The 144,179-nt window shown below is 36.4% G+C and overlaps 7 protein-coding genes across 8 annotated transcripts; 5 read left to right on the top strand and 2 right to left on the bottom strand.

Moving 5' to 3' along the window:
- Positions 1 to 3,460: 3,460 nt before the first annotated feature.
- On the bottom strand, positions 3,461 to 7,954 carry LOC141398420 (uncharacterized). Its single transcript, XM_073975705.1, has 3 exons — positions 7,629 to 7,954; positions 7,065 to 7,566; positions 3,461 to 4,453 (listed from the first exon to the last, which is right to left on the bottom strand). Exons 1-3 carry the CDS (start codon positions 7,952 to 7,954, stop codon positions 3,461 to 3,463), a joined length of 1,821 nt encoding a protein of 606 aa, XP_073831806.1.
- Positions 7,955 to 15,255: 7,301 nt separating this feature from the next.
- On the bottom strand, positions 15,256 to 17,549 carry LOC141397071 (probable glutamate receptor). The gene is made up of 3 exons (XM_073972932.1): positions 17,211 to 17,549; positions 16,632 to 17,148; positions 15,256 to 16,251 (listed from the first exon to the last, which is right to left on the bottom strand). The coding sequence occupies exons 1-3, from the start codon at positions 17,516 to 17,518 to the stop codon at positions 15,259 to 15,261; spliced, it is 1,818 nt and encodes a 605-aa protein (XP_073829033.1). The 5' UTR covers positions 17,519 to 17,549; the 3' UTR covers positions 15,256 to 15,258.
- A 23,814-nt stretch (positions 17,550 to 41,363) lies between these two features.
- LOC141398419 (uncharacterized) lies at positions 41,364 to 42,858 on the top strand. Its single transcript, XM_073975704.1, has 3 exons — positions 41,364 to 41,756; positions 41,795 to 42,707; positions 42,854 to 42,858. Exons 1-3 carry the CDS (start codon positions 41,364 to 41,366, stop codon positions 42,856 to 42,858), a joined length of 1,311 nt encoding a protein of 436 aa, XP_073831805.1.
- Positions 42,859 to 44,828: 1,970 nt separating this feature from the next.
- On the top strand, positions 44,829 to 54,848 carry LOC141397069 (uncharacterized). Its single transcript, XM_073972930.1, has 3 exons — positions 44,829 to 45,266; positions 53,044 to 53,566; positions 53,622 to 54,848. The coding sequence occupies exons 1-3, from the start codon at positions 44,896 to 44,898 to the stop codon at positions 54,678 to 54,680; spliced, it is 1,953 nt and encodes a 650-aa protein (XP_073829031.1). The 5' UTR covers positions 44,829 to 44,895; the 3' UTR covers positions 54,681 to 54,848.
- A 17,337-nt stretch (positions 54,849 to 72,185) lies between these two features.
- On the top strand, positions 72,186 to 84,107 carry LOC141398418 (uncharacterized). Its single transcript, XM_073975703.1, has 3 exons — positions 72,186 to 72,478; positions 82,449 to 82,968; positions 83,043 to 84,107. Exons 1-3 carry the CDS (start codon positions 72,186 to 72,188, stop codon positions 84,105 to 84,107), a joined length of 1,878 nt encoding a protein of 625 aa, XP_073831804.1.
- A 7,916-nt stretch (positions 84,108 to 92,023) lies between these two features.
- LOC141397066 (uncharacterized) lies at positions 92,024 to 101,047 on the top strand. Of its 2 annotated transcripts, none has more exons than XM_073972916.1 (3): positions 92,024 to 92,067; positions 99,225 to 99,744; positions 99,812 to 101,047. In XM_073972916.1, exons 1-3 carry the CDS (start codon positions 92,060 to 92,062, stop codon positions 100,865 to 100,867), a joined length of 1,584 nt encoding a protein of 527 aa, XP_073829017.1. In that variant the 5' UTR covers positions 92,024 to 92,059; the 3' UTR covers positions 100,868 to 101,047. The 2 variants fall into 2 exon arrangements, with proteins under 2 accessions (XP_073829017.1, XP_073829016.1); XM_073972915.1 differs by lacking the exon at positions 92,024 to 92,067 and adding an exon at positions 98,783 to 99,062.
- Positions 101,048 to 115,367: 14,320 nt separating this feature from the next.
- On the top strand, positions 115,368 to 127,222 carry LOC141397065 (uncharacterized). Its single transcript, XM_073972914.1, has 3 exons — positions 115,368 to 115,878; positions 125,557 to 126,097; positions 126,176 to 127,222. Exons 1-3 carry the CDS (start codon positions 115,517 to 115,519, stop codon positions 127,193 to 127,195), a joined length of 1,923 nt encoding a protein of 640 aa, XP_073829015.1. The 5' UTR covers positions 115,368 to 115,516; the 3' UTR covers positions 127,196 to 127,222.
- The last annotated feature ends 16,957 nt before the right edge of the window (positions 127,223 to 144,179 follow it).

Genomic DNA, 144,179 nt, shown 5'->3' with positions numbered 1-144,179 from the left:
ACCTTAATAATTATTTTCACACTATTTGTCCTATAGCCGTAGATTTTTTAACAATATTTTTTCAACGCTCATTGGGCCCATAGGCTTGGATTTTTTAACAATATTTTTTCAACGCTCATTGGGCCCATAGGCGTGGATTTTTTAACAATACTTTTTCAACGCTCATTAGGCCCATAGGCGTGGATTTTTTAACAATATTTTTTCAACGCTCATTAGGCCCATAAGCGTGGATTTTTTAACAATATTTTTTCAACGCTCATTAGGCCCATAAGCGTGGATTTTTTAACAATATTTTTTCAACCGTCCTTATTCCCATAGGCGTGGATTTTTTAACAATATTTTTTCAACCGTCCTTATTCCCATAGGCGTGGATTTTTTAACAATATTTTTTCAACCGTCCTTATTCCCATAGGCGTGGATTTTTTAACAATATTTTTTCAACCGTCCTTATTCCCATAGGCGTGGATTTTTTAACAATATTTTTTCAACCGTCCTTATTCCCATAGGCGTGGATTTTTTAACAATATTTTTTCAACCGTCCTTATTCCCATAGGCGTGGATTTTTTAACAATATTTTTTCAACCGTCCTTATTCCCATAGGCGTGGATTTTTTAACAATATTTTTTCAACCGTCCTTATTCCCATAGGCGTGGATTTTTTAACAATATTTTTTCAACCGTCCTTATTCCCATAGGCGTGGATTTTTTAACAATATTTTTTCAACCGTCCTTATTCCCATAGGCGTGGATTTTTTAACAATATTTTTTCAACCGTCCTTATTCCCATAGGCGTGGATTTTTTAACAATATTTTTTCAACCGTCCTTATTCCCATAGGCGTGGATTTTTTAACAATATTTTTTCAACCGTCCTTATTCCCATAGGCGTGGATTTTTTAACAATATTTTTTCAACCGTCCTTATTCCCATAGGCGTGGATTTTTTAACAATATTTTTTCAACCGTCCTTATTCCCATAGGCGTGGATTTTTTAACAATATTTTTTCAACCGTCCTTATTCCCATAGGCGTGGATTTTTTAACAATATTTTTTCAACCGTCCTTATTCCCATAGGCGTGGATTTTTTAACAATATTTTTTCAACCGTCCTTATTCCCATAGGCGTGGATTTTTTAACAATATTTTTTCAACCGTCCTTATTCCCATAGGCGTGGATTTTTTAACAATATTTTTTCAACCGTCCTTATTCCCATAGGCGTGGATTTTTTAACAATATTTTTTCAACCGTCCTTATTCCCATAGGCGTGGATTTTTTAACAATATTTTTTCAACCGTCCTTATTCCCATAGGCGTGGATTTTTTAACAATATTTTTTCAACCGTCCTTATTCCCATAGGCGTGGATTTTTTAACAATATTTTTTCAACCGTCCTTATTCCCATAGGCGTGGATTTTTTAACAATATTTTTTCAACCGTCCTTATTCCCATAGGCGTGGATTTTTTAACAATATTTTTTCAACCGTCCTTATTCCCATAGGCGTGGATTTTTTAACAATATTTTTTCAACCGTCCTTATTCCCATAGGCGTGGATTTTTTAACAATATTTTTTCAACCGTCCTTATTCCCATAGGCGTGGATTTTTTAACAATATTTTTTCAACCGTCCTTATTCCCATAGGCGTGGATTTTTTAACAATATTTTTTCAACCGTCCTTATTCCCATAGGCGTGGATTTTTTAACAATATTTTTTCAACCGTCCTTATTCCCATAGGCGTGGATTTTTTAACAATATTTTTTCAACCGTCCTTATTCCCATAGGCGTGGATTTTTTAACAATATTTTTTCAACCGTCCTTATTCCCATAGGCGTGGATTTTTTAACAATATTTTTTCAACCGTCCTTATTCCCATAGGCGTGGATTTTTTAACAATATTTTTTCAACCGTCCTTATTCCCATAGGCGTGGATTTTTTAACAATATTTTTTCAACCGTCCTTATTCCCATAGGCGTGGATTTTTTAACAATATTTTTTCAACCGTCCTTATTCCCATAGGCGTGGATTTTTTAACAATATTTTTTCAACCGTCCTTATTCCCATAGGCGTGGATTTTTTAACAATATTTTTTCAACCGTCCTTATTCCCATAGGCGTGGATTTTTTAACAATATTTTTTCAACCGTCCTTATTCCCATAGGCGTGGATTTTTTAACAATATTTTTTCAACCGTCCTTATTCCCATAGGCGTGGATTTTTTAACAATATTTTTTCAACCGTCCTTATTCCCATAGGCGTGGATTTTTTAACAATATTTTTTCAACCCTCCTTATTCCCATAGGCGTGGATTTTTTAACAATATTTTTTCAACCCTCCTTATTCCCATAGGCGTGGATTTTTTAACAATATTTTTTCAACCGTCCTTATTCCCATAGGCGTGGATTTTTTAACAATATTTTTTCAACCGTCCTTATTCCCATAGGCGTGGATTTTTTAACAATATTTTTTCAACCGTCCTTATTCCCATAGGCGTGGATTTTTTAACAATATTTTTTCAACCGTCCTTATTCCCATAGGCGTGGATTTTTTAACAATATTTTTTCAACCGTCCTTATTCCCATAGGCGTGGATTTTTTAACAATATTTATTCAACCGTCCTTATTCCCATAGGCGTGGATTTTTTAACAATATTTTTTCAACCGTCCTTATTCCCATAGGCGTGGATTTTTTAACAATATTTTTTCAACCGTCCTTATTCCCATAGGCGTGGATTTTTTAACAATATTTTTTCAACCGTCCTTATTCCCATAGGCGTGGATTTTTTAACAATATTTTTTCAACCGTCCTTATTCCCATAGGCGTGGATTTTTTAACAATATTTTTTCAACCGTCCTTATTCCCATAGGCGTGGATTTTTTAACAATATTTTTTCAACCGTCCTTATTCCCATAGGCGTGGATTTTTTAACAATATTTTTTCAACCGTCCTTATTCCCATAGGCGTGGATTTTTTAACAATATTTTTTCAACCGTCCTTATTCCAATAGGCGTGGATTTTTTAACAATATTTTTTCAACCGTCCTTATTCCCATAGGCGTGGATTTTTTAACAATATTTTTTCAACCGTCCTTATTCCCATAGGCGTGGATTTTTTAACAATATTTTTTCAACCGTCCTTATTCCCATAGGCGTGGATTTTTTAACAATATTTTTTCAACCGTCCTTATTCCCATAGGCGTGGATTTTTTAACAATATTTTTTCAACCGTCCTTATTCCCATAGGCGTGGATTTTTTAACAATATTTTTTCAACCGTCCTTATTCCCATAGGCGTGGATTTTTTAACAATATTTTTTCAACCGTCCTTATTCCCATAGGCGTGGATTTTTTAACAATATTTTTTCAACCGTCCTTATTCCCATAGGCGTGGATTTTTTAACAATATTTTATTAGTTTTTATTTAAAAACATATATGTTTTATTAATTAAATATTTACATATTGTATAGAGCTTTAATCAAATAATTTTCTTAGCTTTTTCAGTTTCATTGACAACAACTCCAGCAGAAATATAAATATGGCCAGCACATGTAGAGCTCCACAAATCACATAAATTCCCAGCAGATCGTTTTGTTTGATCATCTTATCTTCGTCCTTGTAGGAATTAAAACCAGTGCCCGTGTCAAAGAACTGTTGCATGTAATATCTCAAAAGACCACTGGCTTTCAAGTCCATCATCGTTTTGTCAAACTGTTCAGCAAGTATGGTGTGCTTGGTGAAATAGATTACCAATTGCTGCTTCATTATGGTCTCCGGAATCATATAATACATTCCGACTTTTTCGCTTTCCTGGGCATAATGCAGTAGAAAATCCTTTGAGATAACAGCGTACGTCTTTCGACTTAAATTCTCCTCCAAATATTTTATGGCTATTAACTCATCACTAGAATTCAAAATAATCGGTTGTAAATGTTGGCGATGGTGATTCCTATAGAAAGGAATATCCATAACATCATTAAAGGTGAAATGATTCATTACGGAGACATAACTACGGTTGGTGGCATCTTCCAAACTTGTCGGTAATTTCTGATAGATATCGTTGCTGAACAAATAATACAACATGCCCGAATACATGGAACGCAGTAGGAATGTAGCCCATATCCAGGGACCAAATAAAAAATACGTATGATGATGTTGGATTTTCTCACGCACTGGCAAACCAAAGGCACACGTTAGCATAGAAAAGGTACGCATAGATTTGGGTAGGAGTAATCGCATCAAACGGGTTAAAATCAAAATGCCAGCGGCACATGCCACTATGGCAGCCCAGGAATAAGAACGGAAGGGATATGAGAGAACTTCAGCGGTGTTGAAAATATGTGCACGCAAATATATGGCGCCTATTACTGAACTTTGATAATGTGGTGCGGTGTTGGTGAAATCGTTCGTTGTCATTGGCCGCTTGCGATAATAACCAAAGACAAAGTCCACTGAACGATTCGCTAGCTGGAAGAGAATAAGACGGTAGATATAAGTTGTCCTATGGCCCTATATGGATCTTATATGTTTGGAAGACTTTCTATAGCACCTTCCCTAGGTCTTCTATGGAAAAAAGACCTTCACAAGTCTTCTATGGATAGAAGACCTTCACAAGTCTTCTATGGATAGAAGACCTTCACAAGTCTTCTATGGATAGAAGACCTTCGGAGGTATTCCATGGATAGAAGACCTACAGAGGTCATCTATGGATAGAAGACCTTCAGAGGTCTTCTATGGGTAGAAGACCTTCAGAGGTCTTCTATGGGTAGAAGACCTTAAGAGGTCTTCTATGGGTAGAAGACCTTCAGAGGACTTCTATGAATAGAATACCTTCAGAGGTCTTCTATGAATAGAATACCTTCAGAGGTCTTCTATGGATAGAAGACCTTCAGAGGTTTTCTATAGATAGAAGAAATTCAGAGGTGATCTATGGTTAGAAGGCCTACAGAGGTCTTCTATAGACAGAAGACCTTTACCGGGTTTTCTATTGTAAGAAGACCTTCTGAGGTCTTCTAGGGATAGGAGACCTTTAGAGGAGAGAAGACCTTCGGAGGTCTTCTACGGACAGAGGTCGTCTATGGATAGAAAACCTTTAGAGGTCGTCTATGGATAGAAGACCTTCACAGGTCTTCTATAGATAGAAGACCTTCACAGGTCTTCTATAGATAGAAGACCTTCACAGGTCTTCTATGGACAGAAGACCTTCAGAGGCCTTCTATGGATAGAAGACCTTCAGAGGTCTTCTATGGATAGAAGACCTTCAGAGGTCTTCTATGGATAGAAGACCTTCAGAGGTCTTCTATGGATAGAAGACCTTCAGAGGTCTTCTATGGATAGAAGACCTTCAGAGTCTTCCATGGATAGAAGACCTTCCGAGGTCTTCTATGGATAGAAGACCTTCAGAGGTTGTCTATGGATAGAAGACCTTCAGAGGAATTCTATGGATAGAAGACCTTCAGAGGTCTTCTATGGACAGAAGACATTCAGAGGTCTCCTATGGATAGAAGACCTTCAGAGGTCTTCTATGGACAGAAGACCTTCTAGAGGTCTTCTATACACAGAAGACCTTCAGAGGTCTTCCATGGACAGAAGACCTTCTAGGAGTCTTCTATGGATAGAAGACCTTCAGAGGTCTTCTATGGATAGAAGACCTTCAGAGGTCTTCTATGGATAGAAGACCTTCAGAGGTCTTTTATGGACAGAAGACCTTAAGAGGTCTTCTATGGACAGAAGACCTTCTATGGATAGAAGACCTTCATAGGTCTTCTATGGATAGAAGACCTTCAGAGGTCTTCTATGGACATAAGACCTTCAGAGGTCTTCTATGGACAGACCCTTAGAAGTCTTCTATAGATAGAAGACCTTCTATGGATAGAATACCTTCACAGGTCTTCTATGGATAGAAGACTTTCTAGAGGTCTTCTATGGATAAAAGACCGTCAGAGGTCTTCTATGGATAGAAGACCTTCAGAGGTCGTCTATGGATAGAAGACCTTCACAGGTCGTCTATGGATAGAAGACCTTCATAGGTCTTCTATGGATAGAAGACCTTCATAGGTGTTCTATGGATAGAAGACATTCAGTGGTATTCTATTGATAGAAGACCTTCTATGGATAGAAGACCTTCATAGGTCTTCTATGGATAGAAGACCTTCATAGGTCTTCTATGGATAGAAGACCTTCAGAGGTCTTCTATGGATAGAAGACCGTCAGAGGTCTTCTATGGATAGAAGACCTTCATAGGTGTTCTATGGATAGAAGACATTCAGAGGTATTCTATTGATAGAAGACCTTCAGAGGTTTTCTATGGATAGAATACCTTCATAGGTCTTCTATGGATAGAAGACCTTCAGAGGTCGTCTATGGATAGAAGACCTTCATAGGTCTTCTATGGATAGAAGACCTTCATAGGTGTTCTATGGATAGAAGACATTCAGTGGTATTCTATTGATAGAAGACCTTCAGAGGTTTTCTATGGATAGAATATCTTCATAGGTCTTCTATGGATAGAAGACCTTCGCAGGTCTTCTATGGATAGAAGACCTTCAGAGGTCTTCTATGGATAGAAGACCTTCTAGAGGTCTTCTATGGATAGAAGACCTTCTAGAGGTCTTCTATGGATAGAAGACCTAGAGGTCTTCTATGGATAGAAGACCTTCTAGAGGTCTTCTATGGATAGAAGACCTAGAGGTCTTCTATGGATAGAAGACCTAGAGGTCTTCTATGTATAGAAGACCTTCAGAGGTCTTCTATAGACAGAAGACCTTCAGAGTCTTCCATGGATAGAAGACCTTCCGAGGTCTTCTATGGATAGAAGACCTTCAGAGGTTGTCTATGGATAGAAGACCTTCAGAGTTCTTCTATGGATAGAAGACCTTCAGAGGTCTTTTATGGACAGAAGACCTTCAGAGGTCTTCTATGTATAGAAGACCTTAAGAGGTGTTCTATTCATAGGTTTTTTATGGTTAGAAGACCTTCCATAGGCTTTCTACAGGTAAAAGACCTGCCATAGTTTTTTCTTGAATAGAAGATCTACTATTGGTCCAGATTCAATGTCTCCCTAAAACTTTTAACTTACCATTATCAATCCGCCATTTAAAGCTGGATAATTACGATCATCTTCCATGGCTTCCTGTAGTATCAATGTAAAATTTAATACTCTTGCCAATTCCTTCATCAATGCAACTTCGAAGCCAGTAAACTCCCCCTCAACATTATCATCACTTCGATAGACATAAGGACTGGTGCAACGTACCACACCTCTCAAGGGGCAACCATAAAAATTCATGGTTTTTGGTAAAAAATATGGCTGTCGCAACCAATTACCGTTTACGAACTGATTTATATGCCGTGGTTCCGTATTGTTACACGAACCTGCACCATATGGAAAATAACTATACAGATGTAATTCACTGTGGCGATTTTGTAATTGGATATTACAATTGACAATTTGATTCGCCCAACAATAGTTGAAAATTTGCTGCATATCATCCATGATGAGGTGATCATGTTGCAATAGGAATATGTGATAATATTCACTCGTATCATAGTGTTCCGTATATGTTATGGGATCAATATCTCTGAAATTAGAAAAGGATATTAATTTCACTTTGAAATTCCAAAATAAATTCCTTGTACTTACAAAAATGCCTGATACGAATCAATGAGCAGGAGATTATAAAATCTTGGTCCATCTATGCACTGAGGATTCTGGTGGTCAATAAATACCAGCTGGACATTTAAATCGGGTATCATATTGAAAACATATTCCAAAACATTGAGATACATATAAAATGTCTTCTTGCGGCGTGTGGAAACTACAATAATAAATGATTTTGCCATTGCTATGAAGAAATCCAAAATAATGCGACACAGCGATTGAGCAATAATTGCATTCATATAGTATAGATTTATTTGAGTATCCTCCAGTTGAGATATTCCGTAATTCAAAAGATTTGTTATATTCATGTTTGTCGTTAATTTCCTAATGAAGTTTTTACTTGAACTGTTATTGCCAATAATCTATTGATGAATGTTAAAAAGTTAGTGGAATCCTCGTCCAAGTTAACTAACTTATTTATGACGTCCAAACAATGAACGTCATAGTTGTTGTCAAAAACTTTTGCCATTATTTTCTAATTATCAAGAACATGGTCTTGACCTTTATTATCTCAGGCGAGTAGGGGGTATCAAGTGTTTTTTGTGAAATTTTAGCTCAACTTTATTTTAAGAAATGTTAATAAGAAATATAAAAAAGGATGATGTAGGGGATGAGAGATATCAAGCAACGGCCCTGACTGGCTTTAACATGGCAAAGCCCAGGACTCATTTTGATCTCTCATCTCAAGTGGACAATGACCTCCCCGTGGTGTCACCTGGAGAGTTACCACTAACACCCGTTAAAGGTAGTGAGCTAACATGTGCTGCACGTTTACCCATAAGAACGTTAAAAACTTGGGTTGGGCGGTAGGATAGTAACCCATCCTAAACATACCAAAAAGCAACATACTATGAAAAACAAACATCTCTAAACTTGACGACCCCCGCAAACGTTTTAAGGGCCATGATTTGCGAATCTGGGAAGCATTACTGTCAAAATGTCAGCGGCAACCAAATGAATATGAAAGCACTTCAGCGGTGTTGAAAATATTTTTGTTTTTTGAATTCTTCAAAGCGACTCTCCAGGTATAGAGACGACAGCCCACAAACTTGGCGATCATCAGGATTCAATAAGCCAGGGTATATTCAAATATTGAAAATATGTGCACGCAAATATATGGCCCCGATCACAGAATGCGGTGTTGGTGAAATCGTCCACTGAACGATTCGCCAGCTGAAAGAAATAAGACAGTGGAAATTAGACGTTTTAATCATCCTACATGGGTCTTCTATAGATAGAGGACCATTATATATATTTTATGGATAAAAGACCTATGGATAGAAGACCTTTAAAATCTTTTTCTATGGATATAATACCTTTTATAGGCCTTGATAGGACCATGATCTGTGAATCTGAACCTTTAATATTCGGACTCTTTATAGATAGAGATGGTTTTTACCGGGTATTTATTTGGGTATTTACTATATTGAATGGCAAATACAACATTTTACACCCTATTTCTGGGTTTAGGTTGTAAATTCGTTTCAAATGGATAGTATTACAATACTTTAGACTAGTGGGTAAATACTTGGGTAAATACCCGAGTATTTACCCAAGTGTTGGGTAAAAACTCATTAACTGCCGAACCACTTGACGTAGGCTGACAAAATTTGGCTTACATCTTTTTTATGTCAACAGAACTTCTGGTACTGGACATGGGGTCTCTGGGTCCATGTTTTGATATAGCCCCCATATAGCCGTACCTCCCGATTTAAGGTATTTTTCATCTATTAGCCACATTTTACAACCAAATTGGCTGTAATTTGGCACAGTGAGTCCTCAAGGAGCAGAAAATATCCTTGCAAACATTTTTCAATATAGGTCCACGTTTTCTAATAGCCCCCATATAAGGGTATCCCGATTTCGAGTATTTACCCAAATTTTGGGTAAAAACTCCTTAACTGCCGAACCACTTGACGTAGGCTGACGAAATTTAGCTCAAATCTTACTTATGTCAAGAGAATATCTAGCATTGAAAATGGGGTCTCTGGGCCCATGTTTTGATATAGCCCCCATATAACCATACCTCCCGATTTAAGGTATTTTTTGTATATTTGCCTCATTGTACAATCATAGTGGCTGAAATTTGGCATAGTGAGTTCTCAATATGTAGAAAATACCCTTGCAAAAACTAGTCAATATAGGTCCACGTTTTCTAATAGCCCCCATATAAGGGTACCCCGATTTCGAGTATTTACCCAAATTTTGGGTAAAAACTCTTTAACTGCCGAACCACTTGACGTAGGCTGACAAAACGTGGCATAAATATTTCTTATGTCAAAGGAACTTCACGTACTGAACATGGGGTCTCCAGGTCCATGTTTTAATATAGCCCCCATATAGCCATACCTCCCGATTTAAGGTATTTTTCATCTATTAGCCACATTTTACAACCAAATTGGCTGTAATTTGGCACAGTGAGTCCTCAAGGAGCAGAAAATATACTTGCAAAAATTTTTCAATATAGGTCCACGTTTTCTAATAGCCCCCATATAAGGGTACCCCGATTTCGAGTATTTACCCAAAATTGGGTAAAAACTCATTAACTGTCGAACCAGTTGACGTTGGCTGACAAAATTTGGCTCAAAGCTTTCTTATATCAATAAGGGTATTGAAAATGGAGTCCCTGGGTCCATGTTTTGATATAGCCCCCATATAGCCGTACCTCCCGATTTAAGGTATTTTTAACTATTAGCCACATTTTACAATCATACTGACTGTAATTTGGTACAGTGGGTTCCCAATATGTATAAAATATCCTTGCAAAAAATTGTCGACGTAGGTCCACGTTTTCTTGTGGGCCCAATATGGGTTTCTGAAATTGGGAGGTACGGCTATATCAAAAAGTGGACCCAGGGACTCCATTTTCAATACCATTATTGATATAAGAAACTTTTGAGCCAAATTTTGTCAGCCAACGTCAACTGGTTCGACAGTTAATGAGTTTTTACCCAATTTTGGGTAAATACTCGAAATCGGGGTACCCTTATATGGGGGCTATTAGAAAACGTGGACCTATATTGACAAATTTTTGCAAGGATATTTTCTACTCCTTGAGGACTCACTGTGCCAAATTACAGCCAATTTGGTTGTAAAATGTGGCTAACAGATGAAAAATACCTTAAATCGGGAGGTACGGCTATATGGGGGCTATAATAAAACCTGGACCTAGACACCCCATTTTCAATACTAGATATTCTCTTGACATAAGAAAGATTTGAGCCAAATTTCGACAGCCTACGTCAAGTGGTTCGGCAGTTAAAGAGTTTTTACCCAAAATTTGGGTAAATACTCGAAATCTGGGTATACTTATATGGGGGCTATTAGAAAACGTGGACCTATATTGACAAATTTTTGCAAGGATATTTTCTACTCCTTGAGGACTCACTGTGCCAATTTACAGCCAATTTGGTTGTAAAATGTGGCTAATAGATGAAAAATAACTTAAATCGGGAGGTACGGCTATATGGGGGCTATATTAAAACATGGACCCAGAGACCCCATGTTCAGTACCAGAAGTTCTTTTGACATAAGAAAGATTTATGCCAAGTTTTGTCAGCCTACGTTAAGTGGTTCGGCAGTTAAAGAGTTTTTACCCAAATTTTGGGTAAATACTCGAAATCGGGGTACACTTATATGGGGGCTATTAGAAAACGTGGACCTATGTTGACAAGTTTTTGCAAGGGTATTTTCTACATATTGAGAACTCACTATGCCAAATTTCAGCCACTATAATTGTACAATGAGGCAAATAGACAAAAAATACCTTAAATCGGGAGGTACGGTTATATGGGGGCTATATCAAAACATGGACCCAGAGACCCCATTTTCAATGTTAGATATTATCTTGATATAAATAAGATTTGAGCCAAATTTTGTCAGCCTACGTCAAGTGGTTCGGCAGTTAATGAGTTTTTACCCAACACTTGGGTAAATACTCGGGTATTTACCCAAGTATTTACCCACTTGTTTAAAGTATTGTAAAACTATCCATTTTGAATCGATTTCATAGCCTAAACCCAGAAATAGGGTCTAAGATGTTGTATTAGCGATTCAATATAGTAAATACCCAAATAAATACCCACAAATGGGTATTTACCCGGTATTTACCCAATTTACCGGGTATTTACCCATTGGGTATTTACCCACTGTCCATCTCTATTTATAGAGAAGGTGCAGTTTACACATTGGCAGATGTACTTGAAGAGTATGAGGCCGATATTACTGCCATACAGCAAATACGAAGGATTGGGAAAGGCGTCACAACAACACCTAAAGGTGTTGTTGCGTCGTATTATTGCTGCCATGACAGCAAAGCATGAGTTTGGTTGCGGATTTATAGTTTGTCAGAGGTTAAAACATCTGGTCTCCAGCTTCACCCCGATGAATGAAGGAATTGCTGCAATACGGATAAAAGCAAAATTCTTCAATATCAGCTTTAGTTGCTCTCCTACTCCCGCTGAAGAAGTGGACGAACAGGCCAAAGATATATTTTACGAGCGCTTTTTAGAAGAAACATGTGACCGGTGTCCTGTTCATGGCATTAAAATTATTCTAAGCTATTTTAATGACAAAATTGGAAAGGAAAATATCTTTGTCCCAACAGTCGGAAAATTCAGTCTCCACAGTGAAACATCTGACAATGGTATGAGGCTGATAGACTTTGTAGCTACAAAAAACATGGTAGTTAGCAGTGCCAGATTTGAGCACCTCGATATTCATAAGGGCCCCTGGCTGTCTCTAGATCAAAGAACAAGAAATGAAATTGATCACGTTGTGATAGATGGAAGACATGCATCAAGCGTGTTGGATGTACGATCATTCCGAGGTGCAAACATAGACTCGGACCACTACCTTGTTGCAGCAAATGTACCTACCAGATTGAACGTAGCAAACAAAGTGCGAATAGACACAATACGGAAGTTGGACATGGGTAAGCTGCAATCACAAAAGATAGCCACAGCGTATTCCACTCAACTGGCCCAACTGCTTAATCAAAGCACTCCTCGTCCCGATAACATATCAGGACAATGGCAAAACATTGCCCACTCCATGCAAACAGCCGCAAAATCAGTACTTGGATACCAGAGACCTCCACTAAGGAATCCATGGTATGACCAGGAGTACCGTGGTACTACTGAAGAGAAAAATGCGACATACAGGGCTACTTTACAATAAGTAGCAACGCGTAGCGCAGGAGAGAGATAACTGGAGAAAAGGAGAGAGATGAAACGTCTTTTCCTCAGGAAAAAAAGTAGATGGAAAAGCGGCAGTGTGAAAAAATCGAGATATAGAGGAACCAGAATGAAGTCCGAAAATTCTACCAAAGAGTCAAGCATCAAATTGATGGCTTTGGTACAGGCACATCCTCCTGTAGAGACCAGCAAGGTAATTTGCTAACTGATACAGATAGTGTGCTCAGGATATGGAAAGAACATTTTTCAAAACTGTTGGTATCCAATAGCAGCGAAGACGACGAAGATACCACAGATCCAATTCCAGAAGATGGTATTGAATGTATACCACCCGGCCATGATGAGGTAAAGACAGCAATAAACCGGCTGAAGAATAATAAGGCAGCAGGAGCTGATGGTCTACTTGCCGAGCTGTTTAAAACCGGAGGAGACACACTGATGAGGTGTATGCATCAGCTAGTTAGCTCCATCTGGCAGGAAGAACGCGTACCCGACGATTCGAACCTGAGCATCCATAAGAAAGAGATAAAATTTTATGCTCCAACCATGGGGAGTCTTCTCCCTATTGCCTACAAGATAGTGTCAGGGATATTGTGCGAACGACTAAAGCCCATGGTCAACGAAATAATTGGACAGTACCAATGCGTCTTTAGACCTGGCAAGTCCACCATTGACCAGATATTTAACCTGCGGCAATTCCTGGAGAAGACGCAAGGGATGCAGATTGACACCTACCAAGTTTTTGTCGATTATAAAGCAGCCTTCGACAGCCCGCCATGTCTGAATTTGGTATCCCCGCAAAGTTCATTCGGCTTTGTAAAATGACTCTAACTGACACAAGATCTTCAGTTAAAATAGGAAAGATCTTCTCCGGAGAGTTTTGTATCAAGTGAGGTTTCAGGCAAGGAGACAGCCTTTCGTGTGATCTTTTCAACATCCTGCTAGGCAAGCTTCAAAAGAAGTGGAACAATGTACACCAATAGTCACATGTTACTTGCTTATGCTGATGATATAGACATAATGGGACGATCAGTAAAAGAAGTAACCGATACCTTTATGAAGGCCGAAGGAGAATCTGCTAAAGTGGGTCTGGCGGTAAACGGTGAGACGACCAAGTTGATGGTTTCGACGCGCAATGCGTCCATTGAGCTCGGACCAACTGTGGAAGTTGGTTCCTATAATTTTGAGGTGGTAAAAGACTTCGTCTACTTCGGCACCTAGGCGTATAAATTCGGGCCGCATGGTGGTGCACGCAGAATTGAAAGGCCAAAGAATAGATGGCGAAAACAAGTGGATGAAGAGATGGCAAGGCGCGGTATTCCAGAAAACGAAGCACTATACAGAGAGAATTGGAGATCTTTTCTTAGTTCGGTCTATGGAACAAATGTTCTGTAATGGGTCAGCTAAATAAGTAAGTAAGTAAGATCTTCTTCATATAAAGGACCATTATGAGATCTTATTTCCATGGTTTTATCTTTAAAGAAGAACACCCAAGGGAGTTTTAAAAATATAAGCCTTTAAAAGTATATTTCTAATGTTGTATTTTATTCTTAGAGACTTAAAAATTATATGTCAAATATTGTTTTCAGTTAGGTATTCGTACGGTGAATTTTGTCATTATAGCATACGTCCAATTGCAGCGGAACATTTCACCAACAGCGCTCTGCAACATCAAAGATCAGTGATAGGGACCATATATTTGCGTGCACACATTTTCAACACCACTGAAGTGCTTTGATATCCGTTTCGCCTATATTCCTGAAGTGCCATAACTGAATGTTCCGCTGTCATTTCGATTGTAACGCATTTTGTTCTATTACTGCGTCCCAAAGTTATACATACCTCTTCAATGCTGACATGAGCCTTTAGTTTGCCAGCCCAAAAGTATCTTACAAAGCGTAGATGGTGCCAGAAAATATAAACAGGCCATTACCATGACCAACATTTACTTCAAGCGCTCCAGCCTTCGTTACAGCTTGGAACTGCAAATCTCCATCCTCGTCAAAACCTCAACTAGACTCCAAACAGCTGCGTAGCCATATTAACATCATGTTTAAAATGGTCTATATTAGACAACCGCTTCGGGTACCTTCCTCACAAAAGTTTAATATTTCCACTTAAATGCAGTTATAGGGTTCGATGATAGTTTTGATGTTTACCGAATGTGATCCTTGTGTTGGTTTCATTGAAAGACTCACCATAACCGCATAATTTGAATAAAAACATTAAATTCTATAGAAGAAGTCATGCTTCACTTTATTATTTTGGTAAAATCAAAAAATTAAATCGAAATAAAAGTTCAAAGAGCCTTGTTATGCTCGTTGGCGTATACGTGTTGACAGTGATTATACGCACGGATGCGCCATTTATGTGATTACAACATATTGTTCTCTTTTTGGATCATTTGTTTTCACAACTTAAAATCCAACCTTCCTACGATTTACAACTCTGTGATAAAACAATTCCACAAGAAAAATAAATATTGCCAGGGAATAGCCAACAATGACTAACATAAATGCCGTATGCAGTTCAGCCATGCCAAACAATTGATCCTCTGGCTGCCATTCGTCATTTACATAACCTGTATCCAAAAACATTCCCTTCCAGTATTCCAATAAGCCTGAATCACGTATCCATATAAGTATCTCATTAAATTGATCGGAAAGCCAAGAATGTTTGGGTAAATAAATGCAGATCTTAAAGCCAATTAAATCGTACGGTATTATCTGGAAAATATTTCGCTGGCGTTGAATTAGAATGTAATATTGTAGAAATTCCAGAGCCGATATGCCCACAGCACGTTTGGCTGCACTTGGTGATAAATTCAGCAGATAAGCCAAAGTTTCACTTTCCGGTCTATCGTATATTACGGTATAGTTTAAATTGCGCAGTTCGGCAGTGTAAGTCACAACGGAATTCATACGTTTACTAATGGCAACGGTATAGTTTTTCTCAATTAATGCTTGCAAACTGGTCGGCGGTTGCGCAAGGAAATGGGAACGTATCATGTGGAAAAGAACACCAAAATATAGACTTCGAATAACCAGTGTAAAGTACATCCATGAAATGGAAAATATACGTTGTTCCCTATGGTCTGTCATATGTAAAATTGGCATGCCCAATATACTGAGAAAAACATCTGTGAAAGGTTGCACTGCAGGTGTGTGACGTACGTAACGGAAAATGTATACTCCGACAATGACTGTTGCACAGGTTGCCAATAAAACATACCATGTCATTGGTCGAAAGGGATAAATCAATGCTTGTGCTTCATTAAGACGCAGGGCACTTCTCCGTATCACCACAGACATTGTCGATTGATAATAACTGATTGTTGGTGTGACCACTTTGTTGCGAATGTAATTCTGGTGATATGAACCCAGAGCAAAATCCAATTTACGACTATTCAACTGTAATGGGAATTAAATTTAAATAATTATAACAATTATATTTTTTTGTACATTTGACCCATAGTGCAATTACTAGTTAGTAAATAAATTACATTAAAATTAAATTTTAATTAAATTATAATTGAATTTAAAATTAAAATTAAATTAAAATTAAAAATTTCAATTAAATTAAAATTAATTTTAAATTAAAATAAAATTAAAATTGTAATCAAAATGAAAATTATAATAATTATTATAAAAATAAGTATTATAAAAATTATAATTAAATTAAAATTAATATAAAAATTTTAATTAAAATTAAAAATTTAGCCATTTTGTAGGCCAGTCCTAGTTGTTCCGCAACTTAACGAATAAAATAGCAGATTGAAACCAATACTCACCATATTTAGTACTCCTGTCGTCGATCCATTATCAAACACCATACCACGACTGGTATCGTCGGCTTCGCGAATGTCTAAGGTAAAATTCAATCTACTTGCTAAGAGTCGCAATAATATACCCTCGAAACCATCATATTGTAAATTCCCCTTAGAATCCCGTTTCAGTGATAAATACGGTGGTATATCCCAAAGTGCAGCTCGCAACGAACAACCATGGAAATTTGTTAATTTTTTGGGGAATAACGGTTCGGTGCTCATTGCGGTACCATTGAATTCATTTATGCGAACAATTTCCAGAGTAGAACAACTCCAAGCCGTAAAAGGATAATAGGAATACAACTGCAATGCTCCCTTGCCCGTCTGGGTTTGAATAATACAATTGATTAATTGCTGTTCCCAACAATATTCGAAAATTTTTTGCATATTAAGAGTAAGCAGCGTATCCGAGCTTTTAAGGAATATATAATAATATTCATTGTGGTCATTTTGGGTGTGATGGACTGCTACATTTGCAGCGCTATAAAACAAATCCAATTTTAAGTTAGAGGTTGGGTATTGTTATGTGTAGATTATTCTTACAGGAAACTTTCATATGAGTCCACCAGTACCATATGGTAAACGGCAATATCTGGAACTTTTCGCCTTTGTCCTCTTTGCAAATTCACTATTTCCAGAGAAAATTGATTCCAACCGGCCAATGTTCGATCCAAGACATCACCGTAGAAATATAAACTACTTTCACGTTGACATGCAACGACCAGGATAAAACTTGTTGCAAAATAGTAGTCCATAACATGGAGTATACATGATCCGACCATATTCACCATTTCTTCATATTCGCCTCCCACTTTTGCGTGGTAGTTCTGGTAGAGAGCACTAACGTTCATGTCTGAACACCAACTGAACGATTTGAAGGCATTGAATAGCTACGTTGCTCTCCTCGTTGGAGTTTCCGGATTTTGATTAATGTCAGTTTGGTAACAAAAAAGTTTGTTGTTTAAATATAAAAGTTTTGAAGTAAGTTTAATCAAGACACATTTGAATAATTCCAAGAAAAAATTAATTACTTTTCTTCAGTTAAAATATTTTCAGATATATGCTATAAATAACCCAAGCTCATGACCTTAACAGTACCTTGAAAAATATTCTTTAAATAAGCCACATTTATTGCGTAGTTTCAATATTTTTGACTAACTTAGGGGGTTTTAAAGAATGTTTATTTGTACTCGTTAACATTTTTTTCTCTCTTTTCACTTGAAAATATGATGTTCATTGAAACGAGAAGGTTTTGCCAAATGAACAGTAAACCACCAAGCGTACCTCTCTCGTTGTTGCAATCATAAAAAGCCATCATGTGTTTGCCTAATTGGGAACTCTTCCATTTCCTTATAGAACTCACGTACAGATACACCATCTCTTGTTTCTACTCTTAACGATATTCACTAATCGGATTCGATGCAATAAAAAAATCCTGCAACTACGTACATAGTGGAAAATCTACTTGGCATTCTACATAGATTTTTAATTTGTATATCATTGATTTACATGGAAATGTATCACAATCATTGGATAAAACGTATTCACATTAATTATATTAATGAGGCTATGCAAGGCTAGGAAAGATGCAACACAGTAAAACACAAGACCATATCTAAATCAAAAATTCTGCAGAATGCCAAGTAGATGTTGAACTGTTGTAGTGGTAACACAAAATAATATTTCTAAGATTTGCAAATTTTTTATAGCATTTTTATTATGAGGAAAACGGTTAATGAATGTCGTTATCCACGCTTTCGGGTCGAAGGAAAAATTCCAAACTTCCAAAAAAGGCCATAGAATAGAAATCAAATTTCGTGTTAAGATTGAAAGAAATTGGAGATTTATAAGCGGCTATTGACACAAAATAAGGCAGGCTAGCAACAAATTATAAATGTGATTTTGAAAATAGGATATGTAGTTAGTGAAGGCGCTAGATTGAGGAAGTAAAAACAAAACTAATATAAAAAGAATCAGGCCTCAGCAAACCAAAAAACAATAGGTCCATTCCTTCGGTTAACTCCTGGTGGCTGCCAAAAATCTTAAAAAAATGTTTATTGTGGCCTATGGTGGCTACCAAAAATCTTTAGAAACCATGTTTATTGTGACCTATGGTGGCTGCTAAAAATCTTTAAAAAATCCACGTTTATTGTGGCCTATGGTGGCTGCTAAAAATCCACGTTAATTGTGGCCTATGGTGGATGCTAAAAATCTTTAGAAAATCCATATTTATTGTGGCTAAAATCTTTAAAAAATCCTTGTTTATTGTGGCCTATGGTGGCTGCTAAAAATCCACGCTCTCGGATCGAAGCGTGACCTGAAAAATATTTGTTTTTAATTCCTAATTTTTTTTTTAATTTTATGTTGTATAAATTATGTGGCATGGTACAATAACCTATAAGCGTGGGTTTTATATAATATATTAATGAGAGAAGAATTAATTTTCTATTGATTTATTTTGTGATGGTACACGTGTCAGAATTACACAAATTTGTCCTAGTTTGGCTTATTACAAAACTTGTATCTAAACACAAATAATTAATGAAAAGTTATGGTTTTACCATAGCATAAAACTTTTTATAAGCAACTAACATTAATCAAAATGCGGATACTCCAAAGTCGAAAGCAACTCAATGCCTTCAAATCGTTCAGTTGGTTTTCAGACATGAACGTAAGTGATCTTTACCATAACTACCACGAGAATGAGGGAAACTGCGAAAATGGACAAAATTATGAATATGGTCGGATAATGTTTACTCCACACCATTGCCTAACAATTTGTGAGATGGTTCAAAAGTTTTATTCTGATAGATTTATCTGAACCTGAAACTGGTTCAATCTTTTAAAATGATACAAATTTGCAAAGCGGTCAACGGGGAAAAGTGGTGGACTCATATGAAAGCAAAAAAAATATCTCGAAGCTATTTTTCTTGTGAAGAAAAAACATTCACCAAATGTTCGAAAATAATATCGTTTTCGAACTTTTGTTGAACAAAAGAAAAACATTTGCCAAATGTTCGAAAATGATATCCCTTTTAAAACTTGTTGCGAACATTCGACAAATACTATCTGCAACTGGTAAGGTGGGTATTTCCTGTAAAACCTTCACATAGCAATATCTACCTCTAACTTAAAATTGGATTTTTTTATAATCAGCAAATTTGCGTGCGCTGCTCACGCAAATTTAACAAAATGAATATTAGTATATGGGTGACGTAGGGGATAAAAGATACCAAGGAACGGTCCTGACCGGCTTTAAGATGGCAAAGTCCAGGATTTATCTTGGTCCCTCTTTCATCTCAAGTGGACTTTGACCTCCCCGTTGTGTCACCTGGGGTAGCTGCTTTTAACACCCGTTAAAGGTAGTGAGCTAAAATGTGCCGCGCGTTCACCCATAAGAACCTTACAAGTTTGGGTTTGGGCGCAGGGTTAGTAACCCTGCCCTAGAAAAAGCAGCCTACTATGAAAAAACGAAAAAAAAGAAAAACAAATTCCTCAAAATTTGACGACCTTCTCTATAAAGGTGCAGTTTACGCATTGGCAGATGTACTTGAAAAGTACAAGGCCGACATTACTGCCATAGAGGAAATACGATAGAATGGGAAAGGCGTCACAACAACACCTAAAGGTGACGCACTGTATTATTTTTGCCATGACACAAAGCATGAGTTTGGTTGCGGATTTGTAGTTGGACGGAGGTTAAAACATCTGGTCTCCAGCTTCACCCCAGTGAATGAAAGACTCGCTACAATTCGATTAAAAGCAAAATTCTTCAACATCAGCTTTATTTGCGCTCATGCTCCCACTGAAGACAAGGACGAATAGACCAAAGATATATTTTACGAGCGCTTAGAAGAAACTTATGATCGTTGTCCTGCCCATGACATTAAAATTATACTAGGCGATTTTAATGTCAAAATTGGAAAGGAAAATATCTTTGGCCCAACAGTCGGGAAATTCAGTCTCCACAGCGAAACATCTGACAATGGTATGAGGCTGATAGACTTTGCAGCTGCAAAAAACATGGTGGTTAGCAGTACCAGATTTAGACATCTCGATATTCATAAGGGCACCTGCCTGTCGCCAGATCAAAGAACAAGAAATCAAATTGATCACGTTGTGATAGATGGAAGACATGCATCAAGCGTGTTGGATGTACGATCGTTTCGAGGTGCAAACATAGACTCGAACCACTACAAAGGTACATACCAGATTAAACGTAGCAAATAAAGAGCGAACAGAAGCAGCACGTTAGTTGGACATCGGTAAGCTGCAATCACAACAGATAACCACAGCATATTCCACTCAACAGGCCCAATTGCTTAATCAAAGCACTCCTCTTCCCCATAACATATCAGGACAATGACAAAACATTGCCCACTCCATGCAAACAGCCGCAAAATCAGTACTCAGATACTAGAGACCTCCACCAAGGTATGATCAGGAGTGTCGTGCTGCTACCGAAGAGAAAAATGCGGCATATAGGGCTACTTTACAATCAGTAGCAAAGCGTAGAGCACGAGAGAGATATCGGGAGAAAAGGGGAGAGGAGAAACGTCCTATCCGCAGGAAAAAGAGAGATATGGAAGAGCGGGAGTGTGAAAAAATCGAGATGTACAGGAGCCAAAAAGAAGTCCGAAAATTCGACCAAAGAGTGAAACATCAAACTGATGGCTTTGGCACTGGCACATCCTCCTGTAAAGACCTGCAAGGTAATTCGGTAACTGATACAGATAGTGTGCTTAGGATATGGAAAGAGCATTTTTCCAAACTGTTGGTATCCAATAGTAGCGAAGTCGACGAAGATTCCACAGATGCAATCCCAGAAGATGGTATTGAATGCATACCACCCGGCCAAGATAAGATGAGGACAGCAATAAACCGGCTGAAGAATAATAAGGCAGCCTTCCAGCTTGTTTAAAACCGGAGGCGACACGCTGATAAGGTGCATGCATCAGCTAGTCAGCTTCATCTGGCAGGAAGAACACGTACCCAACGATTGGAACCTAAACATCCTGTGTCCCGTCCATATGAAAGGAGATAAGACTTTATGCTCCAACTATACGGGCATAAGTCTTCTACCTATCGCCTACAAGATAGTGTCAGGGATATTGTGCGAACGACTAAAGCCCATGGTTAACGAAATAATTGGACCATATCAACGCGGCTTTAGACCTGGCAAGTCCACCATTGACCAGATATTTACCCTGCGGAAATCCTGGAGAAGACCCAAGAGATGCAGATTGACACATACCACCTTTTTGTCGATTATAAAGCAGCCTTCGACAGCCCGATACGTTCAAAGGTATTCCAAGCAATGTCTGAATTTGGTATCCCCGCAAAGGTCATTCGGCTTTGTAAAATGACTCTAACTGTCACAAGATCTTCAGTTAAAATAGGAAAGAACCTCTCCGAAGAGTTTTGTGCCAAAAGAGGTTTCAGGCAAGGAGACAGCCTTTCGTGTGATATTTTCAACATCCTACTAGAAAAGGTTATACGAGAGGCAAACGTCAAAATAAGTGGCACAATCTACACCAATAGCCACATGTTACTTGCTTATGCTGAAGATATAGACATCATGAGACGATCAGTAAAATAAGTAACCAATACATTTATGAAGATCGAAGGAGAATCTGCTAAAGTGGTTCTGGCGTTATACGGCGAGAAGACCATGTTGAAAAAAGGTGTATACATTCAGAGCAGATTTGGCAGCCCAAAGAATAGATGGCGCAAACAAGTGGATGAAGAGATGACAAGGCGCGGTATTCCAGAAAGCGATGCACTAAACAGAGAGAATTGGAGATCTTTTCTTAGTTCGGTCTATGGAACAAATGTTCTGTAATTGGCCAGCTAAGTAAGTAAGTAACCCATATCACCAGAATTATATTCGCAACAAAGTGGTCACATAAACAATCAGTTATTATCAATCCATGATGTCTGTGGTGATAGTGAGAAGTGTCATGGGTCTTAGCCAATAACATACATTGATTTATCCCTTTTTACAAATGGCATGGTATATTTTTTCTTAGCAACCAGTGCATCAGTCGCTGAGGGAGTATATATTTTTGGTTGTATACGTCACACACCTGTCGTGGAACCCTTTACAGATGTTTTTCTCAGTTTAGTGGGCATGGCAGTTTTACACATGCCAGACCATAGATCACATTGTCTCTTTGCCATTTCATGGGTCTACCTTACTCTGGTTATTCGAAGTCTATATTTTGGTTTTCTTTTTCACATGATACGCTCCCATTTCCTTCCGGCACCACCGACATCAATCAACGTATGAATGCCGTTGTGACATACACTGCTGAGCTGCACAATTTAAACTACATCGTAATATATGATAGGCCGGAAAGTCAAACTTTGGCTAATCTGTTGAATTTATCACCAGTTAAAAATACACAGGCCATATCGGCTTTGGAATTTTTACAATATAATATTAGAGTGTAATAACAGGGAGATATTTTCCACATTATATCGTACGATTTAATTGGCCTTAAAATTTACATTTATTTACCTAAACATGGATACTTATATGGATACGTGATTCAGGTCTATTGGAATCAGGGTTCCAGAGTCGGAGTCGAGCAATTTTGTTGAAGTCGGAGGCTGAGTCGAAAAAATAACTCGACTCCGACTCCAGCCAACATTTTTCCTACATTTATTAATGCACTGTCTATTTTATACTTATCTGAACAATATTCGAACAAAAAAAAAATAGTTTGCTCGTTTATTCATGTTGTAGGAAAACTATGAAAACATGTAGGTAAGAACTATATTATACACAGTTAGACAATGAGGCAGAGGATATTTGCTATCATTTGAGCTGCATCATAATCAATTTATAAGTCTATTTTGCCATGCAAGTATATCTGTTGAATTCAGTACAGAGTTTTAAGCAGGGTTTCGGAGTCGGAGTCGAGCAATTTTGCTGGAGTCGGAGTCGGAGTCTGAGTCGAAAAAATAACTCGACTCCGACTCTGGGCAAAATTTTTTGCACGTTATAGAAATATAACATTAAATTTGGAACAAGAACATTTTTTTAATAATCATTATTTATTTTAAGGGAAAGGTATAAGAAAACAATTCACAGGATATTAACTATCCTCTGAAGTGCAGTCTATTCATCCCTATTTTGTTGATCCAATTGATTCGTTACATTTTTGCAAACAAAAGTAAAGTTCTATGACAATCAAATTAAGATTGGACCTTTAACCTCTTTCGTCAGGAGTCTTACTGGTCTTCTCACAAAGGTCTATTGGTATTCTTATATAGTTTTTTTTATGAAACGTCATCCTTCTCTTCTATTAAAGACATTGTGGTATCTGTGGGAAATCGTACTGAATACCCTGTGACACAAAATAGAAGTTGAGAACCCCATAGAACCCCATTGCTGAAATTTCTGAGTTATGACATCATGAATTTGTTTGGAGATATGGTTTCATAATTTTTATCAGTTTAAAGGGGTGACCCCCAGTTTTAATGCCCAATTAAAGCCATTATTCATGATTTTTTTCCAAGAAAACTATGAAACTTTTTTAGTAGATGATTTTTTATCTGATAGAGCGCATTTTAATCTACTTTCTGAATTTTTCTTGTTGAAAAATATTACGTAGTTTTGTGGCAATGGACCGTCTACCAAACCCTGTTTTTATTAAAGCGTTGTGCGGTGCCAACTCTAGCACGAAAACTAATGAACCGATTATTTAGAACAAAAAGATCTAGTCCTGTATCGATCGATTTTTTTTCCAAACATTGGGTTTTGCGGAAATTGTGGACCCAAAAATCAAAATTTAAATTTTTTGGCTTAAATGAATGGGAACAAATCTAGTTTAGTAAAAACTCTCCGATTTTTTTGAAATTTTTTCCAGAGGTAGGTATTTTTACGCTGATTACGGGAATATAAAATTGTCTTGGGGGACGGACCCGGTTACCCGGTTATTCGACCCGAAAGTCCGGGTACCCGGTACCCGATAGACCCGGTTCTACTGAACCGATTCTTACAAAATGGGTATCGTTGGCTTATGAAACTACCTATCCAACAAGTGGTCATTTGATGGGGTTATCTCCAGGGGTTCAGAAGTTATAACCAAAATACCTCTTTTTGGACCCGGGTTTTTCCATAAAACCCTCAAAAAGTCGAAAAAGGGCCCATTATGGGTGCTCAATTAATTCACGTAATTTTATAGCTCATACTTCAACCTTTCCAAAATGGTGCCATTTGTTATAATACCTTCACTGGGTCCACTTGTTGGATAGGTATTTTCATAAGCTTTCCAACGATACCCATTTTGTAAGAATCAGTTCAGTAGAACCGGGTCTATCGGGTACCGGGTACCCGGACTTTCGGGTCGAATAACCGGGTAACCGGGTCCGTCCCCCAAGAAAATTTTACATTCCCGTAATCAGCGTAAAAATATCTACCTATGGAATAAATTTCGAAAAAATCGGAGAGTTTTTACTAAACTAGATTTAAGCCAATGAATGAATATGAATATGTAAGGAAATGAATGAATATGTAGAAAAAACTAACACATTAGCCTATATAGGAAAAACTTAAAAATTTGTGCACATTTTATTCATTTTGAGTGTTTTAGGAATTCACTCTCGGAGTCGACCCGGAGTCGGTCGAATTTTCTCTCAAGGAATAGCTTATGAAAAAGCCAACATATAGAAAAAAATTGAAATTTATACATATTTTATTCATTTTGAGTGGTATTGAAAATTATCCCTGGAGTCGATTCCGGAGTCTGGAGTTGTGAAAAAGATCGACTGCAGAAACCCTGATTGGAATACTGGAAAATAATGTATTTGGATACTGGTTATGTAAATGACGAATGACAGCCAGAGGATCAACTGTTTGGCATAGCAGAACTGCATACAGCATTTATGTTAGTCACAGTTGCAATGGTGCATGTGTGCGTATAATCCCCTTTCAAAACGTATACGCTATCCAGCAACCCAAGGACATTTTATTAACCTTAAATTCTTAGATTATCGGAAATAAAAAAAAATAAAAAGAAGGATTTTTTGCTGTTGGGCAGCATAACTTAAAATCTTAATTAAAATTATGCAACATTGAACTCTAATCGATCTCATTTACAGGGCACATAATTAAATAAGCACAGTTGATTCAACATGACCACGGGTTGACGGGTATCGTGGTAAAATTACATTCATTAACTAATGTTAATATAAGTCAACGGTGCCACCATCACAGTTACGACGCCAACATATTCATTACATAAAGGAAGGACAAATATAATCTGATAATTGTAAAGATTTTACTTCATTTTTATTTCTTACACAAATGTACGCCAAACCACCAAGGGCTTTTATATTAACCGAATTGTCAAAGTAATAAGAGCTCTAATAGTAGGTAGTGGTGCGTGTGTAAATATCTTCGATGGATATAGGCTTGTGGTGGAAGGAGCTAATAACAAAATACGTACCCGATCAAAAAGAGCTGAAAAAAAGTAAAATGTAATCTTTATTACTCCATATTTAGAGGAAACGTACGTGCTTACTTTTTTAAGTACGCCAGGTTCATTGTAAATAACTCGCTCAGTACCTTTTTCCATCATCCAACACATCATGTTATGATCATCATGTTCAGAAGAGGTCCTCTACAGACCTCTACAGTATTCATTCGTTGTAAAATCAAATAAGTAAGAACGGCGTTATGTTCGGCCGTGCCGAACTTGTTATACCCTCCACAGCGAACTGTATTTAAAGAGTAGTATATAGATAATACTTCCTTCAAAAGAGCTCATACGGGGCGTCATCGTAATTCTTTTCAAAATATTGATCAATATTTACAATTTTCCGAATAGAGCTTTTGAACTCCTGGCAACAAACAATATTAAATTATAGCAATCTGGGTTCGAAACTTTGACAAAAAAACCCTCGAAATACTTAAAATTGGACAATAGACTTAAAGTTGGATATATATGGACAGTTTTTGTGCGGAAAGTTTTGTGGGAACAAAAAATCCAATTAATAAATCATGGTGCGCCTTAACTAACTTTAAATGAAAGGTACTTACACCTGGAAAGTTTTTGCGGATTCTGAAACTACAATGTTCATAGAAGAGAAAAATCAAAAAACTAAAAAAATCTCCGGAGGGATTTTCAAATAAATCGCGGTCAAAGTTCACATTTTTAGGGTTTTTTAGGTGTTCACGTTTTGCTTGGAAACAGCAAGTCCTATCGTAGTGGGACTAAAGAAAATGTTGTAGCAGTGAAAATTCTCTACAAGATCGGTCTTTATGACTTTTTCCTAGGTTCTATAATTTTTGAGATATAGAAGAAATGTGAATTTTGACCGCGATTTATTTAAAAATCCCTCCAGCGATTTTTTCTGGTTTTTGGATTTTTCTCATCTATGAACATTGCTGTTTCAGAATCCGCAAAAGTTTCACAGGTGTAAGCAGTTTTCATTTACAGTTAGTTAAGGTGCACCGTGCATGACATTGTTTTATAAGGAGGCGATACAGTCAGTGCATTGCCTCAATTTGAACTTCTATATCACAAAAACTGTAAAACCTACGAAAATACCATAAAGATCCCATTTTTGTTTATTTTTTTTGATTTTTTTCATCTATGTAGATTGTAGTTTCAGAATCCGCAAAAACTTCCCAGGTGTAAGTACCTTTCATTTAAAGTTTGTTAATGTGCACCGTCAATTGTGACTAAAAGCTTCAAAAAACGTGAACCTATACTGCTGATTTTTTGGAAAGGATGTTTTGTACCTTTAGCGAAGACTAAATACCAAATTTCAGTAATTCCGTTTGATTAATGTGGCTAAAACTTGCAATACACAAAAAATCGGAGGGTACCGTTCTATGGAGGACTATATAAAGTCCTGCCCCTATACTGACAAAGTTGTGGTGGAAAGTTTTATGACCCTAGCGAAGACTAAATACCAAATTTAAAACATTTCGGTGGTATATTGGATCCAAAATCTTCAAAATATTGAAAATTTGGAGGGACATTTCTAAGGGGACTACATGAAGACGTGGAGCAATACCGAAAAATTTCATTTGTAAACTTGTATATCCCCAACGAAGAATAAATACTAAATTTCAGCCGTATTGAAGCAACAATCTTCAAAATACATACAGAAAAACGGTATTACCGAAATTTCAGGTGGAAAGTTGTATATCCCCAACGAAGATTAAGTACCAAATTTCAGCCACTTGGTGGATGTTCTATGGAGGCTATATGAAGGCGTGGACCTATACTTACTAATTTGAGGTGGAAGACCAAATTTCAGCCATTTCGGTGTTATAGCCTCATTATATATATATATATATATATATAGATATATAATGATATATATTATATATATATATATATATATATATATATATATATATATATATATATATATATATATAACCTTAACTTCTATACCAAATTACAAAGCTCTATCTTCAAAATTGCGAGCTGTATCTTGATTTTATCAGGCGGACGGACAGACGGCGGAAAGGATATAAAAAGAATTAAACAATATTTAATATGGGAATGGCGAACACTGAAAATTTTGTTGTACTTATACCAATTTTAGTAGTATAAATTAAAAAATAATAGTAGGTATTTCCAATACCATTTCAGCCATCAGCGACCCTCATACTAAATTTCAGAATTTGTACGCATTTCAAAAAAAAAAAAAATCTTATATTATCGTTCATGCAATAACAAAATGGTACCAAATTTGGTAGTTTTCGTACACCTGGGTATAACCTTAAAAAAATTACCTTCTTATATCAACCATATATCCCAACCGCGATTTTCATTTCCAGCTCTATCAGTTACCCCAAACCCAATTATAGTATTTTACATAAAAATACATAAGTACGAATTTCCGAAACCTCCTCCTAAAATTTCCTCCCCTTTAAAGAATAACAAATTATACCAAATTCTGTACCGTTTAGTACTATTACATAGTATGCATTATGCATATTACTTAAAACACGTTACACACTAATACTCACCCTTACTCCAAAAAATAAAAATTCCAGCTAACAGCAAATTGAGTACCCACATATCTCAACCTTACACGGATATTAATACAAAATAATAACAGTCATCATAAATTCAAATCTCAGGATTTCAGCTGTATGCGTTCATCCAATACCAAATTGTACCAAACTTAGAACAATTAAGTACTCTTTTTACCCATAAGTACGATTTTCCAAAAAAACATCAATCCTTCACTTTAACAGTAATCTTAATTCCAAATTTCATGATTCCAGCTCTACCGGTGGCTCAGATCCAAATTGTATCAAATATAGTACTTTCCGTATCCATAAGTAAGAATTTCCAAAACTATGGTAACCTTCATTCCAAATTTCAGAATTTCAGCTCTATCCGTTCACCCAAATCCAAATTGTACCAAATTCAGTACCATTTTGCACTTTTCGCACTCATAAGTACGAATTTCAAAACCTTCCTCAATCCTACACTCCCCAACTGTAATCTTAATACCAATTTTCAGGATTCCAGCGTTATCCATTAACCAAAATCCAAATTGTACCATATTTAGTACAATTATTAAGATATTTCAAAACATTCTGAATCCTACAGGGCAATACTAATCACAATTTCAAATTTCAGGTTTCCAGTGTTTTCCGTTCACCCAAATTCATATTGTACCAAATTTAGTACTTTTCGTACCCATACCTACGAATTTCCAAAACTTTCTCAATCCTACAGTCCAACAGTAATATTAATTCAAAATTTCAGGACCCCAGCTCTATTGATTTACCCAAATCCAAATTGTACCATATTTAGTACCATTTTCTACTTTTCGTACCCATAAGTACGAATTTTCAAAACTCCGTCAGTGCTACACTCCAACAGTAATCTTAATTCCAAATTTCAGGATTGCAGCTCTATCAGTTCACCCAAATCTATATTGTACCAAATTTAGTTCCATTTAGTACTTTTCGTACCCATATCCTACACTCCAACAGTAATATCCGTTTAACCAAATCGAAATTGTACCATATTTAGAACCATTTAGTACCCTTCGTACACATAAGAGCGAATTTTCAAAACTTCCTCAATCCTATACTCCAAAAGTAATCTTAATTCCAAATTTCGAGATTCCAGCTCTATCCGTTCACCCAAATTTTACCCATAAGAATGAATTTATAAAACTTCCTCAATTCTACACTCCTAACAGTAACTTTCCTCATTCCAAATTGAGGTAAATTTAGTACGCTTCGTACTCGTAAGTACGAATTTCCAAAATATCCTTAATCCTACACCCCACAGTAATCTTAATTCCAAATTTCACGATTCGAGCTCTGTCCGTTCGCCCAAATACAAAATGTAAAAAATTTAGTAGCATTTAGTACTTTCCGTACTCATAAGCACGAATTTTCAAAATTACCTCAATCCCAATAGGAATCTTAATTCCAAATTTTAGGGTTCCAGCTCTATCCGTTCACCCAAATTCAAATTGTAAAACATTAATTAGTAATGGTACTATATATATGTAGTACCATTTAGTACTTTTCGTACACATAAGCACGACTTTCCAAAACTACCTCCATCAGGGTTTAAAATGCTAACAACGCCATATTAGCAAAAACATATTTGCAGCTTTGCCTGCTAAAATTTCTTCAAAATATGTTTAGCAACAAGGAATAACGGCAACATGTAGCAACAAATTTCACAAAAATATCAGCAATGCTGATGCTATTGATATTGTTGCTATAATAAAATAGCATCGGACACGCATACTCATATTTTGCAGCTCACATGATCAACACATATCAGAAAAGAGAATAAGCAACAAAGTTTCAACGGCTTAGTCAGGTTTTCAGCAAACATTTTTTTTGAGATAAGGGTTACCAGTGTACTGCATTAAAAATCACGATATAATTAATTCCACTTTTTCGTTCAAAGGACATGTGAATTTTTGGTGAAGCCGTTCAATATATATATTTTTTATTTTTAAACAATAATAATTAGTATTCATTAGATATTATCTAAGATGGATGCATTCTGACATTAAATGACACCTTTTTTATTACTGCATTGGCAACTCTAATCACAAAACCACACTCAGTTGCTAATTCCCTGCGAAAAATGGTCAGCCGACTGCTAAATATGTAGCGTCGATTATGCCTAACGAAAAAAAATTAGGCGTAAAAAACGAAATAAGCAAAAATTTACCAAAATAATTATGCGTTCGGTTGCTTATTTAGCCGTGTGTGTCAATATTGTGTAGCAAATGAAGTGCACAGCTAATGCTAATGTTTTTATATGCTGGCTTTTAAACTCTGACCTCCATATATGAATCCTATACTCCAACAGTAATCTGAATTCCAAATTTTAGGTTTCCAGCTCTATCCAACTTGTACGATATGTAGCAACATTTAGTACTTTTCGTACACATACATATGTACGAATTTCCAGAACCATTTCCTTATATCAGCATTAATTCCCAAACTTTATTCCCATAGCAAATTTCAAGTTTCTAGCTATATCCTTTCAAAATATACAATTGGTACTAAGTAACTTTTAGTACTTTTCGTACACTTATAGGTCGATGATACAGCTTTGTAACTCTCCATCAGTGACCCTCGTTCCAAATTTCAGAATTCTACTTCTTCCCGTTTGCTAATACAATGGGTACCATATTTAGTACTTTTCGTACCCTTCCAGACTTACCTCACCTCTACACGTCAACAGCAACCTACAGTCAAAATCTGGGCAATGATATGCCAGTCAGTCATATTTTCACAGCTACAACATTTTCTTTAGACTCATTTAGATACGAGTTGCGGTTCCCAATCAAAATCGTAAAATCTAAACAAACCCTAAAATTGTGAATTTTGATCGCGATTTATTTAAAAATCCCTCCGGCGATTATTTCTGTTTTCTTTATTTTTCTTATCTATGAACAATGCTGTTTCAGAATCCGCGAAATCTTCCCATGTGTAAGCGGTTTTCATCAAAAGTTAGTTAAGTCGCACTGAGCATGATATTGTTTTATAAGGATGCGATACAGTCAGTGAATTGTCTCAATTTGAACTTCTATATCTCAAAAACCGTAAAACCTACAAAAATATCATAAAGGGCAATCTTGTGGCGAATTTTCACAGCTATAACATTTTCGTTAGGCGCATTTACATAGGACTCGCGGTTTCCAAACAAAATCGTGAAAACCTAAAGAACCCCTAAAAATGTGAACTTAAATCGCGATTTATTTGAAAATCCCTCCGGCGATTTTTTTGTTTCTTGATATTTCTCATCTATGAGCATTGTAGTTTCAGCATCTGCAAAAACTTCCCAAGTGTAAGCAACTTCCATTTAAATTTGGTTAAGGCACACCGTGCACTATTTCACCCTGATTACATTCCCAGTTGACAACCTCCTAGCTACTACCGAATAAAAACAAGTGTATAACTTTATAGGTACTAAAACAAATTAAAATATACAAATCAGGAAAAACAACTACTAACGACTAACAAAAACAAAGTGGGTAACATAGTAAGACAACATAATGACAGGGTAACACCTTATTGACCAGTCTAATTCTCGCATGTAAACAACGCTAGTTAGCATATAACCTTGAATATTTGCCAAACCATTTGTCAATGTACGATTAAATCAAAAAACAGACAAAACAACCTTTTCATCATGATATCAGTTTTTTGATATCCTTCTCCCCTCTATGGGAGGGAGGGAAGTTCAAAGAAAGCGTAGAAAGTAATTAACATTTATTGTGCTTAAGTTGTTAAAATTTTCACAAAGACACATTCGCATTGTCTTCGGTTGTGTTAACAGTGATGTTTTGCATATCAATTGTAGCAGTTTTAAATTCATTTTTTATTAAACAAATATTTGGAGAAATCTGGCCAACAAACCCTCAACTAATCAGCACCTCTGCGACCACCAATAATGCCAGCGAAATGGTCCGTTGTATTCAACACTTTAACGATGAAGTCTTTCGCAAAGAAACGTCACAATTATCGGTCGTAACGAGTGCGGAAACCAAAGTGACCCATAATTATTTTAATCAGCTGCTAAGTGAAGTAATGAAAACGTCAAATAATCTCAAATTTCGTTTGAATGATGTTAATCTCGCCGATAATGGATATCAACATGAATATAATTATTTCAATATTCTACTAATCTAGATATATAAAAGAGTAGTGAGGTGAGTGACTGACTGACTGACTGATTCATCAACGCCCAGACGAAACGGCTGAAGCTAGAAACTTGAAATTTTGGGTGTAGGTTGCTGTTGGTGTGTAGGGGTGAGATAAGGCTGGGTTTTTGGAAATTCGACCTAGAAGTGTACGAAAAGTACTAAAAGGTACTAAATATGGTACCCTTGGTATTAGGCAAACGGGAAGAGCTAGAATTCTGAAATTCGGAATGAGGGTAACTGATGGAGAGTTAGAAAGATGTACCAAAGGGTTTTTGGAAATTCGAACTACAAGGGTACGAAAAGTACTAAATGGTACTAAATTTAGTACAATTTGGATTTGAGTGAACGGATAGAGCTGGAATACAAACATTTGGAATGATGGTCACTGATGAAGAGTAACAAAGAAAGGTTTTTGGAAATTCGAACTATAAGGGTACGAAAAGTACTAAATGGTACTAAATTTAGTACAATTTTGATTTGGATGAACAGATTGAGCTGGAATACAGACATTTGGAATGAGGGTCACTGATGAAGAGTTACAATAAAAGGTTTTTGTAAATTCGAACTATAGGGGTACGAAAAGTACTAAATGGTACTAAATTTAGTACAATTTGGATTTGGGTGAACGGATTGAGCTGGAATCCTGAAATTTGTAATGAGGGTCACTGATGGAGAGTAACAAATAAAAGTTTTTAGAAATTCGAACTATAAGTGCACGAAAAGTACTAAATGGTACTAAATTTAGTACAATTTGGATTTGGGTGAACGGATAGAGCTGGAATCCTGAAATTTGGAATGAGGATCACTGATGAAGAGTAAAAATGAAAGTTTTTTGGAATTCGAACTATAAGTGTACGAAAAGTACTAAATGGTACTAAATTTAGTACAATTTGGATTTGGGTGAACGGATAGAGCTAGAATCCTGAAATTTGAAATTATGGTCAGTGGTGGAGAATAACAAAGAAAATTTTTTGGAAATCCGAACTATAAGTGCACGAAAAGTTCTAAATGGTACCAAATTTAGTACAATTTGGATTTGGGTGAACGGATTGAGCTGGAATCCTGAAATTTGTAATGAGGGTCACTGATGGAGAGTAACAAATAAAAGTTTTTAGAAATTCGAACTATAAGTGCACGAAAAGTACTAAATGGTACTAAATTTAGTACAATTTGGATTTGGGTGAACGGATAGAGCTGGAATCCTGAAATTTGGAATGAGGATCACTGATGAAGAGTAAAAATGAAAGTTTTTGGAATTCGAACTATAAGTGTACGAAAAGTACTAAATGGTACTAAATTTAGTACAATTTGGATTTGGGTGAACGGATAGAGCTAGAATCCTGAAATTTGAAATTATGGTCAGTGGTGGAGAATAACAAAGAAAATTTTTTGGAAATCCGAACTATAAGTGCACGAAAAGTTCTAAATGGTACCAAATTTAGTACAATTTGGATTTCGGTGAACGGATTGAGCTGGAATCCTGAAATTTCTAATGAGGGTCACTGATGGAGAGTAACAAAGAAAAGTTTTTAGAAATGCGAACTATAAGTGCATGAAAAGTACTAAATGGTACTAAATTTAGTACAATTTGGATTTGGGTGAACGGATAGAGCTGGAATCGTGAAATTTAGAATGAGGATCACTGATGAAGAGTTAAAATGAAAGGTTTTTGGAATTCGGACTATAAGTGTACGAAAAGTAATAAATTGTACTAAATTTAGTACAATTTGGGTTTGGGTGAACGAATTGAGCTGGAATCCTGAAATTTGGAATTAAGGTCACTGATGGAGAGTAAAAAAGAAAGGTTTTTGGAAATTCGAACTATAAGTGCATGAATAGTACTAAATGGTACTAAATTTAGTACAATTTGGATTTGGGTGAACGGATAGAGCTGGAATACAAACATTTGGAATGAGGGTCACTGATGAAGAGTAACAATGATAGGTTTTTGGAAATTTGAACTATAAGGGTACGAAAAGTACTAAATGGTAATAAATTTAGTACAATTTTGATTTGGGTGAGCAGATTGAGCTGGAATACAGACATTTGGAATGAGGGTCACTGATGAAGAGTAACAATGATAGGTTTTTTGAATTTCGAACTTAAAGGTACGAAAAGTACTAAATGGTACTAAATTTAGTACAATTTTGATTTGGGTGAACAGATTGAGCTGGAATACAGACATTTGGAATGAGGGTCACTGATGAAGAGTAACAATGAAAGGTTTTTGTAAATTCGAAATATAGGGGTACGAAAAGTACTAAATGGTACTAAATTTAGTACAATTTGGATTTGGGTGAACGGATAGAGCTGGAATCCTGGAATTTGGAATTAGGGTCACTGGTGGAGAGTAACAAAGAAAGGTTTTTAGAAATTCGAACTATAAATGCACGAAAAGTACTAAATGGTACTAAATTTAGTACAATTTAGATTTGGGTGAACGGATAGAGCCGGATTCCTGGAATTTGGAATGAGGATCACTGATGAAGAGTAAAAATTAAAGGTTTTTGGGAATTCGAACTATAAGTGTACGAAAAGTAATAAACTGTACTAAATTTTGTACAATTTGAGTTTGGGTGAAATAATAGAGCTGGAATAAAAACATTTGGAATGAGTTTCACTGATGAAGAGTAACAAAGAAAGGTTTTTGGAAATTCGAACTATAAGCGTACGAAAAGTACTAAATGGTACTAAATTTAGTACAATTTTGATTTGGGTGAACAGATTGAGCTGGAATACAGACATTTGGAATGAGGGTCACTGATGAAGAGTAACAATGAAAGGTTTTTGTAAATTCGAACTATAGGGGTACGAAAAGTACTAAATGGTACTAAATTTAGTACAATTTGGATTTGGGTGAACGGATTGAGCTGGAATCCTGAAATTTGTAATGAGGGTCACTGATGGAGAGTAACAAAGAAAAGTTTTTAGAAATTCGAACTATAAGTGCACGAAAAGTACTAAATGGTACTAAATTTAGTACAATTTGGATTTGGGTGAACGGATAGAGCTGGAATCCTAAAATTTGGAATGAGGATCACTGATGGAGAGTAAAAAAGAAAGGTTTTTGAAATTCGAATTAAAAGTATACAAAAAGTACTAAATGGTACTAAATATAGTACAATTTGGATTTGGGTGAACGGATAGAGCTGGAATACAAACATTTGCAATGAGGGTCACTGATGAAGAGTAACATCGAAAGTTTTTGTAAATTCGAACTATAAGGGTACGAAAAGTACTAAATGATACTAAATTTAGTACAATTTGGATTTGGGTGAACGGATAGAGCTGGAATCCTGAAATTTGAAATTAGGGTAACTGGTGGATAGTAACAAGAAAAGGTTTTTGGAAATTCGAACTATACATCAGTGCACGAAAAGTTCTTAATGGTACTAAATTTAGTACAATTTGGATTTGGGTGAACGGATAGAGTTGGAATCCTGAAATTTGGAATTGGGGTGACTGATGAAGAGTAAGAAAGATGTACCAAAGATCGAAAAGTCCTAAATGGTAGTGAGCTTAGTATGATTTGGATTTGAAGAGCTGGAATCCTGAAATATGGAATTAAGATTACTGTTGGAATATAGAATTGAGATATAGAGGTAGCTTTGGAAAATCGTACTAACGTGCACGAAGCAGTACTAAATGGTACAGAATTCGCTACTATTTCTATTTGCGTGAACAGATTACTGTTGGAATGTAGGATTGAGGTCGTTTTGGAAATTCGTACTTATGGAAAAGTGCTAAATGGAACTACATTGGCTATAAATTGGGTTTAGGTGAACGGATAGATATGAAAGTACATTTTGGAAAATCGTGTACGAAAAGTGCTAAATGGTACAAAATTTGGTACCTTTTGGTATTTGCTATATGGTATAGAATTTTGTACAATTTGTGATTTTGTAAGGGGTAGAACTGGAATTTTGAAATTTGGCATTAGATTAGCAATTGGTGTTTAGAGTGGAGGTAGGGAGGAGGCTTTTCAAATTCGTACTTATTTATACAAAAAGTACTAAATAGTGAATTGGGGTTAGAATATATGTTGGAAGGGTTAGAACCAGGAGTCAAATCTGAAATTTGCAATATGATACGTAGTTTTGAAAATTCGAAATAAAAAATATGGTAGTTGTGTAGGGATGCGATACGGCAGATTTTTTTTTGTAAATTCTGGCTACAATCGAAAAAAAATATTGGTAATAAAAATAGGTCTTAGTACAACAGAATCTCCAGCATTCACCATTCCCGCATTAAATATTGATTATATATTCCGCATACGAAGTAGCGGGCATTTGCTAGTCGATTCATATCGAAGCTTTGAGTAAGTACTTGGTCATTTTGTTTTTGTTTTGCCAAAGTGATAATTCTAGTGGGTGATATTTAGTGGAAGTGTGTCCTATATCGATAGTATGACTAACGTTTTGATTGCTGTCGAAAAACAAAGTTTACATGGCTTATTTGTGGCGAGTTAGTTGAAAAACCAGTAAGGAAAGGATCAAAGGTGGGCGGGGCCCACTATATGATACCCTACACCACTGTGAATATGTAAAATATAAATCGGAGCTATATCCAGATCTTAACCGATTTCGATATAATTTGGCACATTTATTTCCAGACCGAATTCAGTCACACATTCCAAATATCATTGAAATCGGACTTATATAGCGTATTTGGTGCAGCAAATACGCGAAATCGGCCGAAAATATATATGGGAGCTATATCCAAATCTGAAACGATTTCGATATAATTTGGGACACTTATTTCTAGACCAAGTGCAGTCACAAAATCCAAATTTCATCAAAATCGGGCGTAAATGGCGTGTTTGGTGCAGAAAATACGTGAAATCGGCCGAAAACATATATGTGGGTGTATCTAAGGGGTTGCTCTGGACTTGTCCACGTGAGGGACTACGACAGGGACTATGTTGCTGCATGCTGCGTGAACACAGTCCCCAGTGAGTCGTCGTCGGATTACGAAACTCCCTAGTCGTGTGACTACGAAACTCCACCGCAGTCCCCTCGACAACAACCGCACACGCAGCCAATCCCAGAGAATGCATCCTTTTTGCAATTTAATTGTAATGGACTCCGAGGTAAGATCGAGGAAATAGTAGATTTCATGAGTCGGAAGAACATCAAGGTCGCGGTGGTGCAAGAAACCAAGCTGAACGACAACCACTGCTTAGAGCTTTATGATGGTTACAATGTGCTAAGGAAAGATCGCACCAGAAGTGGAGGTGGGGGATTAGCTTTCCTATTGCATCAGTCTGTCCAATACAGAACTATCTCGCTTGAGCCTGGCTCTAATGACCCGTACATGGAATGTATGGGGGTAGCAGTCAGGTGTGGAACTACCAAAATAGAGTTGCTGAACGTATACATCCCACCGAGAAATAGCTGTATCTCAGATTATAGGTCTGACATTAGCCCGCTCTTGGAAGGTCATAATCGTCTGATCCTGGGGGACTTTAATGCGGCCCTCGGAAACGACCAGAGAGGTACAGCGCTGGCTGAGCAGATTGATAGCTCTACGTTTTGCACGGTCAATGAGGACGGCCCTACCAGAATTAGAGGAGAGTGTCACAGTTCGCCAGACATAACCATCGTATCACCTGGTCTGACAAATGACGTTACCGTCTTTTCCCTTGGATCAGACCATCTCCCCATAATTGTCTCCATTAGCAGACCACCCGACTTCATCACCTCTGAACGCCGCACGTTCGTCAATCATAAAAAAGCTGATTGGCCGAGTTTCAGAGAGTTCACCAATCACCGCTTCAGAGAATTGCCCAATCCTTCTGATGTTCGGGTAGCGGAAAGGACGTTCCGAGACATCATCACTGCTGCAGCCGCACGCCATATCCCTGCTGGTCGAATAGCCGAAGTAAGACCAAACTTTCCAGCAGAGGCGACGGGATTAGCAAATGAGCGTGATGAGCTTCGTCGTGCCAACCCCCATGAGGGAGCTGATACTGGAAGTTAACAGGCTGGTCGGCGAGCATAAGCGGAACAAATGGTTAAAGCATCTGAAGAGCTGCAACATTGGGGCCGGTATAGGTTAATTGTGGGCAACGGTTAAGTCACTCTCGAACCCTGGAAGAAAGGAAGATAGGACCTCAGTCACGTTTGGCGACATTACGTTGACTGACCCGAAGAGGTGCGGAAGTAATTTCAATCGACAGTTTGTCGAGCACCCCGTAAGTGACAGGGCGAAGAGAAGAGTATTACTTCGCATCAGATCTCTTCCTGCCGTGGGTGAAGCACCACAATTTACAATGGATGATGTTGCCAATGCCATCAGAAACGCTAAATCATCCAAGGCGTTGGGCCCTGATGGAATCTTCATGGTATCTCACTAAAGTTCTCAACTTGTCGCTAGCCACCCTAGTTGTTCCCGAAGTCTGGAAAAAGGGGCAGCGTGGTCCCACTTCGGAAGCCAAGCAAGGATGCCAGCAAAAGTGAATCGTACAGGCCGATTTCGCTTTTGTCGCCCGTAGCAAAGACACTTAAGGCCTTACTCCTCCCCAGTATCAGATATAGCTATCAAGCTTGGATTCCGTAAGCAGCACAGCACGACAACAGCGCTGCACGCCATTACCACATATATCTGTCAAGGACTCAATCAGAGACGACCGTGCGATAGAACAGTGATGGTGGCGCTTGACTTATCAAAAGCCTTTGATACAGTCAGGCACTCCACGCTGTTTGAGGACATTGAGCAGACAACCCTCCGGCCAAGCTTGAAACGTTGGATAGTCAACTATATGTGTGGACGCCAGTCGTACGTGGAATTCAGGAGTATGAAGTCCAAAGCCCGTAGTGTGAAACAGGGAGTCCCCCAAGGTGGGGTGATATCTCCGGAACTGTTTAACCTCTACCATTCCTGTATTCCGCCCCCTCCAGACGGCATCGAGATCGTAACATATGCATATGATTGCACGATCCTGGCGTCGGGTACCTATCCTGATGACATCTGTGATAGACTGAACAACTATTTGACCGATCTTACCACCTTTTTCCATTCGAGGAATATGCAGATTTCTGCCACAAAATCTACAGCCACTCTGTTCACCACATGGACAGCGCAGTTTGGACGTGAGTTGAATGTCGTGGTCGACGGTAGCAGAATTCCGACCACAAACTGCCCTAAAATTTTAGGGGTCACATTCGACACTGCGACAAGCTGAAAAGTAGGAACAAGGTCCTCAAGTCCCTAGCCGGCAGCAGTTGGGGTGCAGATAAAGAAACCTTGTTGACCACATATAACGCGATAGGTCGGTCTGTGGTTAGCTATGCGGCTCCAGTCTGGTCCCCGAGATTATGTGATACGAATTGGAAAAATATTCAAACTTGCCAGAATGCCGCACTGAGAACAGCAACAGGGTGCCTCCTCAAATCTTCAGTGGACCATCTGTATGAGGAGGCAAAGATTCTTATGTAAAGCAACACAATGAGATGCTTTCGTTGCAGTACCTGCTTGGATGTTACCGTGTGAGCCATCCCAATCATCATCTTGTGGGTAGGCCCGACACATTCAGGCAGATCAGGAAGGATATCCATGCTCTAGAGGGAGAGGTCCAACGATATAGCAGAGAACCCCTAGATCAACAAGCATATCAAGCAGGTTTGAATAGCATTCACACGGACGCAGTTGCCAAGGCCTTAAGCAATTATAGTGTGAGTAAAGTACTCGGAGTACATCCCCCATCTATCGCAGCTGAGGACCGTCAGCTGCCACGACAAACCAGAGTAGTTTTGGCTCATCTATGCTCGGGATATTGCAGTCGCCTGAATTCTTATTGTGGGGAAATCCATCGCGCCGTGCAAGAGATCTGCCGAGTATGCGGCATGGGCCCGCACGACACAGAACAACTTTTCAACTGCCCCGCCAAACCTACCCATCTAACTCCAGTGGATCTGTGGCTGCATCCCATCGAAGCAGCCATTTTTCTGGATAAAAGCCATAAGAAACACTGTTACAACAACAACAACAACAGAAAGTGATTATAAGTATATCCTTAAAAGGAACAATGGGTCTATTTCGTTTCCTTTTGTATGTTCCATACAAATACACACAGACACAATACCCCTTACCACAGTGTGGTGTAGGGTATAAAAGCTGGCCTAGAGTCGGAGTCGAAGGAAAAATGGATCGACTCCGAAGCACTGGTTACAACATCTCCCAACTAAAAATTGTCAACATAGATGTCATGTCAGATACATTTGCTAACCTTATTTAGGCATTTGGGGTATCCGTGATCACAAAATCATTACTCCATTTTAGTTCAGAACATTTTATGGTGTTCAGAACATTCGGCCCGGTCGAACTTAACACTTGTTTTACTTGTTTTTTTTTTTTCTGTATAATTATGTAATTTTCATTTCTATTCTTTACAGAAAAATTAATCCTGGACCTATTTCCAAAACAAAAGATTTCAGTGAATATTATTTAATAATATTTTATGGGAATAATCGAAATTATCAAAAAGATATTGAGCAAATTTTCGAATACTGTTGGCGTTACTATATGGTCAATGTAGCTCTATTATTACAACTGGAAAACCAGACAATCTCTCTGCAAATCTATTATCCCTTCACAGCTCAAAAATGTCACAAACCTCAAACTGTAGTCTTAAATGCCAAAAAACCTATAACAAATTTAAATCGCAATGAATTGTATCCGAAAAAGTTTAACAACTTCCACAATTGTACATTAACGGCTGCTCTTTGGAATGTTCCACCCTATTTGGTTCTAACAAAATATGGTGAAAATTTCAATGACCTGGAGGGTATGGAAGGATTGCTACTGAAAATATTGGCTGAGGTATTGCAATTTCGTTTGAACTATAAAATTCCACCAAATAATGAACAAAGAGGCCATAAAAATGGTAAGTCACATTTAAGGCCTAATGGGACTATTGTTAATTTTGTGGTGTTTTTGGTTTTTTTTTCTTTTAGCTTAATGAACATGCTGCCGATCTTAGTTTGGGTTCGTTTCGCTGCACCTTGGAACGTTCAACGGCCTTAAGTCCTTCGGCGACATTTTATCAAACAATGCAAGTTTTTACAGTGTTGGCTCTAAGGCATCCTTTCGATAGCTTTGAAATCCTAACTTATCCCTTTGATATTTATATTTGGACTCTGTGGATTCTGATGACATTGGGATTATTGCTGTTAACTATTATTTGCGAAAAATTGCAAAAACAATCCTTATATTTTCTCTTTGGTGGACAATCCACATCCTCAATTAACATCATAGCAATGGCCCTGGGTCAACCAGTCTCTAATGCACTGCAACCTCAAAGGAACCTTGCCCGCTACTTTACCACACTATGGGTTGTGATGGCATTTTTGCTACGTTCCAGCTACCAAAGTTCTTTGTTCGACTTTCTCAATTCAGATAAGACCGAAAAACCACCAGATACTGCAGCAGAATTGGCAAAACGTCGTTATACTCTAATTGTAAATATGGCAACGGCAGATTCATTTTCTGCGATACCCATTATACGCAATAAATTATTGAAAGTAATGGTAATGAATATCAGCGATACCGGTGGTTTTCCCATATTGGAAGAAAATCCCCACAAAAATTATGTAACCGGAACACCGCGTGATTTTCTGGTCAACTATGTCAATGATGATCGTAAATATGGCGTGTTCCATGTCCTCAAAGAGACGATATTTTCCCAACAATTGTGTGTCTACTTTTCCAAGCATTCCTATTTGGTTGAATACTTTGATCGCATCATACAAAATTTAAGAAGTTTTGGTTTTATCTATCATTGGGCTAAACAGGTGTTTGATGATCGTTTCTTGGAGATTTCTGCAGAAGAACGTCGCCCCGTGGCTCTTGGATTTTCTCAGCTGTGGTGTATATTTCAAATTTGTTTTATTCTAAATGTATTGGCAATTTTGGTATTTGCTGTGGAAGTTTTTTGCGGAAGATGTTGCTACAGAAAAGTGAAGATGTGAAAATAAAAATTTAAATCTTTGTTAAATATGTGTTTTTATCTAAAGTCTAATTAATAATTAATAATTAATAATTAATAATTAATAATTAATAATTAATAATTAATAATTAATAATTAATAATTAATAATTAATAATTAATAATTAATAATTAATAATTAATAATTAATAATTAATAATTAATAATTAATAATTAATAATTAATAATTAATAATTAATAATTAATAATTAATAATTAATAATTAATAATTAATAATTAATAATTAATAATTAATAATTAATAATTAATAATTAATAATTAATAATTAATAATTAATAATTAATAATTAATAATTAATAATTAATAATTAATAATTAATAATTAATAATTAATAATTAATAATTAATAATTAATAATTAATAATTAATAATTAATAATTAATAATTAATAATTAATAATTAATAATTAATAATTAATAATTAATAATTAATAATTAATAATTAATAATTAATAATTAATAATTAATAATTAATAATTAATAATTAATAATTAATAATTAATAATTAATAATTAATAATTAATAATTAATAATTAATAATTAATAATTAATAATTAATAATTAATAATTAATAATTAATAATTAATAATTAATAATTAATAATTAATAATTAATAATTAATAATTAATAATTAATAATTAATAATTAATAATTAATAATTAATAATTAATAATTAATAATTAATAATTAATAATTAATAATTAATAATTAATAATTAATAATTAATAATTAATAATTAATAATTAATAATTAATAATTAATAATTAATAATTAATAATTAATAATTAATAATTAATAATTAATAATTAATAATTAATAATTAATAATTAATAATTAATAATTAATAATTAATAATTAATAATTAATAATTAATAATTAATAATTAATAATTAATAATTAATAATTAATAATTAATAATTAATAATTAATAATTAATAATTAATAATTAATAATTAATAATTAATAATTAATAATTAATAATTAATAATTAATAATTAATAATTAATAATTAATAATTAATAATTAATAATTAATAATTAATAATTAATAATTAATAATTAATAATTAATAATTAATAATTAATAATTAATAATTAATAATTAATAATTAATAATTAATAATTAATAATTAATAATTAATAATTAATAATTAATAATTAATAATAAATGTTCATATGATATTGATTTCTTCTTTGTTAGATCTTAATATCAATGTTGTGTGTACACTTTAATTCCACCTTAATATCTAAATCAGATTGAATGAAATATCCACCAAAAGCATGTAATAAATTAAACAAATATTTAGCTAATATTTAAAAGATAATAGCTTTAGTTTTGTAATACACAACTACATATGATGTGATGTAAACAAAAAGTCACGTGATTAACAAAAACAATAAATGAAAGATTACGAGTTTACTACGTTAACAGACAGCTGTATATGTACGTATGTATATGTACATACATATGTTAGTGGAGAAATGAAATCCTTATTTAATAATACCCTTCATGCATACGTATTTAGTCATTTTGATTAATAGTTGAGTTTTTGTAGGTTAGAACCAAAGCCAAATGTACCAGGTGACACATAAGGCGAATTAGGTCATTATTCTACTCTTTGTCGAAATACATTATGTTGTTTATAATAGCTAAAGCAAATATAACATAGGCAGATTTGGAAATCTATGTATGAAGAGCTTTTACGCCAAGTATAAAAATGTGCCTAATGCAACTCTGTTGTAATATGAGAACCTCCACGATGAGTTCGTACAATACGCGCAAGCAGAATACATCATCATCATCCTTGATTTTGTCAATAAAAACCAACTAATATTAAAACACAAAATTGCTAGTAAATATCTGATTATATAATGCAATAAAAATATAGCTTTTAGAAAACACTTGATTGTTTAGTGGTAACTATTAATTAACAATTACATGCATGGACTTAGTTTGGTAGACATATTTGTTGACAATCTCTGAAAAGTCACTTCAAAAGACATTAAACATATCCATCAGCAAAATTAATTCATCAGTGTCTGTGGGTGGCATCATGTCTACGGTTTATTATTTCGCTTTAATATTATTATTATTATTATTGGTAATGAACATCAAGTTCATTCATGGAGCAAGTTGTTTCAAATCGTTCCAACTGAATCAACGCGAAGTTGCTCACAACATCTCAGAAGCCTTGGTTGAAATTATAGAAAAATTGTTCATTGCAAAACATCGCCGCAGAAGTTTCAATATACACATTAAAGTTCAAAACCCAGACAGTATTTATTTCTTTTATGATATCGTGGATGATGTGTGGAAATTATTGAATAGTCATATTGGAATAATACTCAGTAATGGCGTACCGATACCATTGTCGAGAGAAATACAATATTGTATATTGTTGGTGGATTCAACGGAATCATTAGAGTAAGTATATTTTTTTAAATATATAAAATATTTAATATTTTAAAATAACTAGTTTATTAGTGGAGAAAATTGGGCATTGTTCGCAGGGCAGGGAAGACTATAGTTTCGTTCCTCGCCACAGGATCTCATCAGTTCCCTTGTTTCTTGTTTGTGATATTCTAAACCAAAGTTATTGATAGTTGGGTATAAAAAGTTGTATGTTGGAGAAGTTATTGAAAATCAATATAGGTGGAGAATATCCACAAACAAGAAATACACAAAAATATGAAATTATTTTTTATTGTTTGGTTCTGTAAAAATATTTATGAAAAAGTAAAAAACCGCGATTTGAAATAATATTTAAAAAATTATGCAAATATATTTAAAAAATCTACGTTTATGAATAAAAATTAAAAAAAAACTAATTTAAAAACATGAACTACAAATATAAAAAAACCAAAAATATATTAAAAATTAAAGAAGGACAAAACAACAAAATTAATTTAAAATTGTTTTTGACTCTTCATTCAGCTATTGTTTCCAGCAAAACATCTAGGTCCATCAACTTGGGCAAAATATTTTTAAAAATTCCATGTGGTTGGAATAATATTATTAAAAAATCCACGTAGATAGAAAAATATTGTTTATAAAAAATCAAACTTTTTGTAAAAAAATCTAAAAAATTCACGTGGGAGAAAAAATATTTTTTTTATATCCACGTTTTTGTAAAAAAATTTAAAAATCCCCGTTAGTAATAAAAGTTTATTGAAAATATTTTTTTAAAAATCCACGACGGTTGGAATAATATTTTTAAAAAATCCACGGATTTGGAATAATATTTTTAAATAATCCACGGGTTTGAAATAATATTTTTAAAAATCCACGGGGTTAGAAAAATGTTTTTTAAAAAATCCTTGTGGTTGGAATAATATTATTAAAAAATCCACGTAAGTAGAAAAAAATATAAAAAATCAAACTTTTTGTAAGAAAAATCTAAAAAAAAATCACGTGGGTGGAAAAATATTTTTTTTAAATCCATGTTTTTGTAAAAAAATTTTAAAAATTCACGTTGGTAGAAAAATATTTTTGAAAATATTTTTAAAAAAAAAACCAACTTTTTGTAAAAAATTAAAAAAATCCACGTTTTTATATTTCTTATACCCCTTATCACTTTTATACGGGCAAAATGTGCCTCATCAAAATAATGGTTTTATACCCCAAGTGTGTTTGGACGAAATGTGTTTCAGACAATTTGGAGTCTATTAAGACATGTCCGTCTATTTGAATGGCTGGCGCGAATGATAAAAAAGCCGCATTGGTATGGTCCAATTACTTCGTTGAACATGGGCTTTAGTCGTTCGCACAATATCCCTGGCACATCTTGTAGGCGATAAGGAGAAAGAAGACTTATGCCCCTATAGTTGGAGCATAAAGTATTATCTCCTTTCCTATGGACGGAACACAGGATATTCAGGTTCCAATCGTCGAGTACTCGTTCTTCCTGCCAGATGGAGCTAACTAGATGATGCATACACCTGATTTTGCGGCTGTTTGCATGGAGTGGGCAATGTTTTGCCATTGTCCTGACATGTTATCGGGACGAGGAGTGCTTTGGTTAGGCAGTTGGGCCAGTTGAGTGGAATATGCTGTGGCTATCTGTTGTGATTGCAGCTTACCGATGTCCAACTTCCGTGTTGTGTCTGTTCACACTTTGTTTGGTACGTACATTTGCTGCAACAAGGTAGTGGTCCGAGTCTATGTTTGCACTTTGTTTGTTTTAGTTTGTCTATAGAAAAATATCCTACATCTCAGAAAAGGTGCGATTTATTCTGCAATTCACCACAATACATACATTAAACAAGTGAGCAAAGGCTATAGTCGGGACGGGGCCGGCCATGTGATACCCTACATCACTACCCCTGTGCATAAGCTTTTCACTGGTAAACATTTATTTTAGGGAACATAATCCGACTACCACCAACCATATTTTGGTTTTTAATAAAAAAAAAATATGCCTCTTTCTCTCTGGGACCCCCATAAGCAACCAACATTTTGTGACCATCCGATCAAAATTTCGACCTGTAGAATGGAAGAATTGGATGCATTACCGACTATTGTGGTATATCCCTTGTTTGACCACCTTCGCCAACCTACTTTACACCAATGTACAGGTAATATTTTCTTCTCAAATTGACAGGCTTTGCCGTTGAAATAACCCTACTAGAAATCGATATATTCACTAAGAATACAATTTTGAATTTGTCTCTACATGAGTTTTTCCCCATTCCGATCCCTAAATATTATCCGACTATCACCAAAATCAATAGGCATCTTCTTCTGTGGGGCCCCCATCAACCCCCAAAAATCCGATCAAAATTCCAACCTGTAGCGTGATTACAAAAAATGGAAAAACTGGATATATTATATTTTATATTATATTTTGCGATATCTCGGTTGTTTGCCCACTTACGCCAACATACTTTGCATCAATATAAAATATTCGCATAAGAAAAAACGTTGACTTTTCTCCAAATAAGTTTTTGCCCATTCCGACCCCTGAATATTATCCGACCATCATTAAAATCAGTAGGCTTCTTACTCTGTGGGATCCCCCCAAAATTTCGTGACGATCCGATCAAAATTGCGACCTGTAGCGTGATTACAAACAAGTCGGAAAATGGGATGCATTGCCGACTATTGCGATATCTCTGTTGTTTGACCACCTACGACAACCTACTTTACATCGTTGTAAAGGTGATATTTTCTACTTTCCTTGCCAGGTTTTACTTTTGATATACCTCTTAAAGAAACAGAGATATTGGCTTTGAAATAAAACGTTGACCTTTCGCCAAATAAGTTTGCCCATTCCGACGCCTGAATATTATCCGACCATCATCAAAATCAATAGGCTTCTTTCTCTTTGGAACCCCCATTAACCCCCAAATTTTCGTGACGATCCGATCAAAATTGCGACCTGTAGCGTGATTACAAAAAAATTAGAAAATGGAGTGAATTATCGACTATTGCCATATCTCTGCTATTTGACCACCTACGACAACCTATTTTACATCGTTGTAAAGGTGATATTTTCTACTTTCCTTGCCAGGTTTTGCTTTTGATATATAAGAAACAGAGATATTGGCTTTGAAATAAAACGTTGACCTTTCGCCAAATAAGTGTTTGCCCATTCCGACGCCTGAATATTAACCGACCATCACCAAAATCAATAGGCTTCTTCATCTGTGAGACCCCCATTAACCCTCAAAATTTCGTGACGATCCGATCAAAATTGCGATCTGTAGCGTGATTTCCAAAAAAATAGAAAAATGGGATGTATTACCGACTATTACGATATCTCCGTTATTTGGTTACCTACGCCGACTTAGTTTGCACCATTGTAAAGACGGGATCTTCTACTTTCATAGTCAGGCTTTGCTTTTGGAAAGTTTTCAACCAAAGCTGTGATATTTGCAATATAAATAAAATCGCAAAAATGAAAATTGGGGTTTTATTTGCTACTATTGTGATATCTTCGTTGTTTGATAACCTACGAGCACCTACTTTACATCATTAGAAAGGTGATATTTTCTGCTTTCATTGTCAGGTTTTGCTTTTGGTATACACCATACAGAAACTGAGATATTCGTTTTGGAAAAAAACGTTGTCTTTTTCTCCAAATAAGTTTTTTGTCCATTCCGACCCCTGAATATTATCCGACCATCACCCAAATCAATAGTCTATTTCCCCTCCGGGGCCTTCATCAACACCCAATATTTGGTGACGATCCGATCAAAATTGCGACCTGTAGCACGATTACAAGGTTTAGATGGACAGACGGACGGACAAACATAGCCAGATCGACTCAGCTCGTCGAGACAATCATTTTGGTATATATAAGTATGAGTCTACGACCATTATTTCGATGCGTTACAAACTTTTTGGCCAAAACCAACTTATAATACCCTCCCCACATAGTGGTGTAGGGTATAAATATTTTTAAAAAATCCATGCTCATAATTTTTGAAAATTGATTTTTTTTAAATCCACGTTCATGAATTTTTTTAAATCCACGTTCATGATTTTTTTAAATCCACGTTCGTGATTTTTTTAAATCCACGTTCGTGATTTTTTTAAATCCACGTTCCTGATTTTATTAAATCCACGTTCATGGATGAATATTTTTTTAAATAAATCTACGTCCATGATTTTTTGTAAAAAAACAAGTTCATAATTTTTTGAAAAAAAATATTTTTAAAAAATTCACTTTCATGAAAAAAATATTTTTAAAAAATACACGTTCGGATTTCGTGACTATCCGATCAAAATTGCGACCTGTAGCGTGATTCTAAAAAAATCGGAAAATGGGATGCACTATCGATTATTGCCATATCATTGCTATTTGACCACCTACGACAACCTACTTTACATCGTTGTAAAGGTGATATTTTTTACTTTCCTTTTGCTGTTGATATACCTCTTAAAGAAACAGAGATATTGGCTTTGAAATAAAATGTTGACTTTTCTCCAAATAAGTGTTTGCCCATTCCGACCCCTAAATATTATCCGACCATCACCAAAATCAATATGCTTCTTCATCTGTGAGACCCCCATTAACCCTCTAATTTTCGTGACGATCCGATCAAAATTGCGACCTGTAGCGTGATTTCCAAAAAAATAGATAAAATAAATCCACGTTCGTGATTTTTTTAAATCCACGTTCCTGATTTTATTAAATCCACGTTCATGGATGCATATTTTTTTAAATAAATCTACGTCCATGATTTTTTGTAAAAAAACAAGTTCATAATTTTTTGAAAAAAAATATTTTTAAAAAATTCACTTTCATGAAAAAAATATTTTTAAAAAATACACGTTCTTGAAAAAATATTTTTAAAAAAAATTACATTCGAGGAAAAATGAGTTTTTTATACCCTCAGCATTTAGCTAACGAAGGTATATACACTTTCATACGGGCAAAATGTGCCTCATCGAAATAATGGTTTTAGACCCCAAGTATGTTTGGACGAAATGTGTTTCAGACAATTTGGAGTCGATTTAGCAATGTCCGTCCGTCTGTCTGTCTGGCTGGCTGGTGCGCACTATAACTCTCGAACGGGTGAGCCGATTGGGTCCAAAATTTGGCTTTCGTAATATTTTGTCCAAACTTAGTTTAAGTTCGAATATGGGTTATATCGGTCCACTCCTTCCTGTACCTCCCCCACAAAAGTTCGAAAATGTTCGGAAAATTTGTGCGCACGATAACTCTTGAAGGGAGTCACTGATGTGGTCAACACTTTGCACATCGTGAAATTTCTACAAGACTTACAGCGTGTTTTTGTAAAACGTTTTTGCCCATGCGTTCGTCGATTTCATGAACGAAGACACAATTTGGTTTTCATAGCGATTGACGTTTGTATTCGCGTGACAAACAAATGAAAGCTTTTTATTTTCGTATTTTTTGGTTTTCGTAACAAAATAAGACGAACGAATACGTCAAAAATAAACGAATGGAAAAACCCCAAAACACACGAAAACTGGAAGGGAATGCAATTTTATTTATTTCCACAGAAGCACACGCGTATATATATGTACATCCGTTTCTTCATATTATCACAATTATTTTTGTACAAATTTGATTACATTTTTTTCTTATGTTTTGTTTGACATCTGTTTATCGGGGTTGCCATCAAGTAACACATTTTAAGTGCAGATGCCTATGCAAAATTCACAAAATAAGTATCATGGAAACCCTGAAATATAAAAGCTTTTATGAAATAGACGAAAGCTTTCAGATAAAAACGAACGGTTCGTAAAATTTTACAAGAACCAAATTTTGAACGTATACGTTTTAGTACGAACCGTTCGTGTGACAGGCAAGCATTTTTACAAAAACACGCTGTTAGATGAGGTTCCAATAAGGACTCAATCGGTCCACTCCTTCGTGTACCTCCCACACAAAATTTCGGAAAAGTTCAGTTTAGGACCTGGTCTCGAATCGCTTTGATTTTTATTGTAACAACCTGTACTCGCTGCCCACATTACGACGGTACATGTTTTATCAGGGGCAAGTCCATACTTCCTGAGAAAATAGTCCGGAAGTTTTAAAATATCCCTATGGCACCATGTTTAGTGGCTGGAGCCGTTCGGGAGTTATCGTGCGCTCAGCCGAATCTATCCAAAATTTCGACTTCAAATCGCTTTGGCTTTTGTTGTAACAACCTGTGTTCGATTTCCCCATTACGACGGTACATGTTTCTTCAGTGGCCAGTCCTTACTTCTTGAGATAATGGTTCAAAAGCTCAAAAAGAGCCTGCCGGCACAAATTAAACTGTGTAGAACGTAGGATAACGCTTGAAGGGAGAAACGGATTTGGTACATCGTATTATATAGACGTCAGAAGTATTGTGCGTTACTTCTTTTCTTTAGGACAGAGGCTGAGGGTATATCTGTTCGGCCAAGCCGACTTATACTTGTTTTTTTTTAATCCACATGGAAACTCCACGTTTTTGGAAAAAAAAATCTTTAAAAATTCCACGTAGATGAAAAAATATATACATATTATGCACGTGGATGGATAAATATTCATAAAAAATTCTTCAAATAATCCAAGTGGTTGGAAAAACATTCATAAAAAAAAATTTCAAAAAAAATTCAATGAAAAAAATTAAAAAAAATTCAATGAAAAAATTTAAAAAACCACTATTGAGGAAAAATATTTTTAAAAAATCCACGTTCGTAATTTTTTGAAATTAATTTGTTTTAATCCAGGTTCATGATTTTTTTTTTAAATCCACGTTCAGCATTATTTTTAAATTCAATTTTTTTTAAAAATTCATGTTCACGCATATTTTTTTAGATAAATCCACGTTCATGAATTAAAAAAAAAAACACGTTCATGATGTTCTTTTTTAAATCCGCGTTCATGATGTTCTTTTTTAAATTAAGTTCAGTGTTTTATTTATAAATGCACTTAAAACTAGAAAATAATTTGTCGCTTAGCCCCAATAAGTATATTCTTCCTCATGATGGAGTCTCTCAAATAAAATGCTTGCCGTTTAATTTTGCCACCATTTTTAATTTAAATGCAAGCGTTTTATTTGAGAGATTCCATCATGATGAAGAATATATTTATTGAGGCTAAGCGACAAATTATTTTCTAGTTTTAAGTGCATTTATAAATAAAACACTGAAACTTAATTTTTTTAATTATTTTTTAGTTCTTAAATTTTTAGTAAATACATTTTTTGACCACTGAGAAATCCATAACCAAATTACAGTTAATTTAGGCCGAAAATGTAGATAAAAACTTTAAATTGTCCGAAATCGAGTGGTACCGTTATATGGGGGCTACACCAAAATCTGACCCATGTCCACAATTTTTGGTGCGGGAGTTTCTGTACAATTGGTAACTCCAAATGCCAAGTTACAGCCAATTCGGACAAAAAATGAAGACAAAATACTCAAAACACCTGAAATCGGGTGGTACTGCTATATAGGGGCTACAGGAAAAAATCGACCCATATTGGTTTTAGTTTCAGATTCATGTATTGTCGTCCACATCTGAAAAGTGTGCAAAGTTTCAGTTCGATTGGGCAACTGCAACTGTGTTAAAAATTAGTTATTAGATTTGAACTTAACGGACAACAAAACAAGTTAAATAAAACACTGTAAAAATCCAGGCGATTTTAAAAAAATCAATTTAAAAAAATCAATTCAGTATTCTTTGACTAATCCATGTTGATGCTTAGAAAGAATCAATAAAGAATTGATATATTTTTAATTTTTAATATATTTTCAGATTTCTCTACACAAACATATTTAAACATCATCTCTATATTGAGGGTTCCTATTTTATACTGCTCTATACCCTGCCCTCGCCAAATCATTACTATAATGATTTGTATGCCTCATCAGAAATGAGCCTAAATGCTGGTATATCTCATGCCAACATCCTTGTTTATGCAGGTCAAAATTCTATTCTCCTATTTCATGATTTACCATTTACCGAATTTCATTGTATGGCCAATGTACCGATAATTCACAATAAATATGTTGATGGGAAATGGGAACATAACGGCTTCTATGTTTCCAAGGCAAATAATTTATATGGCTGTCCTCTGGTTTGCGCCACATGGGAAGATATGCCATATTTTGAAGTGCTGCCACCAACAATAGCAAACAATTTTAAAAAATTCCGAGGTCTAGAGGGACGAATGCTGAATTATATTTCAGAGCGTATGAATTTTACCGTTACAATGCGTTGGTTGAACGATGAAGAGATCAATCGAACTGTGTATGATGAAAGGGGCGTGCTGAAAGAGGTAAATAATGGAATTTTGAAATTATTGTTTTGAATGATTTTTGTTTTCGTTTTAGCTTTTCTCAAATGGTTCGGATTTTGTCATGGGAGCCTTTCACTACAAGCCAACATTCTTTGATGATATTTACACACCCACCACCACCTACTATTTGAGTTCGTATTACTTTGTCGTCTCATCGAACACAGAACCCTACGGTCCATTTGTCAAGCTCTTGTTACCATTTCGCAACAAAGTTTGGCTAACTCTGGCGCTTATGTTGGGCGTGGGAAACGTTCTGGTATATTGCCTTGCAAAAATAAACATTCAATGGAAACATTTGCTCTTTGGAAGATACCGACAATGGACCATTTACAATACATTTTTAATAAGCCTCGGTGGTGGTATATCTCGAGATCCTCGAGTACCATTTTCACGTTTCTTGTTGATGGTTTGGCTTCTGGCCTCATTTGTGTTGCGCACCATTTATCAAGGGCTAATGTATCATTTTCTACGACATGATTTGCACATACAACCACCCAAAACTATAGATCAACTGAGAAAACAAAATTACACAATTCTTATGTCGGAAATAGTTTATAATGAGGTGGAACATTTAAACAAGATACACGATACTGCTCTCGTGATGAATGCCACAGAGGTAGAAAGTTTCCCCATGTTAATTGAACCGGAAAAATATGGTTTCGGTAAATTAGCCATTCTAACGGCATATGAACGGTTTGGTTATTTTAAATACTTTCAACGGAACAAACATGATTTTTATCTTATACCGGAAGTTCTTTTCACTCAACGCTTGAGTATTTACATGATGAAGAATTCAATATTTCTAAATCGTTTTAATATGCACATCAAAAGTTATATTAATGAGGGGTTTATGCATCATTGGGAAGAATATTTATTTTCGGAAAATACTTTTAGCAAAATACGTAAAGAGGACGGACCCAAACCGATGGGTATTTATCAGTTATATGGTGCCTTGGATTTGTTTGTGATATGCTTGGCAGGATGTGGTGTCATGCTGATTGGAGAAATTGTAGTCTATAGACTCGGTGTATGGGCCAAGAGATACAGAAGACGGCGTAGAAGGCGTCAGAGGAGACTTCAGTGGATTGATTGAAAAGGAGCATTTATATTTTATTTTTTTATTATAATTCAAAAATATAGTATTCTTTTCAATAATTAAATGAATCAATAATGTTTGAGCGTATACGTTCGAATCATAGTTATACGCACCCCTGTACCACTAATAAAATTAATCACATTTTTAGCAACACTAATAACATTATCAATATTTATAAATGTTGGGATATCGGAAGATTTCGATACATAGCTGAATGTAACCTGACGCATCACAACTGTCACAAAATACCTACAACAACACTTACGATATGAGTGTACCCAGTTGGAAATTGAATCTGCGATGACCATTTCATCAACGAAAAAATTCGAATTTGTCTTTATACAAGATAATGTCGCCGAACTCGTCACTCTTGTGTGTGCGATGAGTGACATTGCCTTGCAATGTGTCATGCATAAACTAAATTTTTTATCACGAACATCTCCAAAGTTCCTACAAACAGAACAAAAAATATATTTTTTATATTTTGACGGCAGTGATCATTTCTTGTTGAACATTTGAAGTGTTAAGATCAACGCGGGTGCTAAATTGATAAATTAAAAAAGAGTGAAATAAAAGTGTGAAGAGTGATTTTGAAAAATTTGGTAAGATCAAAACATACTTTGTATTATACATATATTATTATACGTTATCATACATTATTATATATTATTAAAACGAAAAAAGTATACTTTGAAAGACTTTGGGGAAAACATGTAAATGATAAGAACTTGACTCAATCTGAACCAAGTAATAATGCTGACAGTAACATTGAAGATTCTCTAACAGATAATTGTGTTGCTAGCTCAACATTGCGCGAAAAATTAAGACAAATTTTTATTAAACATAATGTCAGCAGAAGTTTGGGAGATGATATACTTGAAACACTGTATGATGAAAATTTAAATGTCCCCTGTACTTCAAAACAACTTTTAAGTGTTGAAAGATCGCCAATAATTCTTCGTACTGTTAATCCTGGTCAATACCTACATTTTGGCATTGAAACGCAGGTATTAAAACTAGGAGATCTATTGAAGGAGACGGATGAAATAGTTTTAGATGTAGGGATAGATGGACTGTCATTATTTAAGAGTAGTTCGGTTGCATTATGGCCTATATTAGGGAAAATTTGTAACCTTAATGTTCATTGTGTTTTCCTCATTGGGGTTTATTGTGGGAACAAAAAACCTGTTTGTATAAATTCATATCTTCATGATTTTACCCTAGAAATTACAAAATTATTTGAGAACGGAGTAATATACGATGAAACTAAAATTAAATTCACATTAAGAGTATTTATTTGCGATGCTCCAGCGGGAGCATTCGTAAAAGGCTCCGTGGGACATAATTCTTTCCATTGCTGTAGCCGTTGCTTACAGATCGGTCGAAGGGTGAATAATGTAACAGTGCACGGCCTAAAAATTAGTAGTACAAAGAACTTTTTCTCACTACCAATGCCCTCAATGCAGTTGGGCATTTCACTTATCGATCATTTAGACGAGCCTGGAGGGGAAATAGTGATCGATGTGGATATGATTAAGTGTAAAATGATGTACCTTCCATATAAAGACAAATTTATAGCTCTGCCAATGTTACACAACTGCATATATATTATTTATACAAGACGTATTTTCTACTATTTATCTTTATTTATTTACAATCTTTAATAAATTAGTTTACTCATCAAAATACACCTATATTCCTAGAATAACCAGCAATGGATAAAATTTCTAAAGACATTGAAAGCATAAAAAACCAATTAAAATGTATCCCAAAAATAGAAGACGGATTGAAACGTATTGTAGAAGTGCAAGAAGAACTGGTAAACGTATTTGCTGAAATAAAGTTTTGCTTCATCGAAATACACTATTGTATGAAGCAAGTCAAACATATTTTCCTGTTCCATCGGAGGATAAATTGAAGGAGTTGGATAGTATTTTGGCCACGGATAATGGTGACATTGTAAGTATTTAAAAATGCTTTATATAATATCTTATATTAAATTTATTTTTTTATTATTTTTTTAGATAATTGTCATGAGAAAAGTAGTAAAATCTTGTATGAAAAATCTGGACAAAATATAGTTTCATCATTTAACTATAACGGCTCAAAAGACAAACAATCTTTAAAAACATATGGACATTTCTTGAACGCCTTATATGGTAAGATTTTTATACCCTCAGCCTTTAGGCTAAAGAGGGTATTTACACTTTGATACGACCAAAAATGTGCCTCATCGAAATAATGGTTTTAGACCCCAAGTATGTTTGTACGATATCCGTTTCAGACAATTTTGAGTAAATCTAGCAATGTCCGTCCGTCTGTCTGTCTGTCCGTCTGTCTGTCTGTCTGGCTGGCTGGTGCGCACGATAACTCTCGAACGGATCAATCGATTCGGTTCAAATTTTGGGTATCGAAATATTTTGTCCAGATTCGATTTAAGTTCGAAGATGGGCCATATAGGTCCACTCCTTCAGGTACCTCCCCCACAAATGTTCAAAAATTGTCGCGAAACTTGTGCGCACGATAACTATCAAAGGGAGTAACCGATTTGATCCATGCGTAGCACGTCGTGAAATTTCTACCAGACTAAGATGAGGTTCCAATATGGACTCAATCGGTCCACTCCTTCGGGTACCTCCCACATAAAAGTTCGAAAAAGTTCAGTTTAGGACCTGGTCTTGAATCGCTTTGATTTTTGTTTACGCAAGTTGTATTCGCTGTCCTCTATATGACGCTGTAAGTTTCATTAGGGGCAAGTCCATACTTCCTGAGAAAATAGCCTGAAAGTTACAAAAAAACCCTATGACACCGTGTGTAGTGGTTGAAGCGCAATATAACTCTCGAACGGATCTGCCGATTCGGTCCAAAATTTGGCTTTCGTAATATTTTGTCCAAACTTAGTTCAAGTTCAAAGATGGATTATTTCGGTCCACTCCTTCCGGTACCTCCCCCACAAAAGTTCGAAAATGTTCGGAAAATTTGTGCGTACGATAACTCTTGAAGGGAGTAACCGATTTGGTCCATACTTTGCACATTATGAAATTTCTACCAGACTTAGATGAGGTTCCAATATGGGCTAAATCGGTAAACTCCTTCGAGTACCTCCCACACAAAATTTCGGAAAATTTCAGTTTAGGACCTGCTCTCGAATCGCCTTGGTTTTTGTTGTAACATCTTGTATTCACTGTCCCCTATACGAAGGTACAAATTTCCTCAGGGGCAAGTCAATACTTCCTGAAAAAATAGCCTGAAAGTTGAAAAACAAACCCTATGACACCAAGTTTATGGGTGGAAGCGCAAGATAATTCTCGAACGGAAATGCCGATTCCAGCCAAAATTTGGCCTTCGTAATATTGTTTCTAAACATAGTTTAATTTCGTAGATAAGCCATATCGGTCCACTCCTTCAGGTATCTACCCCACAAAAGTTCAAAAATATTCGGAAAACTTGTGCGCACAATAACTCTTGATGGGAGTGACCGATTTGGTCCATACTTTACACATTCGAAGGGTGTAAAAACCCCCTATGTGGGGGTGCCATAGGGGTCCATGTCGGTCCATTCCTTTAAGCACCTTTTTCGCAAAATTTTGAACTTTAATCCTAATCAACATTTTTGTCGGTTCATACGACCAACATTTTGAAATCCCCTAAATACATAAATTTTTCGTGAAAAAAGTGTTTCAATTTGCACAGGCTGAGGGTATATCTCTGTCGGCAAAGCCGACTGATACTTTTTTACTTGTTTTAATATATTCAGCTACAAATACGTTGATATTTTTGTATTTAAATTTGTCTACAGAGTCTGTCACAACGGAGAGATTTACATACGCACAATTTGTGTGCGAATTAAGAAGTTCGCTTAAGAGGCTAAAAAACACCATTAACAAAAAAATTCAAGAACAAGAAATTCAAAATCATCATCGAAGTTCGAATCATAATTATACCCTCAGCCTATAGGCTAAAGAGGGTATTTACACTTTGATACGACCAAAAATGTGCCTCATCGAAATAATGGTTTTAGACCCTAAGTATGTTTGTATGATATCCGTTTCAGACAATTTTGAGTAGATCTAGCAATGTCCGTCCGTCTGTCTGTCTGTCTGTCTGTCTGTCCGTCTGTCTGGCTGGCTGGTGCGCACGATAACTCTCGAACGGATCAATCGATTCGGTTCAAATTTTGGGTATCGAAATATTTTGTCCAGATTCGATTTAAGTTCGAAGATGGGCCATATAGGTCCACTCCTTCAGGTACCTCCCCCACAAATGTTCAAAAATTGTTGCAAAACTTGTGCGCACGATAACTCTTGTAGGGAATAACCGATTTGGTCCATACTTTGCACATCGTGTAATTTCTACCAAACTTAGATGAGGTACCAATACGGACTCAATCGGTCCACTCCTTCGGGTACCTCCCACACAAAATTTCGGATAAGTTCAGTTCAGGACCTGGTCCCGAATCGCTTTGATTTTTGTTTACGCAAGGTGTATTCGCTGTCCTCTATACGACGCTGTAAGCTTCATTAGGGGCAAGTCCATATTTCTTGAGAAAATAGCCTGAAAGTTACAAGAAAACCCTATGACACCGTGTGTAGTGGTTGGAGCGCAAGATAACTCTCGAACGGATCTTCCGATTCGGTCCAAAATTTGGCTTTCGTAATATTTTGTCCAAACTTAGTTCAAGTTCAAAGATGGATTATATCGGTCTACTCCTTCCGGTACCTCCCCCACAAAAGTTCGAAAATGTTCGGAAAATTTGTGCGCACGATTACTCTTGCAGGAAGTAGCCGATTTGATCCATACTTTGCACATCGTAAAATTTCTACCAGTCTTAGATGAGGTTCCAATATGGACTCAATCGATCCACTTCCTCGCGTACCTCCCACACAAAATTTCGGATAAGTTGAGATTAGGACCTGCTCTCGAATCGCTTTGATTTTTGTTGCAACAACTTGTATTCACTGCCCTCCATACGGCGGTACAAGTTTCATCAGGGGCAAGTCCATACTTCCTGAGAAAATAGCCTCAAAGAGGCAAAAAGCCCCTATAACACCATGTGTAGTGGATTGAGCGCAATATAACTATCGAACGGACCCGCCGATTCGGTCCAAAATTTGGCCTTCGAAATATTTTGTCCAAACATAATTTAAATTCGAAAATTAGCCATATCGGTCCACTCCTTCAGGTACCTCCCCCACAAAAGTTCAAAAATGTTCGGAAAAGTTGTGCGCAAGATAACTCTTGAAGGGAGTGACCGATGTAATCCATACTTTGCACATAATAATATATATACCTGATATAGATCTGATTCGAATATGGACTATATTTGTCTACTCCTTCTGGTACCTCTCACACACAATTTTGGATAAGTTCACTTTAAGACCTGCTCTCGAATCACTTTAATTTTTGTTGAAGCGATTTGCATTCACTACCTCCAGTACGACGGTAAAAGTTTTTTTCACCGGCAAGTCCATACTTCTTAGGAAAACAGCCCGAAAGGGGTAAAAAAATCGCTATGTCACCATATGTAGCTTTCGGAGAGCACGATAACTATCGAACTGTTCAACTGATTTGGTCCAACATTTGGTCTTCGTCATATTATATCCAACCTTAGTTTTATTGGCAATACCGGTCCACAACTTCCGGTACTTCTTCTTTAAAAAATTTCACTAAAATGCTAGGACGATATCACCTGAATGAGGCAAACAATTTGGTCCAAACTTTGGATCTCCTAATCTTTTGTCAAATTTAGTTTAACTTCTAAAATGGCCCACATCGGTCGTCTCTTAGGGTACCTCCCCCACAAAAGTTCAACATTAAATCCATATTTTTGTCGGCAAGTTCAAATGTCCAAAAAGGGCCACAAAATTCTGAAGAGACCTTAAATACATTCGATCTGTCCGTATTCGATCTAAGTGTAATTTCACTGAAATTTTGACATGAAAGTAAAAGAAAATGTAAAATAAAACGGTCTGTTTGTTTCATACGAATTGCAACAAAGCAAAATTGCAGAACACATGAAACCGTGTACACTAGTTTCTTGAAATTATGCATTTTTTCCAAAATATGCAAAGTTTCATGTCAAAGTTTCATTAAAATTACCCTGGACTAGGTGAAAGTTTCACTTCACATTGGCTGAGGGTATATATCTGTCGGCAAAGCCGACTGACACTTTTTTACTTGTTTTCAACTTATTCTAATTAATAATTTAAGCAATCTATTTTATTCTATATGATTCTATGTTTTAAAGACTGAATTAATATATTTATTTATTTAACTTTAACAATTTCATTTATTTATTTATTTATTTTAAGTTGTTGTGTTAAAGACTAAATTAATGTATTTTTTATGTAATTTAAAAACTGTATACATATGAATGTACCTAATTTATTGAATCGTTTCTTAAAACTATATACAAATGGATTTTCTAGTTTTTTTAATATAAATAATATAATGAAAATAAAAAAATACTTTTAAAAAATGTCTTTTACAATGTCACTAAAGACAATAAAGGTGACAATTGGAATAATATTGTCATCATGGACAAAGTTTGAGACAAAGTGGTCCATGTATTCATCAACGACAAGGTAGAATCCAATGTCCATTATATCGTCGTTGAAGACCAATCCGCTTACCTTGTCGCTCAACTTGTCGTGCACGACTTTTGCGACATTTGTGTGAAAATGTCGTCAATGATCCTAAAGGGCTGTCGTCGAGCCGTCTTCAATGGATTTGGGACACCTTTGAAGACACATTGCAGACAATTTCCAACTGGGTAGATATATTAAAGAGAAATTATGCTCAAAAGAAACTCTGTCGCAAATTAGGGCTCTCTCATCAAAATATCTGTCCAGCCAAAAACAGCATTTGTTATAACTGCAAAAGAAGAGCCCACTATGCAAGATTGTGTTATAACAAACAACAAAATCAACAACAACGTACGGCAAGATATGCAAAAAATGTACATCAACCAAATGATGACGAAGAGGGCAGTGAAGGAAATAATTTTGTGGTTGGAAGTTTAACATGTGTGCGAAAGGCGAAAGAAGGTACAATAAACAAATTGAAAACAACTAGTATGGAGACTAATGCGTGGATTGTGGAAGTGATTATAAATAACAAAAAAGTCAAATGTCAAGTGGATACTGGAGCTGATACCAATATTTTGTCTGAGAAAATCGCAAAGAAGTTGGGTTGTGAAATTCAAGCAACGAAGACGAAGATATACACATTCAGTGGTGAAACCTTGCCGATAACTGACAAAGTTAGAATATATTTTAGTTTTGAGAGTAAAATCTATAGTAGTATATTTTATATTGTAAACCTATCATGTAAAAATATTATAGGATTAAATTTTGCAAAACAGATGAATTTGGTTAGAATCATAAACAAATTGAGTCAAAAAGACATATTTAAAAAATTTTCAGATGTTTTTGAGGGTTTAGGCCTGTTAAAAATGAATATAAATTGATCTTAAATCCTGAAATAGAGCCTGTAGCGGATCCCCCAAGAAAAATTCCATTTTCGTTACACGGTGTTCTTAAATTGGAACTGGATAGGATGGTCAAGCTGAATGTAATATCTAAAGTTGAAAAACCAATACCTAGGGTTAGTTCCATGGTGATAGTATCCAAACCAAATGGTAAAATAATTCTTTGACTTGACGCAAGAAATTTAAACAAGGCGATACTTAGACCACACTTTCCATTTCCTAATATAGATGATTGCAAAGCAAAATTGGCAGTATATAAATTTTTCAGCAGCATTGATGCCAAAAGCGGGTTTTGGATGGTTCCACTAGAGAAAGATTCTAACGATTTTTACGTTTGCCGTTTGGAATAAACGCAGCATCGGAAATATTTTACGCAGACATTATGAAATTGTTTGGGGATATTGAAGGGTTATTGATTTATATTGACGATTTTTTAATATATTCGAAAACTTTAGAAGAACATGAACAAATATTGAAAAAGGTCCTAGAAAGGGCGAGACAGGTTGGTTGCAATTTCAACAGGAAAATGTCTAAATTTTTTTATGAAGGAAATTAAGTTCTTTGGACTTGTTTTTTAATAGTGAGGGAGTAAAAGTTGATACCAGCAAAATTGAATCAATAATGGAGATGTCTAGGCCAACAAATATAACTGAGCTACAGAGATTCTTAGGAATGATTGATTGAGAATTTGTCCCTAAAAAATTAAAACTTAAGACAGCTTTTGAGAAAGGATATTGAGTGGCACTGGAACGAAATGTTAGAAAAAGAATTTAATAGTTTAAAAATAGGAATGACTAAACACCAGTTTTAACATATTTTGACCGAAAAAGCAATTGATCCTCACTGTTGATGCCTCACAACACGCTGTAGGAGCTGCAATTCTGCATGGAAAAAATCCAATTGCATACAGCTGAGCATCACTCACATATGCCCAGATAAATTGTGCTCAAATAGAGAAGGAATTATTTGCGATACCGTTTGGAGGTACATACAAAATTCGATCAGTATACATATGGCTGTAAGGTGCTTGTTGAGACAGATCATAAACCGTTAGTGTCTCTGTTTAAAAAACCTCTCTATAAAATTCCTCCAAGATTGCAAAGATTTATGAAGATTACAATGCTACGATCTGAATGTGGTATACAAACCAGGAAAGTACGTATATGTACATTGCTGACACTTTATCTAGATGTCCCTTGCAAGAAAAAGCATTAGTGATTTTGATGACGATGTAGCTCTTCATTGTAATTTTTTAAGATCCCATATGGAAATTCCGTTGTCAAATGTGGATGAAATAAAAGAACATATTAAATCAGATTTAGTGATTAAAAAAATCAAATATTACATTATGAATAGATGGCAAAATTTTAAAGATTGTCTAAACTCAGAAATTTGTCCGTATTTCAAAATTAAGGATGAACTCACAATTCTAGGCGATTTAGTTTAAAAGGGATACAAATATGGGAATGCAAAGATGTCAAAGTTTAACACGAAAATATAATGACATTACAAATATGGTCTCAACGTGTGAAATTTGTTTAAAGTATAGTAATTCCAAGCCAAAGCAAGAGATGATTTCTCATGAAATTTATGATGTGCCATGGTTCAAAGTTGGATCTGACATTTTTGAATATAAAAGAAAGTCTTACCTTCTTGTGGTAGATTTTTATTCAAAATATATTGAAAGTGCGCCTTTGACAAATGGTTATTCTAGTGCATATGTTATAATTAAACTTAAAGCTATATTTGCCAGACATGGCATGCCACAAATATTTATTTCGGACAATGGTCCACCTTTCAACTCCAAAGATTTTTCAATATTCTCTTCTGATTGGGGTATTCATAACATAAAGTCAAGTCCTTATCATCCTAGGTCTAATGGTCTTGCCGAAAGATCTATACAGACCATCAAGAAAATGTGAGGAAAGCGGATTTGATACACATATAGCCCTTTTACATTATAGAACGACTCCAAATAGGAATTTACCTAGCCCAGCAGAATTATTAATGTCAAGGAATTGCCATCAGTAGTTAGTAATTTTAAGCCCCAACTTGTGGACGAAGAAAATTATAAGAAAACAGTAAATAAAAAAATTACAAAATCAGCTAATTGGTATAATAGAAATTCAAAAAAGTTAAAGTCAAATAAAAGACCCGTGACAACGTTTTATTTAAAAGAATCCCAAATGATTTATGGTCGAGTGGGCAAATTATTCGAAATTGTGAAGAGCCAAGATATTTTCTTGTAGGGGATAGTGATGGAGTAGTATACAGGAGAAAGTGTCTAGACCAGAACCAATCGATAGCACACCCGAAAATGAAAATTTGGAAGCTGAAACCGAAATTGTCAATGGAGTTGTAAATGAATCATTGAGTGATGAAAATTGTAGTTTTTATGATGGATCTCAACATGTTTTTAAAGAATATGTAACAAGAAGTGGAAGTAAAATTGTCAAGCCAAAAAGGTTCAATGATTGAAATAATTATAGAATTAATTTTGTAATTTGGTTTATTATAAAACACCTTATATTCTTTTTATAAAAAGGGAGATGTTGTATAATATTATCAAATATGAATTACCCTGTTAATATTACTTACCACTGTATATCATACTAGCAAAATGCCCGCTACTTCGTATTCGGAAATGCTATAAAAAAACAAGTAAACAATATATAATATGGAAATGGTAAATGCTGAAAATTTTGTTGCACTAATACCAATTTTAATCAAAATTTATTTTTATTTTAGTACTGTACGTACCCCTTTAGTTCGATTTTCAAAAAGATCAGCCGTATCTCAGCACTGTCCCTACACCCAAAAACAAATTGAGTACCATTAAGTACTTTTCGTATACGTATGGTACGTACTTCGACAACATATTTCAACGACGACATATCTCAATCGTAATTCCAAATCTCAAGATTCCAGATGTATCCGTTCGTCCAATTCCAAATTGTACCAAACTTAGTATCATTTCGTACTATTCGTACCAATAAGAAAGATTTTCCTAAACTACCTCAATCCTCATTTACTGTTAAATCTTAATTCCAAATTTTAGGATTCCAGCTCTATCCGTTCACCCAAATCCATATTGTACCATATTTAGTACCATTTAGTACGTTTCATACACATAAGTACGAACTTCCAAACCTGTCTCAATCCTACACTCCAACGGTAATCATAATTCCAAATTTCAGGTTTCGAACTCTATCCGTTCTCCCAAATCCAAGTTGTACTAAATTTAGTACCATTTAGTACCTTTCGTACACATAAGTACGAATTTCCAAAACTACCCCCATATCAATTTCAGGTTTCCAGCTCTCTCCTTTCACCCAAATCCAAATTGTACTAAATTTAGTACCATTAAGTATTTTTCGAACACATGAGTACGAATTTCCTAAACCATTTCCTTTTATAAACACAACTTTCCAACCTTCTTGTACATACCAAATTCCAAGTTTCTGGCTAAATCCGTTCAAAATATACAACTGGTACTAAATTTTGTAACTGTTAGTACTTTTCGTATACTTAGAGGTCGAATTTCCAAAAACCATTTGGTACATCTTTCTAACCCTCCATTAGTTACCCTCATTCCAAATTTCAAAATTCTAGCTCTTCCCGTTTGACTAATACAAAGGGTACCATATTTAGTACCTTTTAGTACTTTTCGTCGAAGTACTTAGGTCGAATTTCCAAAAACCCAGCCTTATCTCACCCCTACACACCAACAGCAACCCACAGTCAAAATTTCAGCTTTCTAGCTTCAGCGGTTTCGTCTGGGCGATGATATGCCATTCAGTCAGTCACTCACTCATCACTAAGCTCTTTTATATGTATAGATTAGTTGTAACTATTGTATAGTACATGAAATAGAATAAATGAATTCATTCCGATAAACTACACAAGGTACGGTCCTGAATGGCTTTAACAGGATTTATCTTGGTCCCTCTTTCATCTCATGTGCACACTGACCTCCCCGTGGTGTCACCTGGGGAGCTGCCTTTAACATCCGTTAAAGAACGTTAAAAACTTGGGTTTGGGCGTCGGGTTAGTAATCCTCCCCTAGAAAAATGCAGCCTACTATGAAAAAACGAAAGAAAAGGAAAACAAATCCCTGTAAAGTTGACGAACCCCGCAAACGTTTTAAGGACCATGAGAGAAGGTGCTGTTTACGCATTGGCAGATTTACTTGAAAAGTACAAGGCCGACATTACTGTCATATAGGAAATACGATGGATTCTGAAAGGCGTCACAACAACACATAAAGGTGAGGCACTGTATTATAGCTGCCATGGCACAAAGCATGAGTTTCATTGCGGATTTGTAGTTGGTCGGAGATTAAAACATCTAGTCTCCAGCTTCACCCCAGTGAATGAAAGACTCGCTGCAATTCGATTAAAAGCAAAATTCTTCAACATCAGTTTTTTTTGCGCTCATGCTTCCACTGAAGACAAGAAAGAACAGACCAAAGATATATTTTATGAGCGCTTAGAAGAAACTTATGACCTTTGCCCTGCCCATGACATTAAAATCATTCTAGGCGATTTTAATGCCAAAATTGGAAAGGGGAATATCTTTGACCCAACAGTCGGGAAATTCAGCCTCCACAGTGAAACATATGGCAATGGTATGAGGCTGATAGACTTTGCAGCTGCAAAAACAGATACCAGATTTAATCATCTCAATATTCATAAGGGCACCTGGCTATCTCCAGATCAAAGAACAAATAATCAAATTGTCATGTTGTGGTAGATGGAAGACATGCATCGAGCGCGTTGGATGTAAGATCGTTCCGAGGAGCAAACATAGATTCGGACCACTACCTTGTTGCAGCAAAGGTACGTACCCGTCTAATCGTTGCAAATAAAGCATGAACAAATACAACACGGAAGTTAGACATCGGTAAGCTGCAAACACAACAGATAGCCACAGCATATTCCACTCAACTAGCCCAATTGCTTAATGAAAGCACTCCTCGTCCCGATAACATATCAGGGCAATGGCAAAACATTGCCCACTCCATGCAAACAGCCGCAAAATCAGTACTTGGATACCAGAGACCTCCACCAAGGAATCCATGGTATGTCCAGGACTGTCGTGCTGCTACCGAAGAGAAAAACGCGGCATATATGGCTACTCTACAATCAGTAGCAAAGCGTAGCGCACGAGAGAGGTGTCGGGAGATAAGGAGAGAGGAGAAACGTATTTTTCGCAGGAAAAAGAGAGAGATGGAAAAGCGGGAGTGTGAACACATCGAGATGTACAGGAGACAGAATGAAGTTCGAAAATTCTATATATATGAAGACATGGACCTATACGATCAGCAGCCATTTCGGTGTTATAATGAGGCTAAAACCTTCAATATACCGAAAATTCGGATATACCGTTCTATGGGGTGTACATCAAAACGTGGACGTATACCGAAAAATTTCTGAGGGAAATTTTTGGTAGCCCAGAAAAAGACTAAATAAACTAAATTTCAGCCACTTCGGTGGAATACATACATACATACATATGTTCCCACAACATCCCCGAAGGGACAAGGGAGACTTCTATCATATCAATGAGTGCACGCCGATTCATATTGGCTCAATGATATGGGACCTATTTTTTATCGCCGAGTCCGAACGGCGTGTCTTACGACACCACTTGTATAGAAGTTTTTCAAGGCTGAAATACTCAGGAAATGTCGCCAGCATTACTGAGGGGGAATTTTGCCACCGTTGTAAATTTGATGTTGCTTGGCCTGGAATTTGAACCGCAGACCTTCTGAGTGCAAGGCGGACGTGCTAACCATTGCACCACGGTGGCCCCCTCGGTGGAATAATGAGGCTAAAACCTTCAAAATACCGAAAATCGGGCGGTACCGTTCTATGGGAGCTGTATGAAGACGTTGAACTATACCGACCAATTTCAGGTGGAAAGTTTTATATCCTCAACGAATACTATCTACCAAATTTTAGCCATTTCGGTGTTATAACGAGACTAAACCCTTCAAAATTCCGAAAATCGGGATGTACCTCTCCATGGGTGTACATCAAAACGTGGACCGATAACGATACATTTCTCGGAGAAAGTTTTGCATCTCAAAGGAGGACGAAATATCAAATTTCAGTCATTTTGGTAGGATAATATAGGTAAAACCTTCAAAAATACCGAAAATAGGGAGATATTGCCAGAAACCGACAAATTTCAGGTGGAAAGTTGTATACCCTTAACTCATTTCGGTGGGATATTGAGGTCACAGCCTTCGAAATACCGAAAATCAGGAGGTACCGTTCTATGCGGGCTATCTGAAGACGTGTACCTATACCGACAACTTTACGCTGTAAAGTTGTATACCCCCAACGAAGACTAAATACCAAATTATGAACTACATCATTTCCATTTCTGTGAAATATTGAGGCCACAACCTTCAAAATACCGAAAATAGGGAATTGCCGTTCTATGGGGGCTATACTAAGGCGTGAACCTGTACCGACAAGTTTCTTGGGAAAGTTTTATACCCACAACGGATACTAAATACCAAAAATCAGCCATTTCTGAGGAATATTGAGGTCTCAACCTTCAAAACACCGAAAATCGGGAGGTAAGTTCTTTGAAGGCTATAAAAAGCGTGGACCTATACCAAAAAATTTCATATGGAACGTTTAGTACCCCAAACGAAGACCACATACCAAATTTCAGCTATTTCGGTGGATTAATGTGGCCACAACCTTCAAAATACCGTTAGGTACCGTTCTATGGGAGCTAGATGAAGGCGTGGACCTATACTCACAAATTTCTGGTGGAAAGTTTTATACCCCCAACGAAGACTAAATACCAAATTTTAGCCATTTCGAAAATCGGGACATATCGTCCTATGGGGGCTATATAAAAACGTGGACCTACATAAACATAACACACAAAATACAAAGTTACAACCGATTCTGTGGTTAAATGAGACTAATACATTCAAAATATCTTAAAGTGATGCGAACTATATATAGGGCGTTATATGGGGGCTATACCAAAACGTGGACCTATATAAACAAACTTTGGTAGAAATGTTTTTATAGAAATGTTTTACAACCAATTCGGTGGTAAAATGGGACAGATATCTTAAAAATTCCTTAAAACGACGACGCCTCACTTTGTATGGGGGCTATACGAAAACGTGGACCTTCATAGCCCGCTTTCAATACCAAAAGTCCTACGTATATATAATAGATTCTACCAAAATTCACCCACCTACTGCAATCCGTTCCGACGCTAGAGGGATTTTCACAGACGGACGGACATGGCTATACCGTTGTAGTATTGCACGCTGATAAAGAATATATATAGTTTGTGGGGCTACAATGATTGTTTCGAGTAGTTACAAACGGAATAACTTAATATGCCCCCATCTTATGGTGGAGAGTATACAAATTGAACCTCTCGAAAAGCTTTTCGACCAACACAGCATGATTAATTTTGTCAAGTGCCTTTTCAAGGTCAAGCGACAGCAACACACAACAACCTCCATCACTAACTTTTTACCTAACGCTGTCCGTTAAACCAATAAGCAACGATGTGGCTGCCATGCAATAGTAATGATTAATATAACACGCGCACCTCTTTGGGTCAATTACTGTCACGCCGTTAAAAGTAACTGCTGTTCTGCCATCCTTCTTTTCCGGATTCGAGAGTGATTTAACCGTAGCCCACAATTTACTTAATCCTCCACCAATGTTGCATTGCATCAGGTGGTCTAGCACTTTTTTCGCTTATGTTCGCCTACTAACCTGTTGACTTCAAGGGTAAGCTCTCTAACTCTTGGGTCTTCAGGGTTCGTACGACGAAGCTCATCACGCTCATTTGATAGTCCCGTCGCCTCTGCTGGGAAATTTGGTCTTATTTCGGGTATTTGACCGGCAAGTATGTATATATCGAGCGGCTGCTGCAGTGATGATATCCCGGAAAGTTTTCTCAGTTACCCGAGGATCTGAGGGAGTGGGCAATTATCTGAAGCGGTGATTGGTAAATTCTCTGAACCCTTGCCAATAAGCTTTCCCATGGTTCAGGAAAGTACGGCGTTCAGAGGTTATGAAATCGGGTGGTCTGTCAACGGAGACGATGATAGGGAGGTGGTCTGAGCTAAGGGAAATGACGGATTGCCAGGATACGTCATTTATCAGACCTGGTGACACAATGGCGTCTTCATTCAACGTGCAAAACGTGGAGCTATCAATTTGCTCAGCCAGCGCATTACCCCTCTGGTCACTACCTAGGACGGAATGCCAAAGCTCGTGATGAGCATTTAAGTCCACTAGCGCCAGACGGTTATTTCCCTCTAAAAGCGAACTAATATCGGGCATATAACGCCGGGCACAGCTATTCATCGGCGGTATGTAGACATTAAGCAGTTCTACCTCGGCAGTACCACACTTTACTGCTACCCCCATACATTCCATGTATGGGTCACTAGAGACAAGCTCAAGCTCAATCGAGATAGGTCTGTACTGGACAGACTGGTGTATCAGGAAAGCAAGTCCTCCTCTTCCTCCGCTTCTTGCGCGTTGTAACCATCACAACGCAAGCTACAAGTGGCGGTGAGCTTTGTTCTTGGTTCGCGGCAACCATGATGTTTTTCCAACTCATAAAATCTACAATTTCGCTGACCTTATTGAGGAGACCGTTGCAATTGAATTGCAGGAAAGATGCATTTTCGGGCCGTTGAACAACAACTTGTGGTGTTAGGTGCTGCATTTGTTGTTGTTGGGGAGACTACGAAGAATAAGACGCCGACGTAGAAGACGCTCTGGGCAACGCGCTGATGCAGCAAGCAGCAACATACCTATCGCTGTAATCCCGGGTGGTACTAAGGCCAGAGCACCAACGAAAGTGCACCCATTCCATACATCTCACCATTGATGATATGTGGTGTATGCGGATCTGGCAAACGGAACAGATCCATACTGGCCCAGAGTTCATCTCTATCGCGGCACGGACCAGAAGACCTCGGAGCAGGCATTCCGGGATAAATTGGCGCTCCCACGGTGAAAAAAATACACGAACACAAACACATAATTGTTGAGGTGACGGCCCCTGGTCGAAGATTCCTCCGAGTCAATCCGGTGCATACAACCGGCCGCCGTGGGATTGATTATGGTTAGTATTTACCACAGCCTCAAGCATATCATTGCAAACATTAATATAACATTCACTCTCCGTACCATCAGGCAGCATAACCAATACTGTAGGGCAATCAGCACTTATCAATTTTTCATTTGTTTTAGTTATTTTTTCTTCTTAAGAATATTAAGAAAGAAATGGAGTTGGATAGGCCCTAGAATGGAACTCACTGGACAGCTGATGCCCAGACTATACATGGCGAAGAACAACGATGAACGAACTACAGAAATAAAATAAATACTTTCAAGACTTAAAATTATTGTGCCACAATAAACCTATGTACAACACTCTTGTTGAAGCCTTATGTTCCCAAGTGTATTGGATGTTCAAGTAGTGCCAAAGGGACAATCATCATCAATCCAGTGATCATTGGCACTGAATTTTTCCTAGACAATCATTGCAAATCCGCCTTGATCTGGTGTTTATTTCATTCGCAGCTGAACAGTATACATATTTACTGCAATTTTAAGTCTTTGCAATGCGTGGACACGTCTGGCTGCTTTAAGCTACGTTTCCCCGAAAACTGAATCACTTATTTTGAGTATATAAAACTGACTTCCTTTGGTGGTGTGTAGGACACTAATACCGAGAGCATTCTCTTAATGACAGCATTCAAATGTTGACATACATACATATGTATGTATAATGATATATTATTTACAAAAATGCAAAAAAAAAAGATGTCACAGGTATGGCCCATTCATTATGGCATGACCAAACTTCATTGATGTTACTTTTAGTAATCGCCTAAACGTTAGCGTGTCATCATGTCTAGGATTAAATACTACTACGGTTTAGCATTACTTTTTGTCATCGTTTATACGCTTATGCTCATCAGCCGACCAGTGACTGCAACAATGTGTCCACAAACATTACAGTTGAATCATCAAGAAATTGCCCGTAATATTTCTGAAGCTCTGGTGGATATTATTGAAAGTTTTTTCTTGGAGAAAAATAATCGACGTACATTAAATGTTCACATCAAAGTTCGCAGCATTGAAAATATTTATTTATTCCACGATATTGTTGGCATAACGTTGAAATTGATAGATAGCCGTATTGGAATTTTTCTTACCAATGACCAACCTATACCAATTATGGATGATATACATTATGGAATATTGTTGGTAGATTCCAAGGAATCATTAGAGTGAGTAGAAACGAAATGTGTGGGTGTGTTACTTGGTAAGAAATTGTGGGAAAAGGTATTTTTAAGGTATAGATTACAACATTGATACCGAAATGTTGACATATTGGTCGTAGATCTTTTTGTATACTGTTCTTCATATACTAAATGTGTGTTTATCCGCCCTTGCGTATGTCCACAATTGCTTTGTACAAGACAAAAAATAATTGCAAGATAATTCGGCCAGATTATGAAAGAGGACCAAAAAAAGAAGACACGTGTAACGGCATTTTGAAAGTTTACGTCGCGAAGTAACCTAAATAGGAGTGGCAAGTTCCGCCCATTTCTACAAGTTTTGAAATATTCGACATCAGATTCTTTGGAATCCTTGCATTTTAGGTATAAAGTGTCTTTGGCAATATTGCTGACAACAATGCGGGGTATCTTTTTATGAAAAGAATTAAACCTCAACGCGACAATATCGATAAGTTGTCAATGAAAACCGTACCTAAAATTTTCTGAGCAACATTTTTGAGGAATATTTCGAGCTGAAAGACGTCATCAAGTGGTACTTTTATAGCGGTTCTTAAAAAAAGGAAAAAAAGGACATTGAAGGAAGCAAGTTAAAAGGTCGAAATGGTCATTCGATTTGACTGAAGACATCTCATCTCATATATGAGCTAAAACAACAGTTAACAAAGATATTACGCTAATTTCAGATGCTTTACAGGGTCTTCGGCAAAAATCGTATCACGCCATAACTCGGAAGTTCGACTCACGGCAGATCTGTCCTACGGGATTCTTAATATACTCACCAAGGGCTTTCATTCTCAAAAGGAATTATCTCTGCCCCAAAATTTCGGTTCACAGTGTTATAGGTAGAAATTATTTGTTAAACTTTTAGACTCATAATTATAATTTTTCCCATACTGAGTCAAAATCTCCTAAAATACTTCACTTTGTGGGGATTGTGTCAAAAGAAGAAATGTTCCAAATCAAATTTCATTATGAGTCTCTGAACAAACGAAATTTGTAGCTATAATATTTAACTTCTCCAGAAGCTTTCGCTTTTTATACCCTACACCACTATGTGGAAAGGGTATTATAAGTTTGTTTTGGTAAAAATTCATGTAACACTGCGAAATATTCGTCGGAGACCCCCAATGTGGTATACCAATCTTCATATCTCGGCGAGATAAATCGATTTAGAGATGTGTGTCCGTCTGTACATTATAAATTGTAATCAAACTCCAGGCCGCAATTATGGACCGATCGTCACGAAATTTGGTATGGAGGTCGGTTTCACATCAGAATAGATCGCTATTTTAATTGGGGATGATCGTAAAATATTTAGCTGGTGAAATGGACCAAAAACATAATTTTTATCCGATTTTGTAGATGCTTTGTAGGTCGCAATAGTAGTCAGATCGCCTCGAAATTTTAAATAAGGTAAGAGTATATGACAAAGAAGAAGCTTGTGATTTGAGACGGCGCACAGTATTAGCGGCGCGAAATTAATAACTTGGAAACGAATGAAGATATCTTTCTGAAATTTTGCACAAACTCAATCTGTGTCTGTGGGTAATTATGGACTAAATATGAACAACATAGGCAAATATTTTGGTATAGCCCCCATATAACGGTACCTCCTGATATTCGATATTTTGAGGATTTAAGCCACCTTTTCCTTCCAAATTAATTGTTATTTGGTACTTAGGGTTCATAGTGATCACTAAACCTTTCCACCAAAAATTGTGGACATAGGTCCACGTTTGGGTATAGGCCCCTTTTAAGGTACCTCCCGACTTTCAGTAGTTTGGGGATTTAAAGCTGCATTTTCCGACCAAATTAGGTGTAATTTGGTATTTGGGGTTCCCAGTGGACACAAAAATTCTCCACCCAAAATTGCGAACATAGGTCTACATTTTGATATAGCCCCCATATAACCGTACCGACAGATTTTGGGTATTTTGAGGATTTAAGCTATTTTTCAAGACCATTTATCAGCAAGATTTGCAGCTATTTGCAGCTAAATTTTGGTTATTCGGAATCTAGGGAGTCCAATTTAATTATTAAAAAAATAACTGGACCGAACCTCGGTGGACCTTTGTAGTTACGCTCCATCCAACAAAAGTATATTGCACTCAAAACATACAAAAAGTAATAATTTTTGAAAATTTATTGCTTTATAACTATGTAACATCAGGCCCCAAACATTTTATTTTAATTTAACTTAAACCCTCCCCTATCAATAAAAAATAAAATTTGTTTAGTTTTATTACGAATTTATTTAACAATTAAACAAATATGAGATCAGGTTTTTAGCAACAATTTTATTAAAATCTGATCCGTCAAAATTTCTTGCACTTGACACTGAATAACTGAGTGAATATTTACAACAACAAAAAAGTAAAAACAAAATCTTAGTCAGCAGAGTGTCTGTGATCGATATAATGGAAAACATTTCGCAATTTTATACTTTGATTTTTTGACTTTCGCGCCGCTAGATCAATGATTTCGTCCTCTGTGCGGCGATCAGATAATATTTAATTTAATTTAATATTTAATGGACCACAACTTTTGTGTGAAAATTGTGAAATTTTTTAATATACCGCTTATATCTTTATTCCTGGAAGAGACATGCCGGGCAAGTAAGCTATACTTGGAAGAGGAACGATTGACCTTTCTATTGATGCCAATTGTGTCGATGTACATGATAAGATAACAGAGTTACAGCCTAATATACCCTGTTATTTGTTTGTAGTGTAATGATAAACACACTAGAGGTCGCAATTATAGCCCAATAATCACGAAATTTTGCACGATGTTAGGAGATATGTAGAGGAAGATGCTTACAATTTTGGATGATGATCTGATATTATTTAGCGGGTGAAATGGACCATTACTTTTGTTCGAAAAATACAATAAAATATTTTTGGTCTATATTTTATTACCTGGAGGGCTTATACCGGCAAAGTATACTACATATGAAAATAGAACTACTGTTATTCCCTCTGATGAAAGTTGCAATAAAGTGTCTGCTATATAACGGGCCTACTGCTTAATATATAATGGGTTTTGTGTAGAGAACCACATTTTCCCATTCCCAGTCGTTGCATTATTGCAAATTACATGGTGCTCTAACGTTTTAATTGTCCAATTGTATTTTTATACATATATTGCGGCATGGATCGCTTTGCCACCTTTTTTCAAAACGATTCCCCAGCCAGTCAAAATCAAATTTTGAACGGGTGCAAAATATCCTTCAGTAAGGTTTGCGACATTTTTTAAGTATTTCAGTCATTTAAAACTACTCTACAAGTGGTGTCTTAGGACACGCCGTTCGGACTCGGAGATAAGCTATGGGTTCCATATCATTGAGCGTTGTCCCTTTTGGGATGTTTGTGAAACAATTATTATGTTATTATTTAAGCTTGGTGTGATACGGTACCGGAATCCACAAAGTTATTTCTTACAATAAGTGTATTTGTTCCATAAAGAAATTTTGGTATGCGGAAAGCTAATTCCCAGAGGTAAAGGTGGAGGGTATTACATGGTCGGCCCCGTCCGACTATAGCCTTGGCTTACTTGTTATATATGATTTAGGACAATATTCTACCGTTTTTATTCACATTTTCGTTATCTGCGGTCACAAAATATATTTTATTCAGGTTTTTCATAATAAATTCTTTCAGAAGATTAATTGTGCTCAATCCAAACTGTTTTTAGAATATCTATGGTGAATATATATAGGAAAAATATTGATAACCCAGATCGGACTTTGTAAAATTACGTATTTTAATGCTATAAACTAAAATAACGTCATCAGGATAAGTCATAGGTTCCTGATATTATATGTGAAAATGCGTGGATGGTCTACGGCTATTGTCCAGTGAATATATGTATATCTGACATACGAGTCCTAACATCCATGATTTTGGCATGGTCCTAAATACTATAATAATGGCAGCTACTCCTGCTCTGATAAAATTGACTGAATTAACCCTAGAAACTGATATACATGTATATATCATGAATGATCATAACAAATTTAGTTATGATATGGCTAGTTACTTCGATTTCAAGGGTCAATTTTATCAGAGCAGGAGTAGCTGGCATCATTATAGGATTTAGAACGTTTAGGTACGATTTAGAGTTTTGGTGTATTCAGGGACCTATAGTAGAATTTTATGACAAATAATTTTGTAGAATATTTTGATCTGATACGAACACATTTTAAAGGAGTTTTTAAAAGTTTTTGGAAAAAGGGACCAAAAAGATCCCTTTTGTGACTGGCATGAGGGTTAATTTTTTCTTACTTGTTATGAAAAGTTTCAGTCGGCTTTGTCGACAGAGATATACCCTCAGCCGAAGTGAATTGAACCTTTCATCTACGGACAGATCGAGTGAATTTTGTGGCCCCCTTTGGACATTTGAACTTGCCGACAAAAATGTGGATTAGGATTAAAGTTCAAAAGTTTTGCTTTGTTGAGGAGGTACTTGAAGGAATGGACCGACATAGTCCATTATGGAAGTGAATCTTATTTTGGGAGTCATATCTTTTCTGTACATATCGCGCCCACTAGTTATTTCAGTGGGTCATCGTACAACTTTTGCACCAGTATGCCACTAAGTATGGACATGTCTACGGAAAACATAATGTCGCTGTAAACAGGACCACAACGAACAGCATCGATATACATTTCCAAAGGATCTTCGAACGGACCCTAAACTGCACTTAGGCACAAATGTTGAACTTTTGTGGGGGAGGTACCCTAAGGATAGGGCCGAGATGGGCCATTTTATAAGTTAAACTAAATTTCGACAAAATAGTTGGAGATCCAAAGTTTCGACTAAATTGGTTCCCACGTTCAAGATATATCTTGCATTTTTAAATATTGTTGGGAAGTACCAGACGTTGTGGACCGGTTTTGCCTATCTTCGAACAGCAACTAAGTTTAGACAAAATATGACGAAGGCCAAATTTTAAAACAAATCGGTTGATCAGTTCGAGAATTATCGTGCTCTCCATCCACTACATATGGTACCATATGGGTTTTTTTACAACTTTCGGGATGTTTTCTCAAGAACTTGCCTTCTCTTGGACTTGCCCCTAAAAAAACTTTTATCGTCGTAATGGAGGCAACGAATGCAAGTTGCTTCAACAAAACTCAAATTGATTCGAGAGCTGGTCTTAAAGTGAACTTATCCCAAATTTTGTATGGGAGGTACCTGAAGGAGTGGACAAATATAGTCAATATTCGAACCTGATCTATATCTGGTAGATATATTAGGATATGTAAAGTATGGACCTAATTGGTCCCTCCCTTCAAGAGCTATCTTGCGCACAATTTTTCCGAACATTTTTGAACTTTTGTGGAAGGAGTGAACCGATATGACTTATCTTCGAACTTAAACTAAGTTTGGACAAAATATTTTGGACCGAATCGTGGATACATTCGAAAGTTATCTTGCGCTCCAACCACTACACACTCTGTCATAGGGGTTTTATGCATTTTTCAGGCTATTTTCTCAGGAAGTATGGACTTGCCCCTGATGAAATTTGTACCGTCGTATGGAGGGCAGTAAATAGAAGTTGCTACAACAAAAATCAAAGAGATTCGAGAGCTGGTCCTAAACTGAACTTTTCCGAAATTTTGTGTGGGCGGTACCCGAAGGAGTGGACCGATTGAGTCCATAGTGAAACCTCATATAAATCTGGTAGAAATTTCACGATGTGCAAAGTATGGACCAAATCGGTTATCGTCATCTTTGAACTCAAACAAAATATTACGAATGCCAAATTTTGGATCGTGCGCCCGATTTTCGGTATTTTGAAGGTTTTGTCCTCATTATCACACTGAAATGGTTGAAATTTGGTACTTAGTCTTCGTAGGAGGTAAAAAACTTTCCCCCAAGAATTTGTTGGTATAGGTCCACGTCTTCATATAGCCCCCATAGAATGGTACCTTCCGATTTTCGGTATTTTGAAGGTTGTGGCCTCAATATTTAACCAAAATGGCTGAAATTTGGTATTTGGTCTTTATTGGGGGTATTAAACGTTCCATATGAAATTTGTCGGTATGGGCCCACGCCTTCATATAGCCCCCATAGAACGGTACCTCCGTATTTCCGGTATTTTGAAGGTTGTGGCCTCAATATTTCACCGAAATGGCTGAAATTTGGTGTTTCGTCTTTATTAGGAGTATTAAACGTTCCATATGAAATTTGTCCGGTATAGGTCCACGCCTTCATATAGCCCCATAGGACGGTACTTCCCTATTTCCGGTATTTGGAAGGTTGTGACCTCAATATTCCACGAACTGGCTGAAATTGTATATTTGTTCTTTATTTTGGGTATTAAATATTCCATATGAGATTTGTCGGTATAGGTCCACGCCTTCATATAGCCCCCGTAGAACGGTACCTCTCTATTTCCGGTATTTTAAAGGTTGTGGCCTCAATATTCACCGAAATGGCTGAAATTTGGTATTTCCTTTTTACTTGGGTTATTAAACATTCCATATGAAATTTGTCTGTATAGGTCCACGCCTTCATATAGGCCCCATAGAACGGTACCTCCTTATTTCCGGTATTTTGAAGGTTGTGGCCTCAATATTTCACCGAAATGGCTGAAATTTGGTATTTCGTCTTTATTAGGGGTATTAAACGTTCCATATGAAATTTGTTGGTATAGGTGCACGCCTTCATATAGCCCCCATAGAACGGTACCTCCCTGTTTTCTTTATTTCGAAGGTTGTGGCCTAAATATTCCACCAAAATGGCTGAAATTTGGTATTTGGTCTTCATTTGGGGTACTAAACGTTCCATATGAAATTTGCCCGGTATAGGTCCACGCCTTGATATAGTCCCCATAGAACGGTACCTCCCTATTTTCGGTAATTTGAAGGTTGTGGCCTCAATAGTTCACCGAAATGTCTAAAATTTGGCATTTGTTCTTTAGTAGGGGTATTAAACGTTCCATATGAAATTTGTTGGTTTAGGTCCACGCCTTCATAAAGTCCCAGTAGGACGGTACCTCCCTATTTCTGGTATTTTGAAGGTTGTGGCCTCAATAGTTCACCGAAATGTCTAAAATTTGTGTTTGGTCTTTATTGGGGGGTGTTAAACCTTCCATATGAAATTTGTTGGTCAGGTCCACGCCTTCATATAGCCCTCATAGAACGGTACTTTCCTATTTTCGGTATTTTGAAGGATGTGGCCTCAATATTCCACCGAAATGACTGAAATTTGGTATTTGGTCTTTATTGGGGGGTGTTAAACGTTCCATATGAAATTTGTCTGTTTAGGTGCACGCCTTAGTATAGCCCCCATAGAACGGTACCTCCCGATTTCCGGTATTTTGAAGGTTGTGGCCCAAATATTTCACCGAAATGGCTGAAATTTTGTGTTTGGTCTTTATTGGGGGGTGTTAAACCTTCCATATGAAATTTGTCGGTTTAGGTCCACGCCTTCATATAGCCCCCATAGAACGGTACCTCCCGATTTCCGGTATTTTGAAGGTTGTGTCCGCAATATTCCACGGAAATGGTTGACATTTTTTGTTTGTTCTTTATATGGGGTATTAAACGTTCCATATTTGTCGCTATAGATCCACGCCTTCAGATAGCCTCCCATTGAACGGTACCTCCCTATTTCCGGTAGTTTGAAGGTTGTGGCCTCAATATTTCACCGAAATGGCTGAAATTTGGTATTTAGTTTTCAGTTGGGGTATTCAACGTTCCATATGAAATTTGTTGGTTTAGGTCCACGCCTTCATATAGCCCCCATAGAACGGTACTTCCCTATTTTCGGTATTTTGAAGGATGTGGCCTCAATATTACACCAAAATGGCTGATATTTGATATTTTGTCTTTCTTAGGGGTATTAAACGTTCCATATGAAATTTGTCTGTATAGGTCCACGCTTAAGTATAGCCCCCATAGAACGGTACCTCCCAATTTTCGGTATTTTGAAGGTTTTAGCCTCATTATCACATCGAAATGGCTGAAATTCGGTACTTAGTCTTCGTTGGGGGTATAAAACTTTCTGCCAGAACTTTGCCGGTATAGGTACACGTCTTGATATAGCCCTCATAGAACGGTACCTCCCGATTTTCGGTATTTTGAAGGTTTTAGCCTCATTATCACACCGAAAGAGCTGAAATATGGTATTTAGTCTTTGTTGGAGGTAAAAGCCTTTCTGAATGAAATTCGTTGGTATAGGTTCACCACGGTGCTCTTGAGACAATTTTAAATGGAAGGTGCTTACACATCGGAAGTTTTTGCGGATTCTGAAACTACAATGTTTACAGATGAGAACAATCAAAAAAAAAAAAAAAAAAAAATCGCCGGAGCGCTTCTTAAATAAATCGCGATTTAAGTTGAAATTTTTAGGGGTTGTTTAGGTTTTCGCGATTTTGCTTAGAAACCGCATTTCCTATCAAAATGGAACTGAAACAAATGTTGTAGCTATGAAAATTCTCTACAAGATTGACCTTTATGGTATTCTCGTCGGATTTACCGTTTTTGAGATATAGAAGATCAAAGTGGGACAATTCAAATTCAATTCAATTCTGTATCGCCCCCTTATAAAACAATGTCATAACTTCAAATTCCCAACATAAACTTATATATCTAAACAAAATGTTACAACTTGGTATAAGTTACTTAAGCCAGTCTAGTAGAGAATTTTCCCAGCTTTAAGATTTTCTCAGGTCCCATATCGATAAGACTTACCGTATTCAAGCAAAATCGCGAAACCCTAACAAAAAAACCTAAAAATGTAAACTGAGCTTCTTTATCTCAAAAATGGTACAGGGTGGGAACAAATGATAAACGTCAATCCTCTAGAGAATTTTCACAGCTACAACATTTTCTTTAGCTCCATTTCGGTTGGACTTGCGGTTTCCAAGCAAAATCGCGAAAACCTAAAAAACACCTAAAAATGTGAATTTTGACCGCGATTTATTTAAAAATCCCTACAGCGACTTTTTCTTGTTTTTGGATTTTTCTCATCTATGTACACTGCTGTTTCAGAATTCACAAAAATTGTCCCTGTGTAAGCGGTTTTCATCAAAAGTTAGTTAAGGCGCACCCTTCATGACATTGTTTTATAAGGAGGCGATACAGTCAGTGCATTGTCCCAATTTGAACTTCTATATCTCAAATATGGTATAAACTACGAAAATACCATATAGGTCGATCTTGTAGAGAATTTTCATAGCTACAACATTTTCCTTAGTCCCATTTTGATAGGACTTACGGCTTCTAAGGCAAATCTTGAAAACCTAAACAACCATTAAAAATGTCAACTTAAATCGCGATTTATTTAAAAAGCGCTCCGGCGATTTTTTTTGTTTTTTTGATTTTTCTCATCTACGAACATTGTAGTTTCAGAATCCGCTAAAACTTCCGAGGTGTAAGCACCTTCCATTTAAAATTGTTTCAAGAGCACCGTGTCACGTTTCGATATTGCACCCATATAATGGTACCTCCCGATTTTCGTAATTCTGAAGGTTGTGACATCAATATCCCACTGAAATACTGAAATGTGTTATTTATGCTTCTATGTGATTATAAAATATTCCAGAAGTGAATTATCAGTATAGGTTCGCGGGTTCCTATATCCCCCATAGAAGAGTACCTCTTGATTTTCGGTATTTTGAAGGTTTTGCCGAAATATCGGAAATTTGGTATTTAGTTTTTTTTGGATTCTAAAAGCTTTCCGCCAGAAATTTGTAGATATAGATCGACGTGTTGATATAGACCCCAATGGAACGGTACTTCCCGAATTTCGGTATTTTAAAAGTTAGTCACATTGTTTTACCGAACTTGCTGAAATTAGCTATTTAGTCCTCTTCATAAACGAAAGGAAACTAATTGTTCCATTTTACTTCAACAGAAGTCGTGATGGAGGGTATAACAAGTTCGGCCTGGCCGAACTTAACGCCGTTCTTACTTGTTACTTATTATAATTTCTTTTCTATTTCCAGATATCTCTACAGCAATATTCTTAAATATCATCTTTATGTCGAAGGTTCCTATTTCATTGTACTGTACACACTGCCATCTCCCAGTCAGTACTACGATGAGCTGCATACGTCGTTTCAGGTATCTTTAGATGCTGGCATCTCACATGCCAATGTTATTGTTTATGCGGGACTAAATAGTATTCTGCTATTCCTTGTTCAACCATTTTCCGAATTTCATTGTATGGCCAATGTACCGTTTATTAATAATAGATTTATCAATGGTTTATGGTCTCACCGGGGATTTTATGTCTCCAAAGTAAGTAATTTACATGGTTGCCCTTTGGTTTGTGCCACCTGGGAAGATATGCCATATTTTGAGGTCGTATCTAATGAGGCAGGATCCAAGCCATCTTTTCGTGGCTTAGAAGGACATTTGCTGGAGTATTTGGCAGAACGTATGAATTTCACGGTGACCATACGTTGGATGAACGATGATGAGATAAATCGCACACTTTACGATGAGCGAGGAATGTTGCATGAGGTAAGTAAGTAGTGGGTACTTCAAATTGTATTTAAATTAATTAATTACTTTTCATGTTGGTGTTTTCTTTTTAGCTTTTTTCAACAGGCACCGATTTGGTAATTGGGGCCTTCCACTATAAACCAACATCCTTCTATGACACCTATACACCATCAACCACGTATTATTTAAGCACCTTTTATTATGTGATCTCGGCAAAAACCCAACCATATACACCTTTTGTAAAGCTCTTGTTACCCTTCAGACAGGAAATTTGGCTGTTGCTTATTTTCATACTGGTGATTGGCTATGCTGTGATCTTCTATGTCACTCAAATAGATCGTCAAATTAAACATTTAGTATTGGGTAGAAGGCGACAACCTGCCGTCTACAACATGTTGATAATAAGTTTGGGTGGTCCAGTTGCCACCGATCCCAGAGTACCATTTTCACGTTTCCTGCTAATTGTATGGCTTTGGGCCTCATTTGTGTTGCGTAACGTTTATCAGGGTTTTATGTTTAATTTCCTGAGACACGATATGCACAAACCGCCTCCAACTAGCATTCAACAACTGAAGGAGCAAAATTATACCCTTCTTATGAGCGAATCGGTTTATCGTAGCGTAGAACATTTCGAAGGAATTCCCGAACTGACAATTGTTTTGAATGACTCGGAAGTTGAGAGTTTTCCCATGCTCAATGACCTGCAAAGCTATGGATTAAGCGATAAGACAGCCATGCTGACAGCTCATGAATATTATGGCTACTTTAGATATCGCAATACGAGCAATAGCGATTTTTATGTGGTTCCAGAAATTTTCTTCACCCAGCGTTTGAGTATTTATATGATGAAAGATTCTATTTATCTTCGCCGCTTCAATTGGTACATAGATAATTACATAAACGAAGGTCACATGAATCATTGGGAGAAATATTTGCTCTTTGAAAATACCTTTCGCAAGCTGAAAACGGAGGAACAACCGCGGGCCATGAGTTTAGTTCATTTGTATGGTGCTTTGAATTTGCTTTTCATTTGTTTAATGGGATGTATTTGCGTTTTAATGGGAGAAATTGTAGTCCATAGAATAAGCGGTTGGCTTAAGCGTCGTCGGAGATTATTGCGACGTAAACGTAATAGAATAAATATATGGACTGATTAATGTGAAATTGAAAAATTTTGTATAAAGTATTGTATATCATACGAGTATAAGATAGAAGCTGTACTGCGTAAATTTGAGAGTAATCATAATGTTTTATTAATAAAAAGATTAATAATTAATTAATGTTATTATTATTATACCTTCCGCCATAATATGGAGGGTAGGAGGGCAGAACGATAACTATCTGGCCTAACAATGAAAACGCGAATATTTACCATCAAAAATAGTTTTATTGTTTTCTTAAGTAGTCTCCAGCATGATTTATACTCTTTTTCATGCGCTCAAACCAATTGCTGAATCACTTTTTCCACGCCGATTGAGGCACCTCCAAAACATGGTTTTTGAACGCTTTTACAGCAACTTCTGGCTACGAAAATCGTTGACCACGCCTTTTTTTCTTGATATTCTGGAATCAAATGAAGTCATTGTATCCCCAGTCAAGGCTGTACGGCGGATGACCCATCAATTCCACGTTTTGTCTGGTCAAACAGGCGCTGGTTTGAATCGATGTGTGAGAGCTCGCATTGTCATGATGCAGAATGATTTGTCTTCTCTTATTCGTTTTTTGAATTTCTCAGGAGACTTCATGCAAACAAATTATAGTGTACCACTTAGAATTAACCGTCCTATATTTCTCACACGGTTAGTTTTTTCCGGCTCTTAAGCTAGATCCTAGATTCGTCGTCTGTAACGATCTTATAAACGTCATTTGAAGCACCGCTAACGATTTTGTGCAAAATTTCTTTGAACCAATTCACAGGAGACTTTCTTTGAGCGATTATCCAATTTTGCTGGATCTAACGAGAAAAATACATTTTTGCGGTCAGGTGTTTATGCAATATCAAATATTAGTTAGTGGAAGAAATGTCCAAGGATGCCTCTATCTCACGGTATTTAATATGGCTATCTCGCATTATCCGTTTATGCACGGCATATTTTTTTTTCTGGCACAACGACCGATCTTGGTCGACCCTCACGACCAGGGTTTCGAAGTCGAGGTATTTTTGGGTCGACTCCGACTCCACACCAACTTTTTCACGACTCCGACTGCGGGTCGACTACGAGTGTAAATTCCTATACTGGTAAAAATTAATAAAATGTGCACAAATTTTTAACTTTTTCATATATTTGGGCCAATATAGGCTAATCTATTAGTTTTTGCTAACATATTCTTTAGTAAGGACCTCCGTTCCAATATAATATTTAACTTCAGAAGATAAATATGAAGTAAAATTCATATCTATATTGTCTCTACTGAATCTTAAATTGGAAAATAGCAACAAAGTACAAGCACGAGAATATTCTGGGAGGAACTTTTCTTCGTGAGAAAATATCTCTTGTGCCAGAAATTGAAAATATTGCATGACAATTTTTTAACTTTTAGGACCTTCTAACCCATAAGCTTAAAACATTTTCATGAAAATTTTCATAGTCTGGCACAATACTATGTGAAAACAAGTGAGCCAAGGCTATAGTCGGGTTGGGACCGACTATGTGATACCCTACACCACTACCCCTGTGCATAAGCTATTGACTGGTAAAATTCAAAATATTAAAATTGGGATAGCTTAGCGCCTTTGCTCTGAATGTTTTCATTAATACAGGTCAAGTTTGTTGAGACGCATTTAAGTGCATCGTTAGTCCAACTCAAATAAAAAAGGGAAAAGTGGGTTGTGCGCCAACCATCAATAGGCTTCTTTCTCTGTGAGACCCCCATCAACCCCCACAATTTCGTGATGATCCGATCAAAACTCCGACCTGTAGTGTGATTACACAAAAAATGGAGAAAGGGATGCATTACCGACTATTGCGATATCTCTGTTGTTTGACCACCTACGACAACCTACTTCACATCGTTGTAAAGGTGACGATTTCTACTTTCCTTGACAGGTTTTGCTTTCGATATACCTCTTACAGACTATTTTTGGATTTTTTTGTTGAAAAATTTGTTTGCGGTCCCCGCTGTAGCTCGAAAACGAATAAACAGATCAGCATACGTTTTTATGGGATCATTAAAAACCTAATAGATTTGTACTTAAGCGAAACGGAATTAAAAAATACCCACTTTTGAAAAAATTGTGAATAGTCAAAATCGACATTCCGATTTTAACTAAAAAAATTGACAGTTTTTACGCCATATTTTTTAATATGTATAATAATCCCACAAAAACACATGACAATCAGATCACCCGTTTTTGAGAGGGCCCTGTCTTTTTGAGAAAACCGCGTTTCAAACTTCGATCATACATACAAATCAGAATGAATTTTCTATTTTTAACGCTCATATCTCAGCTAATTAGTGTCCGATCGACTCGAATTTTTTGCAATATATTCTATTCTACCTGTTCTTTAAAATAACCAAATAAGAAAATGCTCGATTTTGTAAAATTTGTAAGTAGCCGTAACCCCTTAAAGTCGATAAATTTTGATGTGCTTACCAAAATTTTCGGAGGAACATTTCTGTAGATTTTTTCATGAAGAAAATCTGATCTTGTGTTTATTTTTCAGTTCAAGAACAGGAAGGACATGGAAGGGACTGAGCTTAAAGGACAAAATAATCTACAAAAGGACTCTTCATTTCATTTATCTGAAAACATTTCATCTCAAAATGATAAAACAGTATGGCCGAACAAAAATATAAAGCGTTATTGGGGGTCAATAAAAAGTCTTTACGTCATAACTCAGAAACTTCTGCCATGGGTCCTTTGGAGTTCTTAATATAATTCAATTCATGAATTTTCTACCCCCAGACCTTGACTTCCATTTTATGTCACAGTGTAATCAGTAAGATTTCCCATAGCGACCACAATGTCCTTCATAGGAGTCCAATAGGTCCTTTAATAGAAGACAAGGATGACATCTCACAAAAGACAAGATGAGAAGATTTTTGTGAGAAGACCAGTAGATCTTCTAACAGAAGACTTGTACAAGGTGGCGCAAAAGTAATTCTCCTATCAGAAAATGTTATAAATTTTGCGATTGGCCCCTAATGTCAGTTCTGTTTTGACATTTGTGTAGTAAACACATGCGAAATACACGTTAATCAACAATGTTACGCTACACTGCTCCAGAACGCGGAATATTGGTGACTATTTATTTGAGCAATAATCGGTCGGTGACTTTGGCACAACGTGAATTTCGTCGCAGATTCGTCCAGATTTCTTTTTGTAGGGCTTTTTTAAGTCGCGGTTTTATGTCAACAGACTCTTTCAGTTCTTAAAGACAATATCTGTCAAGAATGTGAGGACCTATCGCCGGAAGTTTTGGCCAAAGTGATGGAAAATGCCATAAAAAGGGCTCAAATGAAAATAAACTGTGGCGGCGGCCATTTATCTGACATCATACTCTCGACTTGATGCAAAAAAAATTAAAAGACCAAATAAAAATAATCCACAAGAAGAATCGAAGTTTTTCATATTTTTTTAAATTACAGCCAAAAAACATTGGAAGTTTACTTTTGCGCCACCTTGTAGGGCTTATATAAAATACGTTAAATGTCCAATAATAATTCGATTGTCATAGAACATTACTTTTGCTTGCAACAAAAATTAAGGATAAACTGGATCAAAAAGATTCTAGACATGCAATTTGTAATCAAAATATAGATGAAAAGACTAGACTTCAAAGGACAGTTAATATCCTGTGAATCGTTCTCCAAATTTGTATAGCATACCGTTTGCTTATATTTTCTTAGCTCTCTTTAAAAAAATAAAGAATGGTGTCCCGAATTTAATGTTATATTTTTATATTGTAGAAAAAATTGCCCGGAGTCGGAGTCGAGTAATTTTTTCCACTCAGACTCCAGCAAAATTGCTCTACTCCGACTCGTAGACTCCGACTCCGAAACCCTATCCACGACCTTCGGTTTTTGTAGTGTCGGGCAATCTCGTTCATTGAGCGGATCGTTCCTTTTCATTCCGTTCACCAAAAAGATCCGGATCGTTCACTTCGTTCGTTGGCTCTTTTTCTTTCAACAAAACATATTAGTCTATCATTTTCTTCTGAATATCGTTCGTTCTCTGCATAGTCGTTTATCAGTCTTATAGTAAGTTTACATTTACGAAATCCACTCGATTTCAACTATCAATTCCATTGCTTAATCGTCAAATAAAATTCAATGGATTTCGGATGAGTTTTCATTTGACGTATACGCTAAGGAATTGACAGTTGAAATCGAATGGATTTCGTAAATGTAAACCAAGCATAGATAAACAAAAAATTTTTCGTTTATCCTGTTTCCATTCATTATAGTAAAACTAATTTTTATTTGATAAAAATATCAATATATTTTTACACTACATTCTAGTTTGTTGAATATTTGTTTTTTTAATTCACCAACGCATAATAACCTCATTACAAGGAAAAAACTAAATGCTTTTATCGTAAAGGGAGATTGAGCGAAAGTTAACACTCGTTCAACTTAATAAACTATAAAAACGAGGGCTATAAGAACGTGAGAAGCAAAAAGAACCAGAGGAGCCAACTGAACGAGATGAGATGAATAACATAATCTAAACGAACGATGTAAATAAATGAATGTGCTTAATATGGCTCCGTTCGTTCTTTTGAAAAAGATCGTTCATGAACGACACAACTCAGAAACCCTATGAATTTGTGTTACTTGCTTCTTCGTGTGCAAAGCTAATGGAGGTGGTTTTGTGTCTGCTGCTGCAGCATGGCAATGTCTTGGCCATCAGTAATCTAAATGAACGATATAAACGAATGAGATGGATGCGGATCCGTTCGTTTTTTTCACGGAGTCGTTCATTTGAGCCGGTTCGTTCATGAACGACACAACTTTTTGGCGAGTGCCGAACACAGTTGACTTCATTGAACCAGTTTTTCATAGTCCTATGGGATGGTCCTTTATCGACATACAAAGACTTAATTTGATCGATACACTCTTGCGGTGATTATCCACGTCGAAAGTTGTGAAAAATTTATGGACGAAAATGTTCACAGGTAAATTCCATTTTTTTGCAAAGTTTCCACGGTACGTCGTTCGTTCTCTATTCGTTGTTCGACCCATATCTACGAATAAATTACTTATTTCCCCACACAAAATTCTATGAACTTACGACGATTTTTCTACGTTGTTCGAGTAGAAATACTCTCTGAACGACGAATAAGTATGTCCCATCCCTAACAAATGAGAGAATTTATCGAAAAAATTAATTATGACATGTCTAAATTCAAAATTGAAAAATTTGTTGAAAACACAAAATTTTTTAGAAAAAAGGGAAAAGATGAATGAAAATTAATGAACTAAACATTTTATTTAAATTCAGAAGGAAGATGGTTGTGTTTCCTTCTTAATTCCACACACATTTCTTTTCCATTAGTTCAAAATCGCGTAAAACAATCAGAAACAAAAAGGAAACGAATAACTGAAAGTCTGTATACACAAATATTGTTTTGACATCTCTCTCTCTCTCTTTAATTTTGAAAATAGAAAGATATAAAAATATATTGAAAATACAAAATTATTCAGAATTTATGGAAAAAATGAATGAAATGTGTGTAGTTAAATATAGAAGATACATTTGAAGGAAAGTCTTTTGCTTTTCCTATTCATTTAATGTATATTTTATGTGTTTTCGGTTAAATTTTTGGTGAAAACAGGGAAACAAAAATGAAGGAAATTTTGTTTACATTTCTGTTAATTACGAATGGTGTCGTGGAAACGGGTTAATTCGTGTTCGTCGTTCGACAAGCGAACAACGTAATTGAAACGCTCGTGTGAACATGACATAAACAACACATAACATGGTCGTACGACAAACTGTCCTGAGTGAGTCTAGGCTAAAACAATCAAACTTTCCAAAAAAAAAAATTCAAATGGCGCCTGGCAATACGCGATGTTGCCTAGGTCATGTGGTTTTCGTGCAGCCCTCGTATAATTAATTTTGTCATTCCGTTTGTAACACATCGAAATATTCATCGGAGACCCTATGAAGTATATATATTCTTGATCAGGGTCATTTTCTAAGTCGATATAACCATGTCCGTCTGTCCGTCCGTCCGTCCGTCCGTCCGTCTGTTGAAATCAATTTTTAAGATAGAGCTTTGTAATTTGGTATAGAAGTTTCTACTACTCCTAGGATATTTGGTATTGCAAATGGGCTATATCGGTCCACGTTTTGATATAGCCCCCATAGAAATGTACCACCCAATTTTCGGTATTTTGAAGGCTGTGGCAACAGCACCCCACCGAAATGCCTGAAATTTGGTATTTAGAATTTGTTGGTATAGGTCCACACTTCGACCCTATAGATTGGTACCTCCCTATTTTCGAAATTCTGAAGGTTGTGACGTGATAGGTCCGCGGGTTCCTATATCCCCCATAGAAGCGTATCTCACGATTTTCGGTATTTTGAAGGTTTCACTGAAATATCGGAAATTTCGTATTTAGCCTTCTTTTAGTCTAAAAACTTTCCGCCAGAAATTTTTAGGTATAGATGGACGTTTTGATATAGCCGCCATGGAACGGTACCTCCAGAATTTCGGTATTGGTAAGGTTAGCCACATTGTTTTATCGAACTTGCTGAAATTTGGTATTTAGTCTTCTTCATAAACGAAAAGAAGCTGATTGTTCCATTTTACTTCAATACAACTCGTGGTGGAGGTTATAACAAGTTCGGCCTGGCCGTTCTTACTTGTTTTTTTTTTTTTTTTTTGTAATTTGGATTGAACTTTAAAATGCTCCGGTATATGATATTTGCGTGTTATGTTTTTTTAAACTGTTGGCGAGTGTTATATGAACAAGCAAAAACAAAATAATTAGTTTACGCAATAAAGTTCATTGACAATTAGGGCGTATACGTAATGACAACGATTATGCGTTCAAGTGTCTGCACACTTACAAATTAATAGATAACATCTACAATGGGATATTTTGCCGTGCTAAGAATAAAATCATTATTTTCTCATATAGATGAGTGCACGTCGATTCATAGTGGCTCAATGATATGGGACCTATGTTTTATCGCTGAAATAGTCAGGAAATGTCGCCCACAACGGATTTACCAATGCCGAACATTTTTATGTTCTGGTTAGGGATTGAACCGCAGACCTTCTGAGTTCAAGGCGGACGTCCTTACCACTGCTCCACAGTGGCTCCCATAAATATTACTATTTGCAAAGTTTCGACCAGAACGGGTACGAGCAGGGATATTGTGGTGCTATCCATGAGAAGAATGAGGGTGATATTTTTTGTATTTCAAATAGGGAAGAAGCTTCTCAAGTAGGATTGACAGATACATATCGAACACTGGCTAGGCGAAAGCAGTGTTTCTACAATTGATTACGAAACGAAAAAGATAAAACGGTGCCGATCACCACTACTGATGACGAGACCCGCAGCCTGAAATAAAGACCGCAACCCATCTCTAATTTTTTATTCAGATATCAGGCCCCCAATTAAAGGAAAATAACTCCACAGATTTCATTATTAAATTCTAAAACCTTTAACTTTATTTAATTCTTATTTATTGACGTCAAATATTTAACCGTGCTTGTTACTACAACAATTTCATTCATGTCCCGTGGTATTTTTCACATTTCACCATTTATTATTACAATTAAATAACAATTTTAATATTCACGTCGAATGCAAACAAATATGTAACATAAACAAATGCTAATGTTTCGCTATTACCCCGTCGTCTATCGGACGTTTAGTCGCCGAATAGAAACTGCATTGAACAGATGCAAGCAAGTCATAATCGGTTGCTATTAAAAAAACCCACTCACACACAATCCGTATTACATACGTTACAACACCTACACCTGTCATGTCATGAGCCTATTAGTTAATTCGACATTGGATAGTGTGGAGCCTACAATGACTTTGCGCCCAATAATGATCCTTGTTTTGGATTATAAACAAATTTATGGCACATCACCGATAACAGTTGGCGAAAGTATGCCAGGAACTGAAGTAATAGCCGTTAATGTCAAGGTGATTTAATTGATGAGGTTCTGAGTAGAGCCCAGGCAACCGATCGCCAAATTCGTTATCAAGTTGGGGTTGAACTTTATCCCAAAAACATGTCCAAGGAAAGAATAACCAGTGAGGATATATTGGAAAGATTTTTATGGACTGCTGCAAATTTCATGGAAATCCATTAGGTAGTATTGGAGATATAACGTATTTAAAAAAGTAGGCATGGCCGGCTGTGTGGGCCCCAAAGAAGTACCTAGATTGTAGATTAATTCGTAAATTTTTAAACCGATACATACGTAATTTTTACAACTATAGAGTTTTTTTAAATTATCGCATAAGGGGGGTACACCTCCCCCCCTGGAATTCAATAAAATATGTAGCCTGTTTTCGGAAGCCATCCCTTTACATTCCTTGACAACTTCAGGAAAATTGGTTCAGTAGTTTTTGTAGAACAATTTTAAATTGAAAATAGAAAAAACGCCATTTTTTTACAATTTCTGACGGCATTTGATTTTTATTCATAAGGATATGACGTGTTTTTAAATATGGCAAAGGGAAGTACCCCGCCCATCCGAAATTCAAGAAAATATGCATCCAATTTTCACTGGGCGTCATCCCTGAGCGTGGTCAAGTCTTTAGATCCAAAATAAGTAGTTATGGTCGGAGACACAAACACAATTGTCTCGCTAATTAATTTTCAAACCGATACATTCGTAATTATTGTAAATATAGCTTTTTAAAAAATTTGGCATGTTGTACGAAATTCAACAACATTTGTAGCCCATTTTAACCGGTAGCCATCCATGTATATTCCCTGACAATTCAGAAAAATCGGTTCAGTAGTTCTTGTAGAAAAGATAAAAATTTAAAATTGAAAAAAAGTGAGAGTCGTCCAATTTTCTTTGCATAAAAACCTAAGTCGGTTTATGGCGAACATTTGGTTTGTTTGGGTCACTCAGTTTTATTGTTTTATAACGGTAAAAGTAGTAAAAAAAAGTAGTAACTTCTTCTTCTCAGAACGGATTTCGATTGATCCTTTTTATACCCTCCACATTAATATGGAGGGTATAATTAAACATGTCTTGCCGTTTGTAACACATCGAAATATTCATCCAAGACCCTATAAAGTATATATATTCTTGATCAGGGTAACATTTTAAGTCGATATAACCATGTACGTCTGTCCGTCTGTTTTTTGAAATCAAGATACAGCTCTCAATTTTTAAGACAGAGTTTTGTCATTTGGTATAGAAATTTCTATTACCCCTAGGATGTTTGGTATTGCAAATGGGTTATATCGGTCCACGTTCTGATATAGCCCCCATAGAACGGTACCACCCGATTTTAGGCATTTTGAAGTTTGTGTCCACAATAATCCACTGAAATGGCTGAAATTAGGTATTTAGTCTTCGTTGGGGGTATAAAACTTTCCCCCAGCATTTTGTCGGTATAGGTCCACGTCTTCATATAGGCCCCATAGAACGGTACCTCCCGATTTTACGTATGTGGAAGGTTGTGAACACAATAATCTATCGAAATAGCTGAAATTTGGTATTTAGTCTTCGTTGGGGGTATAAAAATTTCCCCCAGAAACTTGCCGGTACAGGTCAACGCCTTAGTATAGCCTCCAGAGAACGTTTCCCGTATTTTGAAGGTTGTGGCTCAGTATTCCACCGAAATGCCTGATATTTGGTATTTTGTCTTCATTTGTGGTATTAAACGTTTCCTATGAAATTTGTTAGTATAGGTCCCCATAGAACGGTACATCCCTGTTTCCGGTATTTTGAACGTTGTGACCTCAATATTCCTCAAAAATGGCTGAAATTTGATATTTAGTATTCATTCGGGATATTAAACGTTTCATATGAAATCTGTTGGTTTAGGTCCACGCCTTCATATAGCCCCCATAGAACGGTACCTCCGGATTGCCGGTATTTTGAAGTTTGTGCCCACAATAACCCACTGAAATGGCTTAAATTTGGTACTTAGTCTTCATTTGGGGTATAAAACTTTCCATAAGAAATTTGTCGGTATAGGTCCACGCCTTCATATAGCCCCAATAAAACGGTACCTCCCGATTTTCCGTATTTTGAAGGTTGTGGCCACAATAATCCAAAGAAATGGCTAAACTTTGGTATTTAGTTTTCGTTGGGGGTATAAAACTTGCCCCCAGAATTTTGTCGGTATAGGTCCACGCCTTCATATAGCCCCCATAGAACGGCTCCTTTCGATTTTCGGTATTTTGAAGTTTGCGGCATCAATATTCCACCGAAATTGTTAAAATTTTGTATTTAGTCTTCGTTGGGGATATTAATTTTTTGGTATCGGTTCACGTCTTAATATAGCCCCCACAGAACGGCACCTCCTAATTTTCGGTATTTTGAAGGTTGTGACCACAATAATCCATCGAAATGGCTGAAATTTGGTCTTCACATCATTTTGGCGGGCGGTATACACTCAATACCATCTTCTGGAGTTGGATCTGTGGTATCTACTCGTACAGCGTTTACGTTAGTATTGGAAAAAGGTTAGAAAAGGGGTCCTTCCATAACCAGAGCCCACAATCTGTATATATTTCCAGATACAGAAGGATGTAATACAGGTACATCAATTTGTTGTTTCACTCCTTGGTAGAATTTTCGAACTTCATTCTGGTTCACTACACCTTTTTCAGATGTAATTCGAAACATTTTAGTTGTAATACGTAACATTTCATTTGTAATTCGAGAATTCATTTGTAATTACACCGTTTTCACTTGTAATTCGAAACATTCCAGTTGTAATTCGTAACATTTTATTTGTAATTCGAATTATTCTATTTGTAATTCGAATTGTTCGATTTGTAATTCGAAATATTCCATTTGGAATTCGATTTATTCCATTTGTAATTCGATTTATTCCATTTGTAATTCGAATTATTCCATTTGAAATTCGAATTATTTAATTTATAATTTAAATTATTTTATTTGTAATTCGAATTATTCCATTTGAAATTTGAATTATTCAGTTTGTAATTTGAATTATTCCATTTGAAATTTGAATTATTCCATTTGTTATTCGTATTATTTCATTTGAAATTACAAATTATATCATTTGAATTACAAATGGAATAATTCGAATTACAAATGGAATAATTCAAATTACAAATGGAATAATTTAAATTACAAATTAAAAAAACAAATTGAATTACATGTGAAAAAGGTAGGTGGTCCATGTATGACTTTTTGGAAGCAAAATGTTCATTTTGAGGAGGTGGCGGGGTCCGTTTTTTTATCTGGTGACTGCCAGGTGAACATCGAGAGACTTAAATCGGGTTCTGCTAACTACCATGTTTTTTGACGCTGCGATGTTTATCAACCTCATTCCATTATCAGATGTTTCAATGTGGAGGCAATTTTGACATGAAAATCGCCTAGGATAATTTTAATGTCATGTGCAGTGCAACGGTCATATGTTCGTCCTTGCCTACAGTGGGAGCATGAGCGCAAATAAACCTTTTATTCGGATTGTAGCAAGTCTTTCAATCACTGCGATGAAACTGGAGACATGATGTTTTAACCTCCGCAACCAAACTCATGCTTTGTGTCATGACAGCGATAATACAGTGAGTTAGATGCTCTGCTCTCTTGTGACGCCTTTCCCACTTCATCGTATTTTCTATATGGCTGTAATATCGGCCTTGTACTTTGCAAGTGGGTCAACATTCAACCCAATCTTAGCTCATTACCATTAATGATTGTTAAAGGCAGCTCCCCAGGTGACACTAAGGGGATGTTAGTATCTACTTGAGATGCAAAAGGGACCAAGGGTTTTGTAAGGGATTTTTGGCAGCCGTAACTACACGCAAACCCCCTTTCTTCCCCATTATTTTTACAAGGGCATTTCGCACTCAGTTTGTAGTTATTTTATGACCACTAGAATAACTAGTTATTCTGTGGCCACTAGAACTTGAAAAGTAAGTTGAAAAAATTTCTATTTTTAGAACAGTTGATGTAGAGTTTTTTTTTATACCATCCACCATAGGATGGGGGTATATTAAGTTTGTCACTACGTTTGTAACTACTCGAAATAATAATTGTAGACCCCACAAACTATATATATTCTTGATCAGCGTGCAATTCTACATCGATATAGCCATGTCCGTCTGTCTGTCTGTCCGTCTGTCCGTCTGTGGAAATCACTCTAGCGTCCGAACGGATTTTCGGTATTTTGAAGGGTTTGGCCCCATTATCACACCGAGATGGCTGAAATTTGGTATTTAGTCTTCGTTGGGGATATAAAACTTCCCCCCCAGAAATTTGTAGGTATAGGTCCACGCCATCATATAGCCCCCATAGAACGGTAACTTCCGATTTTCGGTATTTTGAAGGTTGTGGCCACATTAATCCACCGAAATGGCTGAAATTTGTGGTGGAGGGTATAAAAAGTTCGGCCCGACCGAACTTAAAGCTTTTCCTACTTGTTTTATTTGAGCTGTACTGACGATGCACTTAAATGCGTTTCAACAAAATTGACCTGTACTAATGAAGACATTCAGAGGAAAAGCGCTAAGCTATCCCAGTTTTAATATTTTGAATTTTATCAGTCAAAAGCTTATGCAAAGGGGTAGTGGTGTAGGGTATCACATAGTCGGCCACGACCCGACTATAGCCTTGTCTCACTTGTTCTTAGTACGATGTTTTCATAGGATGGGTCAACGTCCAACCCAAGTTTTTATCAATCTTAGCTCACTAACATTAACCAAGGGGAACTTGAGATGCAAAAGGGACCAAGATAAGGCCTGAGCTTTGCCATGATAAAGTCAGTCAGTCCCGTTGTTTGGTATCTTTGTTCCCCTACATCAGGTCAGGCCATCAGTTATACATTCTTTATCTTCGCCTTGGGTATGGGCAGAGATAAGCCTGATGTTGAAATTTAGCTGTTAATTTGAATTGTCACTAGTCACGGTGCTCTTGAATCAAATTTAAATGGAAGGTGCTTACACCTGGGAAGTTCTTGCGGATTCTGAAACTACAATGTTCATAGATAAGAAAAATCTAAAAACAATCGCCGGAGCGCTTTTTAAATAAATCGCGATTCAAGTTGTCATTTTTAGGGATTGTTTAGGTTTTCACGATTTTGCTTAGAAACCGCAAGTCCTATCAAAATGAGACTGAAGAAAATGTTGTAGCTATGAAAATTCTGTACAAGATTGACATTTACGGTATTTTCGTAGGTTTTACCATTTTTGAGATATTGAAGTTCAAATTGAGACAATGCATTGACTGTATCGCCCCCTTATAAAACAATGTCATAAAGGGTGCGCCTTAACTAACTTTTAATGAAAACCGCTTACACAGGGGAAGTTTTTGTGAATTCTGAAACAGCAGTGCTCATAAATGAGAAAATTCCAAAAACAAGAAAAAATCGCTGTAGGGATTTTTAAATAAATCGCGGTCAAAATTTACATTTTTAGTTGTTTTCTTAGGTTTTCACGATTTTGCTTGGAAACCGCAAGTCCAATCGAAACGGAGCTAAAGAAAATGTTGTAGCTGTGAAAATTCTCTACAGGGTTGACGTTTATGATTTGTTCTCAGGCTGTACCATTTTTGAGATAAAGAAGCTCATTTTACATTTTTAGATTTTTTTGTTAGGGTTTCGCGATTTTGCTTGAATACGGCAAGTCTTATCGGCAGGGGACCTGAGAAAATCTTATAGCTGTGAAAATTCTCTACAAGACTGGCTTATGTAATTTTTCCTAGGTTGTACCATTTTTTTGGATATATAAGTTTAAGTTGGGAAATTGCAGTCATGACATTGTTTAATAGGGAGACGATACAGAATTGAATTGAATTTGAATTGTCCCAATTCCAACTTCTATATCTCAAAAGTTGTAAAAACTACGAAAATATCATTAAGGTCAATCTTGTAGAGAATTTTGATAGCTACAACATTTTCTTTATTCCCATTTTGATAGAACTTGCGGTTTCCAAGCAAAATCGCAAAAACCTAAACAACCCCTAAAAATGTCAACTTTAATCGCGATTTATTTAAAAAGCGCTCCAGAGATTTTTTTTTGTTTTTTGATTTTTCTCATCTATGAGCATTGCAGTTTCAGAATCCGCAAAAACTTCCCAGGTGTAAGCACCTTCCATTTAAATTTGACTCAAGAGCACCGTGTAGTCTTATAGTCAACGACATCAATGTGGAGTAGAGATGCTTTAGCCTTCGGCGAACTACATGTCGCATGGCTAGTACTGTATTATAGCTGCCATAAAGCTATAATACAGTACATCGTCTTTAGGTATTGTTGTGACGCCGATCTACTTATATTGCTGTAAGGAGATGAACTTGCCTTTTATTTGCTCGTACCCTCAATACCAGGGATCGTTGCAATTTCTACTAAACACAACCTTTGGATTTGTCAGACAGCTCTGTGTTATATACCCATGTTTGGATTACATCCTTTTGCCTTGTGTAGGCTATTACTGGCGACATCACTTAATGACAGCATTCAAATGTTGAGCTAATAATATATAAATGAAATAATTATTATATAAATGAAATGAAGACACGGACAGGCCTATCCATTATGGCATGACCAAATTCCATTGACATTGCATTTAGTATTTGGCTAAACGTTTGCGTGCCATCATGTCTACGATAAAATATTACTACGGTTTACCATTACTGTTGGTCATCGTTTATATGCTCATCACTAGACCAGTAACTGGAGCTGTTTGTCCACAAACAATGGAATTGAATCATCAAGAAATTGCCCACAATATCTCCGAAGCTCTGGTTGATATTATTGATGGTTTTTTCCTGGCGAAAAATCGTCGAAGAAGTTTTAATTTTCACATTAAAGTTCGCAGCAGTGATCACATTTATTTATTCCACGACATTGTTGGCATTACCATGAAATTGATTGATAGTCGTATAGGATTTTTTATTACAAATGATATACCTATACCAGTATCGGATGATATACATTTTAGTATATTGTTGGTGGATTCAACGGAATCATTAGAGTGAGTAGTCAAAAAAATGGAACTTAATTACTTGATACGAAATTGTAGGAGATGGGCGATATATACGATGATTGTTACAATTGTAATTCGCAATTATGGACCGATAATTAGTTATCGCATTGTTGTCCCTTTTTACTTGCTATAATTTGTTACTCTTTCCAGATATCTCTACACCAACATTGTTAAATATCATCTTTTTATCGAAGGTTCCTATTTCATTGTACTGTACACACTTCCCTCTCCCAATCGGTTCTATGATGAGCTGTATATGTCGTTGCAGGCATCTTTAGATACTGGCATCTCACACGCCAATGTCATTGTTTATGCCGGGCTAAATAGTATTCTCCTATTCCATGATGAACCATTTTCCGAATTTCATTGTATGGCCAATGTACCGGTTGTTTATAATAAATTTATCAATGGTCTGTGGACTCACCAGGAATTTTATGTCTCCAAGGCAAGTAATTTACATGGTTGCCCACTGGTTTGTGCCACCTGGGAAGATATGCCATATTTTGAGGTCGTATCTAATGAACCAGGATCCAAGCCGAGTTTTCGTGGATTAGAAGGACATATGCTGGAGTATTTGGCGGAACGTATGAATTTCACGGTGACCATACGTTGGATGAAAGATGACGAGATAAATCGCACACTTTATGATGAGCCCGGAATGTTGGATGAGGTAAGTAGCGGGTACTTCAAAATTGATTTTGAATAAATGAAATAATTCTCATGTCCGTATTTTTAAGCTTTTTTCAACAGGCACCGATTTTGTCATTGGAGCCTTCCACTATAAACCAACAACGTTTTATGACACTTATACACCAACAACCACATATTATTTAAGCGCCTATTATTTTGTGGTCTCGGCAAAAACTCAACCATATGCTCCTTTCGTGAAGCTCTTGTTACCCTTCAAACGCGAAGTTTGGATAATGCTTATTGTCATTCTGGTGATTGGCAATGCTGTGATCTTCTATGTCACTCAAATAGATCGTCAAATGAAACATTTGATTGTGGGTAGACGGAAGCAGCCTGCAGTCTACAATATATTGATAATAAGTTTGGGTGGTCCAGTTGCCACCGATCCCAGAGTACCATTTTCACGTTTCCTGCTAATTGTATGGCTTTGGGCCTCATTTGTGTTGCGTAACGTTTATCAGGGTTTTATGTTTGATTTCCTGAGACACGATTTGCACAAACCGCCTCCAACGAGCATTGATCAATTGAGGGAGGAAAATTATTCTGTTCATATGAGCGAATCGGTTTATCTCAGTATAGAACATTTCAAAGGACTCCACGATGTAGCAGTGGTTTTGAATGACTCGGAAATTGAGAGTTTTCCCATGCTAAATGAACCGCAAAGCCACGAAAAGACTGCCATGCTGACAGCTTATGAATATTATGGTTACTTCAGATATCTCAATATGGGTAACAGGGATTTTTACTTGGTTCCTGAAATTTTCTTCACGCAGCGCTTGAGCATATATATGATGAAAAATTCCATACATCTTCATCGCTTCAATCTGTACATCGACAGTTATATAAACGAAGGTCTCATGAATCATTGGGAGAAGTATTTGCTCTTTTCAAATACCTTTCGCAAACTGAAGACAGACGAACAACCGCGGGCCATGAGTTTAGTTCATTTGTATGGTGCTTTAAATTTACATGCCATTTGTTTAATGGGCTGTGTTGGAGTTTTGGTGGGAGAAATTGTAGTCTACAGAGTGAGCGGGTGGCTTAAGCAACGTAGAAGATTACTGCGACGCAAACGTAACAGAAACAATAAATGGATTCATTAAAGCGATATTGAAGGTGATCGCATAAATATAAAATAAGGTATAAAATTTGGAATTTATAACTTTGAAAGTATTAATAACAATATTAATAAATTAAAATAAATTAACTATCTTAATAAAATAATTATTTATTAAGATAAATAGGAGTTGTACTACACTCGGTGTAAACTTGATATAACTTACGTAGGCATCCACGTAATAACCAAGATATTCTTACGAATGTAACAGTTAAATTTAATTTACATATTTGAATTTCCTGTTAATAAAAATATTAAATATAAAATATAAAATATTACTTACTTAGTTGGCCCATTACAGAACATTTGTTCTATAGGCCGAACTAAGAAAAGATCTCCATTTCTCTCTGTTTCTTGCTTCTCTTTCTGGAATACCGGGCCTTGTCGTCTCTTCATCCACTTGTTTGCGCCGTCTATTCTTCGACCTGCCAATTCTGCATGCACCGCCAAGCGGCTCATATTTATACGCCTTTTTAGCGGGTTCATCATCGCTCATTCTTATTATATGGCCTAGCCAACGAAATCGATGCATCTCGATACGTTTAACTATATTGATGTCGTTGTATAGCAGATACAGCTCGTGGTTCATGCGACGTCGATATTCATCGTCAACGCAGATTGGTTCGTAGATCTTTCGAAGAATTTTTCTCTCAAACACACCAAGCACTGCATTATCTGCTTGCGCAAGTACCCAGACTTCGGAACCATACATCAGCACCGGTAGTATCAGTGTTTTGTAAAGCGTTATTTTTGTTTGACGAGTTGTGGCTTTGTTTTTGAAGTGCTTACTTAAGCCAAAGTAGCATCTGTTCTTTTTATTACACAACTGATGTCGTTTGTTGTGTTTACGGCGGTGCCGAGGTAGACGAAGTCTTTTACTACCTCAAAATAATAGGAACCAACGTCAACAGTTGGCCCGATCTCCATGGACGCATTGCGCGTCGACACCATCAACTTAGTCTTCCCGCCGTTTACCGCCAGACCCACTTTAGCAGTTTCTCCTTCAACCTTCATAAAGGTATCGGTTACTTCTTTTACTGATCGTCCCATGATGTCTATATCGTCAGCATAAGCAAGTAACATGTGGCTATTGGTGTAGATTGTGCCACTTCTTTTGACGTTTGCCTCTGGAATAACCTTTTCCAACAGGATGTTGAAGAGATCACACGAGAGGCTGCCTCCTGGCCTGAAAACTCTTTTGGTACAAAATTCTTCAGAGAGGTTCTTTCCTATTTCAACTGAGGATCTCGTGTCAGTTAAAGTAATTTTACAAAGACGAATGAGTTTTGCGGGGATACCAAATTCAAACATGGCCTGGAATACCTTTGAACGTAGAGGGCTGTCGAAGGCTGCTTTATAATCGACAAAGAGGTGGTAGGTGTCGATCTGCATCTCTTGGGTCTTCTCCAGGATTTGCCGCAGGGTAAATATCTGGTCAATGGTGGACTTGCCAGGTCTAAAGCCGCATTGGTATAGCCCAATTATCTCGTTGACCATAGGCTTTAGTCGTTCGCACAATATCCCTGACACGATCTTGTAGACAATCGGGAGTAGACTTATGCCCCTATAGTTAGAGCATACAGTCTTATCTCCTTTCTTATGGACGGGGCACAGGATATTCAGGTTCCAATCGTCGGGTACTCGTTCTTCCTGCCAGATGGTGCTAACTTGCTGATGAATACACCTTATAAGCGTGTCGCCTCCGGTTTTGAACAGCTCGGCTGGTAAGCCATCGGCTCCTGCTGCCTTATTATTCTTCAGGCGGTTTATTGCTGTCTTTACCTCATCTTGGCTGGGCGGTATACATTCAATACCATCTTCTGGGATTGGATCTGTGGTATCTTCGTCGTCTTCGCTGGATACCAACAGGTTTGAAAAATGCTCTTTCCATATTCTGAGCACACTATCTGTATCAGTTACACTCCCGATTTTCCATCTTTCTTTTTCCTGCGGAAAAGACGTTTCTCCTCTCTCCTTTTCACCCGATATCACTCTCGTGCGCTACGCGTATTTACTGATTGTTAAGTAGCCCTATATGCCGCATTTTTCTCTTCGGTGGCAGCACGACACTCCTGATCATACCATGGATTCCTTGGTGGAGGTCTCTGGTATCCAAGTATGGATTTTGCGGCTGTTTGCATGGAGTGAGCAATACTTTGCCATTGCGCTGTTATGTTATCGGGATGAGGAGTGCTTTGATTAAGAAGTTGGGTCAGTTGAGTGGAATATGCTGTGGCTATCTGTTGTGATTGCAGCTTACCGATGTCTAACTTTCGCGTTGTGTCTGTTCGTACTTTGTTTGCTACGTTTAACCGGGTGCGTACCTTTGCTGCAACTAGGTAATGCTCCGAGTCTATGTTTGCTCCTCGGAACGAGCGCACATCCAACACGCTCGATGAATGTCTTCCATCTATCACAACGTGATCAATTTGATTTCTTGTTTTCTGATCTGGAGACAGCCAGGTGTCCTTATGGATGTCGAGATGTTTAAATCTGGTGCTGCTAACTACCACGTTTTTTGCCGCTGCGAAGTCTATCAGCCTCATGTCATTATCAGATGTATAATTGTGGAGAATGAATTTTCCGACTGTTGGGCCAAAGATATTAAAATCGCCTAGCATAATTTTAATGTCATGGGCAGGACAACGGTCATATGTTTCTTCTAAGCGCTCACAAAATATATCTTTGGTCTGTTCATCCTTGTCTTCAGTGGCAGCATGAGCGCAAATAAAGCTGATGTTGAAGAATTTTGCTTTTATTCGAATTGTAGCAAGTCTTTCATTCACGGTTGTGAAGCTGGAGACCAGATGTTTTAACCTCCGACCAACTACAAATCCGCAACCAAACTCATGCTTTATGTCATGGCAGCTAAAATACACTGCGTCACCTTTGTGACGCCTTGTACTTTTCAAGTACATCTGCCAATGCGTAAACTGCACCTTCTCTATAAAGTTTGCGAACATTCCAGGTGCAGATTCGCAACGTTTGCGGGGGTCGTCAACTTTAGAGGGATTTGTTTTTTTTTCTTTTGTTTTTTTCATAGTAGGCTGCTTTTTCTAGTTTAACGTTCTTATGGGTGAACGCGCAGCACATGTTAGCTCACTACCTTTAAAGCCGGTCAGGACCGTTTCTTGGTATCTCTCATCCCCTATGCGTATGCGGAAATGACATAAAAAACAAATAAGTAACATTAAATATGGAAATGGCGAAAACTCACAATTTTGTTGTACTAATACCAATTTTAAATAATATATGTATATTATACCCTACACTACTATGTTGGGAAGGTATTATAAGTTGGTTTTGGCCAAAAAGTTTGTAACGCATCGAAATAATGGTCGTAGACCCATACATATATATACCAAAATGAATATCTCGAACTGAGTCAATCTGGCTATGTGTGTCCGTCTGTCTGTCCATTTAAACCTTCTAATCACGCAACAGGTCGCAATTTTATCATCCGTGTTGATGAAGGACCCGGAGGGGAAGAAGCCTATTTTGGCGATGGTCAGATAATATTCAGGGGTGGAATGGGAAAAAACTTATTTGGAGAAAAATTCAACATTTTATTTCAAAGCGAATATCTCAGCTTCTATATGGGGTATATCAAAAGCAAACAAAGTCTGACTATGAAAGTAGAAAATCCCATATTTACAATGGTGCAAAGTAGGTTGGCGTAGGTGGCCAAATAACGGAGATATAGCAATAGTCGGAAATACATCCCATTTTTTGTAATCACGTTACAGGTCGCAATTTTGATCGGATCGTCACGAAATTTTGGAGGTTGATGGGGGTCCTATTGATTTTGGTGAGGGTCAGATACAATTTAGGGGTCGGAATGGGCAAAAAACTTATTTGGAGAAAAAGTCAACATTTTATTTCAAAGCGAATATCCCCGCTTCTATAAGCGGTATATCAAAAACAAAACCTGTTAAGGAAAGTAGAAAATATCGACTGTACAACGATGTGAAGTAGGTTGTCATAGGTGGTTAAACAACAGAGATATCGCAATAGTCGGTAGTGCATCCCTTTTTCCATTTTTTGTGCAATCACACTACAGGTCGTATCTTCACAAAGTTTTGGGGGTTGATGGTGGTCTCACAGAGAAAGAAGCCTATTGATGGTTGGCGTACATCGAACTTTTCCATTTTTTTTATTTGAGTTGTACTAGCCATGCACTTAAATGCGTCTGAACAAAATTGACCTGTATTAATGAAGACATTCAGAGCAAAAGCACAAAGCTATCCCAATTTTAATATGTTGAATTTTACCAGTCAAAAGCTTATGAACAGGTGTAGTGGTCTAGGGTAGCACATAGTAGAATTGTATAGTTCATGAACGAACTAGTTCAATTGAACGATTCATTGAAAAGAGCGTATGAACTAGATCAGTCGATATAGTTCATTATAGTTCAATAGCTCACTAAGCGCCGAACGAAAGATCCACGAAGAACGATCAACGAACGAACGATTCACAATCTAGTTCACATGTCATTCACATATGAATAAAGTGACGCCGTCTTCTGTGCTAAGTGATGCCTTCGTAATCTAATGAGTTTTGTTTATTTTTTTAGATCAATGTGAAGTGTCATTGTAATAAAATTAATTTCTACATAAAGAACATTTTTACATAACATATCCTAATATATCGAAGCTATTACCTATTCAATATGCCTTGTTTTGGACAGAAAAATTGAAAATATAAAAAGAAAATCTTTTTTCGCAGTGATCATTTCTACACACACACAACATACGAGTTTTTTTGCCAGCCACTTAATTAAATTCTAATTTCAATTTTTTCCGAAGGAAGTTGTTTTGTAATCTTACCCCCTGTTTTTGTAACTTATTTTTGTTCGTTCGTCTATATTCGTAATAGTTTAGGCATGACATACACATCTAATTTTTCGTATACCCGTTCCATATATCGTTAAGGATTCCACATTTAAAAATCAGCGCTCTACATTTGCGCTAAAGCGAGTAAATCGATCTACAAAATTTGACAATTCGTGTGAGAAGATAAAAATTTTTACAAAAACTGGGGGTTAATGCAAACTTAATCTTTCTTTATCTAAATATAATATTTTGTAGTTTAATTATACTATTCCATTGTTTTTTCCTATTTGGTGTACATACATATGTGTTTTCATCAAGCGAACAATTGATTAAGAACCCGTGAACGTTTAGGCGGCCATCAGACCATCTGCTTTTTCACATGTATGTTGTCACTTTGGGTATACTAATATACAGGCCAGCTGATGTCATACATGTGAAAAAGCATATGTTCTGATGACGGCCGTTCATTTTTTTCATTCATCATGCAACCGCAAAATATTTTGTGGTTGCTGGACGGTTGGACAGTTATCGATAATTGCAAAAAATCGTCATTCAAAACTGACAATGTGTACTGTACTTTTCTGATCCGAATGATTGAACTGGATAGTGAACTATGAACTAGATTACTGAACTAGTTCAGTTAAAAGAACTGAGCTATTGAACTAGATCTTTCAAATGAACTAGATTGTACAACTCTAGCACATAGTCGGCCCCCACCCGACTATAGTCTTGGCTCACTTGTTTTTATGTAAGTACTGTTCGCACTTTAGTTCGGTTTTCAAAAAATCAGCCGTATCTCACTCTTGCACATCAACAGTAAGCCACATTTTTGAGGCATTTTAATTAGGTGCCTCCTGTCCTGTCCTGTCAAGGACAAGTAAGCAAAGGCTATAATCGGACGGGGTCGACCATGTGATACCCTACACCACAACCTCTAGGAATTAGCTATGTGCAACCGCCTTGCACGCTTAATGTCCGGGTTCGATTCCTAGACCTGGCCACATCAAATTTTCAACGGTGGGAAAATACCCCTTAGTAATGTTGGCAGTATTTTCTTTCAGCCATGAAAAAACCTCTCTACTAGTGGCAACTTAGGGCACGCCGTTCGGACTCGGCGATAAAAACGAGGTCACGTATCAATAACTTAATATGAATCCATTGCACAGTGTCCGATTTTCCAAAAAACCTGGCCAAAAATCGAAAAAAATTTTTATCGATTTACACTAAAAAGGGTCAGATATTGTTCATAGGATCCCAGTGCGTGTAGTTATGAAAAAATATATACACTTCTTGTTTAATAAGTGGGTATAAAAGCAGGTCGTAGTGACCCTATTTGGAATTTTTTTGTTTTTTCAATATTTAAGTTGTTTATAAATCTATGATAATATGCAAAATGAACAACGGTTATTAAATATTTTCTTTTTGTAATTGTAATGAAAGGTATGTGAAACGTATTTAAGATGTTCAGTGTCGCCAATGAATTGTGCGTTCTTTAATAATTGATGTCCGTACTTGTTAATTTTTTTCAAGATAAATTTTCACAATAAATTATGAAAATAGATATGAGTAAGATCGAGTTGGGCTGTGTAACTTATCATTTCATTAAAAGGGAAGAGTTTTTTACCAATTTCCATCGAAACATCCTGCACATATTTGCACTTTTCGTTTTTATGTGATATTTTGTCTTGCAGATATGTACAGATTTTCTTTGATTCAGAATGTCAGGGTGTGGACCCATATAGCCTGTATTCGAACTTAAACTAAGTTCGGGCAAAATATTACGAAGTATAAAATTTGGTTCGAATCGGATTATGTACAGATTTTCTTTGATTCAGAATGTCAGAATATAGGATAGGGTCACTTTCTGGCGTTTGGTTATAATTTAGAGTTTTGATGTATTCTAAGACCTATAATAAAATTTTATGGCGAACAAATTTCTAGAATATTTTGATCTGATTCCATTACGTTTTATAGAAGATTTTAAAGATTTTTAGAAAAAGGGACCAAAAAGACCCCTTTTATGACTCGCACGAGGGTTAATTTTTTAAGAAAAATATTCATCGTATTCTTGTCAGTAAAGTTGCCAATGACATTATACACCTCAAGTGCAAGGATTCCAAGTGATCTTAACTCAAACATCAATCAAACCCTAAAATGTGTTTATAATTTTGCATATTTCTGGAGTTTAGGTAAGATAGAGAGTTTTGGTGTATTCTAGGACCTATAGTAGCAATTCATGGCGAACAAATTTGTAGAATATTTTTATCCGATAAGATCACATTTTATAGGAGGAGGGACCAAAAAGACCCCTTAATTGACCGCCTGAGGGTTAAATAATATCAAAAATGTAATCAGCGGCCCGAAAAACATAAGAACCAAAGGTTAGGTCAAAATCCATTCATTTTTAGAGTTTTTCCAGGTTTTTCGGAAAATCGGACTCTGTGCATTGGTATAAGATGGGATGTTTGTGGAACAATTATATAAATTATACATTTCTAAAAAATATTCGAAAATTGGAAAATTCACGTTGATTAGCCCCTCCTGCTACATCTTCAAATTGTCTCTGAATACCAGGTTCCTCTTCGGCATACATTTAAAATAAATAAATAGATATATACAAAATGCAATTTGCTATATCTCTGATATTTGATAATTGGGAATATTGTGAGTTTATTGAAGATCTATCGTCTAAAAATTGTGCACTTGTTCATTGTGGGTATATATTGCGATATCAAAAATATATTTTATACCGGTAGAAATAACTAATAACGAATAGAAATTCAAATAATTTGCATGCAAACAAATTTATAAATCTCAAAATTATTCATATTCATTTACACACCAAAGAAGATAGTATAAGTCAGCTGCGCTAACGGTGATATTCCCTAAGCCTCTGACAAAAAAAGAAACAAACACAATAATTATGCCGTATAAAAATATATTGATTTTGTATCACGAGTCTCAGGAAGTATGGACTTAAAATTGTACCGTTTCCAAAGGGACCGTGAAAAGAACCTTCTTCAAAAAAAAAAAAAAAAAAAAATTCAAATAGATCCGATACGAGTCCTCAGACTGCACTTTTCCCAAATTTTGTGTGGGATGTACTCGAAGGACGGGACCGATATATTTCATATTCCAACCTGATACATGACTGGTTGAAATAGTAAGATGTGCAAAGTTTGGACTAATCAGAAAATCCCCTTGAGAGCTATCTTGCGGTTTTGCCATTTTATTTAGGTTTCTTGTTTGTTTTTCATGGTTTCTTGGAGCTTTTCGGCCATAATCTCAGCAAGTGTGGACTTGCTATTACAATTGTACCATTTTAAAGGGGACAGCAAGGACAACCTGCTGAAAAAAATTCAAAAAGATACGAGAGGACTCCTGAATTTCAATTTTCCGAATTTTGTGTGGGACGTACCTGAAGGTGTGGACCGATATAGTCTTCCCCGATCTATCGATCGATTGCTCACTTCGCCAGTTATCGTTCATACAATTTTTCGAAAAAAAATTGAACCCTTGTGGGGGAGGTGTGGACCCATATGCCTGTATTCGAACTTAAACTAAGTTCGGGCAAAATATTATGAAGTATAAAATTTGGTTCGAATGGGTAGATCCGTTCGTGCGCACCAACCAGCTAGACAGTAAGAGATACAGATGGAAGGACAGGGCTAAATCAACTCCAACGAATTTCGTCCAAACATACTTGTGGTCTAAAACCATTATTTCGATGAGACATATCTTTGGTCGTATTTTGTACCCTAAATCCTGAGGTATAGAATAGGTGGCAAGGCGACCCCATGCTGTAAAATTGGTATAAAAAATCCAATTAGACAACTGAACCGAAAATTTCTCTGTCATGATAGAGACAATCCCATGTAGCATGGGAGGAAATTGTGGTTCTCTACTCAAAATTCATTATATATTAGGCAGTAGACCCGTTATCTAGCAGACACATTATTGCAATTTGCATCAGGGGAAAGGTCAGTTGTTATTTTCCCATATGTACGCTACTTTGCCGGTATATGCCCTTCAGGAATTAAAATATGGACCAAAAGTAAAATTTGTATATTTTTCGTACAAAAGTAATGGTCTATGTCACTCGTTAAATAATATCAGATCATCATGCAAAATTATAGGCATTTTTTTCTTCAACCTAAACTCTTATCTCGTGCAAAATATCGTGACTACTGAGCTATAATTGCGACTTCTAGCGTGTTTATGAGTACACTACAAACAAAAAACTGGATATATTAGGCTGCAGCTCTGCTATCTGATCACGTGCATCAACGTAATCGATATCAGTTCAAAGGTTAAGAGATCCTCTTCCAAATATAACTCACGAGGGAAGAATTTGTCTTTCAGGAACAAAGATATAAGTTGTATATTAAAAATTTTCACAATTTTCACACAAAAGTTCTGGTCCATTTAATCCGCTAAATATTATCTGATCGGCATCTCAAATTGCAAGCTACTTCTTTGCATATACTTTTACCGTATTTAAAATTTCGAGTTGATAGGACGATTATTGCGACCTACAGAGCCGCTACAAAATTGGATAAAAATTATGTTTTTGGTCCATTTCACCCGCTAAATCCGATCATCTCCAACAAAAATAGGGATCTATTCTCGTCTGAACCCAACCTCCATGCAAAATTTCTTGACGATCAGTCCATAATTGCGGCCTGGAGTTTGATTACAATTTATAATGGACAGACGGACGGACGGACACACATCTCAAAATCGCTTTATCTCGTCGAAATATAAAGATTGGTATACCACATTGCACAATGGTCCCACTTCTATGGGAAGGTGCGACAAAAATATTTATAATCGTCGGATCAATCTGATTTTTTCAGTATATGTTAAAAATAAGTAAAAAATACTTTAGCCAAAAAATCATCAATATGGGTCCAGTTTTTCCTATAGCCCCCATGTAGCGGTACCACCCGATTTCAGGTATTTTGAAACTTTAATCTAAATTTTTGGCCCTATTTGGATGTACTTTGGTATTTAGGGTTCCCAATGGTCAAAAACCTTCTGCGCTAAACATTGTGGTCTTAGGTCCAGGTTTCGGTATAGCCCTCATATTACGGTACCTTCCGATTGCAGGTATTTTGAAGATTGTATCAACATTTTCGACCCGAATTGGTTGTAATTTGCCATTTGGAATTCTCAATGATCAAAACACTTCTGCGCCAAAAATTTTGATCTTAGCTCCAGGTTTCGGTATAGCCCTCATATTACGGTACCTCCCGATTTCAGTCATTTTGAGGTTTTTATAAACATTTTCGGTTCGATTTCGTTGTAATTTGCTATTTGGAGCTCTTAGTAGTCAAAAAAAGTCTCCGACTGGTATCGTGGACAGGAAAGGAAACAAATTATCCCTTTTGAGGTCAGAATATTTCATGGTAGGAGATATAATAAAGTTCTGTGAGACCGAACTTTATATTTTTACTTGTTTTTCATATTATATGTAACATCATACATATATCAAAAATATACAAATGTAAAAAAATACACTCATAAGTAGATCCCAACACAAAAATGTCTAAATCTTTATAGAAAAAAACCAAAACAAACGATTAAAACACAAAAGAAACTGAGAATACAGTAATACGGAATGTTCACTGAAACGACAGAGGCATCATCAGTATTTTTAATGTCACACACGGAAATGCAAATATATGCAGCTCGAACCAAATTTTTTGTAAACTTGACACTATTTCGAACATGCTTCAAAAAAATTGGAGAGTGGCGAAGGATGGCGAAGTTAGTAAAACTCAACTTCAATTTTTATGACTTGGAAAAAAAATCCACAAAAAAGTATTATAAAAAATGTGATTTCCAGCACATTTTATGCGAATAATGTGTACAAATTTGTATGTAAAAGTAATTAAAAAACCTTGTACTAAAACCTCCATACCGAAAAAAAATAATTTTATCCTTTCAATTTCGAGTTACTTGCCTTGTAAGTAGTCACAACCTTACTGATGTTTTTAAAGTTTTTAAGAGATCATCCGTAAATGTCAACTTCTTCTGTTTTGCTTTGTTAAATACCGTTATAAATTACAAAAATAGTGCTGGAATATTAAAATATGATATGTTTAGAGACAATTTGCTGAATTGTCGCAGAGATTTGCTGATATCGATTTTTCGATTTTTGTCGCAGGTTGGGACCAGTGTTCATTGGGGGTCTCCGACGAATATTTCGCGGTGTTACATGAATTTCTACAAAACAAACATACATATAATACCCTTTCCACATAGTGGTGTAGGGTATAATGACATAACCGTTTGTTTCTCACTAATTTCATCGTCGTATTTTTATGCTTTATATATATAATTTTATATTATATATAACTTTATTTCATATATCATAAATATAAGAAGTGGTTTGTGCGCGACCTTTTTTTAAGATTTTAGGTAAAAGGCCATCCATTCGTGCAACAGGAAATAATTTTTGGAGAAAAAAATTTTTTTATTTCTTAAAATTTTTTAATTTTTTTTTTCAAAGTGGTTGGTGCGGAACCTGTTTTATAATAAAGTGGAATTGATGTTATTTTAGGCATTAATAGGCAAAAGTTCACTACAGGAAATCATTTTTGAGAAAAAGTGTGAAAAAAGTCATAACACTAACATCCATATTTCAAATATATGCATGTATGTATTTTAAAAATTTATTAATGTTAAATTAAATACAATTTCTTCCTTGTCCAATAAAATATTTCCATTCACCTTTTTGATTTAATTATAAAATTTCCAATTATAAAATGTATTGGGCATAAGCTCCATTTCTTTAAGAAAACACAAACACTTTACCGTCTTTATTCAACGACTGCTTTAGGAAAACTGAAGAAAAAAAATGTCTTTCTCAAAAAAAGAACAAATTGTTTTCTTTTTCTCTTCGGTTGTTATGTTTGTTCACTGTTACAAAAAATTACTGCTTGTTGATGAATAATTCGCAACAACAACAACAAAGAACGGAACACACGTGTTTGGCCGTATATCGCACACACCAAACGCGTACACACCAAACGCATACACATTCAAACTTTTGCACCCTCCCGACGTCGTTTCTACGTCTTGTATTGGTCTTTATTGTGAAATTAGCGAGAGCCCAGTTGGTTACGCTCTTTGACAAAAATCATATCTCCACCCATAAAAATATGTTCTAACATAACAAATATGTTGGTACCCAAACAAATACAAATCAGATATGTTACAAAATGTTGCAAATATATATTTGTTTGGACCCAAATATACTATGTTTAGATACAAACATATATTTGTTTGCAGTATATAGGGCTACTTTACAATCAGTAGCAACGCGTAGCGCACGGGAGAAGTATCGGTAGAAAAGGAGAGAGGAGAAACGTCTTTTCCGCAGGAAAGAGAGAGATGGAAAAGCGGCAGTGTGAACAAATCGGGATGTACAGGAGACAGAATGAAGTCCGAAAATTCTACCAAAGAGTGAAACATCAAACTTATGGCTTTGGAACTGGCACATCCTCCTGTAGAGACCAGCAAGGTAATCTGGTAACTGATACAGTTGGTATGCTAAGGATGTGGAAAGAGCATTTTTCCAAACTGTTGGTATGCAATAGTAGCGAAATCGACGAAGATACCACAGATCGAATCCCAGAAGATGGTATAGAATGTATACCACCCGGCCAAGATGAGGTAAAAACAGCAATAAACCGGCTGAAGAATAATAAGGCGGCAGGAGCAGATGGCTTACCAGCCGAGCTGTTTAAAACCGGAGGCGACGCGCTGATGAGGTGTATGCATCAGCCAGTTAGCACTATCTGGCAGGAAGAACGCGTACCCGACGATTGGAACCTGAGCATCCTGTGTCCCGTCCACAAGAAAGGAGATAAGACTGCTCCAACTATAGGGGCATAAGTCTTCTCCCTATTGCCTATAAGATAGTGTCGGGGATATTGTGCGAACGACTAAAGCCAATGGTCAACGAAATAATTGGACCATACCAAGGCGGCTTTAGACCTGGCAAGTCCACCATTGACCAGATATTTACCCTGCGGCAAATCCTGGAGAAGACCCAAGAGATGCAGATCGACACATATCACCTTTTTGTCGATTATAAAGCAGCTTTCGACAGTTCCCTCCGATCAAAGGTATTTCAAGCAATGTCTGAATTTGGTATCCCCGCAAAGCTCATTCGGCTTTGTAAGATTGCTTTAACTGATACTAGGTCCTCAGTTAAAATTGGAAAGAACCTCTCCGAAGAGTTTTGTACCAAAAGAGGTTTCAGGCAAGGATACAGACTTTCGTGTGATCTTTTCAACATCCTGCTAGGAAAGGTTATACGAGATGCAAACGTCAAAAGAAGTGGCACAATATACACCAATAGCCACATGTTACTTGCTTATGCTGATGATATAGACATCATGGGACGATCAGTAAAAGAAGTAACCGATACCTTTATGAAGGTCGAAGGAGAGTCTGCTAAAGTGGGTCTGAGAGAAGACCAAGTTGATGGTGTCGACGCTCAATGTATCCATTGAGATCGGACTAACTGTTGAAGTTGGTTCCTATAATTTTGAGGTAGTAAAAGACTTCGTATACCTCGGCACTTCCGTAAACACAACAAACGACATCAGTTGTGAAATAAAAAGAATAATTGTATTGGCCAACAGATGCTACTTTGGCTTAAGTAAGCACTTTAAAAACAAAGCCACAACTCGTCAAACAAAAATAACGCTTTACAAAACACTGATACTACCCGTGCTGATGTATGGTTCCGAAGCCTGGGTACTTACGCAAGCAGATAAGGCTGTGCTTGGCGTGTTCTACGGACCGATCTGCGTTGACGGTGAATATCGACGTCGTATGAACCACGAGCTGTATCTGCTATACAATGACATCAGTATAGATAAACGTATCGAGATGCAGCGATTGCGTTGGCTAGGCCATATAATAAGAATGAGCGATGATGAACCCGCTAAAAAGGCGTATAAATTCGAGCCAAATGGTGGTGCACGCAGGCCAATGAATATATGGCGCGAACAAGTGGATGAAGAGATGACAAGGCGCGGTATTCCAAAAAGCGAAGCACGAAACAGAGAGAATTGGAGATCTTTTCTTAGTTCGGTCTACGGAACAAATGTTCTGTAATGGGCCAGCCAAGTAAGTAAGTAAGTAAGTAGTGACTTAATGGGTAACAAATTAGGTGATAACCAAACACTGGAATCTGTCAGGCAATTTTAACGGCATAGCATTCGTAAGGTTTACTTCCAAGAGAAGAAGAACCGCATATGGTATATTGAATCTGGCTGCAGAATTTCCAAGGCAATCTGGCCTGCTATCTTTAGAGTTTGAAATAAAAGACACCAAAACCATTCTAATTAATAATTTAGATTTCAGGTCGTATAACTTGTCAAAATACCATTAAAAGAATATAACTCCTTACATTTCATGCATTAGTTGAACTGAAACCCTTTAACTTTATTTCATTCATATTTATTCTCGACGTCAATATTCGTATTTAGCAGTGTTTGTTGTCACAATAATTTCTTTCATGTCCCATGGTATTTTGCACATATCACGTGTTATTATTACAATTAAATAATCATTTTAATATTCATGTCCAAAAGCAAACAAAGATGTAACATAAACAAATGCTAATGTTTCGCTATTACAACGTCGTCCATTGGACGTTTAGTCAGCGAACAGAAACTGCATCGAACTGATGCAAGCGGGCCATAATCGGTTGCCATTAAAAAAGAGCGCGTGCCCACCAATCCTCTATTATATGCTCCAACACCACCTACACCTGTCATGTCATGAGCCTATTACTTAATTTGACATTGGATAGTGTGGAGCCAACCCAGACTTTGCCCCTAATAATGGCCCTCGTTTGGATTATAAACAAAGATTATGCCATTTATGGCACATCACCGATAACAATTGGCCAATATGCCAAGAACTGGCGTAATCGTCGTTATCAAGGCGATTTAGTTGATGAGGTATTGAGAAGAGCCCAGACACCCCATCCTCAAATTCGTTATCAAGTTGAGGGTGAACTTTATCCCAAAGATATGTCCGAGGAAAATATGTCCAGTGATGAGTTATTGGAGAGATTTTATAAAAGTTATGCTAATCGTGAAAAATCCATATGGTTTCTGGATAGCCTGGAAGGTTACCTGTAAGTGTAAATGCAGAAAATGAAATTAATAATTAATACCTAAGTATGTATGTAGTATGTACGTGGAAAGTTTTGTTGTTGTGACGATTTTAAACATTAACGCATGAAAGTTGCATAAGAACAATAATACTGTGCAAGACAAATAAGTAAAGACGGACTTTTTAAACTTTCTACCATAAATAGTCCATATTTATATTAGGCAATTTTCCTTGCGGCAATTGTCAGTTTGATGGGGAGAGAGGTGAGGCATATGGTAACCCTTTGCCTCTCAACACCCTCTCTCGCCTACAAACTGAGAATTGCCTCAAGGATTGCCTCAAGGCTAATTTAAGTATGGACATAATATTGAAACCAGGGCCCTATTCCACGAAACAACTTATCGCTTTTCACTTTACACTTATCAAAAATTAGCAGAAGAAAACGGTTCTGTTGAACACAAAAATTTGAAAAATTTCAAAAATATTGCTAAGTGCAAAATGAAAAGTTGATAAGTTGTTTCGTGGAATAGGGCCCTGCTCTTAGCAATCAACAGACCAGTAGTGGACTTCTGTAACCCATTTTTTGGTTACCGACAAAAATCGGTCAAATTAAAACGTAAAATTATGAACCAGTGAAAGTTGAAAACACTGTAGATATCGGTAGTCATTAGCGGCTAATTTATTTTGGTTGCTAACTTACCGACAAACTTCGTCAATTACCGAATGCATATAATTTCATAAATTTTACCGACTTTTTTTCGATAGCGAAAAAATAAGTTAGAGAATCTCACTACAGGTCCATATTTTGTGGAAACACAATTTCCCAAATTACCATCAATTCGGAGTGCAAAAGGGCCTAATACCTTCATAATTACTTATGTGGGGGCCGCACGTTTTCGATTTCAGATCCAACATCCATTTGATTTGCTTTGCATCTGTTATTGCACGCGGCCAAAATATACGTAGAATCCAGCGAAGGCTGCGATTAGTGAAAACATGCAGTCGTTTCGTAACGTCGCAAAGTGGTTCAGGAAACGATTTTCCTGCATTGCATTGTTTCATATCCACGAGCAAACCATAATATGTCAAAAAATCGGTTCCGATGATAGGATGAGACACATCAGCATACACAAATTTACATTGAAATGATCTTCGGAAACCAAGTGAGGGATATATTACCGTTGTTCCATAGGTTTTTATTGATGTACCATTTGCATCAAAAAGAGAATATTCGTCGGGACGACTGTTGCCTTTCTTATGATCCACGGGTACAACTGAAATGTCAGCACCTGTTTCGATAAGGAAATGTTTTCCTAGAAATTTATCATAAATGAACAGGCGATTCGTTTTGCTAGTCCGATTACTGCTCGCCTCTAGTGACCGGCTTATTGGTTTCCTGGTTGTTGGTTGCTTTTGATCGTGCATGGTTGTCGGCATTTATTTGCTCTCTGACCGAAACGACGATGATAATAACATATACCTGGTGCGTTGGAGTTGGTACGTCTGTTGCTTTGAGACCTACTTCTAGAAGTATTTCTTGAACAAGTTTCGTGCAACTGCTGGACCGCTGCAGTGAGTGTTTCAATCTGTTTAGACATCGCTGAGAAATCGAATGATGTGTTTCCGACTGCAACACTTGAAATGCCGTTAGGTGTTGATACGTCTGCGATTTTGTCAGCCATCTTTGCAATTACTTCAAGGGATTCCGACGATGTAGACAAGATTGCTTGTGTATCGTCGTTAACACCACCATTAGCAAGATTTTTCACGCAAGATTTTTTTCTGTTCGAATTATCGTGTTCTCCAGGCAGCCACCCAGACGGACGACTCCAAGTTTTCTGAAACAGATTACTCCCAAACACACTTTAGCCCTAAAACCATTATTTCTATGAGACACATTTTGACTAAAGACTGAAAGTATAAAAGAATGCATACGTGTACAGACCCTGAATTGGTCGCCAGAATTTCATTTTAAAACCATTTATGAGAAGAACCACGATAGGAAACCAGAATTTCTATAAGAGAAGTCAAACGATTGGACTCCAAAATTAGTCTATTAACACGATTGGGCTACAGAATTTGTCATTTACATACCCGCGATTGGGTACTAGAATTTCATGATGGACATCCTCACTATTGCTTAGCACTAGTTCTCTATCAAGAAAACCACTATCGGCCTTCAGAAATTCTTTGTGATAAGATCAACGATTGGACACCAAAATATCTTTACGGAAATAACTACAATTGGGTTCTTTATGACAACAACAATGATTGAACACCTGAATTTTCGAAAATGAAAAATTTACCATACTCTGATACCGCAGCGTGATAAAATACCAAAAAAAAGAAAACACGTGTCTCGACGTTTTTTCCTTTATTTATATAACTCCTAAATTCTCCTGTAAATAAAAAAAACACTAGTGGATAACGACATGATATCCAAACGTTCCCTCTACATAAATTAATTCTCTACTAATCCAATTTACTTTCCATAAATTACTGAAAAAAATTGGAGTGGAAAATTGAAGCCGTGATTTTGAACTTTTCTGAAGTAGGAAACAAAGGAAAGGTCCTCAACATTCCATGTAAACAATATATATCTATATATATATATATATATATATATATATATATATATATATATATATATATATATATATGAGATTATTAATATATCCATTGTTTTGAACATATTAAGTCTGATATATTACCAACAAAGTTCTGAAAAGAAGGGGAAATTGGCCAAGAAGTCTTACGTCATTTGAATTGAAAATAGTAATGAAAATTATTTTATCAGTAATATAAGTCCAAAATAAGGTTTACATAATTGCTTAATAAGAAATTTTCGCTAACATGAACTTTCAAAATTTTGGTCAATTTGAAATACATGTATTTTGTTTTTGTATTTTTGAACGCACACGCAACACGCAGAGTTATAGGTTTGGCCTTTACTTATTTATTGCTCATACGTTACAATGCCAGTAAGTCTTTCAGACCAAATTCAAGAACCAGAAATATTAGTGACAAAGGTACACAGTAGTATAGGTCCACGTTTTGATATAGCACCATTGAACGGTTCCTCCCGATTTTTGGTATATTGAAGGTTTTGGCAAGATTATCTTATCGAATTGTCTGAAATTTTGTATTTGGTATTCTTTGAGACTATAAAATGTTCCACCAGAAATTTGTCGGTATAGGCCCACGGTTTGATATAGCCCCTATTGAAAGGTACCTCCCGATTTTCGGTATTTTAAAGATTTTGGCCACATTATCTTACCGAAATGGCTGAATTTTGGTCAGGGCTTCGGAGTCGGAGTTGGAGTCTGGAGTCGGAGTCTAGCAAATTTTGCTGGAGTCGGAGTCGGAGCCGGAGTCGTCAAAAAAAGCTCGACTCCGACTCCGGGCAACAATCTGTTCTACATTTATCAAAATTTGTCAAATCAATTTAAATTATTTAAATGATCATAATTAAAAAACAAGTAAGCCAAGGCTATAGTCGGACGGGGCCGACCATGTGATACCCTACACCTTTACACTGGGAATTAGCTTTTCAAAAATCAAAATTTATTTATGGAACAAATAATCTTATTGTAAGAAATAACTTTGTGGATTCTGGTACCGTATCACACCAAGCTTAAATAATAATATAATAATTGTTTCACAAACATGTCAGAAGGGACAAGTTAGACTTCTCTTATATCAATGACTGAGTGTACCCCGTTCATGAGGGTTTTATATGTCTGAAATGCTCAGAAAATGTCGCAAATCTTACTGAAGGATATTTTGCCACAGTTGAAAATTTGATTTTGCCTGTCTGGGGAATCGTTTTGCAAAAAGGTAGCAAAGCGAGCCATGCTGCAATGTACATATGTATAAAAATCCAATTAGACAATTAAAACGTTAGTGCACCATGTAATTTGCAATAATGCAAAAACTGGGAATAGGAAAATGTGGTTCTCTACACAAAACACATTATATATTAAGCAGTAGGCCCGTTATCTAGCAGACACGTTCTGCATCAGGGGGAAGATCAGTAGTTCTATTTCCATATGTAGTCTACTTTGCCGGCATATGCCCTCCAGGAAATAATATATAGACCAAAAATATTTTTTTTTTTGTATTTTTCATACAAAAGTAATGGTCCATTTCACCCGTTAAATAATATCAGATCATCATCCAAAATTGTAACAACTTCTTCTACCTAAACTTTTACCTCGTGCAAAATTTTGTGACTATTGAGCTATAATTGCGACCTCTAGACTGTTAATTACTACACTACAACAAAAAACTGGATATATTAGGTTGTAGCTCTGTTGTCTGATCACGTACATCAACGTAATCGACATCAGTTCAAAGGTCAAGAGATCGTCTTTCAAATATAACTCACGAGGAAAGAATGTGTCTTTCAGGAACAAAGATATAAGCTGTATATTAAAAATTTTCACAATTTTCACGCAAAAGTTGTGGTCCATTTAACCCTCTAAATATTATCTGATCGCCATCTCAAATTGCAAGCTTCTTCTCTGTCATATACTCTTACCTTATTTAAAAATTCGAGGCGATCGGACTATTATTGCGACCTACAGAGCAGCTACAAAATCGGATAAAAATTATGTTTTTGGTCCATTTCACCGGCTAAATATTTCACGATCATCACCAATTAAAATAGCGATCTATTCTGATGTGAAACCGACATCCATACCAAATTTCGTGACGATCGGTCCATAATTGCGGCCTGGAGTTTGATTACAATTTATAATGGACAGACGGACACACGGACGGACGAACACACCTCAAAATCGCTTTATCTCGTCGATATATGAAGATTGGTATACCACATTGGGGGTCTCCGACGAATATTTCGCGGTGTTACATGAATTTTTACCAAAACAAACTTATAATACCCTTTCCACATAGTGGTGTAGGGTATAAAAACTCTTACCCCCATTATTATAAGTCTTCTTTTGTTAGATTTTGGATTTACCGAACAGATTTATAGCGTTCCGGTTAACTTAAAGTTAAAAGTGATGATTGAATTTCAAAAAGGAGCTTCTTGGCATTAACTTTCAATGTAAAAATTATATTTTTAAAGCCTACAAATGGTTTTTTTTGCGTTTTCAAATCCATCAGACAGTAAATGAACACATATAATAATGGACCATAATCTCTATTTTGACTACAAAATGCATATCGGAAACATTTTTGGGTCAATTGATTGGAATAATGTTTGCATGTTCCAAATATACTTAGGGAAGATCTTTTAGAAGATTTACAGGCCATTTTATAGAAGACTAACTGGTCTTCTCTTGTTGTTATACCCTATACCACAATGTGGAAAAGGGTATTATAAGTTTGTTTTGGTAAAATTTCATGTAACACCGCGAAATATTCGTCGGAGACCCCCAATGTGGTATACCAATCTTCATATCTCGACGAGATAATGCTATTTTGAGATGTGTGTCTGTCCGTCCGTCCGTCTGTTCATTATAAATTGTAAACACGCTCCAGGCCGCAATTATGGACCGATCGTCGCGAAATTTTATATGAAGGTCGGGTTCAGATCAGAATAGATCCCTATTCTTATTGGTGATGATCGTGAAATAATTAGCGGGTGAAATGGACCAAAAACATAATATTTATCCAATTTTCTAGCGGCTCTGTAGGTCTCAATAATAGTCCGATCAACGCGTAATTTTAAATAATCACAAATGAGAAGCTTGCAATTTGAGATGGCGATCGGATAATATTTAGAGGGTTGAATGGACCAAAACTTTTGTGTGAAAATTGTAAAAATTTTTAATATACAGCTTATATCTTAATTCCTGGAAGTGACATTCCGGACAAGTGAGATATACTTGAAAGTGGAACGATTGCCCTTTCAATTGATGCCAATTATGTTGGTGTGCATGATCAGATAACAGAGTTACAGCCAAATATATTCCGCTATTTGTTTGTAGTGTAATAATAAACTCGCTAGAAGTCGCAATTATACATCAATAGTCACGAAATTTTGCACCGGATAAGAGTATAGGTCGAAAAAGTTGCCTACAATTTTGAATGACGATCTGATATTCTTTAGCGGGTGAAATGGAACATTACTTTTGTATGAAAAATATAAAAATTTTATTTTTGGTCGATATTTTAATTCCTTGAGGACATAAATATTTCGCAAAGTAGCCCACATATGGAAAAAACTACTGACCTTTCCTCTGATGTAAATTGCAATAAAGTGTTTACTAGATAACGGGCCTACTGCCTAATATATAATGGGTTCTGTGTAGAGAACCACATTTTTATCCCATGCTACATATTGTCTCTCCAAAAGTTTATGTAACACCACGAAATATTCGTCCTGGACCCCTTATTTGGTATGCCAAAATTCATATCTCGACGAGATAAAGCCATTTAGCGATGTGTGTCCGTCCATTAAAAATTGTAAACAAGCCTAAGGCCGCAATTATAGACCGATTGTAACGAATTTTTTAAGGAGGTTGTGTTTGGGCCAGAATAGAAATGATTAGTTTTTGGTGATGATCGTGAAATGTTCAGGGGATGAAATGGACCAAAAAAAAAAAAAAATTAACCAATTTTGTAGCGGCTCTGTAAGTCAAAATAATAACCCGCAAAATTTTAAACAAAGTTTGAGTTTATGATGAAGAAGAAGCGTACAAACCAACGTGAAGATCAGATAATACTTAGCGGGTTAAATGGACTGAAACTTTTGTGTGAAATTGGTAAAAATTTCAATAACGTAGCGGTTAAACAACGGATGTAGTAGTACTACATAAGTGGGTTTCATTACATTTTAGTTTGTGTGAACTAAATTTTCCTTTCCTGCTACAAAAATGTCTTTGTCATGCTAGATAACTTTTTGGTTTTGGTCATAAATATTATACATTACATCTCTGATATTTGATAATTAAATTTTCACAATCATTGAAAAGAAGTTCCGTGGTGAGCGATTGTCCAGGGATAGTGGTATAGGGTATCCCATGGTCGGCTCCGTCCGACTATAGACTTTTCTTACTTGTTTTTTATTAGAAGTCGTTTATGTCTGCTGTGAAAGAACCTGTTTTACTTCTATGAAAGACATTGTAGTGCTTTAAGGGAAATCATACGAAAGACCTACTAGACTTCTTGCTGAATTTGTATGAGAAAAGTTAGAATGTTCTTAAAGACGATGTTCCTGCTATTTTTTAAACGACATATTCGCTCTTTTGAAGAATCATGCGTCTTTTATAAAGAAGTCTGCTTTTTTATAATAGAATTGTGTGTGGTTATCTATAAGTAAACCTACTTAACCATTTCTCTCTCTCTATTTAAGGAGATATTCCTATGCTATCCTATTGTTCTTCGATGAGAAGAGATCAAATGATTTTTCGATTAAGTCATGGATCTGGGATAAATTTGTCAATATATTTAGGCTGAGGAATGAAAAATATTTAACAAATTGACGTTAAATTATGAGCATTACCTCTATAGGATGGTGGATATATAAATTTCTAGAACTATTTAATCATTCCCGATTGTCAGTTCGGCTTAGCCGTACTAAACGTTGGTTTTACTTGTATTCTTTTTGAGGTGGTAGACAAAAGACACTTTCCACCATAAGATAATAACTTCTCATTACGTTTGAAACACATCAAAATATTCGTCGGGAACTTTATAAAGCATAAAGATGTGAAATTGCCGGTATAGGTTTACGATTTAGTATAACGGCACGGCCCGATTTTATGTATTTCGAAGGTTTTCTTTTGTCACATTACGTGATGCAATACGTAAAAAATAACTATGGACGGACAAGAATCCGAGATATTGTCCTTGAAGATGAAGAGTTATGTAGGCAAAGGCCTACAAGTGTAAATCAAAATTCTTAACGGTTTGAAGAAAATGATCCCTTTTGACATAAAGGTTTCAAGTAACCTTAACCACGAAAGTGTATGTTAAGGGGCACTACGCTATTTGGTCTTCTATCACGTTGCGGTGTTAAAATGTCGTTAATTTTCCATAACTCAAAAAATTACAAAGAGTGTTACCGGTCAGTAATTATGGTAATTTGGCATTTCGAGTCTCATTGGGTACATAAGTCAAATTCGGAAAATTGTAAATATACTCGTATGTCGGTGTTTAGGTAGAGAAACCTTGTACCGATACCGTCCGATTGCAGTTTCTTGGAAGGGTTTTGCTACATATTCTGAAGTGCGAAGTATGCTGAAGTGCTTGTTACTTTGTATTCCGTATTGTCAACGAAAAAAAAACGAACAATATAGGTCTAAGTTTTGGTATCCTACCAATGTAATGTATCTTGAAAGTTCAAACTGAGATGACTGTAATTTAAGTTGTGAATTTTATTTTATCTATTTTCGGAGTCGACTCCGGAGTTGGAGTCGGAGTCGGAGTCGAGAAAAAAATTGGACTGGAGTCGGAGTCTGACCAAAAATGGCTCGACTCCGAAGCCCTGATTTTGGTATATGTTTTTCTTTGAGTCTACACAACTTTTCCCCAGAAATTTATTAGTGTAGGTCCATGATTTCATATAGCCCCCATAGAACGGTACCTCCCTATTTCCGGTATTTTTAAGGTAGTGTCCTCAATATTCCATCGAAATGGCTGAAATTTGGTACTCATTTAGAGTATTAAACGTTTCATATGAAATTTGTCAGTAAATGTCCACGCCTTCATATAGCGCCATAAAACGGTACCACCCGATTTCGGCATTTTGAAGATTCTGGCCACAATAATCCACCGAAATGGCTGAAATTTCGTATTTGGTCTTAACTTGGGGTATTAAACGTTCCATATGAAATTTGTCGGTATAGGTCCACGCCCCCAAAGAACGGTACTTCCCGATTTTCGGTATTTTGATGGTTGTGGCCACAATAATCCACCGAAATGGCTGATATTTGGTATTTGGTCTTCGTTAGGGGTATAAAATATTCTCGCAGGAACTTGTCGGTAGAGGTCCACCCCTTAGTATAGCCCCCATATTTACGGTATTTTGAAGGTTGTGGGCTCAATATTCCACCGAAATGGCTGAAATTTGGTATTTATTCTTTGTTGGAGGTAAAGGCCTTTCTGACAGAAATTCATCGGTATAGGTCCACGTTTCCATGTTCGTTGAGTCTAAACACATGCCGCCAGAAATTTGTAGGTATAGATCGACGTGTTGATATAGCCCCATGGAACGGTATTTACCCAATTTCGGTATTTTGAAGGTTAGCCACCTGGTTTTACCGAACTTGCTGAAACTTGGTGTTAGGCTTCTTCATAAACGAAAGAAAACACCTTGTTCCATTTTACTATAATACAATTCGTGGTTGAGGTTATAACAAGTTCGGCCTGGCCGAACTTAACGCCGTTCTTACTTGTTTTAGCTTTTGTTTATTAAATTATGAATTCCTTATATTTGTGGTTTCCAATAGTAAAGATATGCATAAATAAAAAGAAAAATAAAAAATAAATTTATAACTTTGTTTTCTTAAAAAAATATCATTTTAAAAAAATGTGCTTAAGCTTTGTCCGACACTGTATATTCCCTCTTTAATCATGAGGCTGAGGGTATAATTTCGGAGGCTACCCACAATATTTTGGGGAATGGATGAAGGTGTTTGTACAATGAATACCTGCCAAATGTAATGCCGTTTTTTCTAGTTTGTGTCACTTAGTCCACCATAATGTCCCTTTCTTTTTCTCATTTTAGAAAATTCGAAAGAGATTTATTGGATCCCAAACACCACTATCATCGCAGCGGCTATTTTGTGCTAGTTTATACGGGTAAGGAAGCTGATCGTTTGAACAACATCAAAGAGATGTTTCGTCGCTTGTTCAGTATCTACGTGACAAATGTGAATGTGATGTTAATGGTGGGTAAATATCCCTATCTGTATACCTATTTTCCATTTACCCCCAATAAGTGTCACTCATCGAATCCCAGCTATTTTGCCTCATTCAAGGGAATTGAAAAGAATGCAAATTTTACTTTGGGTAAAAGTTTATTTCCCACTAAAGTAGAGAACATGCACGGGTGTACCTTAACGATATTAACCTGGACTTATTTACCGTATATTGTGGTGGAGAGAAATGAGGAGACAGGAGAGCTAATATCTTTACACGGTATTGAGGGTTCGGTAATATCAGTGCTGGCCGAAAGAATGAATTTTACAATACGTGTTAAGGAACCCAATCCCAAGGATAGGGGTGATATATATCCCAATGGTACGGCAACGGGAGCAGCTAAAATGGTAAGACAGGGAGAGATAGAGAGCTAAAATGTGAGTTTATAACTGAATTTATTTTTTTTCTATTTTCCTTCTCTGCAGATCCTTGAAAGGGAAGCCAATATTACCATTATCTCCTACATGTACAACAAAGATCGAGCAGATCATATGTCAGCCAGTGCCAGCTATCTTAATTTACCCTATATCCTGGCCATGCCCAAGGGCAAACCGTTGACACCATTTCAACGTCTGATAAAACCGTTTCGTTACATAATATGGTCCTGCTTTACTTCCAGCTTCTTCTTTGCCATTCTTATGATCTACTATGTACGATTTTTGGGCAAAACCAAACTAATTGACTTTATTTTTGGCCAGGGCAATCGCCTACCCTTCACCAATCTACTGTCTACCCTTTTGGGTGGTGCTGTTTATAGCATCCTGCCTTATAGGAATTTTGCACGCTTCCTGCTAACCGTTTGGATTTTATATACCTTGGTGCTGAGAACAGCTTATTCCGGTGCACTCTATAATATACTACAGGACGGTAAGGCTCGCAACAATCTACAAACTCTGCAAGAAGTGGTGGATCACAATTTTACGATTTATGCATTTCCTGCTGTGGCAAAAGTTCTCGAATTTCTTGATCCCAAACCAAATATCGGCGTTGTTGATGCTGTCAATACGGTACCTAAACTTTTTGAGAAGATATCCGACGTCGATAATAGGGAAAAGGTTGCCTTGTGCCTCCTGGAATATTCTATAAGATCCTATAATCAAATGAATCCTACAAGACGTGTGGAAATTTTACCCCAAGCTTTAATCACCACACCCATTGTATTCTATATGCCACATCATTCGTACATAAGAGACCAGACAGGCCAGCTGATAATGCAAATGTTACAGGCTGGCATAATGAAGCGTTTGGAATCGGTGTACTTATATATCGCCTGGAAATCACAACGCAGCCAAGGTGAGCCGACAAGATTATCATTTCATTTATTATTGGGTATATTTTCTGCTTACGCAGTTTTTTTGATATTTTGCTTTTTTGTTTTTCTTCTGGAGCTGTGCAGCTCAAGGGTGGGATGGTTGCGGGGTTTATTGGAATTTTTAAATGTATAATAAATGAAATTTTTGGAAAACCTAAAATGATGTTTTATTTTAATAAAGGACAATTTAAACAAAGCGTTAAGTTCGGCCGGGCGGAACTTTTTATATCCTTCACCATGATATGTTTTGAAATAAAATTGATTAATTAGTTTATTTTCTGTTACGAAATACCAATGCCCACAATATGACATAAATGCCAACGTAAATCTTGCCCAAAATATAGATAAAAAACCAAAAACAAGTGGTACTGTTATACGGGCCTATAATGTCAATTGCTCGTGGAGAAGTTTTGTGACCACTGGGAAATCCAAATGTCAAAGTTCTCCTGTGTAGAAAGTATATCTAAAATTCTCGAAAAAAATCAAACGATTAAATTGGGAGGTAGCTTTATATGAGGCTATACGAAAACATTGACCCACGTCGACAATGTTTGGTGGAGGAGTTTTGAGACCACTAGGAACCCCAAGTGTCAAATAACAGGTAGTTCGGTGAAAGTGTATCTAAAATCCTCAAAATACCTAAAATCGTAATCACAAAATATGGACTTATGTTCACAATTTTGGGTGGTGATCGCTGGGAACTTTAAATGAAAAGTTACAGGTCGTTCATTCAAAAATTGTAGCTAAAATCCTCACTTTAAAACTTTTTTTTTTTTAATTCATATTTATTAATGCATTCTATCTAAATTTTGATATTCACATTATGCTTGACTTTTGTATGTTAAATCAATACTGTAGACATCACCCAATGGTGAGCCTAAATTAAAATATTAAAATATTAGATTATTTAATATAAACTATATAGTAATATAATTATATTTAATGAATATTATTCTATAATGTTTATAAGATCTTGTGGGGCAGTTCTTCTCAGTCTCCGAAACGTTTCTGTGTTTGCCATTAAGTCGGCTGCAAGAGGATTTGGGTGTGATTCTATTTTTAGCTTGTAGTTTTTTAGTTGGTATGTTATCTCTTCTTTTACGGTTTTTATATTTAACTCCTCGTGGAGCCGCTTATTCGTGATGTAGTACGGAGCACCAGCTATTTTACGCAGTGTTTTGGATTGAAATTGCTGAATAATTTTTATTGTTGTATTGGATGCTGTTCCCCATAATTGTATGCCATATGTCCATATGGGCTTTATGATGCATTTGTAAATTAGTAATTTATTCTCAAGACACAGTTTTGAATTTGGACCAATCAGATAATTCATTTTGTTGACTTGCAAGTCCAGAGCTTTCCTCTTTGTTTTTATGTGCTTGTTCCAGTTTAGTTTCTTATCTAAGTAGAGACCAAGGTATTTGACTTCATTGCACTGTGGAAGTTCTATTTGGTTCATCTGAACTGGAGGAGGATTTCCATGTTTGAGGGCAAATGTTACGTGGGTAGACTTTGTCTCGTTTGCTTTTATTCTCCAGGACTTTAGACATGAGCACAGTGTATTCAGGTAATTTTGGAGCAAATTACTTGCAGTTGTAGGATTTTTATCGATAGCAAGCACAGCTGTATCGTCAGCGAATGTGCCGACAATAGCAGTTTCAGATTGCGGAAGATCAGATGTAAATAGAAGGTACAAAATTGGGCCCAGTACACTTCCTTGGGGTACGCCAGCTCGTATGGCTCTTAAGTCGCTTCTCTCATTAGACTCATATATATAAAAGTGTCTGTTTTTAATATAAAACTGGAGATAGGGAAGTGTTTTGACCGCGAAATTGAGGTTAGTTTGGTTAAAAAAGTATAGCTAAAATCTTCAGAATACATAAAATATGAAGCTGTCGTTATATGGGGATTAAAACTGGAAAATCAAATGTCGATGTACTTCTGTGAAGAAAGTATTTCTAAAATTCACAAAAAAAAAACAAACAATTAAATTGGGAGGTAGCTTTATATGACTTACTTACTTACTTAGCTGGCCTTTTACAGAACATTTGCTCCATAAGCCGAACTAAGAAAAAATCTCCAATCCTCTCTGTTTGCTGCTGTATTTTCCCAATCTGGGATATGTAGCTTTATGATATCTAGTTTCACTTGTTCGCTCCAACGAAGCTTTTGCCTTCCAGATCTGCGAGAACCTCCATGCGGTCCGTATTTATACGCCTTGTTAGCGGGTTCATCATCAATCATTCTTATAACATGGCCTAGCCATCGCAATCGTTGTATCTCGATTCGTTCAACTACATTGATGTCATTGTATAGTTGATACAGCTCGTTGTTCATACGACGCCGATATTCGCCGTCAACAATCATTGGCCCGTAGATCTTTCGAAGAATTTTCCTCTCAAACACGCCAATCACTGCCTTATCTGCTTGCGCAAGTACCCATGCTTCGGAACCATACATTAGCACGGGTAGTATCAGTGTTTTGTAAAGTGTTACTTTTGTTTGACGAGAGGTGGCTTTTTTCCTAAACTGCTTACTCAGCCCAAAGTAGCATCTGTTAGCCAACACTATTCTTCTTCGTATTTCACAACTGATGTTATTTGTTGTGTTTATGGCGGTGCCGAGGTAGACGAAGTCCTTTACTACCTCAAAATTGTAGGTACCAACATTCACAGATGGTGCGGGGTTTGTTGACAGATTACGCGTCGATACCATCAACATGGTTTTTTCGCCGTTTACTGCCAGACCAACTTTAGCAGATTCTCTTTCGAATTTTCCAAAGGTGTCAGTTACTTCCTTTACCGATCGACCCATGATGTCAATGTCGTCGGCATAAGCCAGTAACATGGCTGTTCGTGTATATCGTTCCATTTCTTTTGACCTTCGCGTCTCGTATGACCTTTTCCAGCAGGATGTTGAATAGATCACACGACAGGCCGTCTCCTTGTCTGAAACCTCTTTTGGTAATAAACTCTTTGGAGAGGTTCTTTCCTATTCTAACTGAGGACCTCGTCTCAGTTAATGTCATTCTACAAAGCCGAAAGAGCTTTGCAGGAATACCAAAATCAGACATGGCTTGGAACACCTTTGAACGTATAGGGCTTTCGAATGCTGCTTTATAATCGACGAAAAGATGGAAGGTGTCGATCTGCATTTCTTGGGTCTTTTCCAGGATTTGTCTCAAGGTAAATATCTGGTCAATGGTGGATTTGCCAGGTCTAAAGCCGTACAGATAGGGTCCAATAATTTCATTGACCATAGGCTTTAGTCTCTCACACAATATGCAATAGGGAGCACTTATATGCAATATGGAGCAGACCTATGCCCCTGTAATTGAAGCACACAGTTTTATCACCCTTCTTGTGGACTGGACATAGGATGCTCACGTTCCAATCGTCGGGTACGCGTTCTTCCTGCCAGATGGTGCTAACTAGCTGATGCATACACCTTATCAGCGTGTCGCCTCCGGTTTTGAACAGCTCGGCTGGTAGGCCATCTGCTCCTGCCGCCTTATTATTCTTCAGCCGGTTTATTGCTGTCATTACCTCATCTTGGCCGGGCGGTATACATTCAATACCATCTTCTGGGATTGGATCTGTGGTATCTTCGCCGTCTTCACTGCTATCGGATACCAACAGTTTGGAAAAATATTCTTTCCATATCCTGAGCACGCTATCAGTATCAGCTACCAAATTACCTTGTTGGTCTCTACAGGAGGATGTACCTGTACCAAAGCCATCTGTTTGATGTTTCACTCTTTGGTAGAATTTTCGGACTTCATTCTGGCTCCTCTACATCTCGATTTTTTCACACTCCCGCTTTTCCATTTCTCCCTTTTTCTTGCGGGAAAGACGTTTCTCTTCTCTCCTTTTCTCCCGATATCTCTCTCGCGCGCTACGCGTTGCTACTGATTGCAAAGTAGCTCAATATGCAGCATTTTTCTCTTCGGTAGCAGCACGACACTCCTGGTCATACCATGAATTCCTTTGTGGAGGTCTCTGGAATCCAAGTATGGATTTTGCGGCTGTTTGCATGGAGTGGGCAATATGTTGCCATTGTGTTGTTATGTTATCGGGACAAGGAGTGCTCGCGTTAAGCAATTGGGCTAGTTGAGTGGAATATGCTGTGGCTATCTGTTGTGTTTGCAGCCTATCGATGTCCAACTTCCGCGTTGAGTCTGTTCGTGCTTATTTGCAACGTTTAGACGGGTACGTACCTTTGCTGCAACAAGGTAGTGGTCCGAATCAATGTTTGCGCCTCGGAACGATCGTACATCCAACACGCTGGATGAATGTCTTCCATCTATTACAACATGATCAATTTGATTTATTGTTCTTTGATCTGGAGACAGCCAGGTGCCCTTATGAATATCGAGATGATTAAATCTGGTACTGTTAACTACCATGTTTTTTGCAGCTGCAAAGTCTATCAGCCTCATGCCATTGTCAGATGTTTCACTGTGGAGACTGAATTTCCCGACTGTTGTTTTTATTTTCTTTCGTTTTTTCATAGTAGGATGTTTTTTCTAGGGGAGGGTTACTAGCCCGACGCCCAAACCCAAGTGTTTAACGTTCTTATTTTGCAAATATATCGTTTTTTTAAATATCGCATAGGGGAGGTACCCGCCCCCTTTGGAATACAATAAAATTTGTAGCCTGTTTTGGGGGCCATCCCTGTATATTCCCTGACAGGAAAATCGGTTCAGTAGTTTTTTTGCAGAAAAAAATTAAATTAAAAACACTATGCAACACGAAAATTATTAACCATATTCTGACACCGCAGCGTCATAGATGACCAAAAATAGGAAGACACGTGTCCCGGCGATTTTTCCTATCACTTCAACTTTTGCGGTCATTTTGTGGGGCTCATATCTTTTAAATCGCTGAGAATTTGGGTTTACTCGTGGAAGCAAAGTTGTATCTCTCGTCTTAAAGAGTAATAACTGTGAACACATAAAATCCATTCAACCTCATCTTTAAGGTCAAAATCGTCAATGTAAAATTTCCCCTATAATTTTTTCTCGGAATTTAGGCTACACATATCAAATCTAGCAGAATTGAAGCAAACCACCGTCTGCAAAAATGTACCTTAGGTCTCAATAAACAACTTTCTAGAACATACGAACTCTGTAGAAACGGTTCTTAATGGCCAAAATAGCAATACAATTGCAATTTTTATCCTCTTTTATGAGTTTCTGCTCCATAGATACCGTTGACAATTCAAGAAAAGATATAACCATATTAATGTAGCAAAAATACCAATAAACAACTTTCTGGAATATACGAACTGTCTATGAACGCTCCTTAATGGTGAAAATAGCGAAAAACTTTTGAATGTATTCGATTTCGGTACTTTTTTCTGAGATTCTGGTCCATAGATACCAAACCGTCCAATATTTAAGGATACCGTCAACTACAAAAATGTGCCTAAGATTTCAATGAACAACTTTTTAGTACATATGAAGTTTCTAGGAATGATTGTTTAAGCTGAAAATCACAAACAATTGAATTATTTTTAACGTTTCCCCCTGCACAGGTCTGAAAATAACAAATTGTTTAAAACGTAAGGAAATTTGAGAGGTTTGTTATTTATGGACCTGAACAGGAAAAAATTATTTAAAATGATCGAATGATCATATGTTCTAGGAAGATGTTTATTGATATCTTAGGTATATTTTTGTAGTTGATTACACTCTTAATTTTTGGGCGGTTCGCTATCTGTGGACCAGAATTTCAAAAAAGTATAAAAATCGAATATTTTCAAAAGTTTTTCGATATTTTCGCCAATAAGGAGCGTTTATAGACAGTTCGTATGTTTCAAAAAGTTGTTTAATGATATTTTTGCTACTCTAATGTGGTTAATTCTTTTCTTGGATTTTCAACGGTTTAGTATCTATGGAGCAGAAGCCGAGAAAAAAGGATAAAAATCGCAATGTTTATTGAGACCTAAGGTAAATTTTTGTAGGTGGTTGTTTGCTTCAATTCTGATCGGTTTGATATCTTTAGCCTAAAATCCGAGAAAAAATTATAGGGGAAATTTGACCTTGACGATTTTGACCTTGAATATGAGGTTGAATGGATTTTATGTGTTCACAATTATTATTCTTTGAGTCGAGAGCTACAACTTTTCTTCAACGAGTAAACTCAAATTATCAGCGGTGTAGAAGATATGAGCCTGATAAAATGATCCCTTTTGACATCAATGCCTCAGTTTTTTGTGGGCCCATAACCACGAAAGTTAAAGTGATAGGAAAAATCGCCGGAACACGTTCTTCTTATTTTTGGTCTTCTATCACGCTCCGGTGTCAGAATATGGTTAGTAAATCATGACACTTTTTTTGTTAGACCGATAACACAATCAGCTTTCAGATGAATTATAAGCGGTCAAATTCGGTCTGGTAGTTGCAGAGAAATTCAAGGTCAAAGTTAAACTTTTGAGTTTTTTTTTAACTATTTTTCATCTAAATATGGGTGTTTTTGTGATTTTTATATCTTCTTATGTCCTAAAGATGGTCAAACGCCAACAAATAGACAATAAAATTACCAAAAAACTAAAAAAAATGGGGAAAAAATCGAAAAAAAATTTTTTTCAAAAATTTAAAAAAAAGTTTCACAAAAAAATTTAATTTTTTTCAAAAAATAAAAAAAATTCTCCTTGAGTTTTCATAAAACTTAAATAACTTGTATAAAAACTCATATACTCAAAAAAATTTCAATTTGTGTCAAAAAGCTTTATTTCATATGGGAAAACGTATAGAAAAACACACATTTTTACCCATGTAATTTCAATATATTGAAAAAAGTGTTAAACGGACGGAACGGGACGGGCACAAGAGTATATATGTGCTGAAAGAGGAGACTTTCGGGCATCTCCCTGTGAAAACAGAACATTGTTCCATGTTGTTCCACAAAAGTTCTAGTCCACTAAATTTGGAATTTCATATAATTTAGTACCTAAGGAAACATAAAATAGCTCATGTTGTGTAAACGCTACGGTAATTTAGCAAAACGATTTTCAAAGGCCACATTCCTACCTACCTCGCAAAGAACAATGAACACAATATCTGTTATAGTTTTCGAGAAATAGCTACGTCTTTGTCCAGAAATTTGCAAAAATTACGTATTTCTCAAAAATGGGGAAAATGTTTGTCTTTAGGGGCACACCACTCCCACACCTTCCAATGTTTTGACCTAATTTGTTTGGTTTCCTTAGTTTCAATGTGTTTACTATCGAATCCCATATAGAAATTAAATATCTTTGACAAAACAACATTTTGATTTTTGGCCAGGAAAATCGATTCCTGAACCATTGTGCAACGTTGAGCTTCATTGAATAAATGAAAAAAGTTTCATTGAAGTAAAATTAAGAAATTGTTCATTAATGCAATGAAACTCCTTCATTTATGCAATGAAAATTTTTCATTAATGCAGTTAAACTCCTTCATTGATGAAATGAAACTTTTCCATTATTGCAATGATATACTTTTATTGTTGTAATGCCACATCTTCATTTATGCAATGAAGCCTTACGTTGGTTCAAAATCAATGACAAATTTCATTGATACAACGTAGGATTTCATTCATGTTATGAAGTCATTTCATACTCACGTAATGAGCAAAAATGAAGTCAATGCTAAATATGTTTATTTCATTTTATTGCAATTAGTTTTGACCATTAACACAACAAGTCATATTTAATACCTCAGGTATTAAGCACATTAATGATAGTATTGGGCGTTGTCATCTGTAATTAAAATTGAAACAATAAACCAATTGCTAACAAGTTGACTGGTTTTCTAAACAATAACTTACCTCCAACTTTTGTCGCTGAGTCATCCCCTGTGTACGCCTACGATGTTAGGATACAGCATTTTTTTCTTAAGGGAGTAGTACTTCATTGACCACGGACAGTCTCCGTAATTCCACTTATCATTGGATTTTGTATTTTTTTATCTCCATTGCAACTATAAATGAAAATTTAGTTTTTCAAAATAGTCAGGCTTAATCCCATAGTCGTTGTTTTAATATTTTATTAAAACAACTTTAATTTATTAGTGGGAAAAAATTGGCGATGTTTACCAAGGTGTAAGGCAGAGAATACTATAGTTTCAGATCTCGCCACAGATCTTCATCAGTTCCCTTATTTCTTGTTTTTCAACAAGAAACTTTTTATACCCAAGTGTCAATTGCTAGCTCAAATAGATACGTGCGCAAAGAAACACTCTGATCGAGAATTTCTTTGGCACTACCTAATCTCTAGCAACTTCACTTGCAAACAAAGCCTGACTATTTTGAAAAAGAAAATAGAAGTCGTCATCCCAAACAAAAAACGCCAACCCTCCTAATTTTTTCGTCGAGAATCGACGCACGCATAGCAGTGGGAAAGATTTGGTTTTGTTTGCAAGTGAAGTTGCTAGAGTTTAGGTAGTGCCAAATAAATTCTGATCAGAGTGTTTCTTTGCGCACGTATCTATTTGAGCTAGCAATTGACACTTGGGTATAAAAAGTTTCTTGTTGAAAAACAAGAAATAAGGGAACTGATGAAGATCTGTGTCGAGATCTGAAACTGTAGTATTCCCTGCCTTACCCCTTGGTAAACATCGCCAATTTTTTTCCACTAATAAATTAAAGTTGTTTTAATAAAATATTAAAACAACGACTATGGGATTAAGCCTGACTATTTTGAAAAACAAAATAGAAGTCGTCATCCCAAAAAAAAAAAGCCAACCCTCCTAATTAACAATTTAAATAAACGAACACATAAAAACTACAAAAAATAATTTAACCAATATTTGAATTTTCATTTCACATCATTAAACACTTCAAACTTACTTTCAGCGAAGTTAATTATCCTTTTGAGCGTTGTCATCTGTAAGCAAAATGGAAAACCATAAAATAATTGTTAGTATTTATCTGGTTTTCTTTTTAAACATTAACTTACCTTTAACTTTCGCCGTTGGACAGAAAACTATACGACATTTTCTTTTTCTAAGTGAGAGATGCTTCGTTGGCTAACAGTTTCTCCGCCATTCCACTCATCTTTAGATTTTCTTTTGAATGCTTCCATTACAAAAAAATATATATATATATGTAAATGAAAATTCACTTAAAATAACAACTGAACACCTAAAAAATAATATTTACATTTTCTTTTCATGTTAAACACATCACAGTTTTTAAAGTTGAAAACACCAGACGTAAAATAACTTTTTGTTCATCCACACTTGGTTTAGCGCAAACTAAAACAATGTTCTGGAACATCGTTTGATGTAGCTAAAAATGCGGTGGTTGTTTTGCCGACACGTGTTTTTCTGCTTGTTAAATACTCACACACAACCACAAATGGAATTCAATGAACGACAATACAAAAAATAACAAAGAACTGAGAAGAGCATTCTTTTTGATGTGGATGAATATTTATGTATACCAACGCCAATTGGCGACAGTAGCGAATATTTGTACAGTTTATGACGTTTCTGCTAGTTTTGGCAAATATTCATGCATACATATTTATGTATGTGATTCTATATATATGTATGTAGCCAATATATAAATGTGTTCTTTTTATGATTTAAAAACTTAACAGATTTACAAAGAATACAAAACGCAAAAAGGAATTTCAAAAATGTTTCATTTATTTAATGAATCTCTTTCATTTATCTAATGAAACTCTTTCATTTATTTAATGAAACTGTTTCATTCACTTTTAAAGCAAACCAAACACATCGAATACGAGTATATACATTTTTCGCCATATTTTTAAAAAGATGTTTGCGTACTAGTGTTTTTAGCCCATGCTATTTAGTTTGAATTCAAAACATACATATTTTTCTTAAATTTATAGAAATTAAAAGTTTCATTGCATCAATGAAATCCTTTCGTTTATACAATGAAACCAAAAATCATTGAATTTTAAATAACGTAAAGTTTTGTTGCATGAATGAAACATTTCATTATATTAATGGAACGTTTCGTAGCATCAATGAAAAATAATCAATGAAACCCGTTCACTGATACAACGGAGCATTTTTATTTCAGTGTAGAGTATTCAACTGACAAATAACAAAATGCCACTTGAGTTAGTTTATTGAACTTTCGATCCATTATCCTGTGAATTATGTACTTCTCCAAACCAAAACTAATTGGACGCACAAGAACGACCACCGAACACTCTTGGGATATGTATCAAGAAAAATTAATTAAAAAAGAACATATTTTCATATCTTTTCCATACTTTATTTACATACATAAGTAAATATTTTGTTCAATTTTATTTTCATCTTTTTATACAATTCAGACTTTCTGATAAATGTGTGTGTTACAATTTCCCCCACTAAAATGCCAATAGCAACAGAATAGAATTGCAGCAAAGTTGTGAAAAGAACTGATAAAAAATCGAAATCCAATTGAAAATGTTTACCACCATATTCGATTTTTTTCTTTACAGCCGTGGTGTGTGGTACATTTTTCATATTTATGTCCTTGGTAAATTTATTTCGTATTCCCGAATTACTCAGAATTTCTAAAACGCCATCAACAGCTGGTGCCAGAAATGAACCTCTTGGATAATAAATACAATTTACACCCGTCAATACGTTCTCTTCCAAAATGGAATAATGACTGCGATTTTTCATGTGCATTTCCATGAAGTGGGCAATGAAGGCCATCGTTGAGAATATACCGAAATTTTGCGGCATTTGATCCAGTTTTTCCAACAACTCCATAGGATTACATTGGATAATATGAGATATTGCTTTTAAATTAGGTAAAAAATCCAAAATACGATCGCTGGAATCGTCAACCAAGAGAGTAAAATTCTGTCGAATAAATTCATCAATTGTCCGGGGTAGCGGTTGATAGGGTGGATGTGTTATAACATGATTCATTACACCCTCATAACTGATACGTATAAAAAATAGGAAATATAACCATGCCATAAGAAAAACAGAATAAAAACGAATTTTAAGATTTCGTAAAACTCGCAAGAAGGGAATTCTTAAGGCCACAATACAAATTATCAAATTCCAAGTGGATGATGTGAATGGCCTCAGTAGTAATTCTTCGGGAGTTATAATGATATTATTCTTCAGTATTATGACATAATGATCTATAAAATAAACATTCGATCCGGTGGTGACATGTAAACGGCTCAGCATGCAAGAAGTCCAACCAATTGTTAAATTCAGACGTTGTTCTTGTAGCTGAAAGAGAAAACAAAATGCGGTTAATAAAACTTATTTTTTAAATGCAGTTTAGAGCGCACACCAGGTTTACTCTGGCTTGTGTTTATGACCAGTAGGCCACGTGTCTTTAACTTCCACCTAACCCTACAACTATAATTCATGCTCACCATTCGGAAAACACCCACAGCTGTACCATTGGGATAGACAACTCCAGAAATATAATTTGGCGGTTCGTTGGGTATATAATGTACAGAAAAATTCAATGCTTCCGAAAGGATTTTGAGAATAGATGCATCTAAACCTTTCAGTGATATTCTATCTGAGGAATCTTCTATAATTTCTATATATGGTGGTGTATTCCAGACAACCACTTTTATTGGACATTGGTGGAAGTTTGAAGCTTTTGGGGGAAATATATCATCGTAAGTTATTAGTTGGGGTGGTTCGTGGCTGTCTTTAAATGTAAGCATTAATACGGGTTTTACGCTGGAGCAATCGTGCTCTGATTGGAAGGGAAAGTAGGTGAATATTTGAACTTTATGAATGCCTGGAATTATAATAATCACATCCAGAATATAGGCATTGAATAGACTTTGAAATATCTTTTCCATTTCCATGAGCTCATTCCGCGAGGATTGTTTATTTTGGGGATTGTTGAGAATAATAATGTATTTTGTAATTTTACTGTACATGGTTTTTCGTGATCGAAAATATTGCACCGAATTTTTCAAGTCTGTGCTGAAAAAGAAGAAGAGAAGAATAAAAATTTACATCACTAAAAAATTTTAAAAACAAATAAGTAAGGACTATAATCGGACAGTAACCCACCACGTGGTATTCTACATCACTACTTTTGGATATTAACGTGAATTGGATAAAGCAGATACTTAAAGATGGAGAAGAGATTCATTGAACGAAAGAACTGCCCGCCACATATCTGTTTTTGTTTCCTGCTGTATCGTACAAGGATCGCAGGTTATAAAGATGAGAAGTAAGAGGGAGAGAGAGAGATATGCAATCTTATGAACACCAAACAGCCTGTGCATGACATCGGCAGGGTACTCAATTGTTTCAGTCTCACCCTCGTCATCGCAGAGTCTGCAATAACCAATTTCCTTGTCCTCCCATTTGTTTGTTCTAGATTTTATAGGGTAGTGACCAGTAATAACCCCTACAGGATTCTGATATCTTGCTAAGTTAGAGAAGGGAGGCAGTTCTTCTTCCATACCACAATTATGCAGTAGGGGCAATAGGTACAAGATAAACACGCGACTTTGCGATAAAAGCGCTGAGATAATTGGAAAGGAAATGAGTGAAAGTGTAGTGTAGATAATAAAGTGGAGTGTAGATAATAAAAGGATGACGGGCACCTGTGGCATTATCCATTTTTCCTCTTCACCAGAATCTTGGAGGTGTCCGTAACGGTTTGGTGCCTGCCGTACATATAATTCTTAGAAAGTTAGAGATTTCTGTAAACTCTGGTTTCCTTCATGTTCTCGGTGTGCCTTAACCAAATATAAATGGAAGGTGCTTACACCTGGTAAGTTTTTGCAGATTCTGAAACTACAATGCTCAAGGAAACAAAAATCGCCGGAGGGATTTTCAAATAAATCGCGATTTAAGTTTACTTTTTTAGGGGTTCTTTAGGTTTTCACGATGTTGCTTGGAAACCGCGAGTCCTATGTAAATGGACCTAAGGAAAATGTTGTAGCTGTGAAAATTCTCCACCAGATTGACCTTTCTGATATTTTCGTAGGTTTTACCGTTTTTGAGTTATAGAAGTTCAAATTGAGACAATGCACTGATTGTATCGCCCCTTTCCCAATTTTGAAAGCACTTAGAGAATTCAACAGAATTAATAATCTGCACGCTATAGACTTCTCTAGCAATGTTTTAAATTTTAAACATATGTTACAAACAATTTATTATTGAATTTTATTATTAAGCATTAGTCTGTAAGGAATTTGTATTTTTCCATAGACGAAATAAATAAAAAAATAAAAAAAAAAAAAAAAAAAAATAAAAAAAAAAAATAAATATCATGAAGGGTGCGCCTTAACTAACTTTTAATGAAAAACGCTTACACAGGGGACGTTTTTGTGAATTCTGAAACAGCAATGTTCATAGATGAGAAAAATCCCAAAACTATAAAAAATTGTTGTAGGGATTTTTAAATAAATCGCGGTCAAAATTCACATTTTTAGGTGTTTTTTATGTTTTCACGATTTTGCTTGGAAACCGCAAGCCCTATCGAAATGGGACTAAAGAAAATGTTGTAGCTGTGAACATTCTCTACAATACTGACCTTTAGGTCTTTTCGTAGGTTTTTCCATTTTTGAGATATAGAGGTTCAGTTCAAATTTTTAGGTTTTAATCTTAAGTCTTCAAGATTTTGCTTGAAAACCGCAAGTCATGTCAAAATAATTTTGTAGCTGTGAAAATTCTCTACAAGATTGACTGATTTATTGTTTCTTAGGTTATGCCATTTTTGAGATATATACGTTTAAGATGGGTAATTGCAGTCATAACATTGTTTTATAAGGAGACTTGTCCCAATTTGAATTGTTACAATTTGAACTTCTATATCTCAAAAAACGGTAAATCTTACGAATATATCATATAGGTCAATCTGGTGGAGAATTTTCACATCTACAATATTTTTCTTAGGCCCATTTACATAGGACACGCGGTTTCCAAACGAAATCGTGAAAACCTAAATAACCCCTAAAAATGTCAATTTATATCGCGATTTATTTGAAAATCCCTCCGGTGATTTTTTTTTTTTGGTTTCTTGACATTTCTCATCTATGAGCATTGTAGTTTCAGAATCTGCAAAAACTTCCCAGGTGTAAGCACCTTCCATTTAAAATTAGTTAAGGCGCACCGTGTGTTACATCCTTTCTAGAACCTTAGTAGTGTCCGCAACACTCTATTTTCCCTCACCCCACATGCTTACTGAAACTAAGTAGTGTTCGAAAGACCACGTTAACCTAAATACTGCCAGTAACTTTTAGGTCCGCCTCGGGTGATCACAAAACCACCACTTTACCCTAAGTAGTGTCCGTAACTCTGAGGGCACTCTCGTTTAACCCTCGTGTGACCAAAGAACGTCCACACAAAAATTCACGATAACTCTCGAAGGACGTTACCGATTTGGTCCATACTTTGCTCGCAGAAAAATATATGTTAGAAATATGTTTGGATCCAAACAAATATTTGTTTGATACTGATTGCAAACAAATATATGTTTGGATCCAAACATAATTTGTTTGTGTCTAAACAAATATATGTTTGCAACATTTTGTAATTTAATTTGTTTGGATACCAACATATTTTTTTATGTTAGAACATATTTTTTATGGGTGGAGAGGATTTTTGTCAAAGAGAGTAACAAACAGAGCTCTCGCAGCTGCGGAATGCTGGTTTATAGTAAAGAGCTGTGTGCATGGTGTAATAGAAGACACAGAAGTTTTGTGATGTGTATGCGTAAAACACGTGTGTTTCGTGTTTTGTTGTTGTTAACCAACGTAGCAAGCGAAGAGGAAAAGAAACTTTTTTTCTATACCCTTCAATAAAAAACACCAGCATTTTGTGTTCACATGTTAGAAATAGGCAGTGAGCGCTTGCTGAGAGCACGTGAGCATACATTTCAATGTGTTTCACATTGACATTTACGCTCCCTTGCTCTCAGAAAGCGCCCACTGGTGCATGTGCTTGTTTTTTTGTGGCTTTTGGGTTTGTATTTGTTTGCACCCAAACATATATTTGTTTGCAGGACCCAAATAACAAATATATGTTTGCTGCAAAATATGTTTGGGACATATGTTAGAGAGGCCATTTTTTTCTGTGTGTGCACATAATTATATTTCTACTAGGCTTAGATCGATTATGGACGATGTCGGTTCATTCCTTTGGGTACAAGTACATTTTAAAAACTGTCTCGGATTGTTTTGTCATTTTGTGCATTAGGTTCTCCTCGGTGCCCCTATTTACATTGTAAAATTTTTTGGTGGTAAGTTTATAATTCCTGCGATAATGGCTCAAAAGGTCTAAAAACCATTTCGGGTTTTTCGGTAGGGGATGATAGATACTAAGCAACGGTCTTGACCAGCTTTAACATGGCAAAACCCAGACCTAATTTTGGTCCCACTTTTATCTCAAGTGGACAATTACCTTCCCGTACTGTCACATGTGGAGCTGCATTTAACGCCCGTTAAAGATAATGAGCTAACATACGTTCACCCATAAGATCGTTAAAAACTTGGGTTGGGCCAGTAACCCATTCCGCACACCATGCTCCCACTGAGGACTAGGACCAATGAGTGCTTAGAAGAAACATGGGCAGGAATGAGTCGGGAAATTCAGTTTTCATCTGACAATGGAATGAGGCTGATATACTTCGTAGCGTCAAAAAACTTGGTAGTTAGAGGTAGCAAATGTATGCATCTCGGCATTCATAAGCGTATCTGGCTGCATCCAGACCAAGAAATAAATATATCACGTTCTGATAGATGGAAGACATGCGTCGAGCGTGCTGTATGTAGGTTCGTTCAGAGGAGCAAACATAGACTCTTACCACCACCTTGTTGCAACAAAGATACGTATCCCATTAAACCTAGCAAATAAAGTACGAACAGACACACAATGGAAATTGGACATCAGTTAGCTGCAAGCACAACAGATAGACACAGTATTTTCCACTCAACTGGTCCAAGTGCTTAATCAAAGCACTGTTCGTCCCGATAACATATTAGCACAGAGGAAAAGTATTGGCCGCTCCATACAAACAACCGTAAAATCAATACATGGATACCAGATACCTCAACCAAGGAACCCATAGTATGGTATGACCAGGAGTGTCGTTCTGCTACCAGAGAGAAAAATGCGGCATGTAGAGCTTTTCTACTATCAGTAGCGCATTGCTTGGGGCGAGGAAGAGGTATCGGCAGAAAATGAGGCATGCATTTTCGCCAGGAAAAAGAGGGAATGGAAAAGCGGGAGTATGAAAAAATCTAGATGTAGAGGAGCCAGAATGAAGGCCCAAAATTCTATCAAAGAGTAAAACACCAAACTGATGGCTTTAGTACAGGTACATCCTCCTGGTAATGTGTTAACTGATACAGACAGTGTGCTCAGGATATGGAAAGAGCATTTTCCACACTGTTGGTATCCAATAGCAGCGAAAACGACGAAGATACACCGATCCAATCCCAGAAGATGGTATTGAATGTATACTGTCTGGCCAAAATGAGGTAACGACAGCAATAAACTGGCTGAAAAAATAAGGCAGCAGGAGCTGATGGATTACCAGCCGAGCTGTTTAGAACCGAAGGTGAGACGCTGATAAGATGTGTGCATCAGCTAGTTGAAACCATCTGGCAGGAAGAATGCAGAAAGGGGATAAGATTGGTGTCCCCTGCTCTTACTATCGGGGCATAAGTTCTCTCCCTATTGCATACATGATAGTGTCATGGATAATGTGCGAACGACTAAAGCCTATGGTCAATGAAATTATTGGGTCATACCAATGCGGTTTTAGACTTGGAAAATCCACCATTGACCAGATATTTACCTTGCGGCAAATCCTGGAGAAGACCCAAGAGATGTAGATTGACACTTACTGCCTTTTTGTCGATTACAAAGCAGCCTTCGACATCCCCCTATGTTCAAAAGTATTCCAAGCCATGTCTGAATTTGGTATACCTGCAAAGCTCATTCGGTTTTGTAGAATTACATTAACTGATACTCGGTCCTCAGTTAAAATACAAAAAACTTCACGGAAGAGTTTAGTACCAAAATAGGTTTCAGACAAGGAGACAGCCTCTCGTGTGACTTATTCAACATTCTGTTGGAAAATGATATACGAGATGCAGATGTTAAAAGAAATTGTCATATTTACACCACTAGACACATGTTACTTGCTTATGCTGAGGAT

Source organism: Musca autumnalis, unplaced genomic scaffold, assembly GCF_047663935.1.
Source record: "Musca autumnalis isolate F117 unplaced genomic scaffold, ASM4766393v1 scaffold_3, whole genome shotgun sequence".
NCBI classification, from domain to species: Eukaryota; Metazoa; Arthropoda; class Insecta; order Diptera; family Muscidae; genus Musca; species Musca autumnalis.
This window is presented reverse-complemented; position numbering and strand designations above follow the sequence as displayed.

Bases quoted from the DNA above. Each gene is read 5' to 3' on its own strand.
- LOC141398420 (XM_073975705.1), bottom strand. From the start codon at position 7,954: ATGAATATAACAAATCTTTTGAATTACGGAATATCTCAACTGGAGGAT. The intron at 7,567-7,628 runs GTAAGTACAAGG...TTCTAATTTCAG, and splicing joins GATTCGTATCAGGCATTTTT to AGATATTGATCCCATAACAT. The intron at 4,454-7,064 runs GTAAGTTAAAAG...ATTCTCTTCCAG, and splicing joins TAAATGGCGGATTGATAATG to CTAGCGAATCGTTCAGTGGA.
- LOC141397071 (XM_073972932.1), bottom strand. From the start codon at position 17,518: ATGAACGTTAGTGCTCTCTACCAGAACTACCACGCAAAAGTGGGAGGC. The intron at 17,149-17,210 runs GTAAGAATAATC...TTTGTTTTATAG, and splicing joins GACTCATATGAAAGTTTCCT to CGCTGCAAATGTAGCAGTCC. The intron at 16,252-16,631 runs GTGAGTATTGGT...TTCCCATTACAG, and splicing joins CGACAGGAGTACTAAATATG to TTGAATAGTCGTAAATTGGA.
- LOC141398419 (XM_073975704.1), top strand. From the start codon at position 41,364: ATGGTCAATGTAGCTCTATTATTACAACTGGAAAACCAGACAATCTCT. The intron at 41,757-41,794 runs GTTAATTTTGTG...TTTTTCTTTTAG, and splicing joins TAAGGCCTAATGGGACTATT to CTTAATGAACATGCTGCCGA.
- LOC141397069 (XM_073972930.1), top strand. From the start codon at position 44,896: ATGTCTACGGTTTATTATTTCGCTTTAATATTATTATTATTATTATTG. The intron at 45,267-53,043 runs GTAAGTATATTT...ATATATTTTCAG, and splicing joins GATTCAACGGAATCATTAGA to ATTTCTCTACACAAACATAT. The intron at 53,567-53,621 runs GTAAATAATGGA...TTTTCGTTTTAG, and splicing joins AAAGGGGCGTGCTGAAAGAG to CTTTTCTCAAATGGTTCGGA.
- LOC141398418 (XM_073975703.1), top strand. From the start codon at position 72,186: ATGTGTCCACAAACATTACAGTTGAATCATCAAGAAATTGCCCGTAAT. The intron at 72,479-82,448 runs GTGAGTAGAAAC...TTCTATTTCCAG, and splicing joins GATTCCAAGGAATCATTAGA to ATATCTCTACAGCAATATTC. The intron at 82,969-83,042 runs GTAAGTAAGTAG...TTTTCTTTTTAG, and splicing joins AGCGAGGAATGTTGCATGAG to CTTTTTTCAACAGGCACCGA.
- LOC141397066 (XM_073972915.1), top strand. From the start codon at position 98,785: ATGGAATTGAATCATCAAGAAATTGCCCACAATATCTCCGAAGCTCTG. The intron at 99,063-99,224 runs GTGAGTAGTCAA...TACTCTTTCCAG, and splicing joins GATTCAACGGAATCATTAGA to ATATCTCTACACCAACATTG. The intron at 99,745-99,811 runs GTAAGTAGCGGG...CGTATTTTTAAG, and splicing joins AGCCCGGAATGTTGGATGAG to CTTTTTTCAACAGGCACCGA.
- LOC141397065 (XM_073972914.1), top strand. From the start codon at position 115,517: ATGAGCCTATTACTTAATTTGACATTGGATAGTGTGGAGCCAACCCAG. The intron at 115,879-125,556 runs GTAAGTGTAAAT...TTCTCATTTTAG, and splicing joins GATAGCCTGGAAGGTTACCT to AAAATTCGAAAGAGATTTAT. The intron at 126,098-126,175 runs GTAAGACAGGGA...CCTTCTCTGCAG, and splicing joins CAACGGGAGCAGCTAAAATG to ATCCTTGAAAGGGAAGCCAA.